Source organism: Ruditapes philippinarum, unplaced genomic scaffold, assembly GCF_026571515.1.
Source record: "Ruditapes philippinarum isolate M1 unplaced genomic scaffold, ASM2657151v2 ctg910_1_1_1_1, whole genome shotgun sequence".
Taxonomy (NCBI): domain Eukaryota; kingdom Metazoa; phylum Mollusca; class Bivalvia; order Venerida; family Veneridae; genus Ruditapes; species Ruditapes philippinarum.
In genome coordinates, this window is record NW_026863552.1 from 1 (window position 1) to 144,179 (window position 144,179).

At 32.9% G+C, this 144,179-nt stretch overlaps 6 protein-coding genes and 1 long non-coding RNA gene across 12 annotated transcripts in view; 1 reads left to right on the forward strand and 6 right to left on the reverse strand.

The window, feature by feature from the left end:
* Window positions 1-1,591: 1,591 nt before the first annotated feature.
* On the reverse strand, window positions 1,592-12,039 carry LOC132722465 (uncharacterized). Of its 3 annotated transcripts, none has more exons than XM_060706970.1 (9): window positions 11,994-12,039; window positions 10,277-10,391; window positions 9,223-9,292; window positions 7,167-7,313; window positions 6,650-6,813; window positions 6,407-6,517; window positions 4,186-4,298; window positions 2,921-3,062; window positions 1,592-1,732 (listed from the first exon to the last, which is right to left on the reverse strand). In XM_060706970.1, exons 2-8 carry the CDS (start codon window positions 10,361-10,363, stop codon window positions 3,044-3,046), a joined length of 711 nt encoding a protein of 236 aa, XP_060562953.1. In that variant the 5' UTR covers window positions 10,364-10,391; window positions 11,994-12,039; the 3' UTR covers window positions 1,592-1,732; window positions 2,921-3,043. The 3 variants fall into 3 exon arrangements, with proteins under 3 accessions (XP_060562953.1, XP_060562952.1, XP_060562954.1); XM_060706969.1 differs by having other exon boundaries at window positions 11,942-12,039; XM_060706971.1 differs by having other exon boundaries at window positions 10,277-10,405; window positions 11,942-12,006.
* Window positions 12,040-13,550: 1,511 nt separating this feature from the next.
* LOC132722467 (NAD(P) transhydrogenase, mitochondrial-like) lies at window positions 13,551-37,442 on the reverse strand. Its single transcript, XM_060706972.1, has 16 exons — window positions 37,285-37,442; window positions 30,758-31,403; window positions 30,141-30,328; window positions 29,535-29,699; window positions 27,832-28,036; window positions 27,328-27,395; window positions 26,772-27,000; window positions 26,134-26,364; window positions 23,658-23,837; window positions 23,070-23,177; window positions 22,362-22,607; window positions 21,921-22,109; window positions 20,975-21,126; window positions 15,503-15,773; window positions 14,989-15,200; window positions 13,551-14,606 (listed from the first exon to the last, which is right to left on the reverse strand). Exons 2-16 carry the CDS (start codon window positions 31,374-31,376, stop codon window positions 14,454-14,456), a joined length of 3,216 nt encoding a protein of 1,071 aa, XP_060562955.1. The 5' UTR covers window positions 31,377-31,403; window positions 37,285-37,442; the 3' UTR covers window positions 13,551-14,453.
* A 189-nt stretch (window positions 37,443-37,631) lies between these two features.
* On the forward strand, window positions 37,632-54,717 carry LOC132722469 (isocitrate dehydrogenase [NADP], mitochondrial-like). Its single transcript, XM_060706973.1, has 10 exons — window positions 37,632-37,795; window positions 40,588-40,682; window positions 43,333-43,498; window positions 46,142-46,302; window positions 46,532-46,675; window positions 47,327-47,460; window positions 48,285-48,439; window positions 52,029-52,141; window positions 53,049-53,239; window positions 53,907-54,717. The coding sequence occupies exons 1-10, from the start codon at window positions 37,690-37,692 to the stop codon at window positions 53,986-53,988; spliced, it is 1,347 nt and encodes a 448-aa protein (XP_060562956.1). The 5' UTR covers window positions 37,632-37,689; the 3' UTR covers window positions 53,989-54,717.
* A 533-nt stretch (window positions 54,718-55,250) lies between these two features.
* LOC132722470 (kynureninase-like) lies at window positions 55,251-90,439 on the reverse strand. Of its 3 annotated transcripts, none has more exons than XM_060706976.1 (13): window positions 90,233-90,439; window positions 76,931-77,160; window positions 75,142-75,262; window positions 70,339-70,421; window positions 69,917-69,978; window positions 67,525-67,596; window positions 64,607-64,681; window positions 63,756-63,902; window positions 62,424-62,522; window positions 61,278-61,404; window positions 60,912-60,997; window positions 60,223-60,507; window positions 55,251-56,806 (listed from the first exon to the last, which is right to left on the reverse strand). In XM_060706976.1, exons 2-13 carry the CDS (start codon window positions 77,094-77,096, stop codon window positions 56,681-56,683), a joined length of 1,449 nt encoding a protein of 482 aa, XP_060562959.1. In that variant the 5' UTR covers window positions 77,097-77,160; window positions 90,233-90,439; the 3' UTR covers window positions 55,251-56,680. The 3 variants fall into 3 exon arrangements, with proteins under 3 accessions (XP_060562959.1, XP_060562958.1, XP_060562957.1); XM_060706975.1 differs by lacking the exon at window positions 90,233-90,439 and adding an exon at window positions 80,485-80,642; XM_060706974.1 differs by lacking the exon at window positions 90,233-90,439 and adding an exon at window positions 80,232-80,389.
* An 8,242-nt stretch (window positions 90,440-98,681) lies between these two features.
* Window positions 98,682-106,412, reverse strand: LOC132722471 (AAC-rich mRNA clone AAC4 protein-like). The gene is made up of 4 exons (XM_060706978.1): window positions 106,270-106,412; window positions 104,481-105,084; window positions 104,102-104,267; window positions 98,682-98,944 (listed from the first exon to the last, which is right to left on the reverse strand). The coding sequence occupies exons 2-4, from the start codon at window positions 104,892-104,894 to the stop codon at window positions 98,754-98,756; spliced, it is 771 nt and encodes a 256-aa protein (XP_060562961.1). The 5' UTR covers window positions 104,895-105,084; window positions 106,270-106,412; the 3' UTR covers window positions 98,682-98,753.
* Window positions 106,413-114,435: 8,023 nt separating this feature from the next.
* Window positions 114,436-124,741, reverse strand: LOC132722466 (uncharacterized). The gene is made up of 3 exons (XR_009624613.1): window positions 124,694-124,741; window positions 115,418-115,569; window positions 114,436-114,535 (listed from the first exon to the last, which is right to left on the reverse strand). It is a non-coding gene; the product is annotated as an uncharacterized LOC132722466 (long non-coding RNA).
* A 13,241-nt stretch (window positions 124,742-137,982) lies between these two features.
* Window positions 137,983-144,179, reverse strand: part of LOC132722472 (oxysterol-binding protein-related protein 1-like) — a 76,497-nt gene continuing 70,300 nt past the window's right edge. For both annotated transcript variants that reach the window (XM_060706979.1, XM_060706980.1), the window contains 3 exons: window positions 142,805-142,928; window positions 141,198-141,288; window positions 137,983-139,261 (listed from right to left, as the gene is read on the reverse strand). In XM_060706979.1, the coding sequence (XP_060562962.1) occupies window positions 139,159-139,261; window positions 141,198-141,288; window positions 142,805-142,928 (318 nt within the window). In that variant the 3' untranslated portion in view covers window positions 137,983-139,158. The remainder of the gene's footprint in view (window positions 139,262-141,197; window positions 141,289-142,804; window positions 142,929-144,179) is intronic.

Below are 144,179 nucleotides of genomic sequence, written 5' to 3' on the forward strand. Positions count from 1 at the left end.
AAACATGGCAGACAAAGACATGTAATCTGTTTCAATAATATATTGGTCAAAACCATAATTGCTAGTATGTTAAGTCTAATGTGGTGCATCTACAACTCCCATGCATTCATACATATAGAATGGTGTCTATTATCAAAAATTGGAATGACTCAGTTCATTCTCTATGTCGTGCATGTTAAACACTTTAATTAACAGAAAAATCACAATTTTCAAAGACCCAAACCACATTATGTCACAGAAAATAATCTGAATTTTTATATAAAATCAAAGCTATTAAACCATGATAGTGATATGGCGTATAATGTTTAAAGTTTGGTGGCAGGAAATAAGACAATTTGAATTCAATATATCAAAATTTGAAAAGAAGAAGCAATGAAAACAAAATTATTTATAAAAATTGAAGTCTGTTCATGGGATATAATATAAAAGGATCTCACTGGGATATGTTGGACAAGAAAAGTTTAGGATTCTTAGCAGGTTCATCTAAAATCGAGACTTACGTCCAACCAAAATGTTCAGAAAAGTTCAGGATTCCTGGTGGTTTTATCCAAAATCTCAAAGTCTATGTCCCTGTGATGGTTGGATATTATTGAGACATAGGTATTATGATATATACATCTCCAAATGCCCCCCTTTTTATAACAAATACATAAATAAACTGTACCATTAGAAAAATGGCAACAGTAAAAAACATGATTTATAAGTTGTCACGTAATTCACTTCATTGTTGTTATGTTTTTTCTGTCCTCTGTAAGCACTTTTAAGCGTTGAAAATTGACTAAGCTTAAGTCAGTGCTAGGGGCGTGAGGGATGTTGCACTTTTCATTATTGCTCAATTGTACAGACTTTATCAAGTGAGTCTGCAGTTTTCATGTAATTTTGTTGTGATTAATGCTTACATTTACTTTAAAATTAAAAAAAATACACTGCTTTGGATTTACTGTTACTGTTTAAAATTAATGTTGAAATATTTCAGTTTTTAAACTTCCTTTCATATGTTTAATGTATTAAATGTGGTTCATAATCCACAATGACCTATTTTAAACAAACCTTACAATTAATTTGTTTGTAATAAACATCTTTCAATGTCTATGCAATGCAGTAACTTCAATACTTAAAATTAAGTTAGTGCAAAAACTATGGTAAGTGCACTTACATCACTTTTTGCGTTAAAATCTCAGTGCAAAAAGTCATGTAAGTGTAAGAAGAATGTCTAATTACTTTTTATCCATAAATGAATAATTGTAATGTTTAAAACCAATTTAATAATACTTATTAATGATATTTTAACATTATTGTCTGGAATTAAAAGGGTTTACTCAAAATGAACAAATCAGTTTTTTGTGTCTCCTGTAAAATTTCAAAAATGTCAGTTACAGTACTTTTTGCGCCAAGGTGACGACTTATTACTGACTGAGAGCAATCTTTTAATATCTGTGTTCTAGAAAAAATTAACTTTACTAAATCTTCACTAAAAGTGATTCATATCCTCATCAACCACTTTACCTTTTTGAAAAATATGCTGACAAATAAATTTAAACTGAACAATTTTATCCTATAATTGAAACAAACTTCTAACAAGTACCAACCTTCAGTTCCACATTGTGAAATCCTCCTTCATGATGTACAGGAGCTGTGGCCGCTCCCCAATGCTGTCCCTTCATCTCACTCCAGCGGAGGATATTCCCTCCAAGTCTGTCATATAGTGATACCATCATTACATAACGTCCCCCTGAAAATAGTAGACATTTTATCTTCCTAGGTCTATTACTACTTCCATTTTTGTTGTTGTGTATAATATACATTAGAATTTCTGTATTATTTTATGCAATAAAAAAATAATTACTGAATGTTCGTGTTTGTGTGGATTGTCTGTTTATTGTATTATTTATGAAATTAATGTATTATCTTAATATCCCAAAAATAACTAGAAATGGGACAAGGATGCCAATGTCATGTGACATTTATGACACATCCTCTGACCCTCATGAAGACATTAGCCAATTTATACATTGTCTGACTAGTTAAAACATGGGAAATAGGCAATAGCTCACTGGGTCAATAGATCACTAGGACAATAACCCACTAGGACAATAGCCCCCCTGGGACAGCAGCTTACAGGACACTGGAAAATAGACCAATGCTTCAATTTGGCATAAAGGACAAAAGCCCACTGCTAATTATAATTGGTTCAAAAGAAGTTAAGATACACAAGTTTTTAAATTAGTATGAAGGACATATAAATTACATATACGTAATGCAATACATGAGTAATTAGAAATGTGTCCATAGGACACAGATATAACTCTAACAAAACTGAATTTTTCCACATGCGAAAACAACAGGGGTAAAACTTCACATGCTAATCAGTGTTCCTATAAAATTTGTTGATCCTAGCTCAAGCACTTATAGAGGTACAAATGACACAACAATTATGTAAATGGTTTTAACTAAGTTAAGGGCAATTACTCTACAAATACAGAATAAATATACACATGCTGAGGAACATTTCTGTAAAGTTTCATGACTCCAGGTCAATTATTTTCTTGAGCTACCTAAAACTCAAGTTGAAAATTGCAATTATTTACATAGTCAAGGACAAAAGCTCTACAAATAATAAATCCACAAGCAAAACCCCCAGGTGCAAAATTACAACATGCTGACAAAACATTCCTGTAAAGTTTCATGACTCTAGGTCAAATACTTAAGCTACGCACAACACAAAATTATGAATTTTTTACTGTCAAGGGCAATAACTAACAAAATTGAATTAATCCACAAGAGAAAGCAAAATGTGCAACTTCACATACTGATCACCTGTAAAAGTGTGGATAGAGAGACAAGGGCAAAATCTAATGCCCTCCTAAAGTGGGGCATATAAAGGCATAAAAAACACATAAACATGAAGAGGAAGACTTACTAGGAAGTTTATCTTTCACACCACGTAAACATTTCAACTTTACTTGAACAGGCTGTGGTGTCAAGTTCCAGTCTACTTTCCACCTTCGACCTCTTGTCCCACCATACTGCACTTCAGTCATCATCAAGTCACCAAAAAATGACTGAAAAAATATTAAAAGTTTGATTGTTACTTATATTTTTTTTTCAAGCAAAAGCAAATACTTAAGTTATTAACATAATGAAATATGAAGACTTTGTGATACATACTTTTCAAGATAATCAGCGGAAACCAATTTGACATTTAAGGTCCCTGTGACCTTGACCTTTGACCTAGTGACCCCAAAATCAATAGGGGTCATCTACTAGTTATGACCAATCACTATGTGAAATATGAAGACTTTGTTGATAAATACTTTTCAAGATTATCAGCGGAAACCATGTGGTCTACCGACGGACCGACAGACAGACCGACATTAGCAAAACAATATACCCCCTCTTCTTCGAAGGGGGCATAAAAATACAAATAACATACATGAGATAGTTATGGATATTGACAAAAGAATCTGTTATGGTCACAATGGCCTTATTTCAATCAAAGTCCAAGCCAGAGTTATGTGTCTTGAAAATTGACCTTGATTTGTAATTCAAAAAGCATGAATCAAGTTTCAAGTGAATACAATTGGTAATTGCTTTTAAAGATAAATGATGCAAGCAAAATATGAATCATAACTTTTCTAACTCTGGTTATGATCCTGATGACATGTATTGTGTTTCAAGTGATAGCTTAAGTATTTTTTAAGATTAATGTTGCATGCAAAACCTTATCAATGATTTTTTTAAGTTCAAAAAGGGCTTTTAGTCAATATCCATGCTAGAGTTATGACCTTTGAAAGGTGACCTAAAGTCTTCAGTAATTTTAGAGATTTATGTTGCATGCAAAACATTAACCAAAAATTTTTCTAAGATCAAAGAAGCACCATAATTCTGTCATTATCCCTGCTAGAGTTATGGACCTTGGATAGTTACCTACTATTATGCTCTGAAATAAGTGTGTGAATAACACACTTATTTCAAACATACAAACAAATATCATTATTGGTTGATGATGCTGAATGCAAATATTTTAACAAAGTGTTACACAGATGCCAATGATGATGCCTTGGTAAGTAGGACACCCCTACTTTTCTTCATAAAGTCAAATATTTTTATATTATCTCTCTTTGCCAAAATACTTTGGGAATAAGTTTGTTTTACAGCAGACTAAATTATCTACAAATTTATTACCTTAACTTCACCCTTCCTTCGTTCAAGTACACTGATAAGCTGACTTTCAGCACGGCGCGAAATGATTGATGTAATCTTTCCATCAATAACTTCTCCCTCTGTCGTATCATCTCCTAAAAAATATCAGCAAAATATTTCATGACATTCTACATAATGCTGTATTTCATATAAACACATGATTTTTATAATTGTATTTACAATAAAATATTGAATATAACAACACAGGTATGACTACAAGAATAGTATACTCCTACCTTTCAAATGGCAAATTCTTAGTTATAATGTCATTCTATAGAATAAATACAATAATACTTAAAAATATATACCAGTATGAATTAGACAACTTTATATATAGAATATCTCAATAAATATTTCTTATATTTTCATGGTATCTTTACCTGTAACTTGCTTTGTCCTACAAATAATTGAAGACTTACAAGAAAATATTTTTGATCAAAAGGATAGACGTGAAACACAAATAAATCATATCTAAAACAGTGATCAAATAAGCAAATTAAAATGTGAACAATAATTTAATCAAAGATTCCTTGTGCAGTTATCACATTCTAATAACATGTCATTGGAACTCTTTTGAAAATGTATACTACCATTTACTGTAATAATACTTATTAAATCTCATGATACTCATTCAGGATACTATTGTCAAAGTCAAGAATTTTACATCTAGTTTTTAATTCCTACAAATTTCCTCGCAAAAATTGCCACCATTTTCCAAGGTTTGTGACATGTTCAACAAGATACTAATGTGCAGATTCGAGATCATTGATTCAAGGTGCTTGAACTGGTTTTCTTACATCACATGACTTTTTGAAACCATTAGCATGACATCTATTCAGTATGATATAACAAGTCACTGGCTCACACTTATTCAGAACCTATGATTCTAAAATGTTTTCCAAGTGCAAGGTAATATCTTATAGTTAATGGGGCTTTATTTTAGACTATTAGTACTGTTAAGATGTAAGGTATAGGATTTTTGTCATCTGAGATATGTAGCCCAATATCTTACCACAGAACCATATCTTCTTGCCTGATAAAAGCACATGAATATGAAAGAACATAGTACATGTAGTTTTTTCCTCTATTTTATCATAAGTAGGACAAGGCTCCAGCACATGACTTTTTCTAAACAAAATTAGAATTGTTTCTAATTTAATCATAATTTCTTCAGTAAAGCAAGGGTTGTGTGCTCCATTTTTATCAGTACTTGAATGAAAGTATATTTCTGAAAAAACTGCTTTAAAAAAAAAAATAAATAAAAAAAATGTCATTTTTTTCTGAAGAAGACTAAACGTCTAAAGCTTAAGAAAAGCGTTTATTTTGATTGAACTGATTATATGAAAAACTGCATGTCAGAATTATCTTCCTTTGATAGTAAACATGTTACAGTGAAGATATCTGATGGTTTTTGAGAATATTCAAAAAAGTGACCTTTAAGGTAGCTGTTAATTGCAAAAGAAGGTAAAAGTCTACACATAAATGCATGCATATATAAAGGTAGAGACACAGCTTTTTGCATGCGACACAATTTTGTGTATAGAACATTTGTACCAAGTTACTCTATAATATCCTTCAATGCATGACAAAGTTACAGTCTAAAAACCTATGTGAACCTCAATCTGTAAGTGTGACCTTGCCCATTTTAGATACATGTAGTCACATAGTCCTTAGACGTGACATGCTGTCTTGATGCCAAGTTATTTTAAAATTCTTCAATGCATGACAATGTTACAGTCCAGTCAAGAATGTGTACCTTCAAACTCTTCTTGTGAGAATGAGTACCTTCAAACTACAAGTGTGACCTTCAAAGTAGGGACATGTGTATTAGATGAGACATATCATCATGATGTGGTAGACATTTGTGCCAAGTTATTTTAAATACTTAGTGCATGACTAAGTTACATTCTGGACACGAATGTTAAGTGGGGAAGCACAGACAGACATTGCGATTTTAATATGCCACCCTGCGGATGCATAAAAATGACCTTTCAAGGTTATTTGCCTAAAAGAAATGCCTCCCAATTTTAATAGTGAAACAAGTATTCCAAGTTAAAAGTAAATATCTTCAAAAGTTTTCGAGTAATATTAAGCTTAACAAAATGACTGATATCATTTGTATGCAAGCTTTGGTAAGGAAAAGGTATGACAATTGGTACAGACACATACATATTAATACTATAATAAGTAGGTTGTTTATTACCTCCCTTCTCTGAAGATCTTCTCTCCTATCCTGAGTGTATTTAGCCACCCTTTTCTTAGCATCTTCTTCACGTCTAAGTAACTCTTGATGTCGACTCCTGGCCTCGTTAGCCTATAAATATATATCATTAGTTATATAGTTACTTATATTGAAGGCACAGACTTCTAGTTTCAGGTATTGAAATTTATATTGAAAAAAAGGCATCTCTTGTTTGAGTATTGTATTTATATTGAAGATAAAAACCTCTTGTTCAAGATATTGTATATGTTCATCTCTCAGTTGTTTCTCCTCAGTCTGTACGTCCTCTAATGAAACATTGCCAATCATCAACAGGTCATCACGTACTCCTGCCTCAAAATGATCAAGGTACGGACTCATCTCTGATTCTTCCATTTCAAGCTTCAATTCTGAAAAAGGAAAAAAAAAAGAAATGTTCAGGTTATCAAATTTTTTATAATTGGGGTACCTTATGATAATATCAAAGAGAGATAAATTCAACAAACATTACCTGTGCTTTAATGTAATAATAACAATGTACTTACATCTTCCATTAATCAGCATAATGTATATACTATTTACAATTTTTACTTTTTATCACTAACCAAGCAAGAAATCTGTCTGCAGTTAGTTAAATGAAACTCTTCACTTTCTATTATATATAAAAGAAACATTAAATACACTATAAATAAATATAAATAACATTTCAATGTTCTCAATTAAAAAAACAAAAACCAACAAAATAACACATAATTTAGCATACTGGTGATTTTTTGGTATTTTTCAACATGTTCTGGTCTAGTAAACAGTGATGGAGGTTGCTTTTTGTTGCCAAGGTCACCCTCTTCCTTCTCCATTGTCTCAAGGAGTCGATACAAATCTGGTAACGTATTATCAAACTTTGGTGGCTCTGAAACACATACATTACAGGTTTATATTCTTATACAAAATGAAATCTTTCTTTAAATGTGATGGACAATAATAATTATATAAACTGTAAGAATAAAAGATCACATAATTATGGTAACATGTTTACACAGAAAGAAATGATGTTGACCACTGCAGAAGCTTTGTAGCCCATTAAAAGCTCATTTTATATGTTTATAATGAATATAACTGCATACATAACAGCAATAACAATCTTTTATTCTATTTAGTTTAATATAATGAATTGTGAATTTATTGGGAAATTAGTTAGACAATTACTTTTAGCATCCCTATTTTTCAGATTAAAACTAGAAATGTGTCCATAGGACACGGGTGCCCCCACCGCGCCACTGTTCTGTCAATCTTTTTACTAAGTCAAGGGAAATAACTCTACAAATACTGGATAAATCCACAAGCGAAACCCCAGGTGCAAATCTTAATATGCTGAGCAACCTGCCCATAAGGTTTAATGACTATGTCAAATCCTTTTTGAGTAACTTGCGACACAAGTTGAAAATTGCAAAAAATTTTTAAGTGAAGGGCAATAACTCTAAAAATACTAAATAAATCCAGACGAAAATACCTGGTGCACAACTGCACATGCTGATCAATATTCCTGTAAAGTAACATGACTCTAGGTCAAATACTTTTTGCGTTACGTGCGACACATGTTGAAAATTGCAAAAATTTTCTAAATCAAGGGCAGTAACTCTGAAAATACTAAAAATTTCCAGACGAAAATACCCAGGTGCACAACTTCACATGTTGATCAACATTCCTGTAAAGTTTCATGACTCTAGGTCAAATACTTTTTGAGTTACATGCGACACAAGTTGAAAATTGCAAAATTTTACTAAGTCAAGGGCAATAACTCTGAAAATACTAAAAATACCTAGACGAAAATACCCAGGTGCACAACTACACATGCTGATCAACATTCCTGGAAAGTTTCATGACCCTAGGTCAAATACTTTTTGAGTTACATGCGACACAAGTTGAAAATTGCAAAATTTTACTAAGTCAAGGGCAATAACTCTTAAAATACTAAAAATATGCAGACGAAAATACCCAGGTGCATAACAACACATGCTGATCAACATTTCTGTAAAGTTTCATGACTCTAGGTCAAATACTTTATGAGTTACATGCGACACAAGTTGAAAATTGTAAAATTTTACTAAGTCAAGGGCAATAACTCTTAAAATACTATAAATATCCAGACGAAAATACACAGGTGCATAACAACACATGCTGATCAACATTCCTGTAAAGTTTCATGACTCTAGGTCAAATACTTTTTGAGTTACATGCGACACATGTTGAAAATTGCAAAATTTTACTAAGTCAAGGGCAATAACTCTGAAAAAACTAATAATATCCAGACGAAAATACCCAGGTGCACAACTACACATGCTGATCAACATTCCTGTAAGGTTTCAAAACTCTAGGTCAAATACTTTTTGAGTTACATGCGACACAAGTTGAAAATTGCAAAATTTTACTAAGTCAAGGGCAATAACTCTTAAAATACTAAAAATATCCAGACGAAAATACCCAGGTGCACAACTACACATGCTGATCAACATTCCTGTAAAGTTTCATGACTCTAGGTCAATTACTTTTTGAGTTACTTGCGACACAAAAGTGAACGGACGGACGGACGGAAGGACGGACGGACGGACAAGGGTAAATCTAAATGCCCGCCACTATGGTGGGGGCACAAAAATTAGGATAATAAAAGAACATATTGTAAGAATAACCAGAAACCTCAATAAGTCACTTGTTCCATCAAAGTTATGAAAAACCGGCATTGATAGAGAAAAAAAACACCATTACTTTGATATACATGTTGAGAATGTATTTTGAATTTGTCATTTATATTAGTTATATACCATATTTATATTCTTCTTCCACTTGTTGTGTAACATTGACTTCTTCTGTGGTGGTCTCTGTTTTAACAGTCTGAAAATGAATAAAAAATTGAAACTCTCATTTATAGTGTACAATATCGCTGATATATGATTAAATAATATAATAAATACCTTGTTTAAACTTATTAATTGCAATGAAAGCTGCATTGTATAATGGTGTTTATAGTTCACTCCCTATAGACTTAGTTTTAGAACAAATACAATAATTACTTTATTCTCTATCTTAGCCCTAAATAACCTGCTGAAATACTTTAATGTCCATTTTCTATTTTAGAACTGTCCATTATCAATTCTAGGGAAATGAGGATAAAAATGTCCTATCTGTCAACAGTATAGAGTCTATAGTCAGACTACATGGATGTGCAGACTGGTCAGACTCTATACTAGTGGCTAAGGCAAATCAGTTCTAGCAGGGTAAGGGTCATTCCAGGTTATGAATTTCCTGGATAAATATTTTACATATTAATACCATGTAAATTATTAAATTATTACATAATAAAAAGTTTGATACCCTATCACTAGGGACCAAAATAAGGACCTATTCCCAATCCAAAATAGCCTCTTTATTTTCCAATTTCCCCCAAAAATCCAAACAGTTGCCCAAAAATAAAACCGACTTTTTACTTTTTGAGAAAAATTAAACGGTTTTGACTTGTTTTTTAAAAGGGATAGGTTATAAGATCATATACATGTTAAAAACCTAGAGTCCCTGGTATAGATTGGGAAAAAATATTCTACTTTTTTGAAATTTGAGAAGTTGAAAAATCTACCATATACAATCATATCGTATATTTTTCAACTTCTCCAATTTCCAAAAAAGTAGAAAATTATTTCCCAATTTATGTAAAGGACCTTTTCCCAAATTAGCTGGAAAAGGCCTTGTATAACAATACCCTGACCAGGTATGATCTATACTTTGTTTCAATAAAAGGTGAAAGGTTATTTAACCTTTTGAAATTAACACATATTTTCTAAAATACTAATCTGGGGGATTTCTATATAAAAACCTTCTTACTGTGGTGACAGTGTTTTTATTGTCACTATCTTCACCAGAGTCTCCTTCTGGCCCCATTCTCTCCCTGCCATGTCCACCTGTTGCCATAGTTATTATTTCTTTTCTCTAGCAAATCCTGAAAATGAATGTCTATATCTTTTACATACTAAGATTGTTATATATAATAAAATTAAAGTTAGTTGTATTTATGTCAGATGTCTTGAATATAAAATCAATATGTAATCCCAAAACAAGTGCATTATCTTTGCAACAAACAAATTATTCCTCCTTTTCAAAACATAATTGTCTTGCAGTCTGAATTTGAATCACTAAAATAGCATTATCAAGTGATTTTGCCACCATAAATCAAACACATTCTTCCATTTTCACAGGGGCAATCTAGCTATCATGAGGTATGTTTGCAAATACTGCAAACAAAAGAAGTGACCTCAGACTGACCTGTGTGTTGTATACTTGTAAAACAAAGACACGTTCATTTGACATACTTTGAAATATATGTCCTGTTCTTCAAGTTAAAATTTTGTAAACAAAAGAAAAATTGTTTCCAAATTTATGTCTGATATATGGAATAACCAAGTCTCTGATTTTATAAGGATTTTCATACAAATTACAATGCAAACAGAATGGAAAAATTCGAACCCTGAAAATGTCCACTTTACAGAGGACTCTGGTTAAGTGGAGATCTGGTTTGCGGGTTTTTACTGTAAAAAGTTCAAATCCATAGTTAATTCCCCTGATCACTAAAGTAAATCAGCATGGTGTAGCGGCATGGCTGAGTCATTTACGCGTCAGACTAGTAATATAATGATCACTGGCCGCATGGGTTCAAACACCGTCAAGAAACTTTACATTCATTGCTCATTAATTACTTGTTGATTCCAGAAATGGATTTGAAAGTGTGTCTATAAGCTAATAGCTTCCTACACAATTGAACTAAAAATAAATTCTGTATAAACCAAATCAGCACAACATGAAGCTTAATTAAATGACTTCACTTCTTGACTTCAAGCTCAGAATCATTTCCATCCCCACTACCTTTCAGGGGCAAAATAACTCTAAATAAAAGACAATAATAAGACTTATATCTCACAAATATTGTCACCATTAACACTGCATATGACAAGTTTTAAATAAATCTAAATAAATTATAACTATATTCAATACAGTAGTAATAAGAAAAAAAAAAGATACTGCATGGAAAAACTAGTTATTGAAATCCTTCACTCTGATCTATCAATATTTATAAAGACCATACACTAAACATTTAAATATTTATACTACAATACAGTACAGCCTTGTACAATTATAGGTCTACAAAGAAAATTACTTGGCAAAATGCCACATTCTTAATTTTAAACATTATTGATCAGTATCTTGAAAAAATCCAGTTGTTAAATTAAGAAAAAATGGCACCTTTTTCACAAATTATAAGAAAAAGCATTTTTTTCCTTGATGCCGTGAAATGAGTTTTTTTTCTACAAGTGAACGCAATTTTAAACTCGAAATGTATCCTAAAATGATTTGTTGTTGTTGTTTAAAATTGTGTGTGTTTTCTTTTCTAGATCATTAAAGTTTTATCTTTTAAAGACAGTTTGCTTAAAATTCGTGTATTGCGACAACTATGATATAGCTAAAAATGATTTATGTGTTAAAGTAGATACTTACAGGAGGAAACCGATTACTTAATCAGTAAAATAAAATACAATTATGGACGCACCTGCCGTCAAATGTCGGCCATTTGTAAACAACTCGTAAGATACGTGACGTCATGATTCAAGGTAGACAACTCCAGCAAAAACTACGATGAGGCCCTGCCCCGTTCTCAAGACGAAATTTTCAAAGTCCTGAAGTTCATTGCCTTTTGGTATTGTACTGGGTGTCAGAAAATAATATACGTACCTGAGTAGGAGCTCCTACCACCGGTTGTACCACCATTTGTACCCTATATAAACCTGGGATGTACTATAACGTATCGTATGTTCCAGTATAAACTTAGCACCTTATAAAAGCTCATTTGTATAGCAAGGAAGATTATGGACAAATAGGGCTGTAAATTTTTTTGAACAATTGTTGGGAAATTTTAGTCAAATCTTATCTTTCTTCATTAGATAAATATGTGCCCTCATGGGCAGCCTTGGACAAGATAAAAATCTATTGTGAAGGCTTAAATGAAGAAATGGGAAGATTGCATGAAATCTAGTTTTTCTGATATTTCTTGTTCATGAATTTGAGTACTGTTCCTTATGATACATTGTGAAGGAAAGCAAATTGAAAATCTTCATGATAATCCAAAGCCTTTTTGGAATTATATTCCAGACTTTACCCCAACTGTAAAATACCTAGATCGGTTTTATTAGATGTAGTCTTTTATTTAGGAGTCAGTGAATGTTTTAAACATGTATAACATTATGATATTGCACTTCCTTACATTTTTAATTAATCGGTTTGATCGGGATAAATACCTCAGGGTTGGGAGATTGCAATATTACCGGTACCTTTAAGGTATTAAATGCCTAATTCTGAGGATTATTCATTTTTAGTGAGGTGACATTTTCTATAGAGCATGGGTTCAAACTCCAGAGGATGCAATATCTTTTTTTAAATTTTTGACTTTTCTTTGTTTTGTCAGATTATGATTTTCTTTATTCATATCATAAATTTGTAATAAAAAAATGAAGTTTTATGTATAATTTTTACCTCTGCTGCAAATTATAGACCAGTTCCTCTGACTAGTCAGATTTTGAAAGTTTTGGAAAGATTCTGGACAAGGTATTTAATACTGGATAGCCTTCAGTTCATATTGTCTACAAACAGATGGACAACGCCATCTAAGAATTTTATGAAGGATAGAAATGAGTAAATGCATATGAATGCTGTAAGATTTTAAAACTCATTAAAATTATTTCCAGGATAGTTGTTTTTCAAGATCATTAGTGATAATGACGACCTGTTTAGCATATTGAAGGCGACTTTTGTGTTCAATACAGTAATGTTCATTACTGTTTTTTTTGGTATTTGGTCACAAAGTATTTACTTTATGCATACATTTTCTCTCAAACATCATACTAACACAATACTCCTCCCTAATTTATGGCTGGGAGTATAAGAACCCCAACAAACTTCTCCACATTAATTTAAGAATTTACATGAATCTGGAAGGCCTCCTATTTTTGAATAATATTTATAAGTGACAAGCACATAACTTATATTAGCTTGTCACAAGTGACATCTTGAAGCAAGGTTTAATGCTGCTAGTAATGAGAAGAAAACCAAACAAGTTTTTAACCAGTATTTATTCCAGTTTCTTTTGAATCATGGTCTATTTACCAAATCCATAATATAATGTAGCACACAGCAAAACATAACAATATAACACAGTGTTTATTATAGAGGTGATATCAAATTAACCTTATTTTCACATAATTATTCTTTAATAAAAAGAGGAATGCATATAGAAATCAAGCTCTTTGTTTTTTAAATAGGGAGCTCAAAACAAGAATTATATCTTTTCAATAAAAAAGCATTCATTGTTAAATAAGATGTAAATTAACTTTCCTCCTATTCTGCCCGATTTTAGAGGAAAAGTGAGAAATAAATATAACTGACATGGAAGATACATAACTTCTTAAATTTGACAATACCCTCATAATGGGTTGTTATGGAAGGACAGGTGTTATTCAATGTTGGGATTTAAGGTTTCAATGCGAGTTGTAAAAATATGCCAGTTCTCGGATATTATTAGTACAAAAGCTAAAATATAATTCTGCAAATCTATATCTACCAAAATCTTATAGAGGCACTGCCTCTTACTTAAGCTATGTTTTTCTATATAAAAATTTCAATAATTCTATCATATTAAAAAAGCACTTCTAGCCTGACAAAAATAACAAATTCAAATGCTGAGAAAATACTTTATAAAAAAATATGTCTTCTCAATTCAACAGAAATAGCACATTATTATTTGTTCACAAAAAATCACAATGTCAATTCATAGAGTAACGCTTCCATCGTTTTTACTGGCATATAAATGCAATTTAACCCCGTATTTTCAGCTTTAAACACTGTTGAATAAGTATATTACAAAATGTGTGTTTTTCTTATTCAATCTATTTGTTGCAAAACATCACAATAACATAAATTCTGTATGTATGTTTACATTAGACACTTTGTTATTTATCTATTCCTCTCCATAGTGTTGTCTCACGTTAGCATAGAGGGCGTCACATGTCTTCTTGGCATCTCCTAGCAACATGTTTGTGTTCTCTTTGAAGAAGATAGGGTTGTCAACGGCAGCATAACCCACACCCAATGACCTCTTCATGACTACAACCTTTATAAAACAATTTTTTTCATAGTGATTAAGTGTTTTGTATGGAAGTCAAAAAAACACTTTTATTTTTATCACAAATATTTCAAATTCAACATTATTGTTGTCAGGTGATACACATCTCACTTGTTTTAAATCAATTATAACATAATCCATTATCACATAATCTATTATTACAACATTATAAAGAACATTTCTGCACTTGTTACACAAAGAAGGAAATACATGTACATGTATTCATTTCTTAGAAATAATGTGCCTTTTATAATTCAGTAATGAAAAAAAAAATTTCATCCCAAACAAGTCACATACCCACATCTGCCATTATTAATATTTAGACAGTGACATGGAACAAAAACGTAGTATTAATTGTTTGATAACAAACCTGTTTAGACAGCCATACTCGGAGGACAGGCATACCAGCAATGATAGAGTTAGGATCTTCTTCAGCAGCAGAGTTTACAGTGTCATTTGCTCCAATAACCAGTACAAGGTCAGTCTCTGGGAAGTCATCATTTAGTTCATCCATTTCCTGTACAACATCATATGGTACACCAGCTTCAGCCAATAACACATTCAGTTGACCAGGCATACGTCCTAACATGTAACAATTATATTTTATATACAAATACAACTTTAAAGATCAAGAACTATACACAGGTATGTATGTGTATTATTTCCCTTTCTTGGCATTCTTTATTTTTTATAAATAGAACTTTTGCACATCAAAGAAAATATATATCATCTTTAAAATCAACATGTCAGTTCAAAAGATACAGAGCACAAACAGCTAGTGGACTGACAACCAGGTGCATAAAAATACATGTATATGTCAAATATTTTTGCATAATTAAAGGACAGAAATTAATGTTAAGAAGTGTTGATGAAGTAATTCATACCAGCTACAGGGTGAATTCCAAATCGCACATTCTTTCCTTTCTTCCTTAAGAAGTCTACCATTTCAGCAATAGGATACTGTGCCTTGGCAACACAGAGACCATATCCTGGCACAATGATGATGTTTTTAGCATTTGCTATGTATTCTGTACAGATAGGAACATCACATTCTGTGTGGGTACCAGTTATCTCCATGGGTTTACCTCCAGCATGTGACTTTGTTCCGATGTTGGCACCACCCAAGATGACATTGGTTAGAGATCTGTTCATGGCCTGTAATTAACAATCTACATGATATCAAACAATTCTCACATCAAAATTGATACCTTAATATTGAATATAACACAAAGGGTGAGTGCTGCACAAGAACTATTGTCTACTTGAGTAAAAATCTTCTATAAAAGGTAGTAAATATCACAAGTGAAACTTTATAAACAATATTTATGCAAATATTTATTGACACATTTAGACTTATGAAACCATATACATGTATTTAGATTTATCAGAATATTCTTGTTTATTAGAATAAAACACTAAAACAAAACAGCCTAATTTTCACAAATATATAACAGCAGTTAAACCATAGAAAGCTGAACATTTTTCGTAAAATGGTATTGGTGTGACTGTGTGGCAAGCATGTTGGACTAGAAATCTAATGATTGTTGGCAAAATGGGTTCAAACCCCATTGGGGAAACATTTTTTTTGTTAAGCAATTAACCTTACAAGCAGTGCTTAGTACCAGTTTGTTCCAGGAATGGATTTGAAAGTGTCTCTTTTAGTTTAAAACTAATCAAACAAGAGCCATGTCAACATGGCCATCCCCCGCCGAATGTGTTTGCTCATTTGAAGAATGTATATGTAGTAGAGCAGAATAATTCCATTTTAAGAGGTCTTTTGGTAATGAAAACTGATGGCTATAGTGATTACAGATTTGAAACCTATGTGAATACTGATGGCTGAAAATAACAAAGGGCAATAACTGAAAAATAATGCAGGGTAGGTTATCATTCTTGTGTGCTGCATCCCTCCTCAGTAAAATCTATCCACCTATGAAGTTTCAAGTTGATACCTCAAATACTTTTTGAGAAAAAAAATTGAATTGAAAAATTAAGTATGAAAAATAACAAAGGGCAATAACTCAAAAATTATAAAAGGTAGAGTTATCATTTTTGTGCACTGCACACCTCCTGAGTGAGATCTATGCACCTATGAAGTTTCATAATGATATCTCAAAGGCCTTTTGAATTATGCTCTGGACAAAAATTAATTTTGAAAAATAACAAGAGCTGTCGGTAGGACAGCAAGCTCGAATATTCTAAGTGCTTGATAGTAAAAGAGCCTTGATAATGTTAAATTTTTTAAGTTCACAAAAGGGCTAATTTTTTTTTATAAATTCATGTTATAGGTCTTAGAGAGAGTCTAATTATACAGTATTGGCTTGACTATTTGGAAGGTAATGTCACAAGGGTGCTTTATTGAGTATAATAATACTAATTACCTACGAATACATAAAATTGACAGAAAAGGTACAAAGGCTTGTTATTAAGATGTTTTATCAAGTAAATCACTGCTTTATTATTACGAATGCATAAAATTGTCCCAAAAAAGGCACAAACCCATCAGTAGTTATGGAGATAACAGCTTACAAGCAAAACTTTACCATGAATTTTTTAAGTTGAAAAAGGGCAGAAAAATCAGCCTAAATGCAAGATAGAATTATGGATCTTTGTCAGTGACCTACAATTCTGACCCTAAATGCATATGTGAAGTTTTAAATAAATATCTTTAATAGTTATTGAGATATGTAAAACTTGCATGTAAACATTAACCAAGAGACTAAGTAGAAAAGGGGATATGAATCAGCCTTAATGCAAGATAGAGTTATGGAACTTGGTCAGTGACATACAATTATGACCCTCAAATTATAACCCTAAGTACATGTGTAAAGTTTCAAGTAAATATCTTTGAAGACCTTTAACCAAAATCTCTAAGTTTCAAAGGGGCAAATAATTATGCAAATATTGCAGACAGAGATATGCAATTTAGCAAAATGATGTACATTGTTACTATAAAAAAGTATTGTAAATTTCAAATGAATATCTCAAGCAATAATTGAGATATTTGACTTTACAAAAAAACTTTAACCAAAATTTTCAAAGGGGCATAATTCTGTCAATATTGTACGCAGAGTTATCCAACTTGTCAATCTGATGTACCTTGTTACTATAAATAAGTATTGTAAGTTTCAATTGAATATCTCAAGCAATAATTGAGATATTTGTCTTTACAAAAACTTTAACCAAAATTTCTAAGTTAAAAAGGGGCATAATTCTGTCAATATTGTAGGCAGAGTTATCCAACTTGTCAATCTGATGTACCTTATTACTATTAATAAGTATTGTAAGTTTCAATTGAATATCTCAAACAATAATTGAGATAATTATTTGTCTTTATAAAAAACTTTAACCAAAATTTCTAAGTTAAAAAGGGGCATAATTCTGGCAATATTGTAGATAGAGTTATCCAACTTGTCGATCTGATGTACCTTGTTACTATAAATAAGTATTGTAAGTTTCAATTGAATATCTCAAGCAATAATTGAGATATTTGACTTTACAAAAAACTTTAACCAACGCAGACGACGCGGACGCTGACGCCGACGCCGGGGCGACTACAATAGCTCTCATATTCTTCGAATAGTAGAGCTAAAAAAAGGGCAATAACTAAACAATTATGCAGGGTAGAGTTATCGTTCTTGTGAACTGCACTCTTCCTCAATGAGATTCATCCACCTATGAAGTTTCAAGTTGATACCTCAAATACTTTTTGAGATAAGCTCCGGACAAAATAGTATGAACAAGCAATTATCATAGTATTGCAAGCAATCCATAAGTCCCCTACTGGTTAGAACCCCATCAACATTCTGAAGGGCCATTGGCCATTCACTAATGTTTCAATTTTTCTCTATTTTAAAAAAAATTTGTTGGAAAAGTTCTTTAAAAGTGATCACAGGATACAGTTTTTATAAACAGACAGACAGACGGACTCAAAGACACTCTAAAGTTAATATTTGAAACATCCCTGTTACCAAAATATAACATTTTTAAAAGCAAAATTCTTAAAGAGGAGATTGCTCTTGAATTAAAGATGCAATTTCATAAAAATGTTCAGCTCTTTTTGACTAATCACAAATATTGTTATATTTGCCATGTTTTAAGCCTATTTGTTGCCAAGGCAACTGATATTTTTTCAAAATAGGAAGAACAGATAAGGCATGCATAATCTCAAGACTGCTATCTACCCATATGTCAAGTTTCATAAAAATATTTCCAGTACTTTTTGAGTTATCACTGGATTCAGTTTATGTGTAAAATTTGCCATATTTTCAGTCTATGTGTTGCCATAGAAACCAGAATTTTCAACATAGGAAGAAAAGAAAAAAACGTGCATAATTTCAAGACTGCCATCTACCCATATGTCAAGTTTCATAAAAATATTTCCAGTACTTTTTGCGTTATCACTGTATCCAGTTTATGTGTAAAATTTGCCATATTTTCAGCCTATTTGTTGCCATAGCAACCAGAATTTTCAACATAGGAAGAAAAGAAAAAGACGTGCATAATCTCAAGACTGTCATCTACCCATATGAAAAGTTTCATAAAAATATTTCCAGTACTTTTTGCGTTATCACTGGATCAAGTTTATGTGTAAAATTTGCCATATTTTCAGCCTATTTGTTGCCATAGCAACCAGAATTTTACATAGGAAGAAAAGAAAAAGACGTGCATAATCTCCATACTGCCATCTATCCATATACCAAGTTTCATAAAAATATTTTCAGTACTTTTCAAGTTATCGCGGGATCCAGTTTTGCGGACGGACGGACTGACGGACAGACGGACGGACAGAGGGTAAACCTAAAGTCCCCTCCGGTAAACCGGTAGGGGACTAAAAAGAACAAAGGGCAATAACTTAAAAAATTGTACAGGGAAGAGTTATCGTTCTTGTGCACAGCATTCCTCCTCAATAAAATCTATCCACCTATGACATTTCATGTTGACATCTCAAACACTTGAGTTATGCTCCACTCGGGTGAAAAATTAGGTATGAAAAATAACAAAGGGCAATAACTCAAAAATTATGAAAGGTAGAGTTATCATTCTTGTGCACTGCCCACCTCCTGAGTGAGATCTATGCACCTATGAAGTTTCATTTTGATATCTCAAAGGCTTTTTTGAGTTATGCTCTGGACAAAAATTAATTTTGAAAAGATACAAAGGGCAATAACTCAAAAATAATGTAGGGTAGAGTTATCATTCTTGTGCAATGCACTCCTCCTCAATGAGATCCATCCACCTATGAAGTTTCAAGTTGATAACTCAAATACTTTTTGAGATAAGCTCTGGACAAAATAGCATGAAAAAGAACAAAGGGTAATAACTCAAAAATTGTATAGGGAAGAGTTATCATTCTTGCGCACAACATTCCTCCTCAATAAGATCTATCCAACTATGACATTTCATGTTGATATCTCAAAAACTTTTTGAGTTTTGCTCCACTCAGGTGAAAAATTAAGTATGAAAAATAACAAAGGGCAATAACTCAAAAAATATGAAAGGTAGAGTTATCATTCTTGTGCACTGCACACCTCCTGAGTGAGATATATGCACCTATGAAGTTTCATGTTGATATCTCATAGGCTTTTGGAGTTATGCTCTGAACAAAAATCAATTTTGAAAAATAACAAAGGGCAGTAACTCAAAAATTATGCAGGGTAGAGTTATCATTCTTGTGCACTGCACTCCTCCTCAATGAGGTCTATCCACCTATGAAGTTTCAAGTTGATAACTCAAATACTTTTAGAGATATGCTCCGGACAAAAATGTTGGACGGAAGGTCGGACGGACGGACGGAGACTATTTCTATATCCTCCGCCGCCTTTTCGGCGGGGGATAATTAAAATAAATTCTGTATAACCTAAAATCAACTTAATAGTTAGCAAGTCACAAAAATCACATAACATGAAAAAGAAAAGAAACACCCCAAAATGAACCGAAAAAAGCTTGATACTATACTGCAAAAATGAGAAATATTCTGCCAATATGCACCAGTGCACTCTGCAGTGGGACAATATGGCAAATTTGCAAGAAGGTATTGTGGACAAAAATGTGCCTTAAAGAGAAAGCAATTTTATTGTTGTAAGTTGCTTGCAGCAGAAAATTGAACTTGACCTGAGTTTTGATATAACATGCATGCCAAATATAAACATAATCACCCAAAATAGTCCTAAAGGTCTTTGGGCATATAAAAATCATAGTGGTTGAAATCCCTTGTGAAATGTAGGAATGGTTGCCCCTAGAAGAAATTGTATCTCCCCAAACACTGCCAAAAAACATACATCAAGCTTATAAAACCTGGTTTAAATGCTGTTGTTTGATTTGAAGTTACATTGTCACAATGCCTGTTTACTAACCTTGCACATAATGTATGACAGAATGGCTCCAGAAGATCCAATCATTGCTCCAACAATTGTCATTAGATTATTGTTCAACATGAAACCTTCTGCACATAGTGCCCATCCTGAGTAACTGTTCAATACAGTGATAACTACTGGCATGTCAGCACCTACAAATAGAACGCTACAGTTATGGAGTACTTCCAGCTTGAATTTAAATATCAGTTCAACAATAAAATTGAAATTTGCTAAATTCTTTATATTTTAAAGGCTTACTCAGCATTAACACTTACTTGCTGTTCCAAGCACTTTTGAAGAGGTGCAATATGATTAGGGGAGGGACTTGGTAATATGAATAACCTAACAATGCTTTTGTTGATTGCACAATATGTTAAAACCAATTATTTCCCTTTATCCTGCTGAATTAGTGTGATGACTATCTTACTTAGAATTTGTCACATGTGACGTTTAGGGATTTTAATATCAAACAATATAAATTTGAGCACTTAAATATGTATGACCTGACTGCACTAATATGTGGCTGGACTAACTATACTGCATGCATGGACATAATTTGTTGCTCATACTCTCAATGGCATAATCTAAACTATTATTGGCAATCTGACTCTATACTGGTGCAGACAAAATTGAGAAGTGACCATAGAATTACACCATTGATCAATTCATATCACTCTGTTTTCTCACCAGTCTCAAACATACATTTGTAGTTTAGCTCTGTAAGTTCAAATAAAATGTCTGTACATAATATCTTCATTTCAACTTCTCAGATAAACAAGAACCTGTGTTTGATACAGACAAATGTTAACCGCATATGGATAGACAGGCAGATAGACTATATGCCGGGGCCATAAAAATATAAATACTGCATTATCTCAGCATGTAGATAAATAAATGGTTGTAAATAAACATGTGGTTGTAAATAAATAAGATAAAATATACTGACCCCCAATAGCCATTGTTAGTGTTACTCCCATAATGCTGGACAATGTGGTAGTTGTTCCAAGCATAGCTAGACCACTAGCATATGCATTATCCATCATGAAATATCCATATGCTCCAATATTAGTTGCCAACATTGCTGCATTCATTGCATGTCTTCCAGGCAACAAGAGTGGGTTTGATTTCAATGTTCCTGAAATAACACTAAATCTTCAAATCCAGTCGGTTTGACTTCAATATAAGATAATTGGCAAATTTGATAACCTAGGTTTAATTCAATTACATATATAACAGCAAGAAATATAATTCACAAAGAAATGTTAAGAAAATGTACTTTTTGTAATTCGGAGCCAAGTCTTTAACTACCTTTTACAATAGCTTACTAAGATTCAGCAAAATGATTTGGGAAGTTTTAATTTAAGACACAAAATTAATAAGAAATTACCTTGAAGCTTGCCAAAAGCAACAAGAGATCCAGTGAAGGTGACACCACCAATGTAAGTACCCAAAAACAGAGCTGTCTTCATAACATTAGCAGCCGGGTCAGTGGCAAAATGTGGGTTCTCATGCATAAAGTTTGCAATACAAGTGACAACAGCTGCAGCGCCTACAAGACTGTGAAACAATGCCACCATCTGAGGTAGATCAGTCACTTCTACCTTCTTACCACCAATAACACCAATTATACCTCCTGTAAACAAAATACTGATTATAAACTTAACAGGAAAAGTCTATAAAGCTATTTATCTCCTGCTGTAGTGTTTGAATTTTAATAAATAACACTCAATATATCTTTATATGAAAGTATGTTGGTATATTTTCTTAAAAGCCATGGCTAATGCACAAAATTGTTAGTAAGTGGTTAAAACTCCCTAAAATAGCAACATTATATTTTGTTCCTCAATATTTTATTATGTTTACATACAATATTAATGTGCATTAAGTAACAGAGTCACTCTTTGATGCATCACTTTTGAAAATCAATCATAATATTAAAGAAACAACATAGTTTTTCTTTTTATAAAGTTTATAAATATATTTCACTTGATATAGCTTGATTCTCATTAAATTTCATTACATACTCATTATCTTTTTACAACACACATCAATTGATAAACAGAACCTAAAAATAATATGTATCAAATGTAAATACCTGTGCCAATACAAGCTGCCATCTGTGCGAAAGATTCTGGTGTTGGTGCAAGGAGCCCAACTGTAGCTGCAATACCAGATGACACACCAATCATACCAAGGGCATTTCCTGAAATAAACAAAAATACATTATTGTCATAGTATGACAAATTTCCTGCTAAAATGGAGGAGAAAGTCTTGAGCCTACACAATATTTTCTAGCAATAGATACTCCACTGCCTGGAAAGTTGCTTGCCCAATCGTAAAAGATGGAATAATAAACCTTTCAGCCCATTACCCAGCATAATAACTTTAAATGCTATGAACAGAATGTAAAAGTATCAAATATATAACTTACAACTATAAGTGAAAATACTGAAAATATGAAGATATCAAGTACTGGTACTTTATAATTTTCAAAATAAGAGTACTGGTACTACAGTACGGACCCAAAATCTAGTACTGGTATTTTATAAGTTGGCAAGTACTTTGAAGTACTATAACCCTAGTTTTGATGTATGTCTGTTACCCAAGCGGCATGTTGTCAATGAGGAAAGGTCGTCAAGGCACCAACATAGTAGAATGTAACATAATTAGAATTATAACTTACCCAAGCGACATGTTGTCTGTGAAGAAAGACCTGTTAGGGCACCAACACAGCATAGAGATGCAGCAAAGTAAGTCATCTGATGAATGTCAGGGTATGAACCAGATGTTGCTAGTGCACCATACCCTCCCAGTGTAGCAAGACCAGGCAGGGCATAGAAATAGTTGTACTCCGGCGGATCATCTAGAAACAAAAAATAAGTACATATGTACATTCATTTCAACACAACTTATTACTAGTATTTCAAATGAAGCCAAAGCTATCAAATCCATCATTAGTGAACCAAGACAGGCAGAACTTCAAGGTGATGACATTTTCATTACAAAACTCTAATCCAAAGCATTTTGGTGTCAAAATTAAGCACGTTATTCCTCCAAAAAAAGTATGCATTTATCCCTTATTTTAAGAAAACTTGCCATAAATTATATTTTATTTTTACTCCCTACATCAGTTACATCTGCTTAAAGCAGGAAACCCTTAACAATATCCATATAAAATTTGCTTTTTGCAGAACAAAGTCATTAAATGTAATACAGCATCATGAGTATTGTGACAAATCTTGCCTTACATTACCCATACACCGGAAAACAATGTGAAAACTTCCCCTCCTACAGGTACTGTTACCCAACAAGAGGGCCATGATGGCCCTGGGGTCGCTCACCTGTACAAAGGCCCCCAGGGCGGGGCCAGTTTAAACCAAAGGGCTTTTATTTGAACAAACTTGGAAGACACCCATTAGAAGATGTTTCATGATGTTAAGTTTTTACTATACACAAATAATGAAAAACAATGACTTTTGACCCCCCTCCCCCCTCCCCCTGGAAGGGCCAATTTTAACCCAAGGGCTTTTATTTGAACAAACTTGGTAGACACCCATTAGAACATGTTTCATGCTAAATATCTTAGCTCTAGCTTTTTGGGTTCTTTAAAAGAAGATTTTTAAGTTTTTAATTACTATATGCAATATAGGGAAAATCAATGACCCCCTAGGGCGGGGCCAATTTTGACACAAGGGCTTTTATTTGAACAAACTTGGTAAACATCCATTAGAACATGTTTCATGCTAAATATCTTAGCTCTAGCTCTTTGGGTTCTTTAAAAGAAATTTTTTTAAGTTTTTACTATATGCATATAGGGAAAATCAATGACCCCCTGGGGCGGGGCCAATTTTGACCCCAGGGCTTTTATTTGAACAAACTTTGTAGACACTGATTAAAAGATGTTTCATGCTAAATATCTTAGCTCTAGCTTTTTGGGTTCTTTAAAAGAAATTTTTTTAAGTTTTTACTATATGCCTATAGGGAAAATCAATGACCCCAGGGGCGGGGCCAATTTTGACCCCAGGGCTTTTATTTGAACAAACTTGGTAGACATCCATTAGAACATGTTTCATGCCAAATATCTAAGCTCTAGCTCTTTGGTTTTTTTAGAAGAAGATTTTTTAAGTTTTTAATATATGCATATAGGGAAAATCAATGACCCCCTGGGGCGGGGCCAATTTTGACCCCAGGGCTTTTATTTGAACAAACTTTGTAGACACTGATTAGAAGATGTTCATGCTAAATATCTAAGCTCTAGCTTTTTGGGTTCTTTAAAAGAAAATTTTTTAAATTTTTACTATATGCATATAGGGAAAATCAATGACCCCCAGGGGCGGGGCCAATTTTGACCCCAGGGCTTTTATTTGAACAAACTTGGTAGACATCCATTAGAACACGTTTCATGCCAAATATCTAAGCTCTAGCTCTTTGGGTTTTTTAGAAGAAGATTTTTTAAGTTTTTACTATATGCAAATATTATGCATATAGGGAAAATCAATGACCCCCTGGGGCGGGGCCAATTTTGACCCCAGGGCTTTCATTTGAACAATCTTGGTAGACACTCATTAGAAGATGTTTCATGCTTAATATCTTAGCTCTAGCTCTTTGGGTTCTTTAGAAGAAGATTTTTTTAAGTTTTTACTATATGCATATAGGGAAAATCAATGACCCCCTGGGGCGGGGCCAATTTTGACCCCAGGGATTTTATTTGAACAATCTTGGTAGACACTCCCTAGAAGATGTTTCATGCCAAATATCTAAGCTCTAGCTCTTTGGGTATTTTAGAAGAAGATGTTTAAAGTTTTTTCTTTTGGTTGCCATGGCAACCAGAGTTCTGCATGGAATGGAATTCTTTGAACAACTTTGTTAAGGCTTCACACAAGGAACATCCCTGTGAAGTTTCATTATGATCTGCCTTATGGTTTCAGAGGAGATGTCGTTTGAAAAGTGTGAACGGACAACGTACGACAGACGACGGACGAAGAGTGATCCTAATAGCTCACCCTGAGCATATGCTCAGGTGAGCTAAAAACAGAGCAAGAAAAAGATAGACCTGGGATCTTAATTCCCAGAAATGGACAACAAGCATTTCTATATTCAGAGCAAGTAAAATTGGCAGGAAAAAGTTAAATGAATAATTTAATCAAGTGCAATGTTACCTGGTCTTCTAAACATGTCCAACATTCTCTGAGTGACAGTAAAGCCACCACCTATATTAATACTAGAGATGAAGCAAGCTACGGCAGCCAGAGATTCTATAGTGTTTGTTGGTGTGTAACCTTTACTCATCAGTAACATGCCTCCTACAGCTGTGATACCAGAGATGGCATTTGTCACTGACATAAGTGGTGAGTGAAGTGCTGGGGTGACATTCCACACAGTATAATAACCTGAAATATTCAATATCTGTATAAATCTGTATAAATCTGCAAGGTCTGATGAACATTTTAAAACACTTTGGTTAATATAAAATTAAAATGACCATTATAAAAATTGGTCTTATAATTGACAATGTGATCAGGTTGATGCATAAATGTATATTTTATTGTCTGGTTAAAATGGATGACATAAGTATTAAGAAAAATATGTAATCATCAATTTTTAACCTTGATTCTAATGAATCATCGGCTATCACGTTTCTGTTAATGTAAGAAAACCTAAATAAAACCTCTACCACAATCAAACCATATACATTTATACCATAAAATTATAAACAGAATTGACATAAAACATAAATGCAAGTCTTTTAATTGCTTAATCGAAATGTACAACTATTGACCATGATCAAATATTTTACCTGTGATTCCAGCAAGTCCAAATGTTGTGACCATGGTAGTAAATGCTGGGTTAGGTGATACAGCCCCGAGGGCTAACATTGTTCCTAGACCACCTGTGTATCTCAAAGCTGTATTAAAAGTTCTGGTTTTAGGATCAACTGGAGGGGGTGGAGGAATTCCTACAGCTTTTGGTTTAGCTTCTACGGCAGCATCAAGCTGCGGGGGTGGAGCTGGTGGAAGTATCTCACCCTGTTATACCATCAACAAACCATTAAATTATGTCAACTGTCATAATTTATGATAAATCTGATCATAGAATGAGAGAGTTATAAACCTTGTCATATTATTATAATATGGGAGTTGTTATGAAACTTGAATAAGTTTAAAGAAAATCCTTTCAAAAATAAAGAGCAAAAACAAAGAAATAAGAGCAAAAAATAACAATTTTTATTAAAATAAATCCAAGTTCAAGGGGTATAACTCTGGAAGTTTATATCTGATTCAATCATATACATGTAAGCTCTAGATGAAGTCTCTATTATGAAACAAAGAATTATTACAGAATGGTTGACTTACATTTTGTGTGACTATACAGCCTCGAACAACCTCATCTTCAAGGTTTACATTAAAGTGGTCCTTCTCACCTATGATTTAAAACATTACTTTGATTTTTTTTAATAAATTCATCACACCACAACTTGAATTATTTCAGCAATCTTTTGTCATACAAACTGTAAAATTTAAAATTAAGTTCCAAGAACATTTTTTTTTGCAAGCTTCATGTTTATTATTTTTTTGCTGTAAAATTTTTTTAGAGGCCCACATGGAAGATTGGGAAACCAAATGTGTAGCCTCGATAAATAAAGCCATTACTTACTTACTTACTATTATGGCCATTCACCACTATAACAACTTTGACAATAAACGGATATCAGGCAAAATTAACAAACCTCTAGCTTCAGGGAATGACCCAAACTACATGGCATTATAGTCTAGCTAGAGCCCTATTAGATGAAGTTGATGAAATCAATAAGATTTAACCTTAACTGAAAGTACACATCATATAAACAAAGAACATACCCATTGAGAGCAGAAGTTTGGTAATGTTGTTCCCATACAATGTACTAGATTGTGTAGGTAATCGACTAGGCAAATCTGTATATCCTATATGTGTAACATCATGGTATTTGTATAATTCTCCTGGTTTTGTTGTCTCAATATTTCCACCTGCCTCCGCAGCTAAATCTACCACAACAGAACCAGGTTTCATTGTCTCTATCATTTCCTACACATAAAGTTATAACATTAAATTTCAGATGTATTCATTCAGGTATTATCAACATGTAAAAATAAAACCTAAGCAGTAGGGGTGGGTATATTGCCATAAAAAACTGTGCTGCAATATATTGCAGAATTTAATTTGGGTATATATTCCCATATACATGTATTTATTAATGAATTTAATCATTACAGCTTTGTTTGTTTGTTTGTTTTGGGTTTTACGTCACATCAACACACTCACAGTAAAGGTCATATCGCGACGTTCCAGCTTTACTGGTGGAGGAAGACATCAGGTGCCCTTCCGTGCATTATTTCAGGCACGAACGGGCACCTGAGTAGAACCACCGACGTTCCGTAACATTACAGCTTTGAAAAAGGAATCAAGGATGATGGCATAGCAAAGGTTTAAATAGGATTTCTGATCTGATGGGACTGGAAATAATATATTATTCCAGATTTGTGTAACATTTAATCTAGACCAATACCTTCAAAGTTCACAAAGGCCAGGTGTGTAGAATTTCAGATCATTGGCTCACTGTTTCTCCAGGCAAATCGTTTATATTATGCAAAATGACCCTAAACTGAAGCATTCTAAGAATCACAGTAATATAAATTTTCAATTAAATTCTGAATATATTTCTTCATTATCTTTGCATATATTCCATTTCAAGTGACCTAGTTGATCTATGTAAGAATTTTAAATTTCATGCTTTTCAGCTTTTGGACTTTAGTGGAGTTCCTTTCAGGATCTTGTTTGTTTGTGTAAAACACAGCTGAAGCAAAGACTGATTTTGCTGATAGACAGATTAATTAATATATTTTGAAACAGGGAAATATAGATTAAACAAAGAAACCTGTGACTATTTCCTCATAGATTTACAATACACAATCTCCTTGTTGTTGCCTTTTTGTTTTTTGTGTTTGTTTTGTCCCATTACTTTAATACAAATCAACTTGTGTTTAACCCTTTTTAATCTTATCTGTGGAAAAACTTGAAATTATAGTTTAAAATAAAGAGAAGACTTATGGCTCAGGTGTACATTTGATTCCAGTAAAGATGGGGTTTATCAAGCAAACCCTTATTTAACACACAAACTTGGAAATAAATGTTTATGCCTTGTAGACATGGCTTACATACTTGCTTGCGTGCTCACCTTGTAAATTCAAATTGTTATCAGATATTTCCATTTCACTCATCCGTTAAATTTTTTTTTGAACATTTTAAGTCAAAAGGGGCATAACTTTTAAATATTTTAATTTAAATATTCCAAAATACTTTCAGCACAATGCTCCTTGTCTCACTTTTATATCATATGATGATAAACAAGTATTCCAAATTTCTTGTTGATTTCATTCATTGTTTTGATATTATTTTTCATAAGTAATTCTAAAAGAATGTTAATTTTAGCATTTTCAAAAAGTTCACTGAGGCTGCAGGTATAATTATAGAATGGTTTAAAAGTACTAACACTATGTTAAGCAAAGAAAGTTGATTGAATTACCTTGGTAATGAGTATTGGTGCTTTCTTGCCAGGTATAAGAGCTGTTGTAATGATGACATCCACCTCCTTGCATTGTTTGGCATACAAGTTTTTAACAGCATCCTGGAAGTCTGAGGACATCTCTTTAATGTCTTTGGCATAACCACCAGCTGCAGCACCAGATTCCTGTTGCATACATATATAACAATGTCAGTAAAAAAATATAACTAGTATTGAACCGAAATCAGTAATAATAAGAACATAATTGTATAGGAAGATCCATCAGAGTAATTTCTTATTATTTTGAACTATTTTACATAAGCAAGTAATTTCTTATTATTTTGAACTATTTTACATAAGCAAGTAATTTCTTATTATTTTGAACTATTTTACATAAGCAAGTATCATGTTTATAGAATCATAAGTCATTTCATTGATTTCCTGATAAAGGTCTGTGTTTTTAAAAGTTCCAGGAATTTTTTCTCTTTCCATTACATTAATCTTTGCAGAAGACACGAGGAAGCATCTACCTATGCAATAATAAAAGGCAACAATAATATGTATCACAATTCTAAAATAATTGCCTGAAATTCTGTTTTTTAGAGTTTTAGAACAAAAGCAATTAACCTTGACTGAGACTTCAAGATACTCAGCTCCGAGGGATTCTGCTTGTTCTTTCACTGCAGGTCTGACATCATATAATCTGGTGATTGCACCAAGATTCTTGGCAGCTCCGGCAGCTGCTAAACCAGCTACACCACCACCAATGATGAAAATCTTAGCAGGAGGAACTTTACCAGCAGCTGTTATCTGACCTGATTTATACAAAATATCTGTCATGATACCATAGTAACAAAATTAATATTTCAAGCAACAATTTACATACTCAATAAATTCAAAGATGAAAGAATATTCAAATGGCAATGAACCATTTTAATGAAATATCCCACAAATAATCCACACCAAAAACCCCACCAGTTCTTTAACAGAATTACAATAATGCAAGTTACAGTTTACAGTTCTAGAATATTATCAATTTATTATAGCATGTGTAAAATGTTTGTCTGCATAAAAACACAAGCATTTACAATCATAAACAAATTATTTCAAGTGTTTTTTTTATTAAAGATGCATATGAACATGTTTATTTGACAAAACATGAAAACATGTAGCAAATTGTCAAGAAATTTATTACCTGTCCAAATACATAAATCTACAGTATATCAATAAGACAAAAATCTTACCACTAAAAAATCTGCCATAGTTATTTGCTGCCTCTATAACAGCTTTGTATCCAGATATATTTGCCATTGAAGACAATACATCAAAAACTTGAGCCCTTGATATTCTTGGCACTTTGTCCATTGCAAATGATGTCACCTTTCTGTCACTGATCTTTTTCACTAGGTCTGCATTTTGTTGTGGGTATAATAAACTAATAAGAATACCATTCTCTTTCAATAGAGGAACTTCAGATTCTAAAGGAGGTCTAACTTTTAATACTATATCAGATTTGTAAGTGTCCTCTCGTTTTTTAATGTTTGCCCCAGAAGCAGCAAATTCTTCATTTGTAAATTTTGATTCTACTCCTGCACCTTCTTCTATATTTACATTAAATCCTTTTTTTGTAAGCAACTGTACTGCGGTAGGGGAAATGGCAACTCTTCTTTCATTTGGGAACATTTCTTTTGGCACACCAACAGAAATTTTATTGTATGGCGTGCCTGCAACAACTTTCTCCTCAACTTTCTGGCAGAAATTTCTCGGAGCATTTTTGAAGCCACGGCTACAGCGGATAGACAGTTTCTGTACATGGCAGCCCAAGTCAGCCAAAATGGCAGCAGATTTTAGCCTTGGCAGCATGGCTGTTTTAAATGTGGTGTTTCCTACCTGAAATAAACAAGAGCGATCAGTAATCACATGTGTCGCCTCATTATGGCCAATTTCATGTTGGGACAAATTTTGTGACAGACGGACAGACAGACGGACAGTGCACAACTAGACTAACCACTTTGTACTGATCATTCCTGTAAAGTTTGGATAAAATTGCACCAGTAGTTTATGAGGAGTAGTCCGGACAAGCTTTTGCGTATCTGGCAACACACAGAAAAAACACCTTTTTATCAAAGGGCCATAACTCGGCCAAAAATCATTCAACCGGAAAACCCGTGCAATATGCGCAAGGACTTGAGCTACAGATCAATCCTGTAAAGTTTCATTGAAATTGCATAAGTGGTATAAGAGAAGTAGTCTGGACAAACTTTAAAAATAAAAATTATTAAAGGGCCATAACTCTGCCAAAAATCATTGAACCGGAAAATGCTGACAATATGCACAACTACACTTGGTACTGATCATTCCTGTAAAGTTTGGATGAAATTGCACCAGTAGTTTATGAGGAGTAGTCCAGACAAGCTTTTGTGTATCTGGCAACACACAGAAAAAGAAACCTTTTTATCAAAGGGCCATAACTCGGCCAAAAATCATTCAACCGGAAAACCCGTGCAATATGCGCAAGGACTTGAGCTACAGATCAATCCTGTAAAGTTTCATTGAAATTGCATTAGTGGTATAAGAGAAGTAGTCCGGACAAACTTTAAAATTAAAAATTATTAAAGGGCCATAACTCTGACAAAAATCATTGAACCGGAAAATCCTGACAATATGCACAACTAGACTTGGTACTGATCATTCCTGTAAAGTTTGGATGAAATTGCACCAGTAGTTTATGAGGAGTAGTCCGGACAAGTTTTGTGACGGACGGACAGACAGACAGACAGACGGACAGACGACGGAGAAGTGATCCCTATATGTCGCCACTACTCCGTAGAGGCGACACAACAAAAAACAATCTAGTTATATTATATTCTTTTAAAATCCATTCTTTTTAAATCCATTTTTTTTTCTCAGAATGATTGTTGGAATGTTGTTGTTTTGGGGTTTTTTTGTTTGTTTTTTTTTTCAAAAAAAAAAGAAAAGAAAACAACCAAAAACAAACATTAATCAGAATTGTTGATTTCTTTAAATACACTTCAAAATATATATATGTTTGATTTACTTAAATGACAAAGAGTTGGCTAGTAAACTTCTTAATTAAAGATTAGAGCACACTTCAATTTAAACAAGAGCACTGCACTGGGTGTTTACAGTTGTCTGTTAATAACAAATTTTCATAAGTTTACAAGAGAACAGCATGCCGTGCAAAGGCTTGTCTATTAAAATTACAAGTTAAAATGGGACAGAACTCCAAAATATTGCTTTAGGAATTATGTCCCTTGTCTAAATGCCACAAAGCTTTGTGAAAGTTTGGTCAAAATCCCTTAAGAATTGAGGAGTTGCGCACAGAAGAGATTGTTCACTACATATTCCATATAATGAAAACAAAACATAGGGCCATAATAAGATCAAAAATTATCAAAACAAAAAGCTCTGACAATATGTGCAGGGCAATTGTTGACAAAGCTTCTGTAAAACACCAAAGTCTGGTCAAAATCACATGCAAAATGTAGGCAGTTGCTCACATACGAAATTGTTAACGCCCACTTGCCGACAAACATTTTGTAACTCAATCTAATAACCAGTTTTTTTTTCCTGTGGAAAATCAGATTAAAAACAACAAATGAAAATTCAAAATTGAAAAAGAAAATAATAATTTTAAAATCATCAAAATCTACTACAAAGATATATCCTCTTGTCTGTAAGTGGGAATGATGGTCACTAACAAGCCTTCTTTAACAAATATTTAAATTTTCAAAGTAATACTGTGTTTAGGAAATAAGTTTGGTGGTACATAAAATGTACTAACATTCAAAGTAAAACAAGAGCTGTCGGTAGGACATCAACGCTCGACTATTCTTAGTGCTTGATAGTAAAAAAAATGCTTGATACAGTTATCTCCTCCTGTTTACAGGTTGGGGTCATGATGGTGAACAAGTGTGCAAAGTTTCAAAGCCATATGTCAATGGACTTTGAAAATATTTGAACTATTACAAAAACTTTACAGAAATTCTAAGTGGAAAAAGAGGCATAATTCTTTCAAAATGCTTGATACAGTTACCTCCTCCTGTCTACAGGTTGGGGTCATGATGGTGAACAAGTGTGCAAAGTTTCAAAGCCATATGTCTATGGACTTTGAAAATATTTGAACTATTACAAAAACTTTAACGTAAATTCTAAGTCGAAAAAGGGGCATAATTCTGTCAAAATGCTTGATAGAGTCACCTCCTCCTGTCTACAGGTTAGGGTCATGATGGTGAACAAGTGTGCAAAGTTTCAAAGCCATATGTCTATGGATTTTGAAAATATTTGAACTATTACAAAAACTTTAACGTAAATTCTTAGTCGAAAAAGGGGCATAATTCTGTCAAAATGCTTGATAGAGTTACCTCCTCCTGTCTACAGGTTGGGGTCATGATGGTGAACAAGTGTGCAAAGTTTCAAAGCCATATGTCAATGCACTTTGAAAATATTTGAACTATTACAAAAACTTTAACATAAGTGGTTACGCCGACGCTCGGGTGACTACAATAGCTCTACTTATTCTTATCGAATAGTCGAGCTAAAAAAGGGGCATAATTTTGTCGAAACCCTATACAATGTTATATACTCTTGTCTCAAGTGGGAATGATAGTCACTTACATGTATTAAATTTTTTTATCTTTCTTTGACAGATGAAATAATCATTACTTCTATTCAATTAAAATAACAACGGAGATGTACTGCTTAAACTTGAACCTCAATGTTACTACAAATATTTGACCTATATTTTCAGCCTACATGGGAGATGCACGCCACCTTTTATCAGTATACAGTCGAAAGTCCTTTTCACAAGTTCCACATTTACTGCTCAAACTTGAACCTCAATGTTACTACAAACATTTGACCTATATTTTCAGCCTACATGGGAGATGCACGCCACCTTTTATCAGTATACAGTCAAAAGTCCTTTTCACAACAAGTTCCACATACTGACCTTGCAGTTTTCAAGATTTCTTTTTAAAAGTAGGACACAAGATTTCTAACATGTGTTTAAGGTTTACAAATTGCCTCATTCTATATAATGGCTTCATGGAGGAAACACTTGTTTTTTATTGAATAGTTAATAGATTCTTTTAATATGGGAAGCTTTATAAATGGACTAACCATTCACAAAGTAAGGTATTTCTTTCAGATTTACATAAAAGTTTACTGAATTTTCATTTTTTTTCCTTCAAAATAAACAACAGTTATAACTGACAAATCACAACAATGCATATTGGTTGTGAATTTGTAAAAAATGCGGGTAAACTAGATGCAGTCATTTGTCTAGTAATTTGTGATAATAGGACAACTCTATTATACTCAAGCCTGATTAGATTAAATTAATAGCCATGCAACATTAATTAACATTAATGAAGAACTTAAAATTAATTTTGTATTTAACTGTACTAGTCTGTAGGGAATAGAGGTGTAACGATTCATCGATGCATCGCGATCTGCCTTGTCCTCGATGTATGCCTCGTAATGAAATTACAAATTCCAATATATTGCGATGCAATACAGATTTCACCTCCCGATGTATCGATACAGCGGGAAGTATCGCAATACACTAACAATATCTTCCAGGAATATAAGGACAAACATATTTTTTGAAAGAATGAAGAAAGAAAAATAGCTCGGATGAAAACAATGAACAAGCGCGACTATTATCATATCATCGTTGTCATCTCGTTTCCCCATGTCCGCAATCATTTAACGGTAACTAACCAAGTTTTATCAATTCTATATAAATGGGCTGGTGTTGTTTGAACTTGTTTATAATAAAAAAAAATAATAAGAGATCTATGCGTTTTCAACAAACATGATTTTGTAATTTTATTTAGTCGCACTTGATGTCGGATTAAAATAGTGATGATGACAACATTCCCATGTGATATTCGTCACGTATTTATACTTTCATTTCCGTTGACATCATTTTCCCGTAAAAAAAAACAAAACAAAAAAACAGAAAACATGACTGTAGACTGCAAAATATTTAGGAGAAACTATAGTTAATCCTCCCTGGTCATACAATTCACGAGTTTTGGGAACATTGTAGTTTTTGGGGAACCAACAGACAGTGTTGTATAATGTTGAAGACGGACATCGAGTGTTTGCAAAATTTGCAAACTCAAAATAAATACTCTGGGTTGAGCACAAATCTTTCGAGAAAAAATGAGAGAGTAACTGATTAACTGTTATTTTCACAGTTGTTGACCTAACTGTAAATCACTTGTTACTATTTTTTCACAAGAAATTTTTTTAGTGGTGTATTGTAAGACTGAAATTTTTAAACTGTCATATTTACAGTAGAGGTCTTTAGTGTTAGACTAGTGTATATCAATTTGCTGTTATGTTATAATTAACAATACCTTTATTCCTTAAGTAATCAGAAAAGTAAATTGTTGAAAGATCAAAATCAGAAACCAAGTTAAAGAGTTTATTTTTTGTTATTGTAATAATTCTATATTATATTCGTAATTATGCTGTAAACAAATGGCCAAATTTTATGTACTAAGTCTGAAAGTCAGTATCGTGATACGTATCGCATCGCAACATAAGAATCGCAATATGCATCGCATTTTTTCAAAGTATGCAATACATATCGTGAATCACATCGTTTAGAAAAACAAGTATCGTGATATGTATCGTTACAGAAAAAAATGGCAATGCACAGCCCTAGTAGGGAAGTCAAGAGACATGACATGTCAATTACCTCATAGTTTTTCCATTTAATGTTTATATTTGGCAATCATGTACATAACATCATGTTGCATGGTGGCAAACATCTGCAGCCAAGTGAGTCATATTTCCAAGGCAATTACCTTTGACAGTTTCAAAAGCAAAATTTAAAACACTAGTTACCTTTAACTTTTAGTACATCTATACCTAGCCTCATCTGCAGGTGAAAATTTCCTCTATGCCATTTATCAAATATTTCAATGTGTTTAACAAAGTCAATTACTTTGAAAGACAATCGTCTTAAAAGGTATGAAAACTTGAGAGTGAAATGGTAAAAAAATACATTTTATTCTTCATCTGAATAAAGCAGATACTTAAGTTTTTTCAGTCGTATACAGAACATATTCATATTGATGAAAATACAAGAAACTGAAAGCGGAAGTAAAACTCTTAGCAGGTTCGTGAAGTCTAGGAGGCACATGAGACAGTTATGCCAAATACTTCTGAATTATGGTACCACGAATATATGACTTTCAGGCACCTTTATACTACCGAACTTGCATCCAGATGTACTTCTTTAATCTTTTAATGTGTCTGCACAATCACATGATCAAAGGATCTACCAGTAGGTAAATATAAAGCATTTAAAGTATGAAAATATGATTAGGCTACTGCTTTTAAACAAGGAAATAACTTTCATGCCAATGCACCTATGCATGATGATACTTCTTTTTCATGCCAGTAACCCAATCAGATTAGAAACTGTTGTTCACATGTTCAAAACAGTGATACTAAATTTTGACATTGCAATTTGTATTTATGCACAAAATAATAGCAACATATGCCTTTCTATCATAATATTGAGCAACAAATATATCAAACATTGCACATATCTAAACAACCCTTTGCTCATATGATTACTAGTACTAGCCGTTATATGAAGGTCAGTTGTGTTGACAAGTGATTACAAACTCTCCGAAATCAGTGATTCTGATTCGCGACAGGATAAATGCATTTTACAAGGAATGCAATTAAATAAATTGAATTGAAAACAACCAGTGAAAAAACTTACTATATCGAACTACAGCCACATTCGGCTAAAGTTTAGCTACGGCTAGACTTCTTCAAGGTCTTGCCACGGAAACGATGGACTCCGTAAGAGAAAGGTTGTAATTAGCCAATCAGCGCGCAAAGAAAAACAACGTCATTCAGAAAGAGGTTAAGTCCATTTCTGGAAGAGGGTGCGGAAAAAATTTCACAGGCTTTTCCCTTTGTAACAAGATAAAAATTGGATATACGATGATATTGTTACCGGGTTATTTCATTGCGAAATTATATAAGAATAAAACCGTTTTCAAAAGCTTGAATTTAAGGTTGTTGACCAAACCGGATCTAATTATTCAGTGTAAAAATCCCCATGTAAATAGACTGCCTTTCACTTCCGGTGCCGGTATCTTCAAGCAAGGGCGAATTAACGATGGCAAGTCCAGTGGCTAAAGTTGCTAAAGCAGTTTGCAGAGTTGGCAGTCAAATACAAAATTTGACAGCTCCAGCTTCTATAAATGCGGCCCAGAAAAGACACTGTAAGTTTTAAGCTTTCGTTGAACTTTTTTGAAATTGAAGATAGACTATCTGTAATTGTCACCTTGAACGGGCACCTGCTCGATCACAGAGCTAAACTGTTGTCACCATTAGTAATGCAGTACTAAAGTACTAATACACAGTAACTGTTGAACAATGATAAAAAGTGTAAGAAATGGGGTAATAAAATTGCAATACTTTATATAGTAATTACCCCTCCCATTTTTGAAACAACAAACGGAGATTGTCCACAAAATTATCAATGTTCAGTAAAAACTGTGGGCAAGTGAGTGATTTTTGTGTCTCCTGCTACAAAAAAGCAGCGACATAAGGGATCACTTTAATGATTTGTCCCCTGCCCTTTCCAAGAAAAAAGCGGGATATAGAAATAGGCTCCATCCCTCTGTCCATCTATCCGTCCATTGCACTTTTGTGTCCGGTCCATAACTTTGTCATTTATCAAAGGAATTTGAAATAACTTGGCACAAATGTTTGTTATAATAAGACGATGTGTCATGCGCAACAGCCAGACCCCTACCTCCAGGGTCATTCAAGGTCAACATTGTCTATTTTAGGGTATATGTCTACTCCTTCATTGAAAGACATCGCATTTTCTTTTTTTTTACAGTTTAACGTTTATCTGAAAATGCGAAGTCTTTCCATAACTGGCTAATTTCCCATAGCACAAACCGACACGCTTCTTGAGTCTATTTGAATTTACCGGTAAATCACAACTTAAATGCTATAAATTTATCTCAAAAAGCAATTGATTGCATAAAAGACGGAAAAATATTTCCCAAAAACTGTAAAAATACGCTAAAATTACTCGCGTTAAGTAGTTTATTTATCCATATATTTACGTCTAATAGTTATTGCTCAAAAACGCGTAGCATTTTGAAAAATTAAAAAAATGTCTGTTGACTTGCCTTTCAAGCTTTATTCAAAGCTTATCTTCTGTTATTTCAATTGCATGGTCTATCATTAACAAAAACTTTCAAACAATGTACTTATCAATAAAAAATAAAATATAAATATCAGTCTATTTCGCTCATCGGCCATACTGGTTAAGTAAAGCGTTTTACAGATTGATTCCAATTTTTTGAACGGAAAAATATATTTGAACACACTGACGGTGCATGGGCAATTATTTCGTTGAAAAAATATTCCGTTAGAAACTTCTGGAATCATTTAAACGCTTGCATTTGAATTAGCCAATCAGATTTCGCGCACTGTATGGCGGCCATTTGTATATCAGCTGTACAAAGAATTTAATTAATTGAGAGGATTTAATCATGACTTTTCGGTTGTGACAGTTCAATTATTTTGTTTAAAGGTATTTATTTTTTAGTTTTGTTCATAAATAGGTCAAAATTAATGTAAATACACGCTGTTTTAATTGTTTAAATTCATTAGATCTAAATCGATGTCTAATGTCAATTTTTTTAACGTAACATGGAAAATGAAAAATGTAAAATATCAGATTAATAAATGATAAATATGAAATAGGTTACGTATAGGTCTTATAATTAGGACTAGCTGTGACGTCACTCAAAAAAAAAAGTACGAAATTAGTCTGATCGAAAAAAAAATTCTGTTGTGATTTAAGACGCTGACAGGTGCTCGCAGTAAAAATTTCGTCTAAAAAATTTGGTTCCAGTTATCACCGCATTGCGTAGTAAACACCCATATGGAGGTTGTTTACCGATTTTTACACTGGATTTGTTTAAAATTGTTTAAAATTTGAATAAGTTGTTTTTGAGAAGGAAAATACACATTTTTGGTAGGATTATGAATACCTAGCATTAATTGTAACATTTTGCATAGGGAGTTTGAATGATTGTGCATGTTTATTGTTTTCCATTTTGCTATGGACTTTTAAATAGATATCTTTAGACATTAAAGCGGATTTGACCCATGTAAAAATAGCTTCAAAGTCACGGTTACGCCTAAATATTTGGACTTAACTTAAGGTATATTTTGTGTCCTGTCCATAAATTTTTCATAGATCAAGGGATTCATGTTCCTTCAAGATGCAGATATCTGGTTGCCATGGCAACCAAAAGGAATTATACTTTATAGGAATTTAAAAAATCTTCTTGTAAGGACCCACAAGGCCTAGAGCATAGATATTTTGCATAAGGCATTGTCTGGTAGACCTCTACTAAGATTGTTCAAATTGTAGCCCTTGGGTCAAAATTGGCCCCGCACCGGGGGTCATTGATTTTCATTATATGTACATACAGTGTATAGTAGAAACTTAAAATACCTTCTTGTCTGAGGGTACAAGGCTTAGAGCTTTGATATTTGGTATATGATATCATCTATAGGTACTCTACCAAAGTTGTTCAAATTTTGCCTCTAGTATCAAAATTAGCCCCGCCCGGGGGGTCATAGGTTTTCCTTATATGTATATAGTAAAAACTTAAAAAATCGTCTTTTCAAACAGGGTTCTCACTAGGACTTTAAAACATGGAGTCCATGGACTCCCAAGCCTGAAAAAGTTGGAGTCCAAAAGCGCGTCGCAACTAATATGTTTAAAGCTTATTATTTTAATGCTCACAATTGCATTGCTGATATTTTGAATCTTCAAGAGACTTAGCTACAGCTAAGATTTAATTTTGAAGTTAGTATGGTTAAGTTCTTCTGACAAGTTTAGCTCCGGTTCAAGAAAAAAGGTTATTTGGGAAAAAGTTATTTGTTGATGCAGGGATCACATTTCTAGGTAACTATGAATACTTAAGAATGGTAGAATGATAAAAATATAAAAGTTAATGTGTTAGAATTTTATTTTTAGATGGCCAGGGAAGTCGTATCAAGGTTGCCAACCCAGTTGTTGAATTGGACGGAGATGAAATGACCAGAATCATTTGGGAGAAAATAAAGGAAAAGGTAAGAGAATAAATTTGCAGGCTAGAATTGATACTTGTTATGTAAGGTCAGTGAAGGTCAGTGAATGTCCCTAAATAAACATGTGGAATTTTTGATAATCTTTTCAGTTCACAGTGCTCAAAGGTGAGCTATATTGATGCCAGAGTTCTCTTTGTTTGTCTATATTCACAATAAACAAGATCTCCACTATTGTGGTGACATTAATAAAGGTTGTATAAATGGTTCCAGTCTAATGCATAAATAGTTCACAGAAGCATGAAAATAGATTTTTCTCTCAAAGCATAATACATAGAGCTTAGATATTTAGCATGAAACCTTGTCTAGTGTGCTTCTACCAATTTTATTCACATTTTAGCTTTTGAATCAAAATTGACCTTGCCAGGGTTGCGGTTTGGGGTCATATGCTTTACTTGTATGTATTTTACTGAAAAGTTGATTAACCTAGACATCTTTTTAACCCCCTCACCCCTTTCGAGGCCTCAAATAGTGAAAAAAGCCCTATTTAGACTTCAAACACTTGTTTTCGTTTGAGAAAATGTTAAAAAAAAGTGATCACTTTTTTGGCACCATCCCCTATGAAATAGATACATCAAGGGTGTGCTAGAGGGGGAAATGTGCCCCCTTCTGCTTGGGGGTTTAAAGAAACTTTTGGACTTGTGAGATGCTGAAATGGCCTCAGATCAACCCTAAGGTAACGTGTTACCAACGCTGAAAAGCCTTTGACTCTATCTCTCTATCTCAATCCATTTAGAAGTTGCAGCACTTTGAAGTAATTTTTGATGGGAAAATCAAGGCAAAATAGTGTTTTTGGCAATTTCGATATTTTCCCTCGTTGCCATGGTAAAAGGAAATTTAAGATTGAGTATGCCATTACCAAGGCTATGGTTCAGTCAACATTTGTGCCAAGTTTGAACAGTAGTGATGCTTTTTGTAGCTCGACTATACGAAGTATATGGAGAGCTGTCCTACTCGCCCCGGCATCCCCGTCTAGATTTCAGATTTAAGTTTTGGTGCAGTAAAATATTTTTCACTCTAACTTTTTCATTTCTTAAAGTTACATTTAATAAATTTCATAAAAAACTTAATAGCGACATTTCATTAATAAATTGGGTTTTATATCGACTCCAGGTCTTATTTTAGTGTCCAAACAACCAAAATGAGTTTTATTAGCATAAAAATAGGTAACCTCATTGTGGCGAAATGGGAAGTACAATTTCTGTTTGCATGAGAAACTCCGCCTTCGGATCATCCGTACATCAGTATTAAATCAACAAACATGACTGACTATAAGTGGCAGTCCTAATTTAACGGTATATTTCCGCATTGTAACGGATGTTTTCATACAAATTTAATCTTTTTACGAGATGATTACTTTTACTGAACCCCAGGTTTAGTGCACCGTGAAGCTTAAACGGTTAAAGTGTGTTTGCACAAGAAAATATCACATTTGCTGTGTTCCAGATAGCAACTATAAAACTGTGACGTAGCGCATACACGAGCTCATTTTAGTCTTCATTTGCATGTTAAAATTCGTATACGAACTTTAGTGTTACCGTGGGGTTTCCCGTTTAAAATCGTAATTTATGAACAATATTTGATGAGATTTATAACAAAATTATTAAACAGGTTAATGAAACTGTAGAATGTTTTATTTTTAGGCAGACGGCAAAATATTTTTACATATTTATTTAATGTAACTTTAAGGTATCAACTTCAAACTTTTAAATATATGTTCCTTATCATCAAACACATCTTATGTGACAAAGTTCATAACTCCAGCATCAATATTTTCAGATTTATCTTCCATTGAATCTTAATTTTCCATAAAAAAAATTACTGTTACTTCTTTATTTCTTAAGGTATCAGCCACATCTTATTATATGACAAGGTTCATAACTGTAGCACCAATATTGCAAGAATTATCTCCTCATTAACTTAGATTTTTTTACTTGAAAAATGTTATTATTACTATAATTTATTTAGTTTTAAAGGTATCTACCTCAAACTTCAATTACATATTCCTTATCACCAACCAGATCTTATGTGACGAGGTTCTTAACACTTGATGCAATATTTTTAGATTTTTCTCCCTTTGAATTTAGAATTTTCTTTAAGAAATATTATAACTTCTTCCCTTTTTAAGGTATCTACTTTACACTTCATATATATATATATTTGTTATCATTACACACATGTTGTGTGACAAGGTCCATAACTCTTGTGTGACTATTTCCAGAATCCCCCCCCCCCCCCCCTACCCCTTGAAATTGGAATTAATTACTTCTTGTCATAAGAAGAAATATATTCATATCTTAATTGATTTTTCTTTCATAGTTTTACCTTCCTTACTGTGTCCAGTATTTAATAAGTCGAGCTTCGCTGTCTCCTTGGACAGCTCTTGTTATAGTTTCATAGCAATTTGAACTTGTAAGTGGAGGCTTTCCAATGAAAATAGACATTGTTCACAAAATGCTTATGAAGTAATGGGTTAACCTGCTTTTCTGAAACCACAAGAACTAGAGCTTAGATATTTGTCTTCAAACATTGTCTAGTGGACATCTAACAAGTTTATTCAAATCATAGCCCTTGTCAAAATTGATTTGAAGAATAATTAAGACATCATCAGACAATTATACTGTTTTCTCCACAGTTGATTTTCCCATACCTTGATGTTGACTGCAAGTACTATGATCTTGGACTACCATACCGTGATGCTACAGATGATCAGGTGACCATTGATTCAGCAGAAGCTATAAAGAAGTACAGTGTTGGTATCAAATGTGCCACCATTACCCCAGATGAAGAAAGAGTTGAAGGTAAATTGCCTGAGACCTTATGAAAGGAATAATTTTGTAAGAGGCATCACAAAGTTTGACTTTAGTAGTCCACAGAGTTAAGGGGTCATTTTGTCTGTTGGTTAATCAGTCCATCCACTTCATGGTTTCAGAACGATAACTAGAGTTTGGAATGATATTGTAATCAAACTTTATAGCAACCTTATTTGGAAAGTCTGGTTGGGATTGCTTTTGGACCTACTTTATTAATATTTTAGGTTCAGCTATGAAATTTGGCCATGAGCCATGTGCAGAGTTTCAGGTGTAGAATTGATTGATCCCATATAGATGACCTAAATATTGACCTAGTGACATACTTATTGTTTGTTTTACCTGTCGGTTAGTGAGGCATCAAATTGTTATAAAAATGCAAAAACCACTGAAGTAAGTAAACCACGCAAGCCCAAAATCAATTTTAAAAGCATGCACTTTTTATTGAAAGGCAAAAAAGTTTGAGACAAAGATAAATGGTGTTGATATACTAAGGGACGCATCTAAAGCTGGAAGCTTTTACTACAACTGTAATGGCTAACTTTGATGTATGTTATATGTTGAGACCTTCGACCCAATCATAATCGTTATAATATGACTGCAATGTATATTAATACTTTGGGTGGTTTACCTACTTTGGTTAGAGAAAATGGTCACTGGTTGAAGGTCAAAAGTGTTTTTAGCTCACCTGTCACAAAGTGACAGGGTGAGCTATTGTGATCGCTTTGCGTCCGTCCGTCCGTAAACTTTTACTTTAAATGACATCTCCTCATAAACCACTTAGCCAATTTCATCCAAACTTCACAAGAATGTTCCTTTGGTGGTCACCTTTAAATATTGTTCAAAGAATTTAATTCCATGCAGAACTCTGGTTGCCATGGCAACCGAAAGAAAAAACTTTAAATATCTTCTTTTAAAAAACCCAAAGAGCTAGAGCTAAGATATTTGGCATGAAACATCTTCTAGTGAGTGTCTACCAAGTTTGTTCAAATAAAAGCCCTGGGGTCAAAATTGGCCCCGCCCCAGGGGCTCATTGATTTTCCCTATATGCATATAGTAAAAACTTAAATAATCTTCTTTTAAAGAACCCATAGAGCTAGAGCTAAGATATTTAGCATGAAACATCTTCTAATAAGTGTCTACCAAGTTTGTTCAAATAAAAGCCCTGGGATCAAAATTAGCCCCGCCCCAGGGGGTCATTGATTTTCCCTATAAGCATATAGTAAAAACTTAAAAAATCTTCTTTTAAAGAACCCAAAGAGCTAGAGCTAAGATATTTAGCATGAAACATGTTCTAATGGGCGTTTTCAAAGTTAGTTCAAATAAAAGCCCTGGGGTCAAAATCGGCCCGCCCTGGGGGTCATTGATTTTCCTTATATGTGTATAGCAAAAACATAAAAAATCTTCTTTGAAAAACTCAAATAGCTAGAGTTTAGATATTAAGCATGAAACATCTTCTAGTGAGTGTCTACAAAGTTTGTTCAAATAACAGCCCTGGGGTCAAAATTGGCCCCACCCCGGGGATCATTGATTTTCCTTACATTTGTATGGCAAAAACTTAAAAATCTTCTTTGAAAAAACCCAAATAGCTAGTTTAGATATTAAGCATGAAACATCTTCCAGTAAGTGTCTACAAAGTTTGTTCAAATAAAAGCCCTGGGGTTAAAACTGGCCTCACCCCAGAGGTATCATTGTTTTTAACGATATATTTTCCTTATATGTGTATAGTAAAAACTTAAAAAAATCTTCTTTTAAAAAACCCAATGAGCTAGAGGTTAGATTTTAAGCAGGTAATATCTTTTTGTTGGTGTTTACCAAGTTTGTTCAAATAAAAGCCCTTGGGTTAAAATTGGCCCTGCCAAGGGGGTTGGGGGGGTGGGGGGCAGAGGTCATTATTTTTCATTATATGTGTGTAGTAAAAACTTAACATCATGAAACATCTTCTAATGGGTGTCTTCCAAGTTTGTTCAAATAAAAGCCCTGAGGTTTAAACTGGCCATGCTCCGGGGGCCTATATACAGGTGAGCGACCTCAGGGCCATCATGGCCCTCTTGTTTAAAAAAGGCATTTTTGTTTTAAAATAATTTTCAGTAAGAAAAACATTTTCTCACTAACTGGGTAGAGAAATCCATAAATTTTACTAAAATAAGTTGTTCTGGCAAATCGTACCTCACATGGGCTTATCTGGCACTCCACATGCAAGTCTTCTTAATGTGTTCCTACAGGTCATTTATATTCATTCCTCCTACAATGAAATTTCATTAAGTCCAAGTGTGTTGAAATGTGAGAGCTAGTAAACACCTACACAGTATAGGTCATATGACGACACTCCAGCTTAACTGGTGGAGGTAGACCTTCGATGCCCGTCCATGCATTATTTTAGGCGAATAGAACCACATGTTCTGTAAGCTAGCTGGATAGCTTCCCCACGTAAAAGAAGTTGAGGGATTTAAACCCTCAGCGGTGAGGGGCAAATGGTTTGCAGTCAACCTCCTTAACCACTCGGCCACAGATGTCCTACAACTGAGAAAAGTGGAGCACACCCCCACAAACAGGTCTTGTTTTAACTTGTTTTGCCAACTGTAAATAAAATAGACATTGATAATAATCATTCCATATTTTCATTGTTTATAGAATTCAAGCTGAAGAAAATGTGGCTGAGTCCCAATGGAACAATCAGAAATATCCTTGGTGGAACAGTATTCAGGGAACCAATCCTCTGTCAGAAAGTCCCCAGGCTGGTTCCTGGCTGGACTGAAGCTATTGTAATTGGCAGACACGCCTTTGGTGACCAGGTATTAAAAATATATCAATTCATGTGTACTGAATGTAAACATTGTTTGCATATCACAGTCTGCGAAATAACTTTTTTAGATCATAGGTGATTTTAACCTTAGTATAGTCCTGGACAGATTTTCAAAGGCCTATAACATTTATTGTGCACAATAAAGCCAACACTTTATTTTATGTTTTATTAACATGGTTCAAGTAATTTTATGTTTTGATATATGTAATATTTTTCAGTACAAAGCAACAGATGTTGTATTTGATGGACCTGGAAAATTTGAAATTAGTTGGACACCAGAGGGTGGCTCTGAAACCAGAACCCAAGTGTTTCAATTCAAAAATGGCGGAGGCTGTGGTATGGCCATGTACAATACAGACGAGGTGAGCTTTTCAGACATTATTTAAGGACATCAGTCTGTAGATTGAAATCTTAAGATTTTTAGTACCTTGCTTTAAAATTAAAATACCATTACATTTATTTTACCCCAGCCATAATATGAGAAGAGGGCTATACTGGTGGAATCAGTTTATTTCTTAGTTTGTCTACACAGTGTCTGCTTTATAAATCATTTGCAGCTTCAAACTTTGCTTAGATAAGAACCTATGCTGCAGTGCAAAATCAAGGCCTTTATTGGGCCTCCGTGGACATGTGGTAAAGGTTCTTGATTACAAATCACTTGCCTGTCACCATTGATGGTTCAAATCTCATCAGGAACTTTGAAATCTTCGTGTAAGTAAGCTATCCATCTTGCTCACTGAATGTTGGTGGTTCTACTGTGGTGCCTGCATGTGCCTGAAATAATGCACTTAAGGTCTACCTCCACCAGTAAAGCTGGAAGGTGGCCAAGTGACCTTTACAGTGTAGATGTTACTTAAAATCCAACAAAACAACCTTTAAAAAATTACTCATTATAATGTCTTCAACAAAACCATATTGGTCTTTTTAATTGAGTTTAATATATATGTTGTTTTTAAAACAGTTTGTGTAACTGTATCTATTGTAGCAATACAACATATACTCTTTGTTTTCAGTCAATCACTGGGTTTGCACATGCCTGCTTCCAGTATGCAATCATGAAGAAATGGCCTCTATACATGAGCACCAAGAACACAATTCTGAAACGTTATGATGGTAGATTTAAGGATATCTTTGAAGAAATCTACCAGTATGTATTAATTCATAGAGGATTTTTATTTAGCATTTTAGTAATTTGCAATCCATCAGGGTTTTTTTGTGTGTATTGACTTTACCAAAGAATTAATGGAAATGAAAGTTTGGTCATTCTAAAATAAATTTAAAAAACTGAAAACAATGATCAAATTGTCTCCTGAAATTAAATTTTGTTAAATACATATGCACACTGTTAAATTGATTTAATAACAAAGGCATGCCAAAGAAAATCACATGTTGAGCAGATATAAATTCTTGTGCATTTACACCCTATTTAAAAATTATGGCATCAGGAGGAAAAACATTTGTACATAAATCAGATACACCATCATTTTGCAACTTCCTACAATTTAAAGAGCCAACTAGCAGAGTTAGTGTTAGAGTTAGTTGGTAACTGTTGCACCATTTTTGTTACATTGTTGTATAATAACATAATTGATTTGTATGTTAAATATTATTATATAGGATAATTTCGGTAAGTTGAAATTGAAGGGACAGCGAAAGAACTTGGAGACATTGGGACTTGATTCATGTATTGGTCTCATTTTAATTTAAAATTTAGAGCCATGAAAGTTTAAATTTGACTTGAAAAAGGTGTTACAAAAGGAAAGGGTGATAACAAGCTTAGAGTAGATATTTCCTGTGTGATTATCACGCGACTACGTGTCTCGGAAGGTTAAAACGGAAAAAATACAAAGTGTCTGCAACAGTACGTTTATTTGAACCTATAATTCACAAACCCAACACAGTTTATCAATTCATGTTTTGCTTTATTAAGCTTCATCAGTTGAAATGATACACTGAAATTCCATATTGCAGAGCAAAATACAGAGGTGACTTTGAGAAGCTTGGAATTTGGTATGAGCACCGTCTTATTGACGATATGGTGGCCCAGGCTCTCAAGTCAAGTGGAGGATTTGTTTGGGCATGTAAGAACTATGATGGTGATGTACAGTCAGATGTTGTAGCACAGGGTAAGTATAGACTAATCAACCCTTTATATATATATATTACTTATGGCTGTCTGAGTGGTTTACGTGAATTGCCTATCACTGCAATGGAGGTGGCAATGTTTCAGTTTTGTAAAGGTGTTTCCAATTTCTTTAACTCTGCTAGTCCTACAAGACTAGAGCTCACTAGATATTATTTACAATATCACTGACATGTTTAATAAAAAATGAGCTTGACTTATGGTCAGGTTATTCAAATTTGCTCTAATTGCCATAACTTTATTATAAATGAACAGATTTTATTCATACATTGAAAAAGCTACACAAATGATAAAATACATAACTATTCTTAGCTTAGGAGAATACTTCAAATAAGTTGAACTGAACTTTACCTAGATCTACAAGGTCAAATTACTGATCTTTACTAAAATTGGATAAAACTCCCTTAATTTACAGATATTTGTTTTTCTTGGAAAAATAGCGGTTTACCAAACTAATGTATTGATTTATGAAAACTGACTTTTACCTTAAAATTACCTTGACTATTAAGGTCAAATTATTGAATTTGCATGTTATTGGTTTAATGAATGAATTTGAGTGAGACAACACTGACAAGTATTATAATAAGTTGATTTTAAGTGTGAATCTCAAAGTATAAATGACATGACCATCAAGTTGTAGAATTGTATGTGCTTCATGACCATAACTTGCTGGATGGATTGATTCAATTTACACTGTTATAAGAACAGCATTCAAAGAGAACCTGCATGTTGGATAATTCAATAATATCCTTGACCTTTTAACTGTTGAGGTCAAATTTCATTGGTCATGGATGGATTTGATTCATAATTTGCTGCAGGGATCTATCTATTTTTTATTGGTGGAAAACCTGGTGTGGTGCTATCCTTCCTGCACTATGGTTTTTATAAACATTAAGGCATACGTATTTAGATGCCTTCATTTCAATATAATTGGCAAGGTGCTTGAAATTATTCAGCTAATGAAAGCTGATATCTTGATTTTAGTGTCGCCTCTACGGAGTAGTGGCGACATATAGGGATCACTTCTCCGTCGTCTGTCTGTCCGTCTGTCTGTCTGTCCGTCACAAAACTTGTCCGGACTACTCTTCATAAACTACTGGTGCAATTTCATCCAAACTTTACAGGAATGATCAGTTCCAAGTCTAGTTGTGCATATTGTCAGCATTTTACGGTTCAATGATTTTTGTCAGAGTTATGGCCCTTTAATAATTTTTATACCCCCAAAAACGAAGTTTGGGGGGGTATATAGGAGTCACCCGGTGGTCGGGCGGTCGGGCGGTCGGTCGGTCCAGACGTCCGTTGCATTTTCCTTGTCCGGACCATAACTTGAAGACTAATGGTTGGAATTCAATATAACTACATACAATGGTCAAGCACAGTGAGAGGAAGTGCAGTGCACAAGAACCATAACTATCTTGACTAATTACAGAGTTATTGCCCTTTGTTACTTTTCCTTGTCCGGAGCATAACTTGAAAACTACTGGTTGGAATTCAAAACAACTTCATACAATTGTCAAGCACAATAAGGGGAAGTGCAGTGCACAAGAACCATAACTCTATCTAAAGTAATTACAGAGTTATTGCCCTTTGTTACTTTTCCATTGCTTTCTTTTGTCCGGACCATAACTTGAAGACTAATGGTTGGAATTCAATATAACTTCATACAATGGTCAAGCACATTGAGAGGAAGTGCAGTGCACAAGAACCATAACTCCATCTTGACTAATTACAGAGTTATTGCCCTTTGTTACTTTTCCTTGTCCGGAGCATAACTTGAAAACTACTGGTTGGAATTCAAAACAACTTCATACAATTGTCAAGCACAATAAGGGGAAGTGCAGTGCACAAGAACCATAACTCTATCTAAAGTAATTACAGAGTTATTGCCCTTTGTTACTTTTCCATTGCTTTCTTTTGTCCGGACCATAACTTGAAGACTAATGGTTGGAATTCAATATAACTTCATACAATGGTCAAGCACATTGAGAGGAAGTGCAGTGCACAAGAACCATAACTCTATCTAAAGTAATTACAGAGTTATTGCCCTTTGTTACTTTTCCTTGTCCGGGGCATAACTTGAAAATTACTGGTTGGAATTCAAAACAACTTCATACAATTGTCAAGCACAGTAAGGGGAAGTGCAGTGCGTAAGAACCATAACTCTATCTAAAGTAACTACAGAGTTATTGCCCTTTGTTACTTTTCCATTGCTTTCTTTTGTCCGGAGTATAACTTGAAGACTAATTGTTGGAATTCATTATAACTTCATACAATGGTCAAGCACATTGAGAGGAAGTGCAGTGCACAAGAACCATAACTCCATCTTGACTAATTACAGAGTTACTGCCCTTTGTTACTTTTCCATTGCTTTTTTTGTCCGGAGCATAACTTGAAGACTAATGGTTGGAATTCAATATAACTTCATACAATGGTCAAGCACATTGAGAGGAAGTGCAGTGCACAAGAACCATAACTCCATCTTGACAAATTACAGAGTTATTGCCCTTTGTTACTTTTCCTTGTCCAGAGCATAACTTGAAAACTACTGTTTGGAATTCAATACAACTTCATACAGTTGTCAAGGACATTAAAAGGAAGTGCAGTGCATAAGAGCCATAACTCCATTTTGACAAAATACAGAGTTACTGCCCTTTGATACTTTTCCTTGTCTGGAGCATAAATTAAAACGTACTGGTTGAAATTCAAAACAACTTCATACAATGGTCAAGCACAAAAAGAGGAAGTGCAGTGCACAATAACTATAACTCTATCTTCAGTATTTATAGAGTTATTGCCCTTTGTTCCTTTTCTTTGTCTTTCTGGACTTATTACAGAGTAATTCAAAAAAACTTCATCAATGGCCAACCACATTGAAAGGAAATGCAATATACAAGAACCACAACTATCTTTAATTGCCCACAACCATAACTCTATATTTCAATTCTTTTACAAGATATTCTGTTACTAGTAACATCCTCATTTCCGAAGCAGTCTTGTGGGGGTATTAATCACATTTAGTGATAGTTCTAGTTAATTTTAAAGTTTGTCCGGACTACTTCTCTTATACCACTAATGCAATTTCAATGAAACTTTACAGGATTGATCTGTAGCTCAAGTCCTTGCGCATATTGCACGGGTTTTCCGGTTGAATGATTTTTGGCCGAGTTCTGGCCCTTTGATAAAAAGGTTTCTTTTTCTGTGTGTTGCCAGATAAACAAAAGCTTGTCCGGACTACTCCTCATAAACTACTGGTGCAATTTCATCCAAACTTTACAGGAATGATCAGTACCAAGTCTAGTTGTGCATATTGTCAGCATTTTCCGGTTCAATGATTTTTGTTTGAGTTATGGCCCTTTAATAATTTTTATTTTTAAAGTTTGGACGGACTACTTCTCTTATACCACTAATGCAATTTCAATGAAACTTTACAGGAATGATCAGTACCAAGTCTAGTTGTGCACTGTCCGTCTGTCTGTCACAAAATTTGTCCCAACATGAAATTGGCCATCATGAGGCGACACATGTGATTACTGATCGCTCTTGTCTTTTAATTTATTTCATCCTATATATAGGTTATGGTTCACTTGGTTTAATGACCAGTGTTCTGGTATGTCCCGATGGTAAAACAATTGAGGCTGAGGCAGCCCATGGTACAGTGACACGACATTACAGGGAACATCAGAAGGTAATACATCAAATATACCAACAGAAGTTTAAAAATTGGGTACATGTTTTCACTGCTGTCAATTCTTTATAGTGAGAAAATTGCGATGCATGAAAACCAGTCTCAATAAGCATGAATACAAATTAACTCAGTGTACCTTTAATATTCATTTGAAAACACAGGTATATATTGCTTTCAGCTATAATTCTGAATATTTGTACAACATTACTAAGTTGATGTACAAAAACATGTAAATGAGGATGTAACCTGGATAACGTTCACGTCAATGTCCTGTGTAAAATATCTAATTATACAAATAAAATGGGGAAATATTTCAGCTTCAATTGACCCAAACTACTGATCTCAAACAAATTTGTACAGACCCTCCGTGTACGAGAAAACAAAGTTTGACTATAAGTGACAAAAATTTGGTATACTGGTTTAAAGATCCTGTAACACAATTTTTTCATGGTTTTATTTCAAAGATATGATGCTCAAATTAAGATTTGTCAATATTGTAAGTTCCAATAAGCATTATTTATAAAAATATTTCCCAATTTAACATTTCATGTAAATAAAGGGAGGTAATTAGAAATTTATTTTCTATAAATTCTAAGTCAAATTTTCCAATAAGAAATGGATGCATGTAATTTATTGATTAAATATAATGTGCACAAATATTTGCAGTACACATTTTACATATTCTTTGATGTTAGAAAATTGTTTTATTTGCATAATTATATCATATATAACTTTTTGCAAGTGTAGTATACACACAGTAACAATATCAATCGCAAAACATACAGGATCTTTAAGGCTCTCGGTTCGTTTGGCTGTCTGAGTGCACTTCTTTAAAACCACTCGACCAATTTTCATGAAACTTGATTGGAATAACTGCTATTTATTATGTTTTTTTTTATTGTTTTAGGGTAACCAAACCAGTACCAATCCTATTGCCAGTATATTTGCATGGACTCGAGGCTTAGAACACAGAGGGAAACTAGACGGTAATCAAGAATTGCAGAAATGGGCTCAACAATTAGAAAAGGCCTGCGTAGACACTGTTGATGCTGGAAAAATGACAAAAGATCTGGCTGGATGTATCTATGGACTCAAAAAGTAATTATTTTTGTTTTGTTTTTAAATTCCTGAAACAATTTGTTGTATGTTGTTACGCACCTGCTCAGCGGTCTGTTAACAATTTTTTGTCCTGTATGTTTTAAACTGATATTGAAACTACTTGCCCTAATGAGATGTGCAGACCACAGGTTTGACCTTCCCTTGGTCAAGCAATTATTTATTATATATGAATTAAAAAATTTGTGTCCAATCTGTATCTTTTATATGGATAGCAGGAAATAAAACTATTTTGCAGAAATGTTATACTCTAACTCTGTATTATAGGCACAACTCTATTACAGACGTACTCTCAGTATTTTGTCATGTGCGGTCATGTATACGATGAGGTTAAATATCTTTGACCTCATTCAATAAAAAAGGAATTTTTTCGTTGAATCTGTTCTGCTTTACATAAACTATTCATTATTAAATTCATCGATGAAGTTCAATGCAGACATATAGGAAACTTTAAATATGTCGATAATACGGAGTCCCATGCTACCTGATTTAAATTGGCTAGCCTTGTTTTGAGTATTTAGGTGGTTCTGGAAATTGAGGACCGCTAATTAATGTGTTACAGGTTTCCTCACTTGTCCTGTAGACTACATGAGATTTGTTTCATCATAGAGCAAAGATATAAGTATAAAGTATAATTTTATATTTTCAGTGTAAAACCAGAACACTATTTGTACACAATGGATTTCCTTGATGCTATTGATGAGACCTTCCAGAGGAGCTTAAAAAATTGACAGTAGTCAACATTTAGACACATTTTTGACTTTTGAATTAACAAATGCAGCTAGCCTTAAATATAAAACATTTTCTGCCATAGAATAAAATGTTATTAAACTGTGGCTAAAACTAATACACTGTATTATTTTGTGTGTGAATTTATTTTAATATATTTGTGTGAACAGAAAATATAGACTGAAATAATGTGTTGCCAGACACTGGCTTCCCTTCACTATAAAGAAAGAGTGATTTTTTTTTTTGGTAACTTTATCATCGTTATTTGGTCATTCTACCATTTGCTTATATAACTTTACTTTTTATGAACCAGAAATACAAACTAGTCGCATCATAAACACATCTTCTGCAGAGCAGAGAGCACTGTAGTTAATGGATTGTTTTTCTAGTATTTTAAATTAGCTTTTTATATATAATCAATATAATTATTATAGCAAGGTACTTGTCCGAATAATATCTGTACAGTTAGTTATATTACTGCACAATGCATTCCCATATATTTCTGCAGTTGAAAGAGTATCATGTAGACAATGGTCTAGTTTTTGACATGTATAAGTGCTATGTTAGTGCTGGTGTGGTACTGGTGTAAATGTTTACAATGGTTCCTGTTGCGTGTGTGTAGTGAAATTTGAAGATTAGGTCTGGCAACGTGGGATCAGGGATTTCTTTTCTCCGAAATTTGTTGATTTAACAGTTTTTGAAGAACAAAGACAAATAAATTATGAAAAGATGTTCTGAGGTTGTTTTGTTTATATTCCTATTTGCATTGCTTGAAAACATCAGAACGGGTCCCAAAATAATCTTTAAAAATTTGCACAGAAACTACAATACCCACAGCTTAAATAAGTATAGCATGACCTTGTGGTCCTAAGAAGTTATATAAATTATTATTCTGTAGTCCGAGATTAGCCCTGCCATGTCGGTCACATTTTTTATACAGGCTGTGTGGGAAAATACATTGCTATGAGCTTAAGTGCTGCAAATTCATACATTTTCTTCATCAATTCTAATGTTTGGTAAAGTTGAGTGAGTAAAACAATTGAACAGATAATGAAATTACTCCCAAAAAATCTGATATTTAAATATTCAACTTATTCACACATGACCAAAATAGTTTGTGGTCACAAAACAAAACATCCACAAATTATACAAATATTCTCCATTTCAATTTTATAATATCCATTATGTTTCTCATTTGCATCAACACATTCTTGGGGTCAGGGCCTGTGTTCATGCAACTCGTCAAAAAGAAGTAAAACATACATGTATTTGAGTGTTCTCTTTATTGTTAAATATTAACATATATTATAATAACATAATATTAATCTATCTTGTAAAGGAAAACAAAAGCACTGTTAAATGTACAAAAATGCAAACACAAAAAAATATACTTTAAATTGCCCCTACCCATTGTATACAATTGACATATGTTGCATAAATGCAAAAATTGAAATGCAATACATTTGTATAGCCCTGATTGGGATAATGTACTATTATTTAACATATCTCAGACTGAAATCAACATGTCCTAGTGTCATATTATCTTCAATTTAAGATACTTCAATATCAAAATTCTGAAAGCAAGAAGCCAATAATCAAGACAAGATATAATTTACTACTGGGTAAATGTTATCAAAAAGGTTGCAACATTAGTTACTGCTAATTATAAAAATGCCTTGGCATAATTCTGCAAGCTTTCAGGACAATTATGATAATAATAGTAAGTTCAAACACAAAAAAGGACCACATTGTGACAACACTTTACCTCCTCAAAAGGAGAGCTGTCAATAAGACAGGATTCAACTACTGGTAGAAGGGGCATAACTCTGTTAGAAGGCAACTTAGAGTTATGGGACCTATGTCCATGATGTTGGATAATCGCAGAGAACAAGTGTGTAAAGTTTTAACCTACTTCCTTGAATAGTTTTTGAGATACAAACTTTGTTGTTGTTTTTCTATATACATACAGAGAGACACGTCTAGCAGCAGTAATTTTATTGAATCAAAGTAATTTGAAAAAATAAAACCAAATCCTAACAGTTTTCTCTTTATTCATATCAATAAGAAGTGTTTCAAGTTTTTTCTTTTGGTCACTATGGCAACCAGAGTTCTTCAGGAATGGAATATTTTGAAAGCGGTTCATCCAAGGAAAATACATATGAATGATACTGTGTTTTAAGAGACATAATTTAATGGATAAACTGCTGGCTATGCAAACACTGTTGACTAAGATCAGCCCATACATCTGTGCCCTAAAATTGAGGAGATTGAAAAATGGGAGACTTGACGAGATACTTAAGATATTGATCATTGTAAGGGTTAATGAGATACATTTCATATGCACTAAAATTAATTAAACTCCTCTTTTTTCATTCTCTATATGTATATATACATTTGTATACTGACATACTCTCATCAACCAAATGACAAATTACAATGATAGCAATTTATATACATTTGTTTCTACATACATGTAGCATCAGCTGATAAATGAGATGTTTTCTAGCTGATAAAATCCTCTCTTCATTTACATTAAATGAATAAAAAAACTACATTGTATTTAAAATATCAATTCCTAGTTCCATCATACAAAAAAAGTTTCACTGGTTGAGAATTTGTGTAACAAAGATAGAAGATGAGTTAGGCAATATTTGTGGAAATGATATATTGAAGATATTGAGATATCTCTATTTATTATTCTAAAGCATGTGCTGCATGAAGGGCCTCATCAAGATATCTCATAAATCTGTGAACGTCCTCAAACGAGCAGTATAGCGGTGCTGGAGCGATACGTATAACTTTTGGTTTCCTCTCATCACACTGAAAATAAAAGGTTTGTTATAAGAGCCAGTCTTTATAAGAAGAAAACAGCAATTATTCTCTGTATGAATTCATCACAAATTATTAATAGTCTTGTATATGTAAAATATAATAGTCTCATATAACTATTTATAATGTAAATTTGTTTGTTTTGATTGGGTTTTATGTCACATCGACACAGTATAGGTCATATCGCAACGTTCCAGCTTTACTGGTGGAGGAAGACCTCAGGTGCCCCTCAGTGCATTATTTTAGGCACGAACGGGCACCTGAGTAGAACCACCGACGTTCTGTAAGCTAGCTGGATAGCTTTCTCACATGAAAGAATCCAAGTCCCTGTCTAATATATAATATAATATAAGTCTCATATAACTATTTATAATAGTCTCATATAACTATAATATAAAAGTCTCATATAACTATATATAATAGTCTCATATAACTATAATATAACAGTCTCATATAACTATAATATAATAGTCTCATATAACTATAATATAACAGTCTCATATAACTATAATATAATAGTCTCATATAACTATAATATAACAGTCTCATATAACTATAATATAACAGTCTCATATAACTATAATATAAAAGTCTCATATAACTATAATATAATAGTCTCATATAACTATAATATAACAGTCTCATATAACTATTTATAATAGTCTCATATAACTATTTATAATGTAAAAGTCTCGTATAACTATAATATAACAGTCTCATATAACTATAATATAACAGTCTCATATAACTAATGTAAAAGTCTCATATAACTATAATATAACAGTCTCATATAACTATAATATAACAGTCTCATATAACTATAATATAAAAGTCTTATATAACTATAATATAAAAGTCTCATATAACTATAATATAAAAGTCTCATATAACTATAATATAAAAGTCTCATATAACTATAATATAAAAGTCTCATATAACTATATATAATAGTCTCATATAACTATTTATAATGTAAAAATCTCATATAACTATAATACAAGTCTAATATAACTATCTATAATAGTCTTATATAACTATCTATAATATAATAATCTCATATAACTATAATATATAATATAATAGTCTCATATAACAATTTATAATATAATATTCTCATATAACAATTAGTGACTACTTGTTTTCATAAATTTCATTTCTGTTTCTGGAGAACCCTATTGTCTGCTCAGTAATTTTCACTTGAATAATTCTAACAAACGATACCTTAAATCATGTTTATCTAGTCCTTCCATTACATAATTATTTTTTTTAAAAATCAAAATCTACTGTTCTCACATTTCAACATACAATGATTACGAAGTCAACACTATCTTTTATAACAAGAACTGTCGGAGGACAGTAACGCTCGACTATTCGAAAATTTGTCACGAGGGTGTTTCATTGAGTATAATAATGCTTACCTATATGAATACATAAAATTGTCCGAAAAGGTACAAACCCTTCAAGTTTCAATACATTCCCTTCAGTAAATATGGAGATACAAGCTTACACACAAAAACTTAACCAAGAATTTATGAATCGAAAAAGGGGCATTATTATGCGAAAAAGTAAATCCGAGTTATGGGACTTGTGCCAATCATCTTAGATAATCACAGACAACAAGAGTGTGAAGTTTCAATCCATTCCCTTCAGTAGTTATGGAGATACCAGCTTACACGCAAAAAATTAACCAAGAATTTGTAAGTCGAAAAAGGGGCATAATTATGTAAAAAAGCAAATCAGAGTTATGGGACTTGTGTCAATCATCTTAGATAATCACAGAGAACAAGTGTGTGAAGTTTCAATCCATTCCCTTCAGTAGTTATGGAGATACCAGCTTACACGCAAAAACTTAACCAAGAATTTCTAAGTCGAAAAAGGGGCATTATTATGTAAAAAAGCAAATCAGAGTTATGGGACTTGTGCCAATCATCTTAGATAATCACAGAGAACAAGTGTGTGAAGTTTCAATCCATTCCCTTCAGTAGTTATGGAGATACCAGCTTACATACAACAAGAGCTGTCGGTAGGACAGCAACGCTCGACTATTCTTAGTGCTTGATAGTAAAAAAAATGCTTGATACAGTTACCTCCTCCTGTTTACAGGTTGGGGTCATGATGGTGAACAAGTGTGCAAAGTTTCAAAGCCATATGTCAATGGACTTTGAAAATATTTGAACTATTACAAAAACTTTAACGTAAATTCTAAGTCGAAAAAGGGGCATAATTCTGTCAAAATGCTTGATAGAGTTACCTCCTCCTGTTTACAGGTTGGGGTCATGATGGTGAACAAGTGTGCAAAGTTTCAAAGCCATATGTCAATGGACTTTGAAAATATTTGAACTATTACAAAAACTTTAACGTAAATTCTAAGTCGAAAAAGGGGCATAATTCTGTCAAAATGCTTGATAGAGTTACCTCCTCCTGTCTACAGGTTGGGGTCATGATGGTGAACAAGTGTGCAAAGTTTCAAAGCCATATGTCAATGGACTTTGAAAATATTTGAACTATTACAAAAACTTTAACGTAAATTCTAAGTCGAAAAAGGGGCATAATCCTGTCAAAATGCTTGATAGAGTTACCTCCTCCTGTCTACAGGTTGGGGTCATGATGGTGAACAAGTGTGCAAAGTTTCAAAGCCATATGTCTATGGACTTTGAAAATATTTGAACTATTACAAAAACTTTAACATAAGTGGTTACGCCGACGCTCGGGTGACTGCAATAGCTCTACTTATTCTTATCGAATAGTCGAGCTAAAAACTTAACCAAGAATTTCTAAGTCGAAAAAGGGGCATAATTATGTAAAAAAAGCAAATCAGAGTTATGGGACTTGTGCCAATCATCTTAGATAATCACAGAGAACAAGTGTGTGAAGTTTCAATCCATTCCCTTCAGTAGTTATGGAGATACCAGCTTACATACAAAAACTTAACCAAGAATTTCTAAATCGAAAAAGGGGCATAATTATGTAAAAAAGCAAATCAGAGTTATGGGACTTAAGCCAATCATCTTAGATAATCACAGAGAACAAGTGTGTGAAGTTTCAATCCATTCCCTTTAGTAGTTATGGAGATACCAGCTTACATACAAAAACTTAACCAAGAATTTCTAAGTCGAAAAAGGGGCATAATTATGAAAAAAAGCAAATCAGAGTTATGGGACTTGTGCCAATCATCTTAGATAATCACAGAGAACAAGTGTGTGAAGTTTCAATCCATTCCCTTCAGTAGTTATGGAGATACCAGCTTACATACAAAAACTTAACCACAGGGACGCCGACAAATGGGTGACTGCATTAGCTCGATTATTCTGCGAATAGTCGAGCTAAAAAATCAGTTTCTTTCACAATTTACAGAATAAGAATGTATAACCAAGTATGTAGCCTCACTTTGTGTAATATATACGTACCACAACTCCACGTTTCATAAGTTCTTTAAACACCTGTGTTATATTGACAGAAAATGACAAGGAAAGTTGAGCACCTCGCTGAGACAGATCAGAAGGTGTAAGAATTTCTACATAAACATGTTTTGCTGGACCATCATTACTGTCTCCATTGCCTACATCTGTTCCATTTTTAACTGAAGTATTTGTATCAGGGTAACCATATTGACGTATGATTCTAGCCTCTAAGTACCCCGTCAACAAACGACACTTTTCTGTCAACTCTTTGATTGACGTTTTCTCAAATATCTAAAAAGGGACTATACAATACAATATTTGTATCCCAAAAAAGATGATGCAATTATAGATATATCAAATATTATATTACTATATTGTACTACATAAGTCTGTCACATTTATTTCTATTTTACTATACTAACATCAGTTTTTGACAATTTGGTACAATTTCTAATTTAGAATACTTATTTCAATGAAGATAGGCTGCTAATTCTGGTAATCTGTTATGAAATTTGTTACTTTTACCAGGTACAAAATGATGTATATCTAAATAAAATATTTTGTACTTTAATTACTATAGACTGTAGAACTGTAACCATGTCACAATATATATAAATCTTGTTTAACAAAAATGAAGTATAAAAGAAATTTCAAGCTATAATTGTAACATAAGATGATCACTGTAACTAACTTACCTCTAAACTAGCTTTAATTGGAGGGCACAGAAAACCAGGTGTGTTACTCAACCTGTAACCTTTAGCTCCTGGGTACGGACTGAACTCTGAAATATTTAATTGTAACACAAATAGTGTGTACCACTGAAACACTGATATATACATGATGGTAAATCTTCTCTATGACAAATATGTGTTTATTAACAAATTCACTAAACTAATTCAAATTCCTATGGTAAATGGGGGTTTAAATTAACTGTATGTGTGAAACAAAGGCTACTCAACTATATTGATTTAATCAATTTGATTATGCAAACACACCATCAAACACATTTACTTGAAATTATTTGTAAGGATTTTTTAAGGCATAAAACAAGTTTAACTTACTGTTGTCCATTTCAAACCTGGTAGAGAGCTGATGTCCCCACCAGCCAGTTAGACGAGGGTAATCATTATTATAATGTCTCTCATGTATATATAGTCCCGCAAGGCAACCAGCACCACAGTTTAGATACTAAAATATATTTTTTAAACCAAATTGCTTGCTCAATTACTTCATATATAACAAATAAAGAATTTCTTCATGAAAATTACTCACATTTTAATTCTAATGTTTCAATTTTATAATAAATGTTCAAGTTCACTGATTCATACTAAAACATGAAAAGAACTATCATAGCATTTAAAACTTTTTCAAATATCGTAACAACATTCTTTTACTTTAAGTTCTTTAAAATAGTAGCAAATATACACTGAAAGACATTTCTAATGCAAACATTTTCTTAATTTTTTTTTCCTAAATATGGTTATGGTTTAAGTGTCTTACAAATATTTCACCAAAACTGGTTTGGCCACTTTCTGTACATGGCATGATTACAATGGAATCATTCATTCATGACCAATAATCAAGTCCACATGTAAAATGTATATGAAATATGATGTGGGCATTTTTTTTAAACAATAAATTATCATGTTATAGCAAAACTGAAAATACAAAAGATGTCTGTTACATTTAAAATATTTCCCATGGACTTTCCAAAATTGCCCTTATCATTTAGCATGAGACAGGACATTAGAAAGAAGACATGAAAATTTGCACCAAAATCTTAAATACTAGTAATTAACATTTAATTTTGCTTTAAAATGTGAAAATCTTGCAAATGTGAAAAAATAGATATTAATTTTCAGTGCTTTGTGGTAGAATAATGTATGGTTTAAGAGCAAAATTATGCACTTGGATATAATCCAATGCTGTAAATGCCTCAATAGGCAATTTTCCATCTTTACTGTTGTTGTTGCCTGTAGTGTCTTCCAGTGTGACATTGGTATACAGCGAGTTAATATATCTCTACTCAAATCATATTTTGAATATGAAAAAGTTTTTACTTTATATCACTTGGCCTAAAAGTACATGACATACTTTAACAGAAATTGAAAAATTTAAGAAGCTGTGAATTATAAAACTAAAATGAATTTTATATCATAATGCAAGTAATGGAAACAATAATTGATTTATTTGAATTTGTGACATACTTTATATGTACACCAGCAAGCAAAGTCCACATTCCAGTCATGTAGTTTTATTTCTACATTGCCAACAGCATGAGCTAGGTCCCATCCAACAACACAACCCTGTCAAATATAAAACAAATACTGCAACTTCTCAATTCCTGTCCCATCATGTCAAAAATCCTAGGTGTGATAATCATTGTGGTTTTTTTACATAGTTTTGACTGCAAAAAAATGTTTGAAAGGCATTCAATGCTAAAAGAAACAACAACATGTATGAAATGGTGATAATTTTGATACATGTTAAAGTTGCTACTGAAAATTGTTTAAAGGGACTGCACTGAGGCCCTTTGCCATGACAGGCTGGAATTCAAATATCATTTGATGAAGGTCTTTAACCAATAATTTAAGATAATTTGATCTCACTGTTTTTCTAGAATAATCAGTGTTTATCACCTAAAATGAGATCATTTAAATGTTTTAACTCAAATCAGTCTTAGGATCACACAAAATATTGATTTTCAATAAAATTCTTTGTAAACTTTTATTATCTTCTTCATATTTACTTGTTCTAGTGGAACGATGTAAGATTTTCAAAGTTAATGTTTTTTAAGCTTTTGAACCTCACAGGAGCTCCTTTAAAAGCAACAAAATATTATATGCTGCTGTAGAAAAACTTACTTTGATGATAAAATTTGAAGAAAACGTTTTGGTTCATATCTTTAATGTTATGACTGCTTTACAAATCAGCAATGATTTATTCAACTACATTTCTGCTGGACAATGCTATATGTCACACATCTTAGCTCTAAGACGTTTTCTTTTAAAGGAGAAGACTTAAATGTATTACCCTATATAAGTCTATGTAAACTTAGTGAGCCCCTAAATTGGGGCCAACTTTGTCCCTGGGGTCATCAAAGAAATACTACATACCAAAATCTAAGCTCTGTGAGGAACAATTTTTGAATATTTCATTTTTAAAGTCTATATTCTGCATCTGTGACATACATCAGACTGGATATATTTATATATAACTTCTGTAAAGTATCATACATCTATCATTTCTATGAAGCTTGATCAAAATCCAGTACCAGGTATGTGGTTTAGGAGGAAATGTTTAAAGAAATTGCAGATAACGATAGGCAATAACAAACAACAACAAACATCATGCATTCAGAAAAAGCCATCTCTGAGCAACCAGGGCCCTTGTTATGGTACTTTATATCTTGTATGTTTCTGAAGTAATTTCTGCATTCAGTTAAACTATCCTCCAAACAAAATAATTACTAACAGACTTCTTACGTGACTCACTCACGTTCCCAGCGATGACCATGAATAAAAATATACATTGCATACCTTTTCCTGTGCAGCCTGCGTTATTGTTTGCATGTCAAACTTTTGTCCTGTGTAATACTGTACACCACTTAAACACACTAGTGCTATAGAATTACCCTGTTCTTCTATAACCTTTAATATATCCTCCTTCCTTAAAATGTGCTCACCCTGTAACATTATCACAAAATGAAATTAATAGAATGCTGCAAAATTACATCTGTTAAAATTTAATTGTTGCATAACAGTTGTTATGATTTAATACATGTAGGAGCAAAAAATAATCTATATTATTTGTATTAAATCTGCCACGTTAGTAGGGCAAGTAAAATAAGCAAGGAAATTGTAAGAAATAATGTAAGCAGGCTTTATGTTGGCCAATAACAACAAAAAAGTAGGGATAAAAGTAGGGGATTTTCATAAAAAAGTATGGAAAGTAGAACTCTCAACTAAACTATTTTATGCAAACAAATATAGACCTGTATCAACCTTAATCTATAGCATACCAGTGTCTTAACTCTACATCAAAATAATCTGGAGATGAACATGAACTTACATGAAAGAATCCAAAAGTCCTTGCTGAGATTCAATTATATAGCAGTGAGAAACAAATGGGTTTAAATTTAATGATCTTAAGCTATCAGCCACAAATGCCCAAAGAGATTTTTAAAGTTTATTGTTAGCATTTAAGCATCAGAATCATTTATATAATTTTTTTGTTGAGGGCCATGATTCTTGCAGTTTTTGTTTAGAAAATTGTGTATAACAATGGAAATACTAACATTTGCAATCACAAAAACTCCACTAGTCTTGAAGTATTTGTGCTCAGGTGGGCTAATTTCCATTAAAATAAAGAATAACTTACAAGTACTTACCTCCCTTGGTTCCATTAGTATCATGGCAGTATCGGGGTTATAGCCCTTTAATTTTATTTGACTTTCAACAGCGTACTAAGATGATGAAAGAAAACAGTACAGATTTAGTAAACAAATTGTATTGATTTACAATTTACATATTGTTAATTACTCAACTTTAACCACTGAAATGCACACATAAGTAATATTTCTTATATCATCATATTAAACAAACTGCAAAGAAAATATATGTTTGTCATTACATTTAACCTACAATTAAAAAACAACATTCTAAACACAAATACCATATTATATAAATACTTAGAAAGGGTGTGGACTGATCCACTCATGCAAATTAGCTTGCTTGACAAACATCACTTTAATAAGTTGTCACTTTATTTAACAAGAAACAAAAAGATTATCATTATATATTTTGAGATATTGTTTATTTTCATCCACAAATAATAAAATAACCCTTAAATTGTACACCAAACTTAACCTTAAGATTTAGGCTAATGTATTCTCTAGTTACTGACTGGACAAGCTTTTCATGGTCAATTCTGTGATGACCGTGACCTCGGGTCATCTGCTAGTCATGGCCACCCTATTGTGTCTAAATCACAGGACTGTAGGCAAAAGCATTTTCTACTTTTTGTCATTATTTGTTATCCCTATTGTTTTCTAGCCAAACAATAGAAACAAGAGCACCGCTAGGCAGAGTATTATATGCCCGAAAGTGTTTTTTTTTTTTTAGTAAGGATGAAGCATTTGTAAGACATGGGAATTGAATAAAAAAAATTACATCCTTCAAAAAGCCAATCCTCCTTTAAAGTTATGCTCCAGAAACTATTTTCATTTTTAAGTTAATAGTGACCTTGACCTTTGACCTTGTGACCCCAAAAGCAATAGGGGTGTTCTACGCAATATGGACAATCATCCTATTAAGTTTGAACACTGTGGGCCAAATGGAACTTAACTTATGTTCAGGAAACTGTTTTCAGTTTAAAGGTTATAGTGACCTTGACATTTGACCTTGTGACCCAAAATCAATAGGGGTCTTCTACATAATATGGACAATCATCCTATGAAGTTTGAATACTGTTGGCCAAATGGAACTTAAGTTATGCTCCAGAAACTGTTTTCAGTTTTAAAGTAATAGTGACCTTGACCTTCAACCTTGTGACCCTAAAATCAATAGGGGTCTTCTACTCAATATGAACAATCATCCTATGAAGTTTGAACACTGTGGGCCAAATTTAACTTAAGTTATGTTCCGGAAACTGTTTTCAGTTTTAAGTTAATAGTGACCTTGAACTTAACCTTGTCACCCCAAAATCAATAGGGGTCTTCTACTCAATATAGACAATTATCCTATGAAGTTTGAAGACTGTGAGACAAATGGAACTTAAGTTATGCTCCGGAAACTGTTATCAGTTTGAAGGTAATAGTGACCTTGACCTTTGACCCACAAAATTAATAGGGGTCTTCTACCCAATATGGACAATCATCCTATGAAGTTTGAATAATGTGGGCCAAATGGAACTTAAGTTATGCTCAAGAAACTGTTTTCAGTTTTAAAGTAAAAGTGACCTTGACCTTTCACCTTGTGACCCTAAAATCAATAGGGGGTCTTCTACCCAATACGGACAATCATCCTATGAAGTTTGAAGACTGTGGGCAAAATGAAACTTAAGTTATGCTCTGGAAACTGTTTTCAGTTTTAAGGTAATAGTGACCTTGTGACACCAAAATCAATAGGGGTCTTCTACCCAATACGGACAATCATCCTAGGAAATTTGAATATTGTGGGCAAAATGGAACTTAAGTTATGCTCCGGAAACCAAATTGCTAACAGAGTGACGGATGGACAGAAGCCAGGGGGTATAACATAATATACCCAAAATTCTTTCAGGCATATAAAAATAGCCATATCATAGCAGCTAATGGAATGAATGACATTAACCAGGGAGTACAGTTACCTAATATTCTTGTAGCCATCCAAAGCATTAATGTAAGTATGTCTATATAAACAGACAGACATTGACTTCATTAAAGTAGGCTCCTACTTTTTAAGTGATTGTGTGTTTGGGTTTGTTTATCCTTGCCACCGAAAAAGAGACCAAAAGCAGGGCCTAACATAACAATAAATATTTTATCACTCTGTTGCACTGATATAGTAATTATATGAATTATACTCAATGTTCACCCCAGGTCAGTGACTAACATAGCTACCACGGCAGTGACAAAAACCAACACATAGGATTTTATTTATGTCTATTTAAATTATATTTTAAGTTATCATCCTTCAAGGAGTATAGAACTTATAAGTTCTGACATAAAATTGAACAACTTTTACCTCAGAGCACATTACCTTGTTGAGAATATTCAAATATTTTGAGCAAAGTTTTAAGGAAATTGGGTCAAGGCTTTATAGTGCAGTTACATTTGACCTTTATAGATTCTGCATATCTCCCTGCTGAGGTGAACTTTTGAGCCAAATTAAAAAAAAATCTATTAAGGGGTCAATAGGAATTTAGCGAAAGGACACATTTGACCTTCAAGTGTGTCCATGGCCTTGTGCCACCACAGCTACAGAATACATTCTGCACATCTCTTTGATGAGGTTTACAAAGAATTTCCTTCAAGGGCTATAGGATTTGTAGAGCAGACACAAAATTGTAACTGACCTTTTGAGTGGATCCTTGACCTTGAGCTTGCATGGAAGTGATATTGATTCTGCACATTCCCATTTTGAGGTGAATATTTGAGGCAAGTTTGAAGAAAATTCTTCATAGGGTATAGGATTTATATAGCTGACACATTGGAGAAAGATAAACAAAGTATGGATGGACTGACCAAACGACGCAAGTGATTCCAGTATATCCCCTTCTACATTATATGGTGGGGGTATAATTATACATAGTGTACATAATACTTACATGGTCGGATGGAAAAGCGTGTCCTTCCATCAATATCTTAAATCGTGCTGGAGTTGGTCTATAAAATGATATCTGAAATAAATATACACTACAAGTCAACAAAATACATGTACATGTACTTTACAAATCAACACTAGAAATAAGTCCATAGGACACAGATGCCCCCACACTCCACTGTTTTGTCAGTTTAAGGACAGACAAAATAAATTCTACGACTCCCCCTACCTCTAAGTGGTTAGGGCATAAAAACAACATCCAATTTTTGCAATGTGGACACCTTGATTTTTCCCAAAATAAACTAGAAATGTGTTGTCACACCATGCATGCTCCGGCATGCAGCCAAAATTCTAAATGATATAATAATGTTAGTTCCAAATTTGTTTGCACATTTTAAGTTCAAAGCCCTTCAACTATTTAATGTTAACACAAACTTTTTTTATACAAAGTTCAAGGCCATGAAAATATTCAGTGTTAACCTTTTCCAAATTGCATATTTGTAGCAGAGATAATGACTACATACATTTCCACAAAAGTAAGAGTGCAGAAACTGAAAATTTCCAATTATTTTCCAACATTCAAAAGAGATACCTTTGTCCAAAAAAATCATCAAACCATGACCAAATTCAAACTTGGCCTGCTTATTCGTAAGATGTATCTTTATGTCAAATTTGAGTTGAAAGTGTATAACGGTTGGGGAGATAATGAACGGAAACAAAAAATTTCATTTTTTTTTCATAGTTCAAGTCAGATATCATCAAACCATTACCAAATTCGAACTTGACCAGCATATTCCTATGACATATCCATACATTAAATTTGAGTTGAATATGGACAACTGTTTGGGTGATAATGAACAGAAATTGAAAATTTCCTTTTTTTCAAAGTTAAAGGGCAAAAATCATTGAACCATGACCCAATTCGAAATATACAAATGTACAAGCAATCCCCAAGGTGAACAACTTCACATGCTGACCAACGTTTCTGTAAAGTTTCATGACTAGTTCAAATATTTTATTTGGTATGTGCGAGTTGAAAATTCCAAAAAAATTACTATGTCAATGGAAATAACTCTAAGAATACTGAATAAATTCACAGGCAAACCTCCAGGTGCATACCTACATATACTGACCAACATTTCTGTACAGTTTCATTTAAGCTATGCATGACACAAGTTGAAATTGCAAATTTATACAAAGTCAAGAGCAATAACTCTGACAAAACAAAATTAATCCACAAGCACATCCCAGATGCACATCCTAAACTTCAAATCTTTTTATCAAAGTTAAGCAAAGTTTAATTACTTGTTCTTTTTACTGTTATTTCGCCAGTTCATACTTTTGCAACTAAAAATCAGACAGACTGATGCTGAAAACTGTGGGTGATGACAATAGCTCACCTTGAGTACTCTTAGTATAAAAAAACATGTATGAATTATTTAACAAGAGGGCCATGATGGCCATGAAATCACTCATCTGTATATAGGCCCCTTGGCCAAGGCCAATTTCAAACCAGGGGCTTTTATTTTAACAAACTTGATAGACACCCATTAGAAGATGTTTCATGATAAATATCTAAGCTCTAGCTCTTTGGGCTTTTTATAAGAATATTTTTTAATTTTTTTCTATATACATATAGGGAAAGACAATGACCTCCCCCCCCCCCCTGGGAGGGGCCAATTTTGACCCCAGGGCTTTTATTTGAACAAACTTGGTAGACACTCACTAGAAGATATTTCATGATTAGTATCTAAACTCTAGCTCTTAAGGTTTCTTATAAGAAGATTTTTTAAGTTTTTACTATACACATATAAGGAAAATCAATGACCCCCTGGGGCGTGGCCAATTTTTACCCCAGGGCATTTATTTGAACAAACTTGGTAGAAACCCACTAGAAGATGTTCATGCTTTATATCTAAGCTCTAGCTATTTTGGTTTTTTAAAAGAAGATTTTTTAAGTTTTACTATATACAAATAAGGAAAATCAATGACCCCCCGGAAGGGGTGGAGCCAATTTTGACCCCAGGGCATTTATTTGAACAAAATTGGTAGACACTAACTAGATGATGATTCATGCCAAATATTTAAGCTCTAGATCTTTCGGTTTTCTAAAAGAAGATATTTTAAGTTTTTTCTTTCGGTTGCCATAGCAACCAGAGTTCTGCTCGGAATTAAATTCTTTGAACAATTTTTAAAGTTGACTACCAAAGGAACATTCCTGTGAAGTTTAGATAAAAGTGGCTAAGCGGTTTATGAGAAGATGTTGTTTAAATTAAAAGTTTACGGACGGACGCCGAACGAAAAGGAATCACAAAAGCTCACCATGTCATTTTGTGACAGGTGAGCTAATAAAAACATGTATGAATTATTTAATATATTATAAAGTAAATTATTACCAAAAGTAAATGAAGATTAACAGTCAATCCATTCATAATGCTCACTTCACCAGGTTTAGCACCTGAAATACACACAAAGGATCTAAATTACCAAAATTGTTTAACAACTAAATTACCAAACTGGTTGAGCAACTTAAGACCTCAACAGACGGTCAGGTTCAACTGTATAACACTAATTAAAGATATGATGTACAATTTTCAAAGCAATACAACACTTGTATTGAGACTGTTGGTCTGTATTACATGTATATGAATCACCATTTTTCCCCCGCCAATCGTGCCGTAACAAGGCTTATCATGGATTTAGATTAATCTGGTACACATGTTTTTGTCACATTTCATGACAGCCTCATATTCTAATGTTTTAATAATAAATGAGGATCAGGATAACATCTCTAGTTTATTGATGTCAAATGAATTACCAACAATTGTAGCCATCTTGTCATCCAAACCTTCATCACACCAAGCCCATGGTAAATCACCATTTGTGTGTCCTTCTAATGCCCTAAAATGAATTAATAATTGACATTTAAAAAACAATGTTGTTGTCAATAAAAAAAACAAAACAAGCACCATCAACTAGTGGGGACAATGCTCAACTTTTTCTTATTTCTAAAAGTCAAACACATGAAGAGAGAGAAATAACATTGAAGAAACATTAAAGAAAAGAATACTCCTGGAGAACATAACTGACTTGTACAAAAAATAACTCAAAATTTCGTATCTGACCGTGATGGTCAAGGTCATTCAAAGGTCAAGAACACATTTGAATAAATCATTGTGTCAGTAATGTCCTGGAACGTAAATTAGGCATCCTGGAGATATTTATGTCCTGGTAAAAATAGAAATGTTAAGAAATTTCCTTTGCAGAAAGAACTGTTATATTTATATGCCATAATAGAGTAGAGTTAATATTCACATTTCTAGAACCAGGTAATAAAAAGATTGTTCCCAGACAGTATAGCAATACATAGGAAATGGTAACACTTACCCTTTGATAATCAGGAAACAAAAAACAAAGTTATGGTAATCTAAACTAAATTCAATGTCAAGATCATTCATAGGTCAAGGTCATATTTAAATAATTAAACATGTTAATTAGTTATAGTCCAAGTAGATCTATAAATCAAAAATAAATTGTAAAGTTATGACCAATTGTAGCAAAATTAACTAAAATTAACATTAAGGTAAAGTTCAATCAAATCAACTTTTAATAATGTCTTGCCAAAATGATTGTTGTGCCCAACTTTGAAGACAATCAATTCAGTACTTATAAAGTTGTGGCCAATGATAGCAAAAAAAAATCAGAAACAGTTACTGTGAAATAAACAAGGTAATTCAAGCTTTATGAGTCAAGGACAAATTGTGTTTGATCTCATTTAACATTGTCCTGGCAATCCATTCATAAATAACAAAGTAATAGCCAACTATAGCAAAAGGTAATGCTAGTATTATGATACAAGCTAAATATTTTAGCTCTTGGCATAGTTTCACAAAATAAGACTGAAATGTGTTTTCTCATACAAGACTATATCAACTATATCAAGTGGCCCCAGGGGTAGCGCCAATATTGACCCAAGGGGCATGATTAATGCCAGTTATATTGTGGCCAACCAAAGTAATGTTACATGCAAAATATCTAAGCTCTGGGCATCATAGTTTCACACAAAAAGTCTCAGACATGTTTTTCCTATATAAGTCTATATGAATCAAGTGACGGCTAGGGCTGGCCAGTATCAAACCAAGGGGCATGATTCATACCAGTTTTGTAATGATCAATAAGGAAATGCAACATGCTAAATATCTAAGCTCTCACACAATTAAACTTACAGTAGGTGTGTTTTCCTATATAAGTCTATATAAATCAAGTAATCCCTGGGGCAAGGTCAATTTTGATCCCAGGAACCCCAAACCTGTGTTCTGCACATTATTTCTGCCTATAAGATTTAGTTAAAACTAGAAATGTGTCCATAGGACACGGATGCCCCCACACGCCACTGTTCTGTCAATCTTATGACTCTAGGTCAAATATTTTTTGGACTACATGTGCCACAAATTGAAAAATCAAAATCAACAAAGGGCCATAATTCTGTTAAATTTGGTTGCAGCAAAAATTCCTTCCTTTACTGCCATCTACACATTAAGGTTGTTCATCCCTGGAAGTTTAAGCAAAATCTGCCATCCTGTTTAAGAGGAGTTGCGTTCACAAAATTTCTACATAGTATATAGTGAAACAAGAGCCGGTTGAACCGGGTGATGCTCCCCGAATAGGTTTTGGACACAGGAAGGTATACCTCTTGTAGTGTCAGAGTTATGTCACAGGCAAAGTTCAAAGTGTAAAAACAACCCAAATGTTGTGCACAACACATTTTCTCAATATGGTGATCATTTCTGTGAAATAGTTGTAAAATCAGACTTCAAATAAGGAAGTTATGGGCTAGACATGATTTTGCTGCAAGGTCATGCTGTGACCTTGACCTTCAAGGTAGCGACCCAAATGTTGCATGTTACACGTCGATTCAATATGGTGATCATCCCTGTGAAATAGTTGTTAAATCCGACTTCAAGGAACGAAGTTACTGGCCGAACGCAATTTTGCTGCAAGGTCATGCTGTGACCTTGACCTACAAGATAGCGACCCAAATGTTGCGCGCGACACGTCATCTCAATATTGTGATCATTTCTGTAAAATATTTTTAAAATCTAAATTCAAGTAACGAAGTTATGGGCCGGACAAGATTTTGATGCAAGGTCATGCTGTGACCTTGACCTTCAAAGTAGCGACCCAAATGTTGGGCGTGACACGTTGTCTTAATATGGTGATCATTTCTGTGAAATAGTTTTAAAATTTGACTTCAAATAAGGAAGTTATGGGCTGGACAGGATTTTGCTGCAAGGTCATGCTGTGACCTTGACCTTCAAAGTAGCGACCCAAATGTTGGGCGCGACACGAAGTCTTAATATGGTGATCATCCCTGTGAAATAGTTTTAAAATCTGACTTCAAATAACGAAGTTATGGGCTGGACAGGATTTTGCTGCAAGGTCATGCTGTGACCTTGACCTTCAAGGTAGCGACCCAAATGTTGCGCGGGACACGTCGTCTCAATATGGTGATTATTTCTGTGAAATAGTTTTAAAATCCGACTTCAAATAAAGAAGTTATGGACCGGACACGATTTTGATGCAAGGTCATGCTGTGACCTTGACCTTTAAGGTAGTGACCCAAATGTTGCGCGCGACACGTCGTCTCAATATGGTGATCATTTCTGTGAGAAATAGTTTTAAAATCCGACTTCAAATAAAGAAGTTATGGACCGGACACGATTTTGATGCAAGGTCATGCTGTGACCTTGACCTTCAAGGTAGCGACCCAAATGTTGCGCGTGACACGTCGTCTCAATATGGTGATCATTTCTGTGAAATAGTTTTAAAATCCGACTTCAAATAACTAAAGTTATGGACCGGACACGATTTTGATGCAAGGTCATGCTGTGACCTTGACCTTCAAGGTAGCGACCCAAATGTTGCGCGCGACACGTCGTCTCAATATGGTGATCATTTCTGTGAAATAGTTTTAAAATCCGACTTCAAATAACTAAGTTATGGACCGGACACGATTTGGGACGATGCGGACGGTCACGGCTGTGACAACCTTCAACGACTATATGCAACCCGAAATTTTTGCGCGCGAGCACGTAAAAATCAACAATATGGTGCCATAATTTCTGTGAAATTTGGTCGCAGCAAAAATTCCTTCCTTTAACTAATCTACACATTAAGTTATGGATCCCGGAAGTTTGATGCAAAATCTGCTGATCCTTGACCTTTAAGGTAGGACCCAAATGTTGCGCGCGACAAATCGTCTACATAGTATATAGTGAAAAATCAACAAAGGGCCATAATTCTGTTAAATTTGGTCGCAGCAAAAATTCCTTCCTTTACTACCATCTACACATTAAGGTTGTTCATCCCTGGAAGTTTAAGCAAAATCTGCCATCCTGTTTAAGATGAGTTGCGTTCACAAAATTTCTACATAGTATATAGTGAAAAAATCAACAAAGGGCCATAATTCTGTTAAATTTGGTCGCAGCAAAAATTCCTTCCTTTACTACCATCTACACATTAAGGTTGTTCATCCCTGGAAGTTTAAGCAAAATCTGCCATCCGGTTTAAGAAGAGTTGCGTTCACAAAATTTCTACATAGTATATAGTGAAAAAATCAACAAAGGGCCATAATTCTGTTAAATTTGGTCGCAGCAAAAATTCCTCCCTTTACTACCATCTACACATTAAGGTTGTTCATCCCTGGAAGTTTAAGCAAAATCTGCCATCCGGTTTAAGATGAGTTGCGTTCACAAGATTTCTACATAGTATATAGTGAAAAAAAAACAAAGGGCCATAATTCTGTTAAATTTGGTCGCAGCAAAAATTCCTTCCTTTACTACCATCTACACATTAAGGTTGTTCATCCCTGGAAGTTTAAGCAAAATCTGCCATCCGGTTTAAGAGGAGTTACGTTCACAAGATTTCGGGACGTACGGACGGACGGACGGACGTACGGCGTGACGGACGGACACTCGGACGGACAAGTGCAACGCTATATGCTCCCACCCTGTGGGGGCATAAAAATACAAAGTGGACAAGAAATTTTAAAACTGATAAAAAATCCGAAGTGTGACCTTGAACTTAACCCGAGGAAGGTCAAACCTGTGTTATGCACATCGTTTCATTATGGTTAACATTTCTGTCAATTAGTTTCAATTTCCTTTCCCCAGTTCAAAAGATACAGACCGAACATGAAAACTGCTGACAGGAGGTTAATTAGGAATATATAGTAAGAATTAAACAGAATATCAATTTTCTGTGCAATTCTTAGCCCTTTTTGAGTAAAATTCTTTACAACACTTGACTTTTATGGTTATTTTATTTGATTATTCTGGGATGAGAAAATAAATTGAAAATTTCCATACAAGTTATTGGTCCAGCTTACACTGTACATAAACCTTGGGAATATATTTCCAGTCCAATCATGTCAAAACACCTTAGTGGAGTCCCTTTAAGAAGTTCAACATACAAGATCTTATCCTGAGTAATATATTTATCTGCAAATAAAGTTACAATTTATACTCAATACTGCTCAATTTTAGGTCACAAAATCAGAATCCCTTGTACAAAGGTTTTTTCCAATTCCAGATTCAAAGAAAAGTCCAAGGCATTCACTCACGTTTTCTCCCATTTATCTACTTCAATGTTCAAGTATTCTCTCGTCTTCTTTGGACATATACCCAGTGAGTTACCACAGAAATACACACAATCTTCATCAGGGTCTACCAAAGTTTGATCCACTGTAATAAATAGAGAAACACATACTGGAGGTTGTCAATAAAAGTTGAAAATAACAAACAACGATGAACAATGGAACAATAAGACACTAAGAATAATGAAACAATAAGACACTGCATACATGTTTAAAAGAATAACAAGACAGTCTGCGTGTAAAAGAAGAATGAAACACAGCATAAAAAACCCAATAAGACACTGCTTATAAAAGAATAATTAGATACTGCATACAACAAAATAGTAAGACACTGCATATAAAAGAACAATAAGACACTGCATGTAAAAGACCAATAAAACACTGCATATAAAAGAACAATAAGACACTGCAGATAAAAGAATAATAAGACACTGCATATAAAAGAATAATAAGACACTGCATATAAAAGAATAATAAGACACTGCATATAAAAGAAAAATAAGACACTGCATATAAAAGAATAATAAAAGACACTGCATATAAAAGAATTATAAGACACTGCATATAAAAGAAAAATAAGACACTGCATATAAAAGAAAAATAAGACACTGCATATAAAAGAACAATAAAACACTGCATGTAAAAGACCAATAAAACACTGCATATAAAAGAACAATAAGACACTGCAGATAAAAGAATAATAAGACACTGCATATAAAAGAATAATAAGACACTGCATAAAAAAGAACAATAAAACTGTAAAACACTGCATATAAAAGAACAATAAGACACTGTATATAAAAGAATAATAAGACACTGCATATAAAAGAATAATAAGACACTGCATATAAAAGAACAATAAAACACTGCATATAAAAGTACAAAAAGGCACTGCATTTAAAAGAATGATAAGACACTGCACATAAAAGGACAATAAGACACTGCACATAAAAGAACAATAAGATACTGCATATAAAAGAACAATAAGATACTGCATATATAAAAGAACAATAAAACACTTCATATAAAAGAATAATAAGACACTGCAATTAAAAGAACAATAAGACACTGCATATAAACGAACAATAAGGTACTGCATATAAAAGAATAATAAGACACTGCATATAAAAGAATAATAAGACACTGCATATAAAAGAACAATAAGACACTGCATATAAAAGAATAATAAGACACTGCATATAAATAAACAATAAGATATTGCATATAAAAGAATAATAAGACACTGCATATAAAAGAACAATAAGACAGTACATTTAAATAAATAATAGGACACTGCGTGTTAAAGAACAATAAGACAGTGTATATAAAAGAACAATAAAACAGTGCAAGTTATTACTGTAGCACATTATAACTAACTTTTAAGACCCATTTCAACCCAGAAATGCTTTTTCTTTTATGTCACAAAAGCTTTTCATTTAACATGTCATGTTATAGTTTAAAAGATTTTACTCAAAAGCCAGTTACCTAAATTACCTTTTTGGCAATTAGTGAGTACATTATAGTGATTTAGATTTTGTATGGAACTTTGTTTACATTTTGCTTCTTTTATTTCTAATAACTTTACATCCAGTGCTACTTTCTTCAGGTGAAAAGCACCTTACATGCTCTAAAACTGTAATTAAATGTTATAAAACTCATGTTAGCCTAATCTGGAGAAGTATAAATTTATTCATTTGATTTCTGAGGCATAATTTGTGCCTTTAACCATGTGTTGAACTATCAAAAGTAAACACACCTGAACCTAGAGTTTTCATCTTTGGATAGCAAAATTCTTGTCTTAGATACCTCAACGGGTCTATAGAGTCCATATGCCGTGCAAACTCCACAGTGTCAAGATCATGACCTATTTGTTGTGATATGGCTTGCAGCTCTTCCAAAGGATGAGGTTTTGCTGATGCCATTTTTGCCTTCTTTATCAGTGTGTCATATGACTCTTTTGCTGATGCTCTAGTGCGTTTAGCTAATCTGAAATCATAACAAAACTGAATGTTTTGCTTATCTGAATAATAAGATGGCCATTATAATTTATGGCCTTAGATCATTCACCTGAGATCTATTGCTAAGAAATTGTTACAGAAGTCAGTAATGAGATCAAATTGGATGTACCAAACATGTTTTTGTTTTCAACTGCATTATTCTAAAATAATTTATAGGTCTTAAGGAAATGCAACATTGTACATTTCCACAAAAATTATGTGTTTTCCTAAACAAGTCTTTATCAACAAAGATACCTCAGGACAAACCCAATTTTATAAAATTCATGGAAGCTTTGTTTTCTTTGTAAAACACCTGAGAATCTGCTTTATTTAGATTTAAGTTTTGTTGGGTTTTTTTTGCGAGAAATAGCATTTTCTGCACTACTACAGTATTTAAACTGGATTTTGTCATTCATGTGCATAGCCTTGTCAGATCATTTTTCAATCAATAATTTTAATTAATTGTAATTCTTGTTTAATATGTTGACTAGTCAAGTGCTAGTCAAGATCTTAATTGTAGTTATGGAATCATGTCTGTTTTAACCTACTTAAAATTTGTCAACATGACCTTAGTAAATGGCACATTTGTCCTAATTATCATAAAATAATTTTCCCTTGATCAACAAGAACGAAATTATTATCCAGCACCCATTTACTATAATTATAAGGTATACAGGTCGGAGAGATAACTTCGACGCATAGATAACACTGACACTTGATAATTATAATTTTTATAACTTTGTTTTTCAACAAACAAGCACATGGTCACCTAGAAGTATAGGAGCAGGACAGGATGTAATGATTTTTTATAATTTGGTAAACTTTTTAATGTTTTTCAAATAACCTAAACTTTTGGTAGGCAAAAACTGCTTCAAAGCATTCTTTTTACTATAATTACAATAAGATAGTTAGAATTGTATTGATCACAGGCCACTGACTTGAGAAAGATTTTTGAAAAATTGTTTAAATATTAATAAAAAATAGGTAAAACATGTAAGATGTAAAAAAAAAAATATTAAGAGGATAATTTTTCGTTTGCGTGAAATATGGAATATATTTTCACGAAACATTTTTTTTTTTTCATGAAAATATGTGGCATTTTATCATGTTTCGTGAAAATATATTCCATATTTCACAAAAAAACGAAAAAATAACCTTTTTATTTAATTTCATTATCAAAGAAAATGGTAACGAATCCCCTTGCTTGCTACCAACTGCAATTGTACAGCGCGCAGTAATTTATGCGCAAGCACGCGCTGTTTGGCGCTACATTGTGACGTCATGTAAACAACTCTTTAAACGTCTGTAGAGCGTTAATTACTGAATTAAAGATATTGGTGTTCGGATTAATTTTCTTAGTTAGACCATTTTCTATCATGCTAGATAGTTTTCAAAACAATATTCAAGAAAAAGTTGTTTCGTATTTATCAGATTTTTCAAACAAAACAGCGGAAGAAGTCCCTTAAAATAAATATGAGTTTTGACTCCGCCCACTTTCATATTTATATTTCATATTTGTTTTTAAAAAATATGAAATATATTTGACTGATATAGCACCATATTTTATGGGTAAAATTAAATAAAGATGCTGATTTTCCAGTCATTTTTTACTTAAAACTTATGTGTCGACTTTATCTACTGAATACCCTCTCATTTTTTAACACCCTCAAGGCACAACATATGCTTTTATTTGCGTTAATCGTTAGGTGTGTAATATTTCTTACTTTTATGTAAATATTACATACTTAACGATTAACGCAAATAAAAGCGTATGTCGTGTCTTGAGGGTACCCATGTGTTAAAAAATGAGAGGGTACCTGTGATATAAAAATTCAAATGAAGAGAGGTAGCCCGTGGCGCTGCAAAACCGAAGGTAGGATGTTTTTATAAATTTTACATTTATTTTTGACAATATACTGCCATTTGTCCGAAGATGATATGTAAATGAACATATTAAATGTGTATGATGCATATATAATCTAGGAAGTGGCTAGCCGTACGGGCCCGTACGGCTAGCCAAAAGTTCTAGCCGTACGTGAGTCACGTACGACTAGCCAGGACACACTGTGTTGGCTAGCCGTTCGGCATTTTCAAAATTATATGGAAGTCGAAAATGCCTATGTTATTTTATGAACCAAGAAACAGCAATTGTCTTCGTATGTTTACTTTGTAGAGATTAATCTACTTGTTGGCTACAGTAAAAAAGAACGAATATCGATCTTTGTCATCTCAAGACGTTGAGAAAAAATACGCATTTGGTCGCAGTTAAATAACATCAATTGAAATAGTTTACAAATTTTGATAATCCTTTTTTGTTTCATCAAGTTTAATTTTCGACACCTTTAAAATGAAACAAAAAAAAACGAAAATTATTGTTGTTGGGCTCTGCAATTGCGTCAAATACCGACGGTATAGAAGTTTGTTAACATAAGGAAAGATTGCATGTTTCGTGAAACGCATTTTAAAATTCTATTGTCAGTCCCTGGGTAGGCTTTAATTAAGGCTAATTAATTGATTGGCTTTTATGTTCGATATTTATCTACTGTATTTGAAAATTATACAATTAGAATCTATTTTGCATTTCACCGTTTTTTGTTGTTGTTTTTTTTTCAATGTTCTTTTTATCCACTCCGATCATTATTTATTCGATCCATGATTGTGCTTAATTAACAAAAGTTCACCTTTCATACAAATAAAACAACAAACCATAATCATGAGGCATGAAATAACATATGCATGTTCGACTTCCATATAACTTTGAAAAGTGCCGTATGTACCGCTAGACAATACAGTGAGTCCTGGCTAGTCGTACGTGACTCACGTACGGCTAGAACTTTTGGCTAGCCGTACGGGCCCGTACGGCTAGCCACTTCCTATAATCAAACCTTAGGTTCATTGCAGCCCGAAAAGTATGTCGAGGTGATGGGTGAGGCAAGACATGTCAATTTTTTTGTAGCTTATTGTGAAGTTGCAGTACATGAAAAACGGGCACATGACAACTCAGCACATAAATAAAATATTCTAGTGTTCCGTGGTATACATCTTTTCTACGTGTCATACCTCCTTTCCTTATTACAATGAAATGTTACTGGATTGTTATCCATCGCTGGTTTGTTTTTAGCAGAGAATGACCTGTGCATGTGCAAAGACGGTACCGTTTGAGCAAATTTTGCAAAGAGGGTACCGATATGGATATACACCGTGTATATCCTAAGTTAGGATAGAGGGCAGAGGGCCGAGTTGACCCGTGCCGAGTTGGTATAGGGCCGAGTTTACCCTTTACCATTTATCTAAGCATAATAAAAATACCTACTTGCTCATTGTAATTATATGACGCAAGTGCATGAAGTGGTATGGAAGACACGGTTTGATCAATTGCTACTGTAGTGCACGTTGTTAGTATTTTCTAAACTTGGACATGACCTTTTCCTTATTAATTATTTCTACAGGCAAAAATGAATGTCTCGAAGTAAAATTTCTGCTGAAAGTACCAAAGTAATCCGAATGATGACGGTACCGAAATCAACTTGATTTCGGTAAAGTTACCGAAATCAACTTTTCATTACCGAAATCAACTTATAAAACCACAATTAAGTGTTTTATTATATTTTTTTCGTCATAATTTATTACAATACTGCAGTATGTTTAGTTTGACTTTCATGCAAAAAATCAGTTCGAAATAATTTGTAATTATGAAATAAGAAACAAATATCTACTGTACTGTACTGTACTGTAAATATCAAAATTACTTCCCTGATTTGTCACGACCCGAAATATATATGTTACCATACCGAAATCGGCTTGTGAAAGTTAATTAAACATTCTAATTTATCTTAATTAACTAATTAATTAATTAATATTAAATAATTCAAACTGAACCACAGACAAAGGAACAAAATATATATAATTATAAAAATTTATCATGTTATAGACGATCAAATATCATGATTATTTCCCTTGTTATTAATGTGTTGCATTACCGAAATCAAATCAGATAGATAATTTTATTACGATTTCATTTCAACGATGAGAAAAACCCCTTAATAATTTGAGGATAAATACCTCACGAATATGTTCTTTATTGGCCTTGATTATAATTGTAATTTTTTTATGAATCCTTATTTTATAACGACTACAATTTGCATGTATTTCAGAAGTCTATGAAAAAAAGGTGTTTGAATGAGTTTTAAACATTGAATTCATAATTTAAAATAGTTGATTGGAAATTATCACAGTATTTAATTTAAATCCAATGATTATGATTTGATTAAATTAAAAGACGCAGCGGTAGCCATTAATCATAAAATCATAACACCTTTTCTAATAAAGAGCAAACATAAACGTGCTCGGACAATGGAGCTGCTAGTTTACATTACATACTCGTTAACTGCAATCCTTTAATATACAGGGCGCATGGAAACTTTTAAGTATCCAAACAACATAATTAGACATAATTAGTTTAATTTGTTACATTGTTATTGATGTATTGTGTTGTGTTGTGTTGTGTTGTGTTGTGTTGTGTTGTGTTGTGTTGTGTTGTGTTGTGTTGTGTTGTGTTGTGTTGTGTTGTGTTGTATTGTATTGTATTGTATTGTATTGTATTGTATTGTATTGTATTGTATATAGCCATCATATTTTGAAGTATTATATCTTGAATATTATTATTCTGGTGTTATAATTTAGCATTTGCAAATTTGTTTTTCATAGAAGTTTGAATTTGTTACAGGAGGCTTTTCAATGAAAACGGCCATTTTTCGCAATATGCTCATGGGGTAAAAGGTTAAGAGGCAATTCCTCATGTTCAAGATTGAAAGAGAATATTAATTCATTGATTTTAATACAATCCATACACTGTTAAATCATGTTTTTCAACCTTCATATGAAATGCTTGCATACTTTTTAAAGATATAAATAAATAAAATGTTTCCATGAAATAAATAAAATTGATAACTTTATTCAAGATTTCTATATTAAAAATTTAATGTATAAAGGGAATGCTTTTATACAAGAGGAAAGTCTCAAGTCATGCTGTGTATTGGTATTTTTCTGAGAGCGACTGTTTTCATTACACTAGTCTCCTGCTGATAAGAGGGCCTCAGGGTAAATAACAAAAATGCAGATGTATGCAATATTTATTTAAAATTTCCAGTTTTTTTTCCCCAAAATACATGTAAGACATAGATAAATGACTATAAACTTTGTATAATCAAATGTAAAAAAATAATCATAATGGCATAAACGCATGTTAGATATTATTGTCATGACTGTCTTTGAAGTGGAATTTTCTAATCTTATCATAAAAAACTTGTTTAAAATCAATATCAGTGTTTACTATTCTAGAAAGACCTCATATCAATATTTATCCACATTTCTTTCAATTCTGCATTAAAATTTGCAGCATCTTTTAGTTTCTGATTTAAATACATAATTATAAAAACTTTGGCAACTTCCTTCTCACTTTAATGCAGATCTGTTTTTTTTTTTTTTTTTTTTTTTTTTTTAATAAAATATCATACGTGAGCAGAAAACAGTTACAGAAGATTAAAGTGTCAAAAGTCATGCTGTGTATTGGTGTTTTAATATAGTACCCTGCTGATAAGAGAGCCCCTAAGGGTAAATAACAAAAGGCAGATGATAAATGTAAGTAGGCAATGTAAATTGACATTACGCCGCCTGTCAAAACAAGCTGGCAGGGGTCTATATTGTCTATTTGACTATACAGATAAGCCAATCGGCGATCGTTATCAGTTTCATGCTAAGATGTCTGAGAAGTCCGACATTTTCCTAAGACAACCTATGTGTATAAGACAATGGTGCAGCAGTATTTATATTGAAATTTTGTTGTTTTTTTTTTCAATTTAAAGCTATTGAAACGGTATATCATCCTGACATATTGACAGATGGAGTCAGTTAGTTCATTTTACAAAAATCAAAAATATCAGTAACTTTCTATATATGAAGATAATAAGTTATATAGCAGGTAGGAAAGTTAAAACTGGCTATACCACATTGCATTAAACAAGGAAAAAGTTTAAACAAATATTCTATTCCTTCCTTCATTACAATTATGTCTATTCATAATCACATAATATATTATAAGGTCTCGGAGTATCCAGAAGATATGACATTTTTTGTTCGTTTATAACATATTGTCAATAAAATGCTGCAGTAGAAAAAAGTACTTGCAAATAAAATGAAAAAAAAATATGCAATAAATATTTCAGGTGAAATTATTCTACCTAAATATTTCTATTAAAGCTCAATGAATTAAGATTAAAGATTAAATATTTAAATACATCTGCTTCAATAACATCATATATGATCACGGTTTTAATTTAAAGTTGAGGTATGGTATATGTGAAATTTATTTTGAAGTGAATAATATTGCGTTTTATCACGAAGCATATCTAATGTACAAATAAACATATAATCATATTTCATACTACAAAGTTACGCAAGGGCAATTTTCTCATTTAATTTTGACAATTTATGCGCAAATGCAATATATATAAGTGATTTCGCACATAAAACCCCAAAAACATTTGTAAATGTTACTGTTTCATTGATATAATTTTACTATTATATGTTCCACTACATCAATTTTAACTATCTTTGAATTTGTAAACTAAAATGATATTTTGTCAGTAACATCTTCCTTGATGTCAGCAAGAAATATAACAAGATCTTTGCCAAACGTTTTATTCATCATTAATGCGTGAATGCAGTTATTTGTTACTTTTTTAAATACCATAATACATTTAACTATTCAATAAAAGCATTAAAATTTTATATATACCAAATGATATAAGGTAAATTCATTAGTCACTTAAGTGGCATGACAGTTTCGCGTAAACGTCGGTACCGTCTTTTGTCTAAGGTTCTGAATGACCGGATCACGTGAATCAGTGGGCGGAGCAATCTCTTCTCATTCTGTATTCTCTGGATGTTGGTGCAAATAAATTTCATTACAAGTAGTACACAAGAAAAGCATTGATGCAAAGCATCAAAGGGCGTCCAAGCAAGAAATGCAGCAGGTGAAGATGAACTAGTAGATATATGATTATAAACTTTTCAATGGTTAATTGGTTTTTACCAGAATTGTATATCACTTATGAATGAACGGACGAAAGACATTGTTCATTATTAACTTTGATTGGCAAGCTAGAGATTAGAATATTACTTGTTATTTCTTTATGATCGTGGTTATTAATAGCAACGGATATACATGTATACAATCATTTAATTATAATCCATATGTGTAAAGCATGATCAACACCACACTTGTGTAATTGTCCCTTATTATGTTATCGCTGTTAGCGAAGACCCCCTCTAAAGGTATGTGTTCACACTTACTAACAATATGACACTGGTTACATTACCATGTTGATCATGTTGAGCATAATTGTTTATTATACAATAATTGTAATATCTATTTTAATAAAAAATACAGATTTTATGAATATTGTTTTCTTTTCTTTTTTGTGTTTTATGTGCTATTTTAATACTGAGATTTTACCTTTACTACTATTTTAAGAATTCAATTTGTCATATTGATTGACGATTATAAGTAAAAACTTAACTGGAAAAATCAATTGAATAATTCATGAAATCTAATTTGTAACTTTGAATAATTCCTCGGCATCTTTATTAAACACGAATAACAAATAAAATAAAAGTTTCAAAGTTGATAGTGTCATATTAATACCATAAAAATGTACCTTTTTTCTCAATTATTGTACATATTTATTGTTTTTATCTCATATAGATAAAATAAAACATGCTATTGTTGTTGTTGGTTTGTTTTTTTCGAATTGTATGTTTATGTATAATAATAGTCAATAAATTTGAGAGTTGATCTGTGTTTATTAATTATTGTAACCAAACTAAGTGACAAACATTCATTTTGAAAAAAAAACTTATATAACTGTAAAATATTTGTTCTGTTCTGTAACGATATCAAACATCTACTAATCTACTCCAAAACCGGGAGAGACCGGACAATAAACGTGTGGTACTATTCGCCGGTCACTAGTAAATCCCGGTCAAGGAGAGACCGGGAATTACCGATAGGAGTACATCCCTCTATAAATAGATTTTCGGAATATTTAGGTCATCAACTCATCATTCTATTCAGCTTTCGGATACATGTACCATAATAACCCACTGTGTACTACAAAATGATAAATAAAAATACCCCGAAGAGCGCGATTTATTGACGGAAAAGGTTATTTCATTTGAAAATGTTTGCATTGCGAAATTCTCCAGTTCGCTATTCATTGTATATATCGCGACATTTCATTTTTAATTAATAATCAAGCACCCTCATACTGATCGGAATAATCGGCTTTTATTATGTCCGACTAAAAGGCTCGAGAAGTTGCTGTCGCCCTTTCACAAAATCTGATTTCATTCCATAAGAGGCGCCGCGCTTCGGCGCGGACGCCAAAAATAAAGAAGAAAACTGAGATATTTTTGCATTTTATAATAAACTCATAATAAAAATAATCATATTGCATAATTATGTTACAATGCATGAAAATAAAAGAAAAAAAAAGATTGGTGTCGTCTCAAATCAAAGCACAGAAGGCGCTGAATTTGTTTGGGTCTCAAAATGAAAGAAAGGTACAGGTTGTGAGATTATATGTATAGTTCCACCAATGCTTTCCAGCGTTTTAATTGTAGTAAATTGGCTATAAGACTAATTGCAACACTGATATTCAATCCAATGTTTATTTGACTTAAACAATTTGAAAAAAAAATGAGTTGCCTTTACTGGTATTTGAACTCCAGACCTCTCGCTTCCTAAGCGAGCCCGAAATCCCTTCAGCCACGGTGAATTTATATGTGAACGGCCTGAAGAAAACCATATTATTCTAAATTAGGGCTTGTAACGACTTTAACTGTTGTTTAACACAGATTTAAATAATTCTGGAGCTTACTGTAAGCATGTATATTCATAAAGAATCAAAGGGCTGCAAGTTCTGTGGTATTTTCTGATATTTGCAATCTTAATCGTACTGTATATATGTTTTTGTATTTTCCTGTATAAGTTTATTTTTATGTATTATAATTCATTTTGCAAGGCACCAGAGTTTGATACATACGGAATTCTGCATAACTAGAGTTGCATCAAAATATCATTTATGTTCATTTTTTACGACAGCTACACTTTATCCTTGCATAATGCATGGCTACTTCCTTAACAAAGACACTTAAAAAAGAATTAAAAAAAAGTTTCCTCGACTGGGATCTGAACTCCAGACCTCCCACTCACTAAGCGAGCGCGTTACCACTGCACCACGGAGAAGTTATACAAACAACAATTGAATAACATCAAGTCATTCTAAATTTTGAACTTCCATTGCATTTCGGGTTTGTAATCCTTATTAATTTCGAGGTATTTTGTTCAGGATAAACCTGTTGTTTAAAATTGAAGTAGTTAATTTAGCGAAAATCTTCTCGCCCAAACAGTCCGACATGTAGAATCTATATATTCCACTACTCGGTCTCAAATAGAAAGACCCTGGTGTAGTATTCGGTAATCGACATCGCTAAAAATAGTATTTTCATTGATAAAATCATATTCATCCGCGTAATTTGTGATTGTGCATTTATTGACAATTCTATAAGCCAACGCTATTTTTAAACTTTGAATGCGTTGGAATTTGTTGGATACTTGTAACAAAATAAAAATATTTCTTTCTTTTAAATCGCTAGTTTTAAGCTGTTTTGAGAACTACTTGTTGTTAGGTTCGTCGTAAACTTCTTTGTCAGAGATTGAATGTCCGCTTTGTCTTTACTTATTTTTGATCAGAAAATACAATAAAACAATATTAGAAATCTTCGACCATTCGGGAATTATTTTGCTTGAAAATTAATGTGCCTGTCTTTGACCATCTTTACGCAGTGATCTCCCCTGAATTTTTCGGAGTTAGTGTACATTATAAAGGGAAGTAACCGCTTCAAAAAAGTGGACTACTTTCGGCATTTGCAATTAACAGCATTAGACTCTGAAATTTCGCTACCATTATTTGTTTGGTCTGACGACCCAAACAAATAAAAATGGAATTGAAAGATTTTCTAATCTTTTTGTTAATATCCATTTCAGTTAAAGTATACTAGTGTACCACAGGTACATATCATTACTTAATCCACACATATCAATACTTAATCCACATTTCATATATACCACCATTATATATAGAATAATATATATCATTTATATTAATCTTAGGTAAATCTCAGTTTGAGAAGGTTAGAGAGATAAAATTGACAAAATTAAGGCCAATTATAAACATATTAATTCTTTAATGTATTATAGGCTATTAATGCTTAAAATAATTACCTTTAACTAAAACAACCATAAGTTAAGATCAAATATAACTAATTGGTATAATTTGCCCCCCCCCCCCTCACCCCCCCCCTTCAAAAAAAAGACTGAATTTTGTTTAATTAGCATTTCAATATTTCATATTTCATTACCAGATTATAATAAAATAAAATCATATTAAATATCAATTAATTTTGTTTATTTATGCACTTATCAACATTAAAGTTATAATTATTTATATAAGTTTTAAAGTACAAAATCAGTAAAATTAATGACTTTGAAAAATTATTGTTCTAATATTCTACGCCATATATATTTTACAAAATCCAAAAATTAAAACAACTTCAAATTTATTATGAAAAACTATTATACAGATATCTATATTTATAAAAGTCAAATTGCTATTCATTGATATAAAAGGTAACTGCTTAATACATATAAAAGGTCTGGTGCACTACAAAGTGCACTTATGAAGTGCACTAGTAGTGCACTGCTAGTGCACTTTGAAGTGCACATCTAGTGCACTCCTAGTGCACTTTGTGTAACCTTTAGTGTGAACTCAACTGTATAGACCTAAAAACAACATGTTCGCATCTTCCATCGAATATAATACATAAGCAGGTTTGCACACTTATAGCCTGAGACAAGACAAATGTAAATACATGTACAACTGAAATATAAAACTCGAATACAGAAAATAGAGTTAAAGAAGATGTGTTTCCGGTTGCAGAGCTACAAGATCACGTTTACACAATAACATGTTTAATAAGACAAAAGTACATTCACAAAGTTAACTGAATTAACGCGCATGTGTAAGACAACTGTTTATCTTCATACACGTCGCTGAAACAAACAGTTTCTAATTATACATGTACGTTATAAATTCTTTTTAAGTCGCCGCAGATGTCCAAACTTCCCAAGATTCATGTATTTACTTATTTGTCATATCACGCCATTATCTACAGTATCATGTATATATGTATGCAATGTAGCTGGCGAAACATATATATGTCATCGGCCCGGATGCTGTGTTCTCACCGCCGATCAGATCAACTCGATCAAGCACGATCAAGCGATCGGGTACCGGTCTAGCTCGGTCTGCATGCGTGATCGGGGGTGGTCGGAGCGGTCTACCTTGGTCAGCATGGCTCGGGCTTCCTACCCGAATTTATTTGACATGTCAAAACAATCGTGTAGCGATCGAGTAGATAAGCGGTCGAGAAGCGATCGTATAGTGATCGAGTAGAAGATCTAGTTGATCGAGAATAAATCGTGTAACGATCTAGTTTGGTCGGGTATACATCTCTTACCCGATCTGTACACGATCATCTCGACTTCTACTCGAGCATTATCCGATCGCAACCCGATCAACTCGACCTCTGTTCGATCTATTGTCCAGAATAACTAGACTACTACCCGACTGCTACACGACCACAAACGATCGCTTCCCGATAGTTATTCGACCATACGCGAGTTCACATGACCTAAATAATATATAGATGTAAACTTATTGTTGGTGTCTCATTAGCTGTTACAGATTTGAAGATAGAGCAACTTCCAAATTCTGACAACAAAAATACCTAGAAAGGGCAAAAAGGCAACATATGCTGCTTCTTCGGTTTTCAACTCTATTACAGTCATAGCCCTGACCCTCTGAAGATCTAACCATCTGGACAACAACTGCTCAATCTCCATTATTGACTGATTTGAACCAGGAATGTTTGAAGATTTTTATTCTAAACAATTCGATACACGACTATTCACGACTCGATTACGATCATTACGATCTGGTCGGGTGGAAATCTGGCAACGATCGAGCAGAGGTCCAGTTAGTCTAGTTGAGATCGTGTATGACTCGCGTATAGGTCTGGGTGATCGAGAAGAAGTCGGGATGTTGGTCGGGTTGTCGTCGAGAAGAAGTCGTAAAACATCGTGTAGGGTCGACTTGAGGTCGTGTAGGAGTCGTGAATGTGCATTTAATCCAGCTTGGTCGGGCTTCATCGGGGAATTAATGTGATCGGGACGATCGAGTTGATCTGATCGGCGGTTAGAACATAGCATAATCATCAGAATTATAGCATTACATAGATTTTAGTTAACCATTAATTATTAAATATGTATCATTATTATTAAAGGGAGAAGTTGTTTTTAACTATGACGAGGTAGTGATTATGTTGGGTTTTTTTTTATTATAACGCAATACTTATCATTTTAATCATATCAGATTAGTCACAATAAGATAATCTCATCGAAAGTTGTTATCTCCAAATATAAAATGTTGTCATTACTTTTCTTTGAATCATGAATTGTCTAGATCCTGATTTGATAGCTTAATTGTCTCCAGAAAATTGACTTAATGACAGTTAACTGTAACGAAACCAGTTCAGACAAAAAATTACGTCGTTTGAAGTGTGGTCAACCAGTCTAAAGACAAACAGCGTAGAGGTCACCATGACCAAACCCGAATTCTACCAAGGTCGCCTAGCTATAGATGATAATTATTTTTACTCAAATCGTATTTGTTTCTGTAATTTTTCTCCGGTATTGATATATTTGCGACATTTTATAATTACTAAATGCAATTAATAGTCAAACATGCATGCAACAGAACATGTACGTTTAAAAAAATTACAGAATATTCTCTACTAAGAAGGTTCATCAAAGATAACGCACAATGAATTTTATTAAGAGTGATCAACATATCTCGTATAAAATAATGTCATAAACTCACCTTTGATGCAGGAAATATCCTTCCTATAAACTTATACACTAATCATAAACTAAGACTAACGTTCTGTGTTAAATATGGACTTTTCTTAATAGTTAAGGTCAAACATTAATCCTTATCGCGTATATAACCAGTAAGTATGTATATGCTACTTTGTTTTCGTTGACAATGTATATTTCAACACTATTTGTTTATTTATTTGTGATAAAAATATCTAGCAGGGTTAAAAAAAACAGACAAAAAGCTATTTAAACTGTGTCATGTCTGTTATTTGCGAATTTTAAATGTTAAAACTACCGAGCATATCTTTATATACATGTGCTATACATAGCCGACAGTTGCAAATAACATTTACATAGATGTCAGTTTGAGAAACAAAAAACTTTAACAAAATGTCAGCACTTTTCTTATCCGAAAGAGAATGATATCTGCAATGGTAATCAACAATATTACTGATCTTATATCCCGAGTCTTTATAACGTTTTCGGCAAAATAAATTCTGATATCAAAACATTTAAACATTCAACTATAGGAAAATTATGTACAAAATTAGAATCAAAAATTAATTTACTAAGGATTAATTATTTGCTACTATAAGAAACTAAAACAGAAAATGAATTTCCAGTTGAGGTATTTTGTTAACGTTTATTCGTTATACTTTTGGACGAATATTAATATCAAGAGCAAGACTTATAATTATTATCTGTACTCCTAAGAACATTTACCAGAATTCTGACAAATTCTTTAAGATGGAAAATATAGAGCTGCCATTGTGATACATTCAATCATTTTTTAAAATTTTATTAATTTATTTACTTTTTAAATGAGTACGTTTTAAGAAATATTGATATCTGGATTGTTGATTATTTTCTGTAAATTGTTAACATACTTATAAAGTTTACAGTTATATTTGACTACGTGTTCATATTTTCTTATTTCTGTTTTGTCAATTTCATATTTATATATTTGTATATCCACCTCTTCATTGAGGGAAAATATAATTATGAAATATAGGTCTAATATTGCCGACGTACTTTATGACGTAGCTTGTACAACTTACGCACAAACTTTTGTATTTTGTGTCAAATATTTTGCTTATAAGTTATAACATCATTATGTTACTTAATTAGCATTGTGTTGTTTTGTCCACGTATGAATCCAATTCGTATATAAATACAATGTAATAACATTATGGCAACTTACCCAACATTCAATAATTTGACCTTGACGGTCAAGAGGTCATTTAAAGCTCAAGGTTAGTTCAACCTTTTAGAGATCTTGCCCAAAAGGTTGTTTTCTCCAAGTATGAAGATAATCCAATGATTAATTACCAAGTTACAGCCAATTACCGCAATTATCAGTGGAAATTCAATAATTTGACCTTAAATGTTAGGGCCATACATGAGTCAAGGTCAGTTTAAGTTTGATATACATGAAGATCCTGACCTAAAATATATTGCGTCTAAATATCAAGCTAATCCTTTAAAAAATAACAATACGTTATATAGCCAGTTACAGGAAAACAAAAGAATTTCATTAATTTTACCTTGACGGTCAAGGTAAATTAAAGGTCAAAAAGGTCGGAAAAAAATCGAGCTAAAAATGAGAATATCAACAAAAGTTATTGGGCGTTTATCTTCTATAAAATCAGTCACAATTCCTCGGCCTTTATTAGGGCCTTACACCGAATTTAAATTTGGTTCTAGTACCAGTAAAACAAAAGATTTTTCAAGATTTGACTAAGTTTGATTTTATGTTTCCCTTAGTTAATTAGATATGATAAATTTACAAGTAAAATAGTCGATAGTTTATGAACTTTCTGTAAAAATCCACCGTTTTTAATAGGATACTTTGTTGCCCAAATATATATATATAACAGAACATAACAGAACAGAACAGAAAATTTATTTGTCTAACTTGAACATTTACAGTTCATCGTTACATACATACATACATACATTTATTTACATACATGAAGTAATGTGACATTTTATATAACATATTAATAGATTATTATATACAATTAATGCATATATATAAATTTTATTACCCTTCCAGATTTTTTCCGCCTTTTTGATTGGATATTGATCACCCGAAAGAAATTGATATAACCGAGCCAGACGGGTAATATACACACTAAATTTCCCCGTTGGGTACCCAACGTTGTAAACAACATGCGCTGAGGTGATGCGCGTACGGTTCGATTTTACGCGGTGTAAATTCCGATTTAAAAGCACTTTTTAACTGTCAAATGATAAATATTTACAAAAGTAGAGTAATGATACATATTACCATCAGTATCGAAAACAAATATGACCTTGTGAAAGCTTGATATTAATTACAAAAAAGTGCGTTTAATAGACTACTCCTTTTCTCTTGTTTACATTTATTAGGTACGGGAAAAACACGTCATGTATTTATGTGACGTCACGTTGTGACGAAGGGGTACTCTAAAGGGAATCTTATTTCGACGTTTCATTTGAAACAGCAATGATTTTTTAAAAAATCGTCTAAACTCGGCAGGGGAAGGGTAATAAAATTATTATTTTGGTTTTAGAGTGATATATGTGGATATATTACCTGCCAAGATAAAATATCACCCTCGCCTAACGGCTCGGGTGATATAAAATCTTAACAGGTAATTAATATATCCACATATATCACTCCAAAACCAAAATAACATATAATATTGCTGTATTTAATTTCTAATTCATTTTTTTTCTTTAAATATATGTTTGAGTACATTCTAGTGATGAGTCATTTATTATGTCTTTTTTTAATGATTTAATGAATTCCTTCGAACTTCAAATGCTTTTTTACAATAATTGGCTAATTTATTTAAAATGTTTGCATTTGTACACTGTAACAATTCAGTAAATTTTAACATACTTGGGCGTGTATAATAATATCTAGGAATGCATTGTTTCCTTAATGTTGTATAAGCTGAGCAAATTAATACAAAATGAAATTCATCTTCAATATCATTACATTGGCATAGTTGGCATTTCCTATCATTTCTATCAATATTTCTTTGTCTTCCAGTTTCAATAAAAAGTTGATGAGACGACAAACGTAATTTAGCAAGAGTATATCTTGAAATTGGACATTTTATCTTTGTTAAATATTCTGATATTTCAAAAATAGGTTTTATTTCTTTGAATAATAAAAGTGAAGATCTGGATGAGATATCCTGTCTCCAGTTATTTACATATATATATCCTGAAGTCGTGTACGAAAAATTACTGTAAACTTATTTATATCTACTGAAGAAGGAAACAACCAAACATCATTAAAACCAGCATTTTGTAATAAATCTCTTACTTTTGAAGCCCAATTGACAACATTATTATCTTCAGCGTCCTGTCTTAATTTACTTATGGTACTTGATAAATAGAGGATATTGAATGAGTGTAGTTTAATACTAAATTTATTAAACGAGTTGAATAAAATCATATTATGCGAGCCTCTGGCGAGCATAATATTGTTTTATTCAACGAGTTTAATAAATTTAGTATTGAATCTACACGAATGTGATATTCTATTTATCACATATATAAAATAAGAACAGTAAACTGTTAAAATGAGTTTTTTTAATGACGCGCCCATAGTGAAACGCTAACATTAGCGCGCTTTAACGCTATGTTTCTATATAGCGCAAATGACGTCACGTCAAAGTGTTATTACACTAGTGTAATATCGTTTTTATTAAATGGCTTTATTACACTCCTGCGCCGCGGTTTATGTGATAAAATACAATTATTGTTTTTTTCATCATGTAACTTTAAAAAATACTGAACAATCCTTATTTCTCTACCTATATATATATATATATATATATATATATATATATATATATTATATATATATATATATATATATATATATATATATATATATATATATATATATATATATATAAGCAAAAACGCTAATTTAAATTTGCCGTAGCTTTCGGCCTTGCGGCCTTCTTCAGCAGCATTTATTCTACATACAAATATATCAAACAAAACAATGGAAGTGACGTAACGTCAATGAACGACGCCCGCAGTGGCGTTGTTTGCCGTCTGCCGCGTTATTCTTTGGTATTTACTCCATACGGTCTATAGGTTCGTAATTTATTTTTCCACAAATTTTCTATTGTTTTTCTGTATTGGTCATTCCCGTATAGCTTTTCCAGCCCCATTATTGAAAAATCATTTACTGTGTGGTCGTTCGTGTAAAAATGCGCCGCTAACGGATCGTTGTATTTGGTTCGTATTCTGGATAAATTAAGAAGGTGTCTTTGGTACAACGTATCCCCTGTTTCTCCAACATAAATATAACGTTCGCAACGCTTACAATAAACTGCATAGACAACATTCGTAGATTTGCACGTGATCTGATTTCGAACCTTATACGAGGCCCCGTTCACACCAATGAATGTGTCTGCTTCAATAACGTACGGACAAATCGCACACTTTTTGGATCTGCAAGGAGCACAGGAATTCGGCTGTTGAAAAAATAGTGTATTGTGTTTCTTATGAACGAGAATGTCTTGTAGGTTATTATCTCTTCTAAATGCTGCAATTGGTGGATTCGGGAATATTTCCTTCATTCTATCTGAGGTGTGTAATTCAGGTAGGTGTTTTCATACTATTTGTCCTACATTCGGGAGCGCTCTGGAAAATGTCAGTACCAAGGGGATTCTTTCAGTGTTTTCTTTATCTTCATTATAATGTAATAGGTCAATCTACTTTATTTTATTCTGTTTCAATATGTCGATTTTCATAGCCTCGTTTCTGTAACTGAGTTTTAATATTTTCTCTATGTTGTTTGTACGTCGATTCATTAGTACATATTCGCTTAGCACGGAGGGCAAGTCCATATGGTATTGATTTTTTTGTCGATTCCGGATGAGACGAATTTTTATGCAAGTACATGTGTTTATCTGTGGGTTTAGTGTATAGGTCTGTTATTAAAATGCCATTCTGAATCTTCGTCATTACGTCGAGAAACTTAAGTTTTTCAGCTGAATATCTTAATTCTAATTTTATTCTTGGATGAAGGTTATGCCCAAGCTCATGGAATGTTTTTAACGACTCGATACCGTGAGTCCAAAGGCCCCAAACGTCATCAACATACCGGAAATACTCAAGCGGAAGTTTTTCTGTTATCGTCATCAGCTGTGATTCCCATGATCCAAGATATGTAGATGCGTAATTCATCCCTAATCGTGAGCCAATCGCTGTTCCTTCTGTCTGCGTGAATTTTCTTCCATCAAATGAAATAGTGTTATTTTCAAGGACAGTGTCCATCATATTAAGAACATCTTCTGTGGGTATTTTAGGGTTGGCACGTTGATTTAATTCTCGTGCAACCGCATCTCGTGCCTCTGCCCGTGGGACACTTCGGTACAGAGCTTTCACGTCTAAACAGAAAAGAATTGTTCCTGCCGGAAGTGGTTGTTTAATATTCTCTAATTTTCTTAAGAAATCAGTGGTGTCTTTAATATATGAAGGAAGTGATGTCACATGGGCGCGTAGCTCCATTTCTACTATTTCTGCCATTTTCTCCGTAGGATGATTTCTCCCATTTACTATTGTTCTCAATGGCACCCCTGTTTTATGCAGTTTTGGATTACCTTGCAGTTTACCCGATGTACCACCAGACGACGTCAAATATCCTTTTAAATCTTTTGAAATTGATCCTTTCTTTCACATATCATCTGCCATCTTTTTCACTTTGTTTTCAATAGTTTTCGTTCTATCTTCGTTCACCTCCATATAAGTGGCATTGTCAGTCATCTCGGCCTGAAGTTTACCTCTGTAGTCATCTGTATCCATAACAACGATACCAGACCCCTTATCCGCCGGACGTATAACTAAAGTATCATTATTTAAGAGCTCTTTCATTGCTTGTTCTTCAGTTCTTGTAATATTTGTTTTGAATTTTCTTTTTAGCCCGTTACGTCACTTCCATTGTTTTGTTTGATATATTTCCATTGTTTTGTTTGATATATTTGTATGTAGAATAAATGCTGCTGAAGAAGGCCGCAAGACCGAAAGCTACGGCAAACTTAAATTAGCGTTTTTGCTTATATACGGCAAGTTAGAGATTTTACTTTAGATATAAGTAAAATATATATATATATATATATATAATGAAGCTTTAATTATGTGTATTTTAGCAATATAGACAAACCATCGAGTAAGAAAGCTGGTAACGTGACCATCTACAAGTGTGCACCAGAACATGTAGTGTTGCTTTAAGTGAAAGAATAGTGGTGAGGCTCAAACTGAACATACTATTGGATTAATTTGTTTCATTATCAACAAATTAACATAAACAATTATATGATAGTGACACTTATACTTTAATATGTTACAATTGCACTCATACTTTAATACAATTGCACTCATCATTTAATACGTTACAATTTCACTCATCATTTAATATGTTACAATTGCACTCATCATTTAATATGTTACAATTGCACTCATCATTTAATACGTTACAATTGCGCTCATCATTTAATACGTTACAATTGCGCTCACCATTTAATACGTTACAAATGCACTCATCATTTAATACGTTACAATTGCACTCATCATTTAATACGTTACAATTGCGCTCATCATTTAATACGTTACAATTGCACTCATCATTTAAAATGTTACAATTGCACTCATCATTTAATACGTTACAATAACACTCATCATTTAATACGTTACAATTGCACTCATCATTTAATACGTTACAATTGCATTCATCATTTAATACGTTACAATTGCGCTCATCATTTAATACGTTACAATTGCATTCATCATTTAATACGTTACAATTGCACTCACCATTTAATACGTTACAATTGCGCTCACCATTTAATACGTTACAATTGCGCTCACCATTTAATACGTTACAAATGCACTCATCATTTAATACGTTACAATTGCACTCATCATTTAATACGTTACAATTGCGCTCACCATTTAATACGTTACAATTGCACTCATCATTTAATACGTTACAATTGCGCTCATCAATTAATACGTTACAATTGCGCTCATCATTTAATACGTTACAATTGCACTCATCATTTAATACGTTATAACTGCACTCACCATTTAATACGTTATAATTGCGCTCATCATTTAATACGTTACAATTGCACTCATCATTTAATACGTTACAATTGCATGCATCATTTAATACGTTTACAATTGCACTCATCATTTAAAATGTTACAATTGCACTCATCATTTAATACGTTACAATAACACTCATCATTTAATACGTTACAATTGCACTCATCATTTAATACGTTACAAATGCACTCATCATTTAAATTCGTTACAATTGCGCTCATCATTTAATACGTTACAATTACACTCATCATTTAATACACATCATTTAATAAGTTACAATAACACTCATCATTTAATACGTTACAATTGCACTCATCATTTAATACGTTACAAATGCACTCATCATTTAATACGTTACAATTGCGCTCATCAATTAATACGTTACAATTGCACTCATCATTTAATACGTTACAATTGCGCTCATCATTTAATACGTTACAATTGCGCTCATCATTTAATACGTTACAAATGCACTCATCATTTAATACGTTACAATTGCGCTCATCATTTAATACGTTACAATTGCACTCATCATTTAATACGTTACAATTGCGCTCATCATTTAATACGTTACAATTGCACTCATCATTTAATACGTTACAATTGCACTCATCATTTAATTCGTTACAATTGCACTCATAATTTATTAATACGTTACAATTGCGCTCATCATTTAATACGTTACAATTGCATTCATTAATTAATACGTTACAATTGCACTTATCATTTAATACGTTACAATTGCACTCATCATTTAATATGTAACAACTGAAAATTGAAAATAAAAAAGTGAGTATAGCCCGACACAACCGATACCGATGCTGAGCCCAATCACATTTGCTTGTTCTGTTTCTTTTTGAAATAACAAAGTTACACCAACAAGGTTTACAAAAAAATATCTTGTTCCCGCCATTTTGCAACCAATATGACTCTTGTGCTATTATATACATGCGTTGTTGGAAAGGATGTATTTTAACTAAGACAGGGTATAGGAATCTTTTATATTGTACGCTGGTTGAATTGGTTATAATGAAGTATTTAATGACAAGTTAGTGCCGATTAAAATGATTGAATGTACCAAAAAAAGAAAAATGGAACAGTTGTATTCGATAAAATATAATTTCAACCATGAAATAACAATAGAAAAGAAAACATATATCCATATGAATTTATTTTTTGATTTTGTCATAATTTTAATCGTTTTGTCGATTGCTCTGTTACTGAAAAAAGGGGATGGAAATTCCATGACAATTTGTTTAATATATTCAGATCCATTGCTCATGTGTATACAAATCTGCTTGTTCCCAGTGGTAATAAAATGCACGCTCTTCATCACAACCGTTAGATATTTTATTATTTTACAGTTAAATGTACATGTTTAATATATTACAAAAAACTCATCAATTTAGGTAAATGAAATCGCATGTCTTTGTTGTTGTTGTTATCAAAACGACCGTGTTTGATCTTAATTCTGTTGGTAACATTTCGTAGACTTTGATCAGGGTATTAGTGACGTCATTGCTGACTGACCACACGTGCAACACCTGCTTGGTCCAGTTCTCTAGAGTATTTCTGCTTGATTGTATCACACCTGAAATGAAATAAATCATGTCAGTTAATATGGGCAGGATGTGAAGTGGTTGCATATACATGTACTTGGTTCAAGCGGGCGGAATGGTTGCAAACTTGACATAGCCCGTGCGTATTTTTTCTAGGTTAATAGGTTTGCATGTTATTTTGAATTCATTAAGAAAATGTTTATGTCACACTAGGTTAATAGGTTTCAGCCTCCTTAGTTATAGTTCAAGTTAATATCTCTACCAGTTTCTGAGATGGGATGGGACAATAGTTATAGCCAATAACATAAAAAAAATCCATCAATCCTATAAAGTTTCACTCAGATTGCATTAGTAGTATAAGAGAAGTAGTCTAGACAAAACATTTAAAGAATAATGGACCATAAATCTGACAAAACTCATAAAACTGTAAAATGCCGACGATATGCACAACTAGACTTGGTACTGATCATTCCTGTAAAGTTTAGTCCGGACAATTTTGTGACAGATAGACAGACGACAAAGAAGTAATCTATTTAAAGCATGTAGCAGTAAACACAAAAATCATTCACAGGCCAAAACGTCTTTTATATTCAAGGGCCACAACTCGCCCTAAATCATTTTACCGGAAAATATGTGTAATATGTGTAAGTACTTGAGCTACCGATCAATCATGTAAACCTTCAGTGGTATAAGAGAAATAGTCCGGACACATTTTAAAAATAAAAATTATTAAAGGGTCATAACTCTGACAAAAGCCATTGGACTAGAAAATGCCGATGATATGCACAACTAGACTTGGTACTGATCATTCCTGTAAAGTTTGGATGAAATTGCACCAGTAATTCTTGTGAAGTATCCTGGACAAGTTTTGAGACGGACGCACACACAGGGGGAACTCTATCGCTGCTACACAAAATTAACAAAATTCAATAATTTTACCCTGAAGGTCAAGGTCATTAAAGATTTTTGGTCAAGGTCAGTCTGGTCAATTGAAGGAATATACCAAAGGATTGTTGTGCCAAGTATGAAGGCATTAATATATTCATCAACAATAAAACTAGAGCCACTTTGTTACATTTTTGCGACATTTGGGTAAGCAACTTTGGTCACGTGACTACAAAAGTCGATGTACATGGCCAAAATAGCTCGACTGGGGTAAGTTTTTAGTGATTATTTTTCTATCGAGCCGATTTAAATTATGCTACAAAGCCTACCGACCGCGGCGCCGATGCTTTCTAGAAATGCATTTGGTATCGTCTAACGTTTTGTATTTTCTGAGAGCATTCAAACAATATTTACAAATTTGTCAATGACAACGTACACACTCTTGTGTAAAACACAGGCACGAGTATCGTAAAATTCGAATTTCAAACCTTTCCACGGTATTTAGATTCCTTTCAACGCCATTGTCAATCAGCTGTTCGATATTTTGTAACGAGTCTTCTGATTGGCCAATAGCAACGAAACCGCAACGTTTCACACAAGGATGCATAATGGCGTAGAAAGCGATTGAAAGACCGTGTAAATGTTTGAAACTCGAATCTCGTGTGTATCAGATGCTACTGACGGTTGTGAGTGGTCCAACTTAATGTATTTAGTAATATTATTTAGTAAATTCAAGTGATTTTGACCCGTACTCAGCTGACAAACATGTATTAGTCTAAGTTTACGTACCGAATCGTTGTGCCGCAATTCTGTCTACCAAGGATTTTTAGCACGAATTCGCTCGTTTCCTGATAGATATTTCATGAACGGGAAGGGCTAGAGACTTGGGGTCGGTCTCATTTGGAAGCTTAATACAAACGTGAAATAGTGATAAAAGTCGTTTTTAATTGTCTGGCCAATTGTTTTCACAACGGCTCGGGAAATGAATCCCTTGCTCGTAGGCTCGAATCTGGAGTTTCCGGCCTTCTCTTAACTTATAGTATATTTTAAAGGGGGTCATTATTTACATTTTTGTTTTGTTTTTGACACTTTTAAGATGAACACAGGTTTTATTATCAATCTGGTCATATTTTTTCATCCAAGGTCCGATACTCGTGCCTGTGGTGTAAAAGTGTTGCTAATAACTTTATAACTTATAGTTTGTCAGTGCTAAGTAACATTTCGCGTTTTGAAATGTATAAGAGAATGTTTTAATGTAAAATAGCGTGTTTCCTGTTGTCATTTTTTGTAGTTATTTAAAAATTGTCCAACTGACAGAAATGTCAACGTACACGTAGTCTAGAAAATGACAACGTGCACACGATAATGGTCTGAACATGAGGCTGCAACTTCGGAGTAATTGGTTTTTCCCAACAAAAAGTTGGCTGTCTATTTGATTGCCCTCTCAAACTGTATAACAGTGCTGGTACAAAGGAAACAGGCAAATAAGCTTAAATAATCTTTAACTTTTTAAATGTTATTTATTTGTTCTTTTGTGGTTTTATTTTAGAAGAAATTGCAGTTACTGCTTATTGATTTGCTGAAACAGCCGTTTGTATATTTTACTCTATATTATCATATAGATCATATTACAGTCATTTAATAATGTAAATAGCTTTATCATTGCAGATCTAATGTGATCTAAAAGGTAAACGTGATCGTTGTGGTAAAAATATGTATTTTACACAATTTAGAGATACCCCGATATATTATGTTCTTTGCAACTAGTGAGTAGGTCACGACGGATCCATTTTACAAGATAGGGTATCTACGTTTACGTTCGTTCGTTGTTTAGCTCGACTTTAAAAAAATAATGGTATTGTAACAGTCATGACGGCATCGTTGCCGTTGCTATCCGCAAACTACTAACACTAGATTATAACTTTTTAAGTTCTTTGTGTATTGTCTTTATACTTGGCCACATTAACTCTAGCACAAGACCTTCAAGTACACCAGACTGGTGACTCATGTTTGCCGTGTGTAAGGTCAGTGCTCAGTTTTATAGTAGTGTTTGATTAGTAGGCAGTGTCGTGCGTGTCAGTCAGTAGTGTCCTCTGTGTGTGTGTAAGTAGTGTCATGTGTGTCCGTAGGGACGTGCTTGAGAGTAGTGTCCTGTGTGTCCGTGTGAGTAGTGTCCTGTGTGTTCGTAGTGGCGTGCGTGTAAGTAGTGTCCTGTGTGTCCGTAGTGGCGTGCGTGTAAGTAGTGGCATGTGTGTCCGTAGTGGCGTGCTTGTGATTAGTGTCCTGTGTGGCCGTAGTGGCGTGTGTGTGAGTAGTGTCCTGCGTGTAAGTAGTGTCCTGTGTGTTCGTAGTGACCTGCATGTGATTAGTGTCCTGTGTGGCCGTAGTGGTGTGTGTGTGAGTAGTGTCCTGTGTGTCCGTAGTGACGTGCGTGTGAGTTGTGTCCTGTGTGTCCGTAGTGGCGTGCGTGTGAATAGTGTATGGTGTGTCCGTAGTGACCTGCGTATGAAGTGTCCTGTGTGTCCGTAGTGACGTGCGTGTTAGAAGTGTCCTTTGTGTCAGGTCAGTTTTTTAGTAGTGTCCTGCGTGTCAGTATATGTAGTGTACTGTTTGTCAGTGTGTGTGTATAGTGTCATGTTCGTCAGGTCAGTGTGTGCGTTGTGCCCTGTGTGTCCGTAGTGTTCTTTGTGTCAGTCAGTGATTTATTAGTGTACTGTGCGTCAGATCAGTGTTTGAGTAGTGTCCTGTGTATTAATTAATTTTGATTTATTAGTATTTAATTTTTTAGTATTTAGTTTTTTTAGTGGAGAAGCGGGGGATCGAACTCGCAACCCCTAGACTTGTAGTCAGACAGTGTTACCACTGCACCACAGCGCCCGCTCTGATTTATAACTATTTTGGAAGTTCCTTTATACATTATCACATTAGAACACTTGAAATTGAGTTAATGCAATTGAATTTTCACACCTAAATAGTAAATAAACCTGTTAGGTCTAAAGTTTTTAACAATGGCTGACATTCTTGTCCTTGCTCGAATGGTTATAATAAGGGACAAACGAGTAGTAAAAGGAAAAAAGTAACACTGTTGACAGGCAATAAAAACATATCAGAAAAAGCCATGTTCCGTTAAATATAATCACAGTTCTTTTATGGACAATAAGTCAGCTGATATCAATACTTGTTGTTAATGATAAATGAATTGACTGTACATGTATATGCAATAGTTACAAAAATTTAGAACCAAAAGACTGCCTATGGTGTCTCTCTACTTAACATAAAGGTTGTAGGAGCAAACGTATGAAATGTGTTTTAGCAATGGTGACATTGACTCCAGTGATCCCTTATTAAAGGAACATATCATCACAGGTATTGAAGCGGAGTGGTTATGGTCATTGACTTCAAACCACTTGCCCCTCACCACTGTGGGTTCGAATCCTACAGGAAGCTATCCGGCTTGCTGAGTGCCCGTTTGTGCCTAAAATAATACACGGGGTACCTGAGGTAAATACATGTAAAGCTGAAAAGTCGCAATATGACCTATGCAGTGATGGTGCATGTAAAATCCAACCATGAAAAATGATTGCATTAAATATGAAAGACATGGGTCTACAAAAAGGCTGAGTGAGTAGGTGTAACAAGAAGTATCTTTAAAAAGATACTCGAGGTAAAGCTGCTTTTACTTGCATGGTGTCTTTCGGTATGCACATGTCATTTATAATTTGGTAAATTCTTATGTTGAATATATTTTTTAGAGTTCACAGATTTCAAATATCCCAGAAATTTAACAGGAAAGTAAGTTTCCGATGCTCATTTAGAACTTTTATGATTTGGACGTACATACGTTTCAGAAAGATCCTTTAGATTATTATACTAATTTTAAAATGGCCAGTGATATTCCTCTATTTCAGTTTAAAATCTTAAAATGACCAATAAAAATCCCTCTAGTATTCAGTTCTTCCCTGTAAATCGTACAGGAAGTCAAACGGATCTCAGAAAAATACATTTATAGCACCAGTGACCTTGACCAATATGACCACAAACACAATTTAATTAAAACGAGGGAAAATGAATGCAATAGTTGTGTAACTTGCTAAGATCAAGTACTGATAAGTTATTTAATATTGCACTTATATCCAACTTGTCGGTTAAAGTTAACCTCATATACGCGAACGGAGAGACGGACGGTTAAGTTACTATATGCCAGGGTGCATAATAAAAAATAATAAACTAAGATATTAAAAAATTCAGCAGAAATGTGATACACAGCACAGGAGCAAACAAATCAACAATATATTATAGCATACCCTTCAGCTTTTTTGTAAGTAAATGTTGAGCATCTTCGTCTGTGTATGCCCCGCCTCCAAACTTCATTGCACGTGTGACAGACACACCCACTTTGGTACCATATATTTCGCACACATAATCTGTGATTGAACCTCCTTCAGGAAAATACGCAACCTCCATTTCTGTCTGAAATTATGATATAAAAACTTGTATTTTATTTATCAAATATAAATACATTGTGGTTCAATGGTAGGCCTTCAAAACAATCTAGTAAATAACTATTTACTTAAATGATCTGTTATATAATAAGGAATTTTCTCTTGGATTTTTGTGTAACAACTCTATATCATTTCAGGCGAATAAAATATTTCACTTATTATTCTTACGGACTTTTCTTACCTTGAGTAGCTTGCCTTTAAAACATTTCTGTAAGATTTCGAAAGACATCACCTCTGAGTTAACAGAGGACCCCCCAGCATTAGGCACATCTCGAATCTTGATTCCGTCGGCAGAGAGATTCATTGTCGCAAGTTTTCTATTCGGGGTGAAATGACAGTGAATTATACCACCAGTGCTATTATTTTCTATTAAAGCAAGAAATTTGAACCATTGTTGAAGACGGACAGAGAAATTTTCTCCGAAATAAATATTTACAGGTGAATAATGATGATGATTTTGAGTCTGCCCCACCTGTTCAGTCTTTATACGACTTTGAGCATTCTGAGGCACTTTCCCAGTATTCAAGGATAATACAAAGTTTTCCTTTTTCTTGTTGTTGAGGCGGGCGGGCGGAGAAATGATGCCGAGGCACATGTCCGAAAACCCGATGTGCCGGAACCCGTTGTGTAAGGCGCCGGTGTCGAGTCTGGTGTGGATGATGTTGTTGATGCATTTTGACCCTGTGTTTTCTGTGAACTGGCTGATTTATCATGGAAACTGGCTCGGCTCGATCGTCTTAGGGTTGTTGGCCCAGGTTTTAAGCGTTTTTTTTCTTTCTTTCTTTCTGAAAATCATATTTATAAGACATATTTATAATAAATATTATACCTCATATGCATACGCTCCTCTATATTTAAAATGACGTCATCCGGTCCATAAATCGCATACAGACCGGCTACCAAGATGTCATATTAAATAAAGTAGGGCGTATGCAAATGAGGTAAATTGTATGTTTTATTTTGTTAAATGATTCGTTTTACTGAATTTATTTTTATGTTTCACGAAAAATTATTACATGTTGATCAAAAGTCATGATTTGTATTTAATTTAATTATAAATTTGATTTATACAGTTTGTGAAAGTCCGGGTTTTTTTGCCTAAAAAAATTACAGTAAATATTTAATTTGATTAACAAAAACGGAATATTAAAAGAACATGTTTTTTTGCTAATATCGCATGAAAATAAAATCCGACTAGGGATCGAGATATTTCACACACTGTACAAATAAAATTATTATATGAAAGCAAATTATACTAAAAATGACAGCAACAAAAGGGATGAAAGGATTGAGGTTCGGTAATCGTATAATGTAACAAATAAAACATGGCCTTTAGGGCAAAATGCAAGTTTACGGACCTGGTTGGTCAGACGATGGAAGGTATATGGCCCTCAGACAGCTGCGTATTGCCCCGAAAGGCTACTTATTTCAAAGAAGACTTGCGTTGAAACTTGATCGAATTGCTCGAGATGTTTTGAATTCAGAGTCGGAATTATTAAAACAATTCACAGTCGGAACCAAAATTTAACATATCTTACATACTGCAGTAGGGATAAGATAACCAAGAGGTTTGTAGAACTCAAATATAATTGAATGTTACAATTTTTTAACGTAGATGTCTAGCTCTTTTCTAAAACCGTCATTTTTCCGACACGATCGATACAAAGATCTACGTTAAAAATCGTTACATTCAATCAAATTTGAGTTCTACAAACTTTTCAAAAGGCTTTTTATCCCGAAACCAAGTGCCTATGATATCTTACTCATATTACTCAACAACTTAGTCATACATTTAGAATGTACTATTGATTGTGCAATTTACAGAAAATCTTCTTTTTTATACAGAACAGTCTTTTTTAATTAGATATAATCAAATTAACTTCTACATTGCAATGATATAATTTCTGTATATAGTCATTTTTATAGAGTAAACCAATACTTGTAATGAACGAATGAAAAAACAACCTTACCTTTCTACATATTCAAAAATTGTTGACAGTAACGGGGTGAATCATATTTTATAGGTTTTTGTTTCTATTTAAAGAAATTTCGTAAGTAACATCCAATCAACGTGCAGTTTTACGCGTAATGTTCTATTTATAATATTTTCTATTTTTGTAAAGTATACCCCAACGCAACATCTCGGCTCATTCGGAACTGCATCGGCTATTATCTATTATCACTGACGGAAAGGACCGAGTAGTTGTGATTGCATCAGCTATTTGACGGAAAGGGACGAGAAGCAGTAAACGCAACTTTTCGGCACCTTCCGATTAACAGTTTTTTTCATACGGTAAAAGCATTATTGAAAAAGAATGTCCATTGCCCAAATCTGAAAAATCGTCAATAGGAGACAAGTAAAACGGTTTCCTGCGGTGAACATTTTAATGATATAAAGATATTTCATTTAACTATTTTCAACATTACTAGTATTTGGGGGTGGGGGGATAAATAAACGTTTGTATCAGGAATATAGTTGACAATTGAATAAACGATCAATACAGAAGAAGGTCTTTGGAAACTGGTGACCGTTGAAGACCGGAGAAGGTCGAATTTCTTTTTAAGAAAATGATTAAATGAGCAAAAAATAAATGAAGTAAACACACAAGTTTACGCAGAAAATATCTCTATTTATTATGGGCAGATGCCACTACGATATTTTTAATTTTGTAGATTTTCAAAGTATAAAAAATTTATTTGTTTGTAAAATTTGAGCATAGATATTAAAGAAACATTGATAATTTTCAAAAACACATCATTCAAGTTTTTCCAAACCTTAAACGGTAAAAATAATTATAGAAAATTAAAAATATCACCGCAAATAGTTTTTTGTTCTTAATTAGGTGTAATTCGGACTAATTCCCTACAGGGTAAATCCGTAACGTACCGGCAAACGTTATTTACGCTCATTCTCAAATAAAACACAGCATTTGATGTTCCACTGGGTAGCTCTTATAACGAAGGTTTTTTTCTTGAGGTCAAAATGTCGTTTAGAAAGGTGGCTGCCACTTTGTCTAATAGGGACACTCTCAGTTTTATAATTTCTATCTGTTTATTTTTCTTTTCAAGTACCATTAATGCCCTAAAATGTAACATACGTTACTGTCCGCCACCTAGAATTTTCAACTTTGAAATTGTGTTTCAGAAAAAAATAAGTTCCAGAATAAACGAAACATGTGCAATTAGTCATTATTGTGTGTATATGCACTTTGATTATTGGTAAAAATTATATTTGACTGTTAAAATCTCATTGGTATAATGAATGATCAAATGTCGCCAAACGCATATAAATAAATAGTGACAAACCTAAAACAATAAGAAGTGAAACCCAAATTACATAATTGAATCGATGCATGCTGAATAATACAGCATATGTATAATTATAAGTAAAAATAAGCTTGCAGCCTCTCAAATATCATTCTATTTTCGGAAATTTTCATTTTTTATTCAAATCTTTTCAACAGCACTTTAAAAAGAAACATACGTTACCATTATTTAAGAGCCAATCCATTCAAAGAAGAATCCAAACAAGAAAGAATATTAACATGTGTGTAACTCTGATATAAATTAACCACAAAATTATGGCGGCTTAATCGGTCTTGCGTCATTTTTAACCCCACTTTCAATGTAAAAATGAAACATACGTTACAGAAACATACGTTATCAACTTTTTTAAAGTAAGTTTATCAAAAGGGAAATTGAAGTCAGAAAGCACGTATAACATCAACATTAACTTCTATTTGACATTAGTAAGTAAATTTTGTTAACTTTGGTCGGTGTTTTTACTTGTTTAAGTAACCACAGTGAAACAAAACGTTACTTTTATCAAACAGACTTTTTATATTGTTTACACATGCATATATAAAAACATGAAATCGCAAATTTTATGACAATAGAATGATGTGCAATTTGATTCCTAAATAAAAAAAGTCGATTTTACATGTAAGTTTAAATTCCGTGATAAAGTTCATAAATAAGCGAGTGTGAAACATACGTTACTCCAACTTACAATTCAACAATTTTTGAAAATTAAAGATAAAGTTGGGATTAGCATGCCTGTTTAGTAACGGTTACCTTGTATTAGATGTAAGAAGACACAAAATGTTTTATAAAGGAAAGATATGTTAATAATATGTTGATGTAACCAGCAGAAATGTTAAAAATATTATTACAAGATATTGATGTTCTCAGCAACAACTAATTCGTTTCTGCAAAGAGCTTACTGGCCGTATTTCATTCTATATATAATAATGTTAAAATAATATCCATAAATATAAATTATTTTACAAAAAATAAAATTGTTTTTCTCAACCTTTACTTGCATTTGAATAAAATGAAACATACGTGACATCCTATATGGGGATAAATATCGAACTGTTTAGTACTAAATTTTCCAAATATTAAGAAAGTGGAAAGTTGCATATTTTGAGAAAAAAATTGCTAATACAAAAATTGTGTATGCATTCGACCTCTCATATATTATATATGATATATATCCTTTGAATGAAGACATAAAATAATCATTTTCAAAATTGACTATTTTTGCTTTCTACGAATATTTATTTTTGAAGAAATTGACTGAAAATTAGCAAGGTACCCAACTTCTTTGAATTTTCCTAGGTTAGAAAGTCCCTCTAGATACAGATTTTGATATATTTTACAGACATTTGTTATTAATATACAGCCAATATGTTACATTATTAGGTCTGAAATCTACGTTACCGAAGAAATACAGTGTCATTACCGAAATAAATGTCATCCTGTTATATCATAGTTTCTTGTTCAAAATATTTCTGGCAAACTTGCAAAATACCCTAAACTTTTACTTCAGCGATAAAAAATGACACAATGACAACATCAAATTTTTAATATTTTTCAACCTCAAATGCTTTATTAGTCCCCTACCGGTTTACCGGAGGGGACTTTAGGTTTACCCTCCGTCCGTCTGTCCGTCCGTCCGTCTGTCCGTCCGTCCGTCTGTCCGTCTGTCAGTCCGTCAGTCCGTCCGTCCACAAAACTGGATCCCGCGATAACTTGAAAAGTACTGAAAATATTTTTATGAAACTTGGTATATGGATAGATGGCAGTATGGAGATTATGCACGTCTTTTTCTTTTCTTCCTATGTTGAAAATTCTGGTTGCTATGGCAACAAATAGGCTGAAAATATGGCAAATTTTACACATAAACTGGATCCAGTGATAACGCAAAAAGTACTGGAAATATTTTTATGAAACTTGACATATGGGTAGATGGCAGTCTTGAGATTATGCACGTTTTTTTCTTTTCTTCCTATGTTGAAAATTCTGGTTGCTATGGCAACAAATAGGCTGAAAATATGGCAAATTTTACACATATACTGGATCCAGTGATAAAGCAAAAAGTACTGGAAATATTTTTATGAAAATTGACATATGGGTAGATGGCAGTCTTGAGATTATGCACGTCTTTTTCTTTTCTTCCTATGTTGAAAATTCTGGTTGCTATGGCAACACATAGACTGAAAATATGGCAAATTTTACACATAAACTGAATCCAGTGATAACTCAAAAAGTACTGGAAATATTTTTATGAAACTTGACATATGGGTAGTTGGCAGTCTTGAGATTATGCATGTCTTATCTGTTCTTCCTATTTTGAAAAAATATCAGTTGCCTTGGCAACAAATAGGCTTAAAACATGGCAAATATAACAATATTTGTGATAAGTCAAAAAGAGCTGAAATTTTTTTATGAAATTCCATCTTTAATTCAAGAGTTATCTCCTGCTTAAGAATTTTGCTTTTAAAATGTTATATTTTGGTAACAGGGATGTTTCAAATATTAACTTTAGAGTGTCCTTCAGTCCGTCTGTCTGTCTGTTCATAAAAACTGTTTCCTGTGATCACTTTTAAAGAACTTTTCCAACAAATTTACTTAAAATAGAGAAAAATTGAAACATTAGTGAATGGCCCTTCAGAATGTTGATGGGGTTCTAACCGGTAGGGGACTTATGGATTGCTTGCAATACTATGATAATTGCTTGTTTTATTGAGAATGGGCGTTTAGCTAGGTTTTCGAAAAGGTCAATTAACCAATCATGTACGGTTTACAGATCACATGCTCCTCCATGTACCGAAAACAGGTCACGTGCTCCTCCATGCCTCAAAAGTTAAACGCGTACCAATACCCTGCGGTCTCCAGACCGCAGGGAATAATGTGATGTGATGTATGGGAAACTTTAGTAGTCCCCTAACGGACTATCACTTCTTGTCGTCCGCTCCGGTGTATTGGTCTATTCGAGTTTGAATCTTTTTAGTCCCCTACCGGTTTACCGGAGGGGACTTTAGGTTTACCCTCCGTCCGTCTGTCCGTCAGTCCATCTGTCCGTCCGTCAGTCCGTCCGTCCACAAAACTGGATCCCGCGTAACGCAAAAAGTACTGAAAATATTTAAATGAAACTTGATATATGGATAGATGGCAGTATGGAGATTATGCACGTCTTTTTCTTTTCTTCCTATGTTGAAAATTCTGGTTGCTATGGCAACAAATAGACTGAAAATATGGCAAATTTTACACATAACCTGGATCCCGCGATACCGCTAAAAATACTGAAAATATTTTTATGAAACTTGATACATGGATAGATGGTAGTATGGAGATTATGCACGTCTTTTTCTTTTTTTCCTATGCTGAAAATTCTGGTTGCTATGGCAACAAATAGACGGAAAATATGGCAAATTTTACACATAACCTGGATCCAGCGATAACGCAAAAAGTACTGAAAATATATTTATGAAACTTGACATATGGGTAGATGGCCGTATGGAAATTATGCATATTCTTTTCTTATCTTCCTGTATTGAAAATTCTGGTTGCTATGGCAACAAATAGACTGAATATCAAGATTTCTGATTCTAGTTTTTAAGTTTTTTCACCATAAGTTCTTTATTTCTTAATGTATTTTCTTCAAACTTTAAATATAAGTTGCTAGTCATCAACCACATCATATGTGACAAAATTTACAACTCTAGCACAAAATTTATCAGAATTACCTCCCTTGAACTTAAAATTTTCATGAAAAAAACATTGTTTTTTTTAATAACTTCTTTTTTTCTGAACCTATCTACTTCATATAAATGTTTGCTTTTATCACTCAACATTTGTGAGTGTTCAATACTCTAGCAAGACTATTTCCAGAATTATGCCCCTTTTGAACTTAGACTTTTTTTTGAGAAATTGGTAATTTTTATTCCAACTTCTTCAATCATGATAGGATTTTCTTCAAACTCCCACATCATAATAATATAACAAGGTTTATAAATCTAGCATCCATATTTCCAGAATTATCTCTTCCTTAAACTTTTAATTTTTCCTATTCGTTCTTTTAACTTTCATTTATTTCAAATTCAAAATAAACATTAAATATTCATACCTTCATTACTAATTGTTCTTTGTTACACTCACATCATGTATGACATTGTTATCTCCTTTTTTTAAAATGTTATATTTTGATAACAGGGATGTTTAAAAAATAACTTTAGAGTGTCCTTCAGTCCGTCTGTCTGTCTGTACATAAAAATGTTCACTGTGATCACTTTTAAAGAACTTTTTCAACAAATTTACTTAAAATAGAAAGATAAGTGAATGGCCCTTCAGAATGTTGCTTTGGCTCTTACCGGTAGGGGACTTATGGATTGCTTGCAATACTATGATAATTGCTTGTTTTATCTAATTTTGACATTCTTGGATAATGCGTATTTTCAAGAGAAATGTCCATGGTACCATATATGCTATCATTTGCAAGTGCTTTATAGTTTTTACAGATATTTAATTTTACAATCATTATTTATTTGTTGAATTTGTATATCTAATACAATGTTTACTCTAAATTATTGTTGTTGTTGTGAAATGTATGTTTTATAAGCTGGCATATTTCTTCAAAAGCTTGTCGTCATTTTCACGTCTGTATACTTAATTTTAGAATATTTTGTAAGGAAGCATCTGTAAAACATATATACATGTACATATATATTAGTTATTCAAAAATTAAAATTTAACAACAAAGATATTATGCACAATGTAAATGGTTAACGCACAAATGGATAACTGTAAAAGCAATCCCAGTTACTTAAATATTCTTTTACTTGTATTTGTATAAGAAACTACACTCAGAGGCACTTATTACACAAAACTTACATTTGGTTATTTGAGAACGGATTTTTTAAAACTTTGGATCATACAAAATTCAACACATCATACTTACTACTTAGAATTTTCTTTACAATTCATTGACAAGGAAATATAGAAAATAACAAAACAAATATTCTACTGCAAAATGAAAAATCACAGAATGGCAAGAATGAACAGTCTCTGAATCCCACTAAATCTTATGTTAACCATTTCTAATACTTTGTGTGTCCTCCCATGGCTTTAACAACGTTTAAACACCTGTCTCATGGTTATGACGTAGTTTCTCAATAAAGCTTGAGGAATATTTCTCCACTTCCTCGAGATCCAGCAACTCCTGCATCCCAAGTCACCAGATCTAATCATCACATGTTTTGGCTGAATTGAACAGGCGTATGAAAAAGTGGCCAGAAGCCCCTCGAAATTTGCTGGAACTCGAGCAAGCCCTTGTTTGTGAGGCAGATATGTTTATGTTGTTATAGCCAATTGGGAGGACATACAAAGTGTTAGAACTGGTAAACAAACAGATTTAGTGGGATTCAGAGACTGTTAATTTGGTTACGATTTTTCAGTCATTCTGTGATTTTTCATTTTAAAGTAGCAGTACAGTTCTTCACATGACACACATGTAAGAATCTTTTTTTTTTTAATATAAGTTATTAAAGTTGCATAATTTAATGAATTTTCTTTGTTTTAATGAGCATAATTTGTTATTAAATATTTTACAGATTACACAATATTATTCTGTTTGTAATATTTTGTAACCACGTATTCAGATCTGTTTTAGTTTCATTTCAGAGTTTCCTGCTATACATCTGATGAATCCCAAATACAAGAACATAACAGATACATATAAATACCGATTGATTCTAATGATTTGTAATATGTACTACCAAATATTAAGCGTTATTCCTATGTATTTGTTGTTGTTTCTTGCTATAGTAGATTAGAGACTCGACATAAGAGAGAGAGAGAGAGAGGGAGAGAGAGAGAGTAATGTTATGTTGTAAGTATATGTTGAATTTTGTATGGTCCAAAGTTGAACAAACTCCGTCCACAAATTTAATAACCTATTTATACAGAAAAATGTGAGTGTCTGGTTATAAGTGCCTCTGAGTGTAGACCTTTTTCATTATATGGTTTATTTTAGACAATATCCAGGCGTGTGTATTCTGCAGAGGAGTGTTCGTCTTCTACCAACTTGTTCATACTAGGCTAGGCATTTTAGCCAAAAATAAGACCCAACCTCAAACAAATTCCTTCAGAAAAGATATTTGCATATTTGTTATCTAGATCTACTATATATGTGTTGCTACAGGAAAAAAGTCCTCAAAATAATGGGAAGTATAAAATGCTTAAAATGGCATGTTTTAATCATAGGAATTTTCAATAAGAAAAATCTGTGAAATTAAAAAAACCTTGTTACTCTACGCAAATATTCGTCATTAACAAAGTAACACATTAATACACAAAATTATTTAATCTAAAACACTTTAACAAAAGTTCATTACATTAAAAAAATTCGCATCACTGCATAATCAATACAATCATAATCATTCAGACTGGTATAAAACATTACCCCACCCATTAATGATAAATCATTTCTTCCATTTCAAGTCAGATCGATTCCATTAAATATTCTTAAAATTCAGCTCTACCAAGAAAAGAGTTGCATGAATCTTTCAAAATTGATATTATAAGTCAAAATTCCAATGTATTTTACACAATAATTATGATTTATATACATTGTGTTTGCATTTCTGTTCTGAAAATCAATCCGTCGCAAAGGGTAAATATCTTGCCAATGTTAAATTGCACTTACTTTACAAGGGAAATTTTGTATACCATTTATTATAAAAAGACATTTTAAAAGAGAGAGAATCTTCTAACGTTAAGATACAGAAAATAACAACACAATGTTATTTCATCATTTTTGTCACCGAGGCCCGACAATCCATATAGTCGGACAACAGTCCATGTACAATGCTGATCAAATTATATCTCCTGTAACTTTTGTGGCCGGTGCTGTTCATCCCTTTAGCCCTTCTCACAAATACACATTGTTTGTATCTGTAAGAAAAATGACTTATAACATAATATGATAATAAAAAAGCGAATTTTGCATTCTGCCTTTTAAATGAAACAATTTTATGACAAACTGAAAATGTAGGTACTAAAGTGTAAAGCAAGCTATAATTGTGTTTTCAGCTGTATACTTCTATAATGAATTATCTACAAATAATTCATACATTAATGAGGCATGTTTAGCCCAAGCAATGAATACATTTTTCTTCTTTAGAAAACAATATATATATCACGTAATATTGTTATAACGAATTTAAAGCGTGTAAATTGCCTATCACCTGAAAGTAGCGCTGACTGCTAGGCATTATAATGTGCCATATAAGTAGGAAAAACTGAACAAAATGGCCCTAAACCTCCATACAAATAACTAAATTGGCAGTTTTGGTCGAATGTTTAAGGCCAATGACAAAACACGTATACTTCTTACAACTGTAGGTTCGAGTCATGCCTGGGTTTTGGAATCTATGACATAGCTATCCCAACTAGATTATTGAATATTGGTGTTTTTACACACCCAAGACACATTTAAGGTATTCCTTCACCAGTAAAGCTTCGAAACACATTGTTCCTCACCGATGTGGGTTTGAATCCTGCCAGGGACTTTGAATTCTTTCAAATATATAATTTTATATTTCATATGAAAATTATATATTTTTAGGAAAAAATATCTATTTTTAGGAAAAATATCTATTTTTTAACTTAGCAACAGCGTAAGATCGATAGCTCTGCTCATGCGCAGCTGAAAATTTGCTCCAGCAGCAAAGCAGGAAACATGTCGTACAAACATGTGATAATGTGACAATGTTTTGATAATCTTAAACCAGAGAGCTTATAGAACCAGTTAGTAGCTGGCGGATGACGTAATACCTTCAGTTTCCGTGGTTACCCAACTGTTCTTGCTATATCAAGAAGTTTCTCTGACATCACGTTTGTTATATTCTGACCAGAGTACGCTTTCTTCGCCTCATCAACAGCCCTAAACAATAACTGTACAATGATCACCTCGTCTGTCCCAATACCTGAATATAAATGTAAGATATTCTAGATATTTATGATAACTTGACATATAAGGTATTTTAGACATATATGATAACTTTACATAAATATAAGATATTCTAGATATGCACGATAACTCTATATAAATATAATACGTGATAACTTTACATAAATATAAGGTATTCTAGAAATTTATGATAACTTTACATAGATATAATGTATTCTAGATATTTATGATAACTTTACATAAATATAATGTTTTCTAGATATTTATGATAACTTTACATAAATATTATGTATTCTAGAAATTTATGATAACTTTACATAAATATAATGTTTTCTAGATATTTATGAAAACTTTACATATATATAATGTTTTTTAGATATTTATGATAACTTTACATAAATATAATGTATTCTAGAAATTTATGATAACTTTACATAAATATAAGGTATTCCAGATATAAATGATAACTTTACATAAATATAAGATATTTTAGATGTTTATGATGACTTTACATTCATATAAGATATTTTTCATATTTATGATTATAACTTTACATGAAAATAAGGTTTTCTAGATATTAATGATAACTTTTCATAAGTATTCGTGACAGTTTTACGTACATTTATTTATGACTGGTGTACAATAAAAACATTTATGATATTTTTTAATAAGGTATTCATACATAGATATAAAATTTCATTTTACAATATATTTGCAGGTACAAAATATTCATGATAAGTTTACATAGATACAAAATATTTTATATAAATATAAAATATTCATGATTATTATACATATTTATACGATATTCATGATGATTTAAATGTCACACGCATGGACCCTGTTTTATTATGTAAGATTTTAAACGTGTTTTCAAACAATGAAGCTCTTCTAAATTCATTACCCCATACGTGCATGCACTGATGAACAGCACAATGCAATACAGCACATAGTACGGACAGCACAACACAGCACAGAGTATTACAACACAGTACAGAGTACAGACAACACAATACAGAGTACACACAACACAGTACATAGTACGGAAAACACAGCACAGTTTTCGGACAACACTGTACAAAGTACGGACGGCACAATACAGAGTATGGACAACACAGCACAGAGTATGGACAACACACCCCAGAGTATGGACAACACAGCACAGAGTACGGACAACACAGCACAGAATACGGACAACGCAGCACAGAGTATGGACAACACAGCGAAGTGTTCGAATAACACAGCACAAAATACTGACAGCACAGCACAGAGTATGGATAACACAGTAAAGAGTACAGACAACACAGCACAGAGTATGGACAACACAGCATAGAGTATGAGCAACGCAGAACAGAGTACAGACAACACAGCACTGTGTTTGGACAACACAGCATTATTATGCATAGAGTATGGACAACACAGCATAGAGTAGGAGCAACGCAGAACAGAGTACGGACAACACAGCACAGAGTACGGATAACACAACACGTACAACACAGCATTATTATGCATAGAGTATGGACAACACAGCATAGAGTAGGAGCAACGCAGAACAGAGTACGAACAACACAGTTACAGAATACGGATGTTATGTTCCATATTATGGAAACACATATTTTGTTATATAACCGTAACATTTGTTAACCGTTAATATCCATGCAATATCCGAATTACCAACTACATTCTGGTAGGTAGCTGAGGATTCACGCGAATAACCAACTGTGTGCCTTGGTCGACGTAGACCGCGGGGTAATACCATTTGGTAGAATTCATCTAACGTGTCATATATTTGTTGTTGTTTCGAAATTTATTTGCTAATTTACGTGGATTGAAAGTGATCTTTGCGATATGTAAATTAGTTTCTTTGTTCCCTCGAAAATGTTTTACCTTTAATTTACATTCAATTTTTAAAATTTTCATAAAATTAGTATGTGGCAGTTTTGCTGCTTTAACCTAATTTCCACTAACAGTGTTATCTTTAACATGTGAAAATTAGATTAAAAAGACTTGTCTCAAACCATCATTTATCATTAACAACAAGTATTACTAGTAATTTCGCTTACTTACTGTCAATATTAGAAATGCGATTCTATTTAACGAAACTTTTTTTTTCTGGCATTTTTTTATTGCCTGTCAACAGTCTTACTTATTTTCTTTTTACTACTCGTTTTTGTAAAGTCCTTTATCATAACCCCAAGGATACGAATGTCTGCCATTGTAAAACACTTTAGAGCTAACAGCTATATAATGACCTAACAGTAAATACCGCAGACAACATAACGGCCACAGACATCAAATTCGGCCGAGTACACAGATTAGGAGGCCCGACCAGCAAAAAACCTAGACCAATTATCGCACAATTCCTTGACCCAAACCAAAGAGATCTTATTAGAAACGCAGGTGTAAATCTGAACAAGAAAAAAACTGGGAAATATATAAACGAACAGTTCCCCCCTGAAATTGATGAACGCCGAAAACAAATATTTCCTGTCATGCGCGAATTTAAAAACTCAAAAACTAACGATCAGTACAATAAATGTGTATTAGTTCGCGACAAATTGTATGTAAATGGGCTTCTATACGATCTTGAATCCGACTCTCTCAAAGACCCAAAACTTACAATGAAAAATTTCAATGGAAACCCAGACGCTGAACGAACAAAAACACATGTGAAAAGAAGCAGCAATTCGAGCCACTCGACTACTCGTGATATATCGCGCAACGAAAATCGCAAACCGAATAGACCTTATCTGAACCAAGCGATACACCGCGGGCGTGACACTGAGAGGAAATATATTGACTTTTCAACACCAAATAGATACGGTGCATTAAACAGAGAACGTTCTGAATCGCTACAAAGGAGCAAACATAAGGCTCGATCCCCCCTTGAGGAAACTGACATCAAGAGAGCACACGTAGACAATTGTCTCATCGAAGGCGCTTCAAGTCCATATAACGACCAAACAACACCGAAACTTCTGTCCCCTCAGGTGGGGCCTCACATAGATTCAATAAATAGCGGAGGAGCAATTATCAATTCAAGTTCACCTGGTCACTAGGCCAGGCGGAGAGAATTCGTGACTGAAAATAACAGTGCATGTTTTGATAACTATTCAAACTGTTTATTCGAACAAGAAAAGCTACCGGATTTAGATTTTGATTTTAAAGGCCAAGCAAAAAACTTATCTTTTTTATCTTTAAATGTTTGCGGTCTCGCGTCAAAACAATTAAGTCCAGAATTTAACTCATTTATTCAGAAATATGATGTGATTGGACTCCAAGAAACTAAAACTGATTCACTTGACACTGTTATTTTAGAAAATTTTAATCTTTACTTTAAACACAGGAAACAAATAGTTAATAGAGGTAGAAAGTCTGGCGGAATTTGTGTTGCATATAAAAAGGATATTGAACCTTACATTTCTTTTATAGATACTAATTCACAACTTGTGCAATGGTTTGTTATTTCAAATAGTCTTACCAAAAACGGTGATATTTTGTATGGTGTGGTTTATGTGCCACCTGAAAATTCGATGTTTGCATCTGACGACCCCTTCTTAGAAATTCAAACAGAATTGGATACTTTTACAAGTAAATATAAACACATCTGTATTTTCGGCGATTGGAATGCTAGACTAAAACAAATGCAAGAAATCACCGAACCAGATATTGACATATTTCGAGAAAATGATATGATAGACTTATATAATGAACTAGAACAAGAAACAAATATATTTATTAGTACAAATGTGCATAAATTAAGAAACAGTGAAGATAACTCTGTTAACAATTATGGCAACAAACTTATTGATTTTTAAAGTACAATAGTATGTATATACTTAATGGAAGAACAAATGGTGACCTCTGTGGCTGCGTAACATGCAAAAATGTTAGTACCATTGATTTATTTATTTGTACTAGTAGCATGTTTTCCTTTATTTCTAAACTGATTGTTTTAGATTTTTGTCCCATGTATTCTGACGCTCACTGTCCTGTTGAAGTTGTGTTTGATCATAGGGATACATTTGTAAAGACTCAACCAACTGTCAAAAACCAGAGACCTAAATTGTGGGACCAAAATAATATTCAAACGTTTGTTGATAACTTAGATACAGATAATGTAAATAGAATATATGATGAATTAATCACTATACAGGAGACTAACAACTGTTCTCAAGAAATTGTTAATAAGTTAGTGACAGAAATTTGCTCAGTATTTAGCAATAGTATTGAAAAAAGCTTTATTACAAATGGTGTAAAACAAACTTCCAGTAATAAACGGAAAATAAATCCTTTACCGCCTTGGGTAAATGCTGAATGTAAAGCAGCTAGACGAAATTTTCATCGAGCCAAATATTTGTACAAATTACGTAAAAACGATGTTTATAAACAAACTTTAAAAACTAACAGCAAAATATATAAAAAAACAATTGAAGGAAAGTTATAATCAATTTAAAACGACAAATGTTAAAAAACTTAAAAAGTTTAAAAAAATCAAGTCCTAGAGAGTACTGGAAGATCCTAAATGGTGGAAAGAAAAACGTTGTTAATTCTGAATTAAACGATCTGTATAATTATTTTAAAAATATCAATAGTTGTAGTAATGACAACTATACACTCTCTGACAACGATATCTCGGATTTACATGTAATCAATGATGACATGTTAAATAAAGAAATATCTTTGCAAGAGATTGAATTTGCAGTAAAATTACTTAAGAACAATAAAGCATGCGGTTTAGATAATGTTTTAAATGAACATATTAGACACTCCTTCCCCATCATGAAACATATTTATTATAGACTTTTTAACATTATTTTTAACTATGGTGTAATACCTGATTCTTGGACAGTTGGTGTTATAAATCCCATATATAAAAATAAGGGTGAGGCTAGTGAGCCTAGTAACTATCGACCGATCACACTGCTGAGTTGTTTCGGAAAACTATTTACCTCTGTTTTGAATATACGATTACAAAAATTTTGCGGATAAACATGATCTAATAAATCAATATCAAGCTGGTTTTCGAAAAGGGTTTGCAACTGTAGATAACATGTTTGTTTTAAAAATGTTAATTGATCTACTCCACCATTCTAAGAAAAAAGTTATTTTGTTCTTTTATAGACCTAAAAAGTGCATTTGATACCATTAGTAGGTCAAGACTGTGGATAAAGCTGAATAAGAATAATATAAGTGGTAAATTTTTAAATGTTGTCAAAAGCATTTACAATAATGCGAAAACTTGCGTATGTGCAAATGGTGAAAAGTCTGATTTCTTTCCATGTAACATTGGTGTTAGACAAGGCGAAAATCTATCGCCGTTGCTCTTTTCTTTTTATTTGAATGATTTGCATGATTATTTTTCAAATAGTAACAGTATAGAAGGTGTAACATTTAATGATGAAGTACTTGGACTTGTAAAATTGTTTATTATTCTATATGCTGACGACACGGTTATTTTATCTGAGTCAGCAAACGATTTACAAATAGCTATTAACCTATATAAAAGTTATTGTGACAAATGGAAATTAACAGTTAATACATCTAAAAACAAAAGTTCTTATATTTTCAAAAGGTAGGCGAACGCAGTATAGTTTTACATATGGTAATGAAAATCTAGAAGTTGTCGAGGAATTCAAATATCTAGGAATATTATTTAGTAGGAGTGGTAGTTTCCTAAAAGCAAAGACCTATATAGCTAACCAAGCAACAAAAGCCATGTACTGTTTAATTAAAAAATCAAAAAATCTTCAATAACCTTTAGATATGCAAATAGATTTGTTTGACAAACTTGTAAAACCAATTTTATTATATGTTTGTGAATGCTGGGGATATGGGAATAACAGTATACTTGAAAAAGTACAATTGAAATATCTTAAACATATATTAGGCCTAAAATCTAGTACACCAAATTGTATTGTGTACGGCGAATGTGGTGTTAAACCAATTTCTATTGATATTGATTACAGAATGATTAATTTTTGGTCTAATCTAGTTGTACCTAATGAATTAAAATTGTCTAGCACATTTTATCAAATTGCTCTTAAAACTTATAATACAAGTAGTAATGTCAATAGACAGACATTTCTGTGGTTTAAGCATATAAAAAATATACTTGTTAAATGTGGAAACCCTAATGTATGGACCTATCAGATGTTTCCTAATCACAAATGGTTAGTTGCCAATGTTAAGCAAAAATTGTCAGATATATTTTTAAATGACTGGTATTGTACAGTAAACGAATCAAATAAATGTAAAAATTATAGACTATTTAAAGAAACATTCCATTTCGAACCCTATTTAATAAATACACCAAAAAACTTATTAAGATATGTAATTAAGTTTAGAACAAGAAACAGCAGACTTCCTGTAGAAACCAGAAGTTGGAATGGCATAGATCTAAATTTACGTAAATGTACTCTTTGTAACAGCTCCGGAAGTATTGGAGATGAATTCCATTATCTCTTTGAATGCAATGAATTATCTGTACTAAGAAAAAGAATGCTAGATCATAATTATTTAAGACATCCAAATATATTAACTTTTAAATCTATTATGAATATGAATATGACTCATTGTAATGAATACAGAAATTTTTGTTTATTTGTTAAGGAAATAATTACAAAATTTGAGAATAGTTAACATTTCTACATATTTGTTTATCATGTCCTTGAAAATGCGTGTTTCTCTCCATTTTGTTAAGATGAATTGTATTAATATTATTATTTTCATGTGTATGCTATGCCTCTTTATGTAATGTACGTTTATATGCTATAGCTCATATTGTCATGTGTGTACATGAATTGAGTTCTGAAATAAACTTTGAAACTTTGAAACTTATATTAACTATTTAGGTGTGAAAATTAAATTGATTTACTCAATTTCAAGTTTGTATAAAGGGACTTCCAAAATAGTTATAAATCAGAGCGGGCGCTGTAGTGCAGTGGTAACACTGTCTGACTACATATCTAGGGGTTGCGAGTTCGATCCCCCGCTACTCCACTAAAATACTAACAATCTTTCTACTTCACTAAAATACTAACAATCTTTCGTATATTAATTAATTAATAAAAACTACTCACACACTACTCAAATGTTTACACACATGACACTATACACACAACACACAACTCACATACTGACACACAGGACACTACTGCAACACTGACACACAGGAGACTACTGCAACAACTCACACACAGGACAATAATGACACACAGGACACTACTGCAACACTGACACACAAGACATGACTGACACACAGGACACTACTGCAACACTGACACACAGGACAATACTGACACACAGACCACTACTGCACCACTGACACACAGGACATTACTGACACACAGAACACTACTGCAACACTGACACACAGGACATTACTGACACACTGACACACAGGCCACTACTGCCACACAGGACATTATTTACACACAGGACAATACTCTGACACACAGGACAATACTGACACATAGGACACTACTGCAATACTGACACATACAACATTACTGACACACAGAACATTATTGACACACACAGGACACTATTGACAAACTACTGCAACACACTCACACAAAGGACAATACTGATTCACAGGACATTACTGACACACAAGACACTACTGCAACACCGACACACAGGATACTACTAATAACACACGAGACATTACTGACACACAGGACACTACTGCAACAGAGGACACTAACAAACAGCACATTACTGAAACATTAATACTGCAACATTGACACACAGGAAACTATTGACACACTGACACTACTGCAACACTGACATACAGGACACTAACACACAGGACACTACTGCAACACTGACACTTTCTACTTCACTAAAATACTAACAATCTTTCGTATATTAATTAATTAATAAAAACTACTCACACACTACTCAAATGTTTACACACATGACACTATACACACAACACGAACTCAAGAGACACAACTCACATACTGACACACAGGACACTACTGCAACAGAGGACACTAACAAACAGCACATAACTGACACATTAATACTGCAACACAGGAAACTATTGAAACACTGACACACAAGACACTACTGACACTACTGCAACACTGACATACAGGACACTAACACACAGGACACTACTGCAACACTGACACTCAGGACATTTACTGACACACAGGACACTACTGCAACACTGACACACAGGAAACTACTCAAACACTGCAACACAGGACACTACTCAAACACTGACACACAGAACACTTCTCAAACACTAACACAGGGTACTCAAACACTGACACGCAGGACATTACTAAAACACTGAAACACAGCACTACTCACACTGACACGCAGATGCAGCGCTGATACACAGGACACTTCTCAAACACTGAAACACGGGTCTACTCATACCCTGATACGCACGACATTATTAAAACTCTAACACACAGGGCACTACTAACACACTGATACCAAGAGGATACTTCTCAAACACTGACACGCAGGGCACTACTAACACACTGATACGCAGGGAACTGAAAAGGACACAACTAATACACTGACACACAGGAAACTTCTTGCGCACTAGGAAATTGGAACACATGGACTTTTTGAAAGGCTGCCTTATAAACTTACGAACGCTGGGTTATTTACTTATTCTTTGGGTTGCATGTGGAAGGAATTGTATTTTTCAGACTGTAAAAATGAAACAAAAATGTATAGACGATATTTGGTGATTGGTAATTTGTATGAAGTTTTCTTTTTTTCATTACTTTTGAAATTTAAGTTATTTATCAATTTCAGCTTTGCTTTTCTCTAAACAGCCCTGCCAATGTCAGAATTGTCAACAATAATAACATTTAGGTACGGCATGGGGAAAATCTTTAAAAATTAGTCTCATCTTTGAAAAGTGTGAAATTAAATTTTGATAATTTTCACTGTGAAATTATTAAATATATAAATTTTCACGGATAAATCAGTAATCCCCTGAAAAGCATAAAATAAACATATATAGACCGGTTATGTAAAATATTTGATTATGTGACTAGCGCCTGTGCATCTGCATAATCGATTGGCTCGTAGTCAATTATATTTATCTACTAAAATATTTTTTCCTTAAATGTATACAGCAGAATACAAAAATGACTAAAATTACTCACCTTTGCATTAGAAATGCTGGAATTGAAGTATGCTAGATAATCGTGACGTCACCGGAAGTGCATAACATTAAAGTATGGTGTAATTTAAGAGACACATTTTAATATTGATTTTTTCTAAACGTTATGATCGATTTTTCAGGATTCTGCGAGGAGATTTTTTGAGGATTTTTTTTCTCAAAATGTAGATAATGTTTATCATTTATTTAATCGTGAAAACATTTTGAAAGGGAATTTTGTTTAAACCTATTCTTTTTTTTGACGGGCCCTACACTCAAACTTAAATTTAAAACGCCCCGGCAAAAAACCCTTTTTCAGTGCCCAAATGTCGTGCAGCCCGGAATATCTATTTTGAGGGAACTTTTAATTTTTATTTTTGTAATGGGGTGGGGCCTTTTCATTTCCAAAAAGTAGTTGTTTTTTAAATAAGTTTGAAAATCATTTAGCTCCACTTTTCAGAGAAAGGGAATATATATGTTTTCTATTTCCCCTTTTTTTTTTAATTCTTTCCTTTTGCTGATTTTTCCCAAAATGCAACTTTTCAAAAAAACTTGGGGAAACCCATGCATAAAATGTAGTAATATTATATAAAAGGTAAAGGGTAAACCAATGTTTTGTACTGGTTAAAAGGTTTTTCTGTTATAAAAATTTTCTTGGTCATTTTAAATTACGAATGTCACTGGCCATTCTAACATAACATGTAAAGGATAGTTTTTTTAACTTTCTAGTTAAATTGCTAAGATATTCATGCAATTTCTGTTTAATCATATTTCACGAAAACATTACACTCGTTTAGATCTCATTACATTTTCTTTGTGAACGTCGTACCACATCAGGATTTACACAAGACAACGAGACTTCGTCTTGTCAAGCATATCCGAGTCAAGCGTGAAACAAGTTACTACTCTTTTTCGATTGTTGCTTTTCGTTATTAACCTCTTTGAAAATTTAATGAATTACGCCAAAGCGCGGGAAACAGTAATGCTTAGTTAATTACATTTCATTTACTAGCTTCTGTTTTTATTTTATCCATCCGAGATACTAATTTAACATGGTATCGAGCCAAATACACTTGACAAATCAAATAAGTGTGCATGTATAAATGGTCTCATATTTGCGTCAACTTTGGTACGATCATGCTGCAAATTTCAATAAATACATTTGAGAAACATCATATGATATTCCATTTATTAAATTTCATAAGAAACACAAATTTAATAAGCATGTCCAATAAGTGATAGTGCGTTATAACTCAATGTCGCAAAATAGATATATCATTGAAATTATTCTAATATCATGTGCCCACACTGACGGAAGCCTTGTGGCATTGAACTGCCTTTATAGGGTGTGTGAGCTAAAGCATAATTATAAGATTGCATAATGTCACAAAGAGTTCCGTTTAAAGATTCTGTAATTAAATAACAAAATATAATTGTGTATAAAAACACCTTTTAAAGGGTATTCTAAATCCAGTTGTAGTAAAACGATTTCAAATTAATTCTTGCAAGTAAATTAAAACAAGAGGGCCATGATGGCCCTGAAATCGCTGACCTGTATATAGGCCCCCGGGGCGGGGCCAATTTTAACCCAGGAGCTTTTATTTGAACAAACTTGGTAGACACCAATTTGAAGATGTTTCATGATAAATATCTTAGCTCTAGCTGTAAGAAGATTTTTTTTTAAAGTTTTTACTATACACATATAGGGAAAAGCAAAACCCCAATTTTGTCCCCAGGACTTTTATTTGAACAAACTTGGTAGTCACTCACTCATGCTTAATATCTAAATTCTAGCTCTTTGGGTTTTTAAAATAAGATTTTTTTAAGTTTTTACTTAAACATAATTATAAGGAAAATCAATGATCCCCGGGGCGGGGCCAATTTAAACCCACGGGCCCTTATTTGAACAAAATGTGTAGACACCCATTAGAAGATGTTTCATGCTAAATATCTTAGCTCTAGCTCTTAGGGTTTTTTAAAAGAAGATTTTTTTAAGTTTTTTACTATATACATTAAAGGAAAATCAATGATCCGCGGGGCGGGGCCAATTTTAACCCCAGGGCCCTTATTTGAACAAACTTGGTAGACACCCACTAGAAAAAGTTTCATGCTTAATATCTAAGCTCTAGCTATTTGGGCTTTTTTTAAAAGAAGGTTTTTTTGAAGTTTTTACAATATAAAAATAAGAAAGTAATGACCCCCAGAGCGGGGCCAATTTTACCCCAGGGCATTTATTTGTACAACCTTGGTAGACACTGATTAGATTGGTTCATGCCAAATTTTAAAAGCCGGTCTTTCGGGTTTTCTAAAAAAAAAGATGTTTTTAAGTTTTTTTCTTTTCGGTTGCAACCAGAGTTCTGCTTAGAATTAAATTTTCTTTGAACAATTTCTAAAGTTGCGTACCAAAATTTCCTTGAAGTTTGAATGAAATTGGGTTTAGTGGTTTATGAGGAGATGTCGTTTAAAGAAAGTTTCGACAGGACGAAAAACGATCACAAAAGCTCACCATGTCATTTGTGACAGGTGAGCCTTAAAAAATTTAATAACAGGATGTTTGGTAAGGATTTCAAACCAGAAGACCTTCAGATCGGTAAGTCTGACACTTGACCAAACAAACCTCACTTGACAGGTGAAGTTAGCCCAAATTACTATTATTTCCTGGATTGGCCAGTTTTATTCAAATGCCCCTTTACAAAATTAATGAAGTTTGCCGGTTTAATATCACCTTGGGAGCAATACCCGGTCTCCTTAAATAAAATTATTGAAATTTCCAGCTGAAAGAGTCAAATATTGAACTACATTATAAGATATTTTCCACATTATAAAGATTTGGTGTTTTATTCTTTAATTTATGGTTATTCTTCTTTCAATCAGCTTTCAGGGCTATACTTTTCAAAAATTGTACATAGCGTATGTGAACTGCATGTAAAACAGCTAATATTGGAAATTCTGTTGCTAAAAAACGTTAATGTATTTCCCATATAAATTTATTTAGTGATAACAGATAAAATTTGTATATTTTAAGCTATGGGAAATTGTAAAAAGGAAATACCGCAATGCGGATGCAACCAGGTTTCAGCAAAATAAATTTCAAGAATTTGTATGAAGGGGCATTTTTTTTTGAAATTGAACTTTTAGGAGGAAAAATTATTGGGCTTTTTTTAATATTCCCCCAAAACAAAAATGAAAATTTGAAAAAATTTTATGTTGTTCTATTCGCCCCTTTTTTTTCCAAATATTTTTAGAAAGGTTTAAACAGTATTTATTTTTGCTTACAATTTTTGCATTTTTGCGTTTCTTGTCATTTTCTTTTGTCAACAAGATTGGGCAGTGTGGTGTTTTCGATATCAAGAAAAGTAATGTTCACCATTTTTAAAAAAAATAATTGAAAAGGATGTCTTGGAAGAAACATGGGGAATTAAGTTGAGCGCCAGGGCACTTGATGACAAAGCTTTGTGAAAGTTTTCAAAATCCTTGAGAAATGTTAGGAGAAGTTGCCAACGGTTAAAAATTGTTCACATATTATTCTGTATAAGGAAAAAAATATACAAAGGGAATAATTCGCGTCAAATATTATCCAATCACAAAACCCCGACAATAGTGCCAGGCATTTGATAAACAAAGCTTCTAAGAAAGTTTGGCAAAATCCGTTTGCAGAAATGTAGGGGAGTTGAGACAGAAGAAATTGTTCTCTATATTTTGTAATAAGGAAAAAATATACAAAGGGCCAATTTAAAGGTCAAATATTACCCAATTGCAAAACCCTGGCAATATGTGACCAGGGCAACTGATGACAAAGGCTTTTGAGAAAGTTTTGGTCAAAAAATCCGTTGAGAAATGTAGGAGAGTTGCGCACAGAAGAAATTGTTCACTATTATTTTATATAAGGAAAAAAAAAAGGGGCCATAATTAGGTCAAATATTATCTAACGCAAAACCCCGACAATATGCGCCCAGGGACACTTTGGGATGAAAAGCTTCGGTGAAAAGTTTGGTTCAAAATTCCGTTTGAGAAAGTTAGGAGGAGTTGGCCGAAAAATTGAGTTTACACCCGCCCCCCGTCCGCCCGCCCGCCCGCCCGACATACCTCAATCTAAAAACTAGTTTTTTCCTTTCGGAAAAACCTGGTTAAATACTGGGACAAGTAAACTAGATCATGCTGATTTATCTTAAATGAAAGTAGGATGTTTACAAAATTCAATGCATGTTCAGTTTATCACAAGGTAAAGGGACAAAAGTCAAAAAAAAAAGTTAAAAAGTGATTTTAATTTTTAAATTTTTCTTTTTTTGGGATATTTGGCCCTTCTCTTCTAAAGGGTTTATAATAAATTTTGCCGGGATTTAAAGGGGAAAAATTGGATCCAAAAAAAAAAAACCCCTGGGGGGAATAATTTTCAGAAAAAGAACTTTATAAAAATTTTCTTTAATATTTTATCCCAAAATAAAAATTTGGCCTACTTTAAAATTTTAAATTCCAAGGGGATTATACAAAGTAACATTAACCCAAAACAAAGAATCAAACAGTTAGAAATGGGAAAAACAAATTGTACCCTTTATCAAATTTTTATAAAGTACCCAAATTTCACAAAAAATTTTGGGCCCCTCTATGAAAACTTAGTATGAAATTTTTTTTAAACTAAAAAATCAAAAAACATTATTTTTTTTTTTATTTTTCAAAATTTTCATTTTTTTTAAACAAAAATTTGAAACATCAGCAAAACATTTTCTCTTACAATGCAAACTGAAAATTGAAAAGCTTTTTTATTTGGTAGATTTAAACATTTTATAAAATATCACATTTAACTAACCAGACTTTTTATTTAGTTCACAGAATGTAAAATATCATATAGCTTCATATACCCTGTCAGATGGGAAATATTATATGATACATTGTTTTGGCAGATTGTATGCATGAATAACTTAACATTACAATTTCTTATGCAAAATACAAAACTGAAACATGTAAGTATTTATAAAACATCTATGACAGTCCGTGAAAAAACAGCATTATTTAACATCTATAGTGACAAACAAACAACATTGATTTCATCTAATCTACATAATCTTATACAATGTTATAACAACAAACTTAACAGCTAAAACTAAACTAGAACTATCACTGATGGTGATTTACATGCAAACAAGCTGTTATTCCAAAAACAAGAGCCACCACACACAGTTACCCAATATAACAAGAGCTCCACATAGGCAGGGCAAGTATAGCTCTATGGCAAATTTACAAGAATAGACAATTATGAACCTTAAAGAAATATAGCAAATTAACTGATGTAAATGGCTCATAATTTTCCCATCAATTGTAAAAGAAAAATATAGTCTAATTTTTTTTTAGGTAACAAGTTAACATCTTGATAATTAAGATAATTGAACATTATCACTTGTTTTTATTTTGAATAAAAAGATTAGTTAAATCAAGCTGATGTTTTGATATAACATACTTGCTTGCCAAATATAAACACATTCAGTGAAATCCTTTCATAGTTATTCTGTGGATATACCAATAATCACAGAGAACAAGAGCTGTCGGTAGGACAGCATGCTCGACTATTCTTAGTGCTTGATAGTAAAAAAAATGCCTGATACAGTTACCTCCTCCTGTTTACAGGTTGGGGTCATGATGGTGAACAAGTGTGCAAAGTTTCAAAGCCATATGTCAATGGACTTTGAAAATATTTGAACTATTACAAAAACTTTAACGTAAATTCTAAGTCGAAAAAGGGGCATAATTCTGTCAAAATGCTTGATAGAGTTACCTCCTCCTGTTTACAGGTTGGGTCATGATGTTGAACAAGTGTGCAAAGTTTCAAAGCCATATGTCAATGGACTTTGAAAATATTTGAACTATTACAAAAACTTTAACGTAAATTCTAAGTCGAAAATGGGCATAATTCTGTCAAAAATGCTTAATAGAGTTACCTCCTGCTGTCTACAGGTTGGGGTCATGATTTGAACAAGTGTGCAAAGTTTCAAAGCCATATGTCAATGGACTTTGAAAATATTTGAAACTATTACAAAAACTTTAACGTAAATCTAAGTCGAAAAAAGGGCATAACTTCTGGTCAAAATCTTGATAGAGTTACCTCCTCCTGTCTACAGGTTGGGGTCATGTGGTGAACAAGTGTGCAAAGTTTCAAAGCCATATGTCAATGGACTTTGAAAATATTTGAACTATTACAAAAACTTTAACATAAGTGGTTACGCCGACGCCGACGCTCGAGTGACTGCAATAGCTCTACTTATTCTTATCTAATAGTCGAGCTAAAAATTACTGAAAGTCAAATAATGAGTTGACTGCAATGAAAATCAAACATAACTTATGATGTAATACAACATCCTTGCATGCCAAATATAAACAAAATCAGTGTAATCCTTCAAAAGTTATTCTGCAGAAACCAATAATTTCAATTAAAAAATTGCTTTAAAAGGGGCATAACTTTATTCATAAAGAGTTTATTGCAGAGTAATTTGAACTTGACTTGTGTTTTGATAAACATACTTACACACCAAATATATACATAACCACTGAAATCCTTCAAAAGTAATTCTGTGGAAATCAATAATTTTATTTAAAACAAGAGCCATGGTCAGATGGGACCTCTCTCAACACATTACAGAAGGAATATTTCAGTACAGAATACTAGACAACAGCACTTGAACAAATTACAATTACAATTTTATTGACCTTGACTGTAAATTTTCAAAGTTCAAAAATGGCTATAATCTACATTTGTAACACCAATCAAAGGCATTAATACATATAAATATCCAAGGAAAATAGCTTTGTTGGTCAAACTAGCTAATCAGTCAAAAATAATTATTTATTTCACACCTTATAAAATATAATTTCTTATAAATATAACTTCCAAACTCTCAGTGTTGCACCACTTGATGTTCTAATAGAAATTATTATTGTATCCAATCTTTTCCTTTCCATATTTCGAATAGTTCACATCAAATACATATCATACCCTATATAGACTCAAATTCATTGCCAAAGCCCAAAATGTTCATATCAAATGCACATGGTATGCCATATAGCCTCGTTTTCATCATCTGACTTGGTCCAAAAATCTATATCAAATGCAAATCACACTTCATTTGGTCTTTTCATTTTTAGAATCCAAAAGTCCATATAAAATCTTTAATGTGCTTGAAATAACAAAGTTTTGTCAAAATGTCAAACAAAACCTGTCTGATCAATAAAATAAACATAGAAAAGGGGGCATAATTCTGCAAATGTGCTTAGCTAACTTACCTGCCTTGGATAGTCAACAAATATTTAAAGTTTGAAGTGAATACTTTTTTGAGAAACAGGCAAATATTCTCATTAAACAAGGGAGTCATTGCCTGAAAGTGCTCACTTGAGGACAGGCTGTTATTTGTGTAAAAGCAGTGAAAGCTAGTTTTTATTAAAGAATTTGAATGTTGTCCATTAGACCATACTCCATGCAAAATACATTTTTCACTAAGTCAATATTTAGGTCATCTAATATAAAGATTTGAAAGCTATATAACTGATCCAATAAAATTCTGTGTTGTACTCAACAATGTATGATAACCTCATGGTACTATAATAATGGAGCCAATAATTAAGAGTGAAATAAAGCATATATGGCAGAAAGCAGAATTTAAAGTCTATCTCAATAATTTAGATCCTCCTGAACATAAAAATGAGCTACCAATGTGTACGCTTTGCAATGTTATAATTTCTTTCATATTGTACAGTTGTTAGGTATGGTACGATATGTAAACATATCGTACAGTTGTTAGGTATGGTACGATATATAAACATATCATACAGTTGTTAGATATGGTACAATATATAAACATATTGTACAGTTGTTAGGTATGGTACAATATATAAACATATCGTACAGTTGTTAGGTATTGTACGATATATAAACATATCGTACAGTTGTTAGGTATGGTACGATATATAAACATATCGTACAGTTGTTAGGTATGGTATGATATATAACCATATTGTACAGTTGTTAGGTATAGTACGATATATAAACATATCGTACAGTTGTTAGGTATGGTATGATATATAAACATATCGTACAGTTGTTAGGTATGGTACAATATATAAACATATCATACAGTTGTTAGGTATGGTACGATATATAAACATATCGTACAGTTGTTAGGTATGGTACGATATATAAACATATCATACAGTTGTTAGGTATGGTACGATATATAAACATATTGTACAGTTGTTAGGTATTGTACGATATATAAACATATCGTACAGTTGTTAGGTATGGTATGATATATAAACATATCGTACAGTTGTTAGGTATTGTACGATATATAACCATATCGTACAGTTGTTAGGTATGGTACGATATATCAACATATCGTACAGTTGTTAGGTATGGTATGATATATAAACCTATCGTACAGTTGTTAGGTATGGTACAATATATAAATCTTGTTGGTATGTTTTAATAAAATCGTACATTTTAAATAAAATAAAATTAACAATTTGTACATTTTAATTTTCGTATATCTACATAAGTTTTTAGTTTTAAACATAAAAATTTTGTCATTTTTAGGTATGTAATATATCTTTTAATTTTTGGGGTTGGTTATATTAACATATTGAATGTTGAAAATGGGTAGTATATAAAAATATTTTAAAATTGTTGTTTTGAAATTTTAAAAAATTTGAAAGGGGAAAATATTATTTATGTGAGATGTTTTACTAAATGCATTTTTATAAAAGTAAAAGTAAAAAACCAAAAAATTTTTTTTTGGGAAAAAACATTATAAAATTTTTTAAAACTTTTTTTAGACAGATTTTATTTTAAATTGAAATATGAAACTATATGTGTTGTACACATGGATTTTTTTAATTAATTGTCACCCTGAATTGTTTTGACCCATATATGCCTTCAATTGATATGTATTTAGTTAAAACATTTTGATATAATTAAGCTCAGGGCATTTAGTTTCACACAATAGTTTGCTATACAATATAAAAGTGTGTATCGATGTAGTGACCCTTAGGTGTGGTCAATTTTGACAATATGGCATGATTAATGTAACAAGAAGATGCTTAGTAACATGCTTAATGATTAAGCACTGAAGTTTCTGGGAAGAAATTTTTATAACTTGTTTACTATATAGGTCTATGTAAACTAAGTGACAATCAAGAATGGGACAATTTTTACCACAGGTAACAATTTTTCTTTCTTTCTATTTTTTGGTAGTGGTGCACAGAGCAATGCAACAAGAAGACCTAATATGTTTTCCTATATAAGTCTATATACACTAAGTGAACCTAGGATAGGGCCAATTGTCATGATTTATGTAACTTTTGTACAGGACCATAATATGCTACATGCCAAACATAAGTTTTTGGCATTGTAATGTGAAGTCTTGTCAAATTCAACATTGTGTTGTAGGAGATGTTGCAATTTTCTTAGGGGAGCAGATAATTTGCTAAATAAAAAGATGTTGTCATTGCAAAAATACAAGAAAGTTTAACATGTCAATCACTTTAACAATGAGATACATTTTCATTGACAACTGACCCTCAATCAGTTTCTTTACCATTAATAAATCATATCCTTAAAGGAACTTCACTGAGGTACAAATGCCTAAAATATGAAATTTTTATTTCTTATATAGATCAGCAGGTGATGCATAAAAAACTGAAAGATGCAAAGATAATTAAGAAGTTTACTTTTAACAAGTATCATATGCTTGTTATCTCAACCCAATTTCACCAAAAAGCATTGCAATGTTTGCCAATTTTTGGTAAATTTTCACAATTAGAATAAATGGATTAAGCAAATGATCTGAAATTTTGCACACAAGTTATTGGTATAAACCTACATCAAGTGGAACTTAAAATTCGAAAAAAATATTCCTTTCATGACAAAAAAAATCTCAGTGAAGCCCCCTATGAAAATAGATTTCCATGACAATTCTCAGTAAAGAAATACTTAACAAGGCCTAACAAACAATCTAAATTTTAAAGCAATCATTTCTTTCTACAAATAATAATGACAGACTACTTGATGTGAGTAGTTATGATGTACCCGCTTCATAATATTATACTGCTGGCTGTACATCATCAACATCACTAGCATGACCTGTATATCACTGTACTAGAGACATAGCAGTATAAAATATACAGGTGAACTACCTCACATTGGAGCAAAACTTTTACAGGTAATGTAATAACTCTATAATAAATACATAGTTAGAAAAGCATAGATTGAAGTATTAATAATGCCCAGCACTATGACTAGATTAACCATACATTTTTCATTTGCTTTTCTGCTAAGAGAAGCCAAACTTTCATATTGCTATTTGGTAGCATTTTTAAAGAAAATCAAACTTCATAAATACATTAAATGTTATATCCATACAAATTTCATTAAAACATCATGGTATGTTATCACAAACACTTTAGTATTAGAAACATAACTAAACAAAATCAATAACATAATAAATAACATATCACATCATAGTATAACATTATATCATAGAACAATGTAACATATAGTAGAAACAATGACAATATATCATATATTGAGCTAGTGAAAATAAACAATAATTATTAACTGTTACAATGGTGAAATCTGACACAGCAATCACCGCAGTATAAAGCTGGGCTTGCTGACCAATTTTCACAAGAATTCTTTCAATAACCATAAATATAAAACACCTAGCTGGAGATCACACTGGAATTTTTCATATTGATAATTTTTCATATTTACAAAAGTTTTGTAAAGGGTCATTTAGAATAATTCCTATGAATTTTTGAGGCTCAGTAGATAATTGTATTGTTTAAAGAATATGTGGATAAAGAAGGCCGATAGACACGATGCCATCACGAAAGCTCACCTCTGTGTACTTTGTTCTCAATGAGTTAAAAATCCAACAAAACGCTATAATATGACCTTAAAAGCCAAGTTCATGTCCAAGTCAAAGTAAGTCAGGTCTACTTAAAGGACAAACAAATTACTGTTTTCAAATACCAAGAAAATACAAAAAAGTAAAATAACTAAGTTATAGCAATCCAAAAAAAAGCTGTATTTGAAATCTTGACATGTCTGTAAACTCAGCCATTAATCTTGTCTATTTATTTTCAACAATGTTTTATTTGTTCAAAAGTATCAGCATTGAGCAAGTAACATTTAAATTTGAAATAAAATGATGAAAACCACCTATCCTCTATTTCAAATGTAATACTAAATTACCAGTTTAACAAACACTACTCTTTTTATCAATGTTTATAGTAAGGTTTATATATCAAAGTTTTTATAAAATATTTTCATGGGGCTAAATGCAAACAAGGCTTTATGTTTCAACTCACTGCAAAAGATTATGATAGATATACCAGGTAGTTAACAACAGATATTTGGTGCCAGGTATTGGATAATGAGAAAATATCAGCACAATAAGTCATTCCTAAAATGATATTCTCAAAATAATCTCCATGGATATTTGTACATGCTTCAACCATTATTTGCAAATAGGCCTTTTACTAAAGTCATATCAACCATTTTTGTTTGTACTCAGTCTGACTCACTAAGTCTATACTAACAGGTAATAGTTTATTGATCACTGCATGTGTTTGGACAACAATATAAATCAGTATATGTATTGTGATTTCATTCTCCCTATCAGTCACAACAAGTAAGAATATCAATATTTCTGGTGACAAACCATTTCCTCCATTATTGAAAGCTGCATATTTCTGCACAAGTTGAAAACATTTTTTAAAACTCAAGTTTTTCTTACCAACTTAGGGTAACATTTTACAATGGATTGCTGTAGGTCATAATATTAAATTAAATAAACTAATTTTATTTTCAGAAAATGTAAATTAAACAAATTTTTGCATAGCTATCAGATTCTAAGAAAATCATTCTAACATGCTTGACACTTCACACTTGAACTCAACATGTCCAAGTTAATCACAGAATTAACATGTACGACATAGAAATATTCAAGTTACAAAATATGAACGAGATACTTTATAGACATGCAGATTTTTGTCTTCATATTTACATTGATATTATTTTAACCTAGCTTTCCTTATTAAATGACATATCGTGCCAACAGTAAACATAAATACACACTGTGTTAATGTAGTCATATCATACAGGTAACACACACTGGTTGAAATAGAAACAGGAGTCACCATCTGGTAGGGGGGGACCTTGCTCAACTTTTTCTTACTTCTTACGTCAAACATGTTGCAGAAGGAATATTACAGTAAGCAAATTTTTAAAAACAAGAGGGCCATGATGGCCCTGGGGTCCCTCACCTGTACATAGGCCCCCAGGGCGGGGCCAGTTTAAACCAAAGGGCTTTTACTTGAACAAACTTGGAAGACACCCATTAGAAGATGTTTCATGATGTTAAGTTTTGACTATACACAAATAATGAAAAACAATAACTTTTGCCCCCCCTCCCCCCTCCCCCTGGCAGGGCCAATTTTAACCCAAGGGCTTTTATTTGAACAAACTTGGTAGACACCAATTAGAACATGTTTCATGCTAAATATCTTAGCTCTAGCTCTTTGTGTTCTTTAAAAGAAGATTTTTAAGTTTTTAATTACTATATGCAATATAGGGAAAATCAATGACCCCCTAGGGCGGGGCCAATTTTGACCCAAGGGCTTTTATTTGAACAAACTTGGTAGACACTGATTAGAAGATGTTTCATGCTTAATATCTTAGCTCTACCTCTTTGGGTTCTTTAAGAGAAATTTTTTTAAGTTTTTACTATGTGCATATAGGGAAAATCAATGACCCCCTGGGGCGGGGCCAATTTTGACCCCAGGGCTTTTATTTGAACAAACTTGGTAGACATCAATTAGAACATGTTTCATGCCAAATATCTAAGCTCTAGCTCTTTGGGTTTTTAGAAGAAGATTTTTTTAAGTTTTTACTATATGCATATAAGGAAAATCAATGACCCCCTGGGGCAGGGCCAATTTTGACCCCAGGGCTTTGATTTGAACAATCTTGGTAGACACTCATTAGAAGATGTTTCATGCTTAATATCTTAGGTCTAGCTCTTTGGGTTCTTTAAAAGAAGATTTTTTTAAGTTTTTACTATATGCATATAGGGAAAATCAATGACCCCCTGGGGCGGGGCCAATTTTGACCCCAGGGCTTTTATTTGAACAATCTTCGTAGACACTCACTAGAAGATGTTTCATGCCAAATATCTAAGCTCTAGCTGTTTGGGTTTTTTAGAAGAAGATGTTTAAAGTTTTTTCTTTTGGTTGCCATGGCAACCAGAGTTCTGCATGGAATGGAATTCTTTGAACAACTTTGTTAAGGCTTCACACAAGGAACATCCCTGTGAAGTTTCATTATGATCTGCCTTATGGTTTCAGAGAAGATGTCATTTGAAAAGTGTGAACGGACAACGGACGACAGACGACGGACGAAGAGTGATCCTAATAGCTCACCCTGAGCATATGCTCAGGTGAGCTAAAAAAACTGAAATTATAAAAATTTGACCGTCAAGTTAATTTACAAGTCAGTGTCAAATTGGGTTTGATCTATTTTAAGACATGGTCCTTCAGGAAGATGTGCTCAAATATGAGAACATCCATTCATAAATAACAAAAGTTATAACCAATTATAGCGAAATTCAATTAATTGACCTTCAAGGTCAAGGTTTATTTTGAGTAATGGCCATAATTAATTTGTTACTCATAAAGGTCTTGTCCTCAGGATTATTGTGTCCAAGTATGGAGACAAGCTATCCATTAATACATTTATAGCCAATTATAGCAAAAATCAAATTGAAGGTCAAGGTCAATTTTTAGTGAATGTCTAGGTTAGTCTGGTCAACTTGAAAGTATTGTCCAAAGGTTGTTTTGAAGGTAATCCATCGAGAAATAAAAAAAAATTATGACCAACATTAAAAGTTTTCGGACAGCAAAGACAACATGACTGTAGCAATAGCTATATTTTTTTTCTTTGAAAAAGTCTAGCTAAAAACTCCCTAAGCACTGATAAAATTGATATGATATAGGAAACACTAGCTATATAAACATCCATCCATAAAAGCTTAACTAAACAATATTCTGCTATTTTCTGCTATGTCTGCTAATTACTTATTTACAATAGTTTCAAAAGTCAAGAATGATTCCCTGCAATAAAAATGGTGCTTTTCAAATTTATGATAATTATTCATAGATTAGATTTTTTAAAACAAAAAAACTATTCTTATGAGGGTTTTAATTACATTAATTACAAAATCTACATGTAAATTGTTCTATCAAATATGTTACAATCCAAAAATGAAGATCTTTTCCAACATAAGAAAATTCCCATTTCTGTCATGATATGATAATCCACGTTGTCTTTTTTTTCCATATTTGAAAACATTCCACCAATCAGACTGTATGCACTGAAGATTCAATGATTGCGTTTGTTTTTATTTCCATCTAATGTATTTGTCTACATCAGAAGATGTCAGGACATTTTGTCCAGTCTTTATCCCAGTATTTCCCTGTATATAACCAGTCTTCTTTCTGTGTAACTGGATGTCTTTCAAGCTTGAACCACCTACAGTAAATGGAGATACATTAACTCTGCAAAATGTAAGTTTCCCCCACTTATCCCAGGTACAACTTGGTAAATATATCATTAATAAATGCAACATGTTTATCACTCTATAGTGAATGCAACTAGAGTTAACACTTAAGGTGATTTATACAAACACCCACAGGGGCAGAAGCAGAACAGGGATAGCTGAGGGGGGGGGGGGGGTAAAAGAAGAGAGAGATAGAAAAAGTGAGATAAATATGTAGAATTATTTTAATTAAACCTGTATATGATCAGTGAAGCGGAACATGCTGGCGATATGCACAACTAGGTATGGTACAGAGGTACTGATCACTACTGTGAAGTTTCATTGAAAACCTACCAGCACTTTGACCTGTAAAAGCCTGACAAGATTTTTCTATTGATAGCTCTGCACTGGCGGCTATTTTGTGCAGCAAAGCTGAACATGCCAGGGATTTGCACAACTATTGATGGTACTTATCACTCCTGTGAAGTTTCATTGAAATCCTGCAATCAGTTTGATTTTTAAAGATCTGATTTTTAAAGTCTATTTAGCTACTGTGACATACAGACTTTAACAATTTTCATAACTTCTGTAGAGAACCACCTAAGATTATTCCTGTAAAGTTTGGTCAAAATCCATCAAGTGGTTTAGAAGGGGAGGGTGTATAAAGAAATTGTGAACAGTGATGAAATACAGACACACTGCTATCACAAAAGCTCGCCTCTGAGCACAAAGTGATCAGGTGTGATATAAAATGAGATTACCATTATTATTTTTGTTATTTAAGGTCATTTAAAGGGCATATAACTTATACATAAGTTTTATTCATACTTTTGGTTAATGTTTTTCTTTTATCACAATACTAAAAATTATGGAATTCTATTTATCATTTGTGTTCTTTTAATGCAGTAAAGAGAGGCTAAATGCATGTAGAGAGGCTAAAATTATGTAAAAAAAAATCACTTTTAAAGAAAATTGGCACAAGTAAAGAAGAAAAATTCAGAAACTGCTCATGACCAATTATTGTAATTTTACACAATCACTCAAATAAAAGTCAAGCATATGAATTGCTGTAGCTCTTTGGGTTTTTTAAAAGGAGATTTTTTAAGTTTTTCCTATATACATTTAAGGAAAAATCAAAGACCCTTCCCCCACCCGGGTCAGGGACAATTTTGACCCCAGGGCTTTTATTTGAACAAACTTGGTAGACACCCACTAGAAGATGTTTCAAGCCAAATATCTAAGCTCTAGCTCTTTGGGTTTTTTGAAAGAAGATTTTTTTAAGCCTTTCTTTGGGTTGCCATGGCAACCGGAGTTCTGTATGGAATTAAATTCTTTGAACAATTTTTAAAGGTGACCACCAAAGGAACATTCCTTTGAAGTTTGGATGAAATTGGCTTAAAGGTTTATGAGGAAATGTTGTTTAAAGTAAAAGATTACGGACAGCCAGATGCTGGACGAATTTGTGATCAAAAAAGCTCACCTTGTCACAGGTGAGCTAAAAAGTGAGTTTTGCATTTATAGCAAAATTCTATTTCCTTCACAAATTATGTGCTCTTTAATAACCATGGCAATTGGCACAATGTTCATACAATGTTTAGATATAAACCAATGTAAAATGAAATAGAACAGTCATTTTAGGATGGAAATGCATCTTTTATAAGTTTTGCCAACTCCTTCAGCAACATATGAGATGGTTGAATTTATGAAGGACAATGAAGCGGGACAAGCAAGTCAATTGATTTCAGCTGGCGATCCAAAGAAATACAACAAATACAAGATCACAGACAGGAAGGGGCGACAAAGATAGAGGCAAATTGTCAGGATGTTAGCAACCTATATGTATACAATGCCAAAAACTCAATTTCAAAATTTTGCTTCAAAAATGTAAATCATAGAAAGAACAGTAATTTTAACATAAAAGCTCCATACTGTGGTGTCCATTCATCCCGTCTTTTCTTTCTCTCCCTTCTTGCAGCTCTTTGTTTCTCCTCTAATCTGTTCTTTTCTTCCCCAGCCAAGTCTGGTAAAAATAATTAAATCTATTGATGTAAGAACTATAATTCACAACAAATACAAAATATAATGAGTTACACATTTGGATATAAATCACTATAAAAGAATTTCATTTCACTTCTTACAAACTTATATAACAATCTGATGATGCAACTCACACAAATTGTTTTGTACTATCTGAAATTTTACCTCTATGTGTGACCTTGACCTTGGCCACAGGGACCTGAATTTTGTTAACATTTGTGCCATGTTCTATTACAATCCCCATAAGAATGTAGAAGTTTTGCTCCGGGCACACATTTGTCAATTAGCTCCAAAGTGTGAACTTTGACCCAGAGACCTGGATCATGTGTGGAGCAATATATCTCATGGTGGTGAACATTTCTATAAAGTAAAAATTCTTCCATGCTTGTAAAATTGGATGCTGCTTGCCAGGGGCACTCCCATAATACATGCTTTTCAAATGTGCATATAACAGCTAAGTTTTATGTGAAAATGCATAAAAAATGAAGTCATTTTGGAGCATTGCAACTCATCTGGCACCCCCTCTTCCCAAATGAAATTTTCAACATGGGTTAAACTAACTGAAACAATGATATGCAAAAATACATAGGTATGTTTAAAGTCATATAGTTTTAACTGAAGAATCGTTGAACTAACCTTTATTGATACATTTACTAACATCTATTTCCACTTATGACAAATTTTTGAGACTCAAATTTCAAATATAGAATGGGTAGTTTGCTTCAAATACTACAGAAAAATTTACTGAATAGTTTACATATTTCTTCCAATATTTTCATGTTATCTACCTTTACAACAGCCATTTGTCATACCCGGCTAAAATATGTATGATCACATTCTATATGTAGTATATCAGAAAGATTAATTGCTTTTATTGAAATCATAGCTTTAATTGCAATCTTAAACTTGTGGGTTTTTTTTTCTTTTTTTTGCAGTGTTTTCAAAAAAAAAGACGTTTATAACATAATTCAATTAAAGGAGATTATGAAAATTCAATTACTTTATTAGAACAAACACAACAAAAATAACCATAAGTATGTTCTCTAATTACGTATGTTCTCTAATTATCGGTTGGCAAAATTACTTTATTTGGAAAATGGCAATTCGTTCATACTGATCATTTAAAAATAACACAATATTCCAAACTTCAAGTGTGCAAGACGTCTAATATTGTGCAACATTTTGATTGTTTGCCAGTTATCAAGTTCATTTCCTATGTGTGTAGTCACAGAAATCTGTGAGATAACTGAAGTCGGGGCTGCAGATCCACCTTATAATTGGACATGTACTGTACTCCTCAAAAGAAAGTGATAACTATAACTTATCAAATTTTTATTCCACAGAAAATGTTGTCTTAACCAAATTAGATGCAACAATTATATTAAACCCCTACAGCATTTGAGGATGTAACACAAGTATATGTCTTGATACTCCAGTAAGTTTAGTTGATTAAAAAGAATGAATACTAAGTTGTATTCCCTGACATAACAGTCATATACCTATATTTCCTTCCTCTAGAATTCTTACATCAGGACGTAACCTGGAATCTGTGGGAGGTAATGTGTCCAGCATAAAATCTTTTAACTCATTCAATGCTATAGCAAATGCTGTAAAACTGAAATACTGAAACAAACAACAAAACAATATTATTATAAACATGCCTGATTCATTATGTGGGGCATTGCTCAAAGGAAATATGATCCAAGGTATATTCATCTTTTTATCAATTTAAAATATTCATTAAACCACATATTCATATCCAACATTTTTATTCTATAACTGAAGGTCAGCTACCAGCCTATTTCCAGAGTTCAGTTAGTCATAAAAAACAAGAGTGCCATAATGGCCCTGAATCATTCACCTGACATTGCTAGAAAAGGTCACAATTTTAATAATGAGGTCATATTGGGTTTGTCATTTTTTTTACTGAAGTATCATAATATTTTCAGAATATTTGTTGATGTGTGCTACTATTTTTGCTTCATGGCAAATATCAAAGATCTAGGGATGGCAGTATCACAAAAGATGATATAAATGTATTTTCCTATACATGTCTTTATTAATTTAGTGACCTCCAGGGCATGTTTGTTGTTTTTTTAAACATCAGGGTCATGATTTATATAACTTTTGTGTAGGTAAGGTGATGTTATATGCAAAATATTTAAACTCCTGGCATTGCATTTTCAAAGGAGAAGATTTTTTTAAATACATTTTTACAACACAAGTCTATATACAACCAACTGACCACAAGGACCAGTTTTGACCATAGGGGCACGATTGGTACTGAAGTTTCTCCTGTGAAGTTTCATCCATCCCCCCCCCCACCCCCAAACAGTTTGACCTGTGAAAGCCAGACAAGCTTAATGCGGACAAACTTATGGAAAAGTGAAACTAATAAAATGAAGTAATATGGTAAAATTTAAGATAAGGTTAACCATGCAAGACCCTATTTTCAAGTATAAAAAGGAAACATACTTATTTGTACTGATAAGTAAGTGTGGAAATGAAGCCTAGGGTGGGGCCATTTTTTATGGCCCCAAGGGGCATGATTATTATAACTTTTGCGGAGGATCACAAGGTGATGCTACTACATGCCAAATATCTGAGCTGTAGGCATAATAGTTTCTGTGAAGATTTTTTAAAGATTTCATTTTTAAAGTGTATTTTTAGCTCCTGTTATCTACTTAAGCATCAGACTGGGATCATTAATGTAGCTTTTGTAGAGGACCCACTAAGGACCATTCCTGTCATAGAGGACCCATTAAGGACCATTCCTGTCATAGAGGACCCACTAAGGACCATTCCTGTCATAGAGGACCCATTAAGGACCATTCCTGTCATAGAGGACCCATTAAGGACCATTCCTGTCATAGA

Excerpts from the sequence above, each read along its gene's own strand:
- LOC132722465 (XM_060706970.1), bottom strand. The coding sequence starts at position 10,363 with ATGGCAACAGGTGGACATGGCAGGGAGAGAATGGGGCCAGAAGGAGAC. Across the intron at positions 9,293-10,276 it reads ATAAAAACACTGTCACCACA|ACTGTTAAAACAGAGACCAC; the intron begins GTAAGAAGGTTT and ends ATTCATTTTCAG. Across the intron at positions 6,814-7,166 it reads AAAATACCAAAAAATCACCA|AATTGAAGCTTGAAATGGAA; the intron begins GTATGCTAAATT and ends TTCCTTTTTCAG.
- LOC132722467 (XM_060706972.1), bottom strand. The coding sequence starts at position 31,376 with ATGCTGCCAAGGCTAAAATCTGCTGCCATTTTGGCTGACTTGGGCTGC. Across the intron at positions 22,110-22,361 it reads TGCTTTTGGCAAGCTTCAAG|GAACATTGAAATCAAACCCA; the intron begins GTAATTTCTTAT and ends GTGTTATTTCAG. Across the intron at positions 14,607-14,988 it reads GAGTATGGCTGTCTAAACAG|GTTGTAGTCATGAAGAGGTC; the intron begins GTTTGTTATCAA and ends TGTTTTATAAAG.
- LOC132722469 (XM_060706973.1), top strand. The coding sequence starts at position 37,690 with ATGGCAAGTCCAGTGGCTAAAGTTGCTAAAGCAGTTTGCAGAGTTGGC. Across the intron at positions 40,683-43,332 it reads GGGAGAAAATAAAGGAAAAG|TTGATTTTCCCATACCTTGA; the intron begins GTAAGAGAATAA and ends TTTTCTCCACAG. Across the intron at positions 48,440-52,028 it reads GTCAGATGTTGTAGCACAGG|GTTATGGTTCACTTGGTTTA; the intron begins GTAAGTATAGAC and ends TCCTATATATAG.
- LOC132722470 (XM_060706974.1), bottom strand. The coding sequence starts at position 80,311 with ATGCACAGGTCATTCTCTGCTAAAAACAAACCAGCGATGGATAACAAT. Across the intron at positions 77,161-80,231 it reads CATTGTAATAAGGAAAGGAG|ATTAGCTAAACGCACTAGAG; the intron begins GTATGACACGTA and ends TTATGATTTCAG. Across the intron at positions 60,998-61,277 it reads CAGGTTTGAAATGGACAACA|AGTTCAGTCCGTACCCAGGA; the intron begins GTAAGTTAAACT and ends TAAATATTTCAG.
- LOC132722471 (XM_060706978.1), bottom strand. The coding sequence starts at position 104,894 with ATGTGCCTCGGCATCATTTCTCCGCCCGCCCGCCTCAACAACAAGAAA. Across the intron at positions 104,268-104,480 it reads TTAAAGGCAAGCTACTCAAG|ACAGAAATGGAGGTTGCGTA; the intron begins GTAAGAAAAGTC and ends TCATAATTTCAG. Across the intron at positions 98,945-104,101 it reads ACTTACAAAAAAGCTGAAGG|GTGTGATACAATCAAGCAGA; the intron begins GTATGCTATAAT and ends ATTTCATTTCAG.